This window comes from Camarhynchus parvulus, chromosome 4 (genome assembly GCF_901933205.1).
Source record: "Camarhynchus parvulus chromosome 4, STF_HiC, whole genome shotgun sequence".
NCBI lineage: Eukaryota > Metazoa > Chordata > Aves > Passeriformes > Thraupidae > Camarhynchus > Camarhynchus parvulus.
Genome location: NC_044574.1, coordinates 64,624,871 through 64,769,049, shown reverse-complemented (window position 1 = coordinate 64,769,049; position 144,179 = coordinate 64,624,871). Strand labels below are relative to the sequence as shown.

The following is a 144,179-nucleotide window of genomic DNA, read 5'->3' as shown; positions in this document are numbered from 1 at the left end:
ACAATAGAAAATGAACAAAGGAAGCATCTTGCATTCTTCCATTCTGCATCCTCCATTCACTGTCCAACACCTGCATGTACCTTTTCTGATTTTTCTTTCTCAATATTTGGGATGAACATGACACATGCTGTTGGGTTTCAGCATTACCATATCCCTGCTTTTCATACCATAGGCTTGTCTCTTACTGGAATCACTGGGAAATGTGCTGGGAATGTTGGGAAACAGACAACACTCCTGTGGTAAAAAGGTGGTAGTCTGTGGGCCATGCTTCACAAGGAGACCTGCAGACCTCCTGAGCAGCAGAAGTCTTGGCTGCCACACAGAGCAGGGGCAGAGACTTGCACCAACCTCTCCCCATCTGTGGCTTTCAGCTGAATAACTCCTTTCTACCCTCAAAATTTGAAGAGAACTGTGGTAGCCAAACATCCTGTCAGCTGCTGCCTTGTCTTCTGAACGTGGCTGTCCTCTGGTAGTGAGGAAAGATTATGAGCATGACTGTAAAGAAGAACTAAGCTCTCTATGAAAGCTGGAACACAGCTCAGGCACAGCTCTAGGCTCTTAGTTACAGGGATCAAACTGATCAGGCCTTATGCAGGAGTTTTTAGCTGAGCTGTGAAAGGAACTGCATGACACGGCTCAGTGCAGTGGCAGAAGAGCTCACTTGGTCACACAGTGAGGCTTCTTCCATCCTACATGCAGAGAAAGTTGTGACCCAGGAGGTGGGAGGCTGCTCCCAGCACTAAAGGAGACTTTAAAGCATGTGCCCACAAGAGGACAGTTCTGAATATCTGGCTCTGTGCAGGGTGGGTCTAAGATTGTCTGAGGCTCGAGGTGTTGACAGGATGTTTCCTCAGTACAGTTTGTCATTAGTAGTTGGTCAGGATACAAATATATCAAACTATGGGCCTAAGAAGCCTTAGTGGAAAGAAATAGGCTACAAGTTAGCCCTGGAGTAACATTATGGAGAATGTAAATGGTTTTATATTGCTGCCTATTAATATTTTAGTGTCTGTGTCTCCACATTCAGAGTTATATTACTCTGATTTTTTATAGCAAATACAAGTTAAGAATAGATTTTTTTCCCAGGTTAGGTTTTCTCTTTACAAATACAAAAGAAAGTTCAAAGACTAAAGAATTCTACTGAAGCTTATCATAGGAAAATAAGACTACAAGAGAGTAGAACTGTCTTGCAAAGCTATCAGAAATATTTTGAAGAGTAGTTTTTCTAAATCTGTTTTACAGGAATCTTCTTCCTAGTCTCCCATTTTCCAGTATAACTCTCTCCCCTTGTCTCCTACAATCCCCCAAGTCACGGACAGTACATACATGAAATTTCACAAACCTAAGTTATAAAAATTCTTTGAAAGCAGCCCTGTATATTACAGACTTTTTTGGCTGAGCCATTGCAATGACTAAGCCATGGGAAAAGCCTCCATTCAGCTCTCCTGTAAAGGAAAATGTGGGTGGGGGAACCGGGCTTTCGGGGTCGAAGTCATGCAGCTCTTGGGTGGCACCATCGCGAAGAGGAAAGAGGAGGGCTTGGCCCGGCGGGGCTGGGCCGGGAGGTTTCTCACATTTCCTCTTTCCAGCCATCCCTGCGGAGCCGGCCGGCGACAGTGAGAGAGAGGCTGTCGTTGTTTGACTCAGCGTGTTCCTAAGCCACAAGACAGCAGTGACGTCTATAAAAAACTTGGTGCTCGCTCTTATCTGATAAGGGGGATATCAAGGAGTTTTCTCCACTGCCTAGACAATAGAGGAAGTCCTCCTTTGTCCCTGCATTTCACTTTCTCTGTCAGCATGGCTTTCTTGATGCAGTTCTTGTGGTCTTACAGCCTCTAACACAAAACAGAAATCTATACAGTAGCTTTAGAGACCTGATATGCAAAAAAAAAAGTTACCACATTGTCAAATGCCCATTGTTTAATTTCCCATTTACCCCACCACCTTTAAAACTGATCTCAGATGTAATTGATTTAATTTGGAGTGGCTCAGACGGAGTCATCTCAGCTCCCATGATTTTGGTGGAGATCTGCCTCTGCCCCTTTAAGCCCTGTGCTTCTGAAAACACATGGTGAGTTACCCTGTGCATTAACTTAAGTTTTGAAATGGTTCTGAAGTTGTCTGCACCAGCAAAAACCTTCACTGATCTCTTTGCATGAAACACTGCCAAGCACCACAAGATGTCACAGCTAACAGATGTCCTGTTACACATCCAAGTGGGAAGGTCCCAAACTATCAACCAAATAAAGATGTATAAATGGCTGACAGTGCTACCATGACCATGAGCTGGGCTCAAAGAAACTTCCCAGAAGAATGCACAGTTGAAATACTGGCAATAAGACATAAAAGTAAACATTAGCACCAGCCTGTTTCTTTACCATGAACGCTTCCAATAGTAAATAAAAAAGTGGATTAGAGGATAAATGAATGTTCATCCACATTACCAGGCAACAACCTATGTAAAAGTTATGGTAAAGAGGAGCAGAGACAAGACCTCTCTTTGTGTAAAGAATACCACTGTTGGAAATAACCTCTCTGTGTTCTCAGCAGCCTCAGGCAGGTGTTGGACAACAGACAAAAAAAATCCGCAATGCTTGACAGGAATGGGATGGAAGGAGAGAAGATAAAAAGAAGTATTGGTCACCATGTGGTTTCTCAAACCAAAGATGCTGTTGACTTCCTTTAATGAACCCTAGCCATAAATTAACAGACATTTCAAATAAAACCTAATTAGATCCTCTGTACTTCACAGTGCAGCTCTGCTGATTATACAAAATTATTTTAAGATGCATCCGTAGGAGGGAAGAAAAATCATCACACTACCTTTCCTTCAAGAAATAAAATTTCAGACTATGTGGTAGAAGAAAGTATTTTTTCTTACTTGTTTCAGTTCTCATTTTTCAGAATTTCTCTTTTATTGGGTGTTAGTAGCTATCTCTTTCACCAGGAGAGAGTCTGTGTGTGCATGCATGAGACCAAGTGCAGTTATGTGTATTTACACATATACCTTTAAAATTTATTCCTTTAGGCTATTCATTTGCTGAATGGTGAAAAATTACTTAAGCAGATAAACAGCATAGAGTAAATAATCATTTGCACATAGAAAAGAAACATGCCAGAGCATGTTAGATAGAGCTGTCACCAGCTTAAACACTCATTTTTAAATGAACAATGAACAAGTGACCCAGCCTGACATCCCAAATTCACCCACCAGACAGATTTATATAGGGAATTTTATACCATGTCAGAATATTAAACAGCTTACCGGACATCCAACTGCAGTCCAAACTCTGTGTAGATTTTGTAAAGCATCCCCAAAGCCATCTGGAATCTTCAGATTTTCAGAGGAAAAGATTTAATTTGACAGATACATGACCATCTTTTATCCATCACAAGTGAAGGTGCCCAAGTGACTTTAACTGCTCTCTACTAATTCCACATAGGAACTCTTCAATGCCATTGATAGTAATTAAATAATGATAATGCACAAAAGTAATTTAAAGCTGGTTTCCACCTCTTTGTGATGAAATATCAAGATCAGTGATTTTAAAATCAACTGATTCCTAGAGCTGGAAGTCCAGTAAGTCCCTAGTGCCTGCACAGACTTTTGTTTGGACTTCATATCTTCTTCTATATTCCCAAGGAAATTCTCAGCTGCTGAAGGATGTAACTGAATGTGTTTAGGTGCCACAAGCATTGAATCCCTGCCACAAGCAATAGTGTCCCTTGGGACTGACACACCAGGATTTAGCCCCTGCCCTTTCAGTACCGCTTCCCTCTTGGTAATGGCTGTGCTCCAGGGATTCATCTCTCCCAGGACAAGGTATCTCCCTGCAACCTTCACTCCCAGTGGACATGCCCTCCACAATGCTGTTCATATATCTGTTACTGGTTCCAAGCAAATATAAAGCAAATTTCAGCTGGTTTAAATGCTAAGCTTTTACTCACATCTCTAACACAATCCAAGCTGAATATGAAAAAGCCACAGTTCACATATGTCAGGAGGAAATAGCTGACAAACACTCCTTGGAGCCATAAAGTGAGATAAATAATTTTAAATTTTGAAAGAAGTCCTGTCATATTTCTCCAGGACAGTACAGAAGAGCTGTAGATGGACTGAAGAGATTCATTGCTGTATGACACAGGAAAAAAAATGCAGAATCTTTGTTTACCTAGGCCTGTGGTTTCTAAGTACTAACTTTTTACTACGTTCATTTCTTGACTCAAAGTGAAAATGGGAATTCACCCTTTTCTCTTTTTTCCTGCCCAATGTGCAGATGGGGCACATTTTCTTTCACTCCATCAATCCCTGCCCCCCCACGCAAAAGCCTGCATACATGCACCTAGCCAGTGGAAAAGAAAAAAGGGTTACTCATTAATCCATTCTACAAAGCTTTCCAAACTGAAATGGGTGGGTTCTCCATCTCCAGCAGGGAGCAATATATAGGTAGGTGCAGAGTTTACCTGAGCACAGCTCAAACTGGAGTGTTACACTTGAACAGCACAACTTTGCTCCTGGCACATTTTAAAACAAGAACTCATCAGGATGAAGAGGATGATTATTTTCTGCATGCTTTTCTTCTGCTCTGCTATGATGCTGACTGCAGCTTCACCCAGAACATTAAAATACAAACAGATTAAAAATAAAATTGAAGACTTACAAAGAATGGTGAAAGATAAGGTAAGTGATGGTATTTGTCATAATATGGAAATTACTTTCAAGCATTGGACATTGCCCAGTATGCATCTTATAAGGGACATCACTTTCAAATGTTAAAATTTTTCTAACTTAGATTTATTTGTTTTATTTTAGGATGCTGAATTGCTGCATACACCAGAAAACCTTGTGGTGAGGCTGCTTTAAATTTTTTTTTCATAATTATATAATTTTGATTTTGTGCCGATTTATTCCATTGACAAATGGAGAATGTCTTGTTCTTCACATCTCTGACCTAGTACTCTTAATGCAAGCTAGACTGAGTAAGAAAATACTTTCTAAAAGTTCCTTTTCTGGATATTTAATAGCAGAAGTGTTTCTATTTTGGCATTGGAATTACTATTTTGCTATATTATGTGTATCAAATTACTATTTTGCTATTTTATGTGTATCATAACCCACCAATAGATCCAGAGTTGCACAGATTCAATTTAATTAACAAATAGTGCTAAGAGTGAGGATTCATACAAGACCCAGACGAGCAGCAGTGCTTTTGGGGATGCAGGTATTTGGAGTGGAAGAGCTCCAGCTGCCATCAGCTCCAGCAATGGCTGAGCTGCCCCCCTTGCCTCCTACTGCAGCCAAATGACAAGAGTGGCACTGCAAGGCCATGTCAACGAGTGCCTCCTCTCATGTGCACTCACACTGCTCTGAGTCTGTTCGTGCAGGGACTGTGCTACCAACAGGAAGACAAAACTGCACCTGCCAATATTCTCTTCAGATTATACCCAGTTAAAAATACAAGAGCAGCTCCCTGTGAACCCCTTTTAAATACAGATACGTATTTGCACATTATTTAGTGCTGATATTTTGCATCTTCCAAGGTTAAGATCTTATATACAGTGAGTCACCAGGTTTGTGCACTCTCAAAAGTGGTAGGATGCAGGATGTACTGTGAATTTAAATGCTAATCATAGTAAAATCACATCTTAAAAATTCAGAGGGTAAATGCATGCTGCTTTGATAATCCCTCAACATGCAACTGAGGTGTAGAGCAACCTGTGACTACCTAATATTATACTTGTGTTATCAGCTGTCTTAAATTTTTGAGCCCTATTTTGTAGCACAAACAATTTTGATTGACATGTAAAAGCCATCACTATGCACTACTATGCTGTAAAAGCTGTAGACATTCTTAAAAATTTATTTACTCAGGATTCTAAAGTCCCTTGCAAGCAGCTACAAGAAGAAAGGAAAAAAACTCACCTCATTTCACACAGGTTTTGGTTACTCTCTTCCTAGGCTTTACAGCTCCGTGCATGTTTAACTTGCCAAAAAATATGCAAAAGCATAACCAAACCAGATGCATTCCTTTGAATCGCTAGAAACAATTTCAGTGCACAAACTCACTGCTGGGATTTTTCCACTAAAACTCTTTCTAACTTGTGGTGTCAAAGTGAAAAGGAGGAGATTATTAGCTGTCATTTTAATCCAGCGTTTGCTGCTGCCTCTGAAACTAAGTAAATACAACAACTAGTGACTAATTGCTTAATGAGGTTGTTGGGGTTTTTTTCTTAAGAAAAGTCATGCTCACCTCAGGAAGGAAAACAACAGCTCACTTGCAGCTTAGGGCTTTACTGTCTGATTCTGGGAGGTCCTAAGTGCCTCCTCTGAATACTAGAGAAGACAGAGAATTCTCATGTTTAGAAGGTATTGATATGGGTTCAGCTTCTGATGTAAAACATGTAAAAAAACATTAGTGTGCTAATAGTAATTATCACCAGCAACCAAATCGACAAACTTTTCATCCTACAGGGCGACTGAAATATGTAACACACTGTGCTAAAGTGGCATCCAGTGATTAGGTGCCATCACAGCCTAGTCAAACTCAATTTAATAAAAAGTTGCTCACAGAACTGTATTTCAAATATCAAAATATTTGAGTTTTTTTTATTATAACCTGCTCATGGCAGATTTGCATTTGGTCTTGAATATTCAATGAGAAAATCACCTATTATAACATTTAGAATTAGGTGGTTTATCCCAATCTGTTTTGGCTGCCTTGAGGTTCCTTTGTGTGAACTGTTAGCCCCAATTCATTCCCACATAATTTCCTTGTACCCTCAACAATGAAGTATTCTTTCCTGTGAATAAAGAGAGATTAGAGGATGTCAATTCAAGGGAAGACAGCAGTGTTTAAAAAGTGAAAAAACAGTGTTAAGGCTGAGGTAATTCCAGCCTGGGGGGCAAATGAGCTCTCCTGCTGGTGACTGGCACTGCAGCTGAAGTGACACTGAGTGACAAGGTGCTGAAGTGCCCTGGATCTGTATCTCACCCTGCTGATCGCTAATTCCGGAAGCAAGGGCTCTACGGGCTCATGTGTAAAGCTAGTTTGAGTCAGATGCAGAGTGCTGCTGCCAGCTGCCACTGATACAAATATTTTACACATTTCTAGCCCCGTTCAGACATTTCCAGTGGTGTGTGCTCCTGCATGCCTCATGCCCAAAGTGCTCAGCCCGTGACAACACACCGGGCCCCACAATCCTTGCAGTGCCCTGATCGTTGCCTGCCTGAGCTGTAAGTGACAGCTCAGCAAAACAGAAAAGGCAGCACAGATGAGAAATGCTGGTTTCTCAGCTCAGCACGGATGAGACCAAAAATGTTTTCAGTTTCAGCTGGAAAATTGATCTCTTTAAAAGACTAGTGTTTTTTTCCAGTAAGCAAGGCCAGTTACGGTAAGGATGCTTGAAACCAACATAAAGGTGTGGCTTTTAAGGAAAATAAAATGTTTTATCTGACCAACACAGAATGTTGCTAGCAAAATTTGCTATAAGCAACATCCATGTAAGCTGCCTTGTCCTTGCCCAAGCAGCAAACTGCAGTGACATCTCATGAGGCAGATGAGACTCAGCTTGGGCAGCAGTAGGTATGCAAACAAGGATGGCTTTGGAGCCTTTCTAATACGTGTAATCAGCAGCTTCCTTCTTTGGAAAACAGAAAGCAACTTAAACTGGCTGCAGTAAACATTGCTTTCCTTTCTCTGTTGACTGTTAGGTTAGTTTTGGGGATAGTTTCTGTATCGTTTCTGATGCTATCACATAACACTTTAATAGTATTTGAAAACATGCAGTTCTTCATCAATTCTAATTATTAACTAGGCATTATTAGAAAGGGCACCAAAATGAGGAAGGAAAAAAAAGTATATCCCCACATTGCAATTTTTTTAAAATAAAATGCTCGTGCTTTAGCAGGTGAAAATCTACTGCATGTAACTGATCTACTCTTCAGGACTGTTTTATTTCAAATGCTGTCATAATTAATAGCCAAGTGGATATTTATTTCATTAGGAAATACTGAAGTAATTATGCAAGAACAGCCAAAGTAAAGCCTCAACATCACCTGCATATCAAAAACTAATTTAAAAAAATAAAAAAGGTACAGCTGAATATTCTCAGTTAATATCTGGGACACTTTCTTCTGCATATGGACCACAATCTAACATGAGCAGGAAAAAGTGCTGCAGCAACACTGGCTTTAAAACAGTTCCTTCTTCTCCTGCCCTAGGAGGGATGCCTGTCCACAGCTGTGACCTGCTTCAAGAAGGGCGTCCAGAAATTACAACCAGCGAGCAGCCAAGATAATGGGGTGTTCCACAAAACCATTAGAATTGTGAACAAACTTACCTACAGAGACTCTGGAGAGGTAGGATTTCCTCACAGTACTCATATTAATAATAATGCTCCTTATTTTCTATAGCAGGTGCCCCCTGCAATGGGGGAATTGTAGAAAGCAAGTCTGTTAGAAACAGTAATCTGCCTTTCATTACTTTGGAAATTAAAAAGTCCAATTTTTGAATTTTTGGGAGAAGCATTCTCTGTGACCATAAAAATTCACATACATGTACCTGGCAACCACACAAAGTGCTGGCAGAAGGACAGGGATCACTGCAAAAAAAAAGTGAATGAAAGGTGTCATTACTAAATTCCTTCCCTTTTGAAAGAGCTTGTGTCAAAGCTTTTCCAGCTAGAAAAGGCATTGATTACAACCCTCTGGATTTTTCAGTGAGAAAGCTTGAGGATTGATTAAGGATTGTGATGTGCTGTTTAGAGGTGCCATGATTCTCTTTATCTTCCAGCACTGTGAGTCTTATGAGACAAAAACATGTGAATCTTATGAGAAGAAAACCCCAAAAGAATTTTTGAAGGGCTTTGAAAATCTTATGCAAATGGTAAGCAGAGTTCATTCCTCCTGGATACTTTTTGACATTTTGCAAACCATTACAGATATACTTAGTTCATATCCTTACTAACAATGTCTTGTTTTTACAGCTATACAAGAACTAATCTAGGACACACCACAGCTGAAGGCTACTGAAAATCTATTTTTTAAAGCAGACACTATGTTATATTTAAGATGTGAAAAATGTAAATACTTCCCAGTGCTATTATGATGTGTTCTCTGTGTGTGGTAAGTGAAAGCTTCTCCCAAAATATTAAGGAGTCTTATTTGGATGGGTATTTGTAAGATGGGTGCTATTTTGCAAGTGATTCTAGCCCCATCTTACAGGGAAAAATTCTAATTTCACAAAAACTGGCTCTTGTAAGGGACTTAACTGGCCCCCTTCGGCTAAACTAGAAATACATGACATGGTTACTTTTGTATTTTTGCTTTGACCTTAACTGAATCCCATTCAGAGATTTCTGCACATTTTTAAAGAAAATTAACAGAAAAATTATCAGGGGCTTTGAAGCCTCAAAGGAATCTGCTTGGGCTGATTTCCTTATTTACAATAATACCACACACAGAGCTTTATTTATAAGTTCTTAGACTGCATTTTAGCTAACTATGGAAAAACGTCCTGAATTTAACTACCTTCTCAATTACTGGAAAAAACATTTACAAATCATACTGTATGGCTGTGATTAATATCTTGAAGCTAATGGCACCTTTGCCATGGGATTCAATAGGAAGAGATGTAACCCATATACTGTAAGTAGAGATACAGGATTCTGAGGGGAAATCCTGTTTCAGAAAATGGAATTTTGTCTACACTGCCCCAGCTTAACATGACAGATACAGCAGAGGCATGACAGGCTGGTACAACCAGCCACTGCAAAATGTCAAATAAATAAAGTAATTGATGATCAGTCAGAGTGAAACAGCTCTAATGCATACTGCTCCTTCTCAGAGGACAACATGTACCCTCATACTAATGTACCATTAACACTATTCATTCTCTTTCCTCCTGATTAATTTTTACCCTTTGTTATTTGCCATTTTTTCTTTAAAAATCTATCAAGTTTATTGTTCTGTGGAAACCTTCCTGTCCAGCTCCTGAAATCCTGAACATTTCTGTGGAACTATGGCTAGAGATACCATTAAAATTTTTTAAAATGAAAGTGAGTATCACAGCACTTAAAACTAGTTTCAGCAGCTTAATTATATACCACCATATTCTGCTTGCAAGGATTCTGAACCTCTGGGTTCTTCCATCTGAGCAGTAACTGCTAATTTGCCCCAAACAGATATTAACACCACATGAGGAAACTGATCTTGGAAAAGAGCACAAAGCCTTCCATTAAAAATTAACCTTTCAACTAATTTTCTCTCTACTTAGTAGAAATGTGGTAGAGAGAGGAAACTGGAAAACTGCATCTAGTGTTAGAATGGAAAATGACAAGCTTAGTTACCTCCAAAAATTATGAGGTAGTATTAAAAATATTTCCATTCCTACCAATGTCATCGGCCTAAAGGAAAACTAATACAAAAAGTTTTGCTGCCTCCACATTTTTACCGCCCTGAAACGTGAACCTCCTCAAAAATGTACATCAGAAAGAGGAAGGAAGATCCTCAGGGCACAGCAAACCAAGTGAACTCTCCTTGTTTCTGGTGATGGTCATTTTCACTTAGAACATCTTTTTCTTCTCCTTTCCTTTTTCTGTTTCAAAACCCGCTTTTCCTCTGTGAAATGTTCTAACTCATACCTCAATGTTTCCACATTAGTGCATCAGAATTAACATTCTAAAAAAGAACTACCACTCATATGTAAGTAATCAAAGTACTGAGTTTAAATGATGTTCTTTCTACCCCTTCTATCCCCATTTCTCTGACTCACCTACCCATGAAGTCTCTTCATCACCAGTCAGTGAGCACTATGCAATGCAAAGCTGCTGCAGCAACTGCAACAGATTTTAAAGTCTGGGTAAAATTTCATTTCAGATTTGGATAAAAGCAACTGGGGAAACATTGAAGCATGTCCTGCAGTTGCAGCATACCTGCTGATATTTCTACATTTGTATTTTATGAAGGGGTTTTAATTTAATGCCTTTATCATGAATTAAGTGCATTTTTATGTGAGTCCTAGAAGGACAATCAATAAACCAGCACTTCTGATGCAGCTCCATGGAATATTTGCATGTGCAGGGTTTTGGAGAAAGAGCTTTATTTTCATTCAAAGAATACAGTATATATTTATTTATCTGTAAATGTCTTTTCCAGTAACTTGCTAAGTGCATTGAAATAATTGTTCTAAAAGAGCCTGTTAAAATCCTTGTTTAGCAGACAGAATGGGATTAGCATGCCCTGACAAGCACAATGTTGTGTATTATATATTTAGTAGCAATCATTACAAAACATTGAGAAGCGACTTTTGTACCTGAGATGGACATTTTAGGAATGAAAAGCAATTCCCTACAGGAATGTAATAAGCTAACTAGGTACTCCTGCCTACACTGCAGCAATGCCTGGGTTTTGTCCAAAAGGCAGCATATAATGCACGTACTTCTGTTTAGTGACTTGCTTCACTGTTTTTAACTATGGATTTTATTACACCAAACATAGTGCTAAAGCTTATTTTTTCTTGTTTTAAACACAATATACTTGTTTATTAATTGAGGCTATTTCTTGTACCTGCAGAACAACTTAATTTAAAATGCTCACTTGTAGTATTCAAAAAACTAGTGAGAAACTGCAACAAATGTAACTTTAGAGGGTTAATTGCTCAGAGATCTTGCTGAAAAGTGAAATTATTGGACAAGCCAGTCCAGCTACATATGGAGAATATTAATCACAAAATTAGCACAGGTGATTTTGGCCAACACCACACCCCTGGGCAGTGTCAGCACAATGACTGTGGGCAACTCTGTGCACTTCAAATATGCACTGATTTACAAGATGTGAGACTTTGATTTGTCAAGAGTGATCAAAGACTGAGTGTATTATTCAGGGTGTGCTATTTGAAGAATAGGATGAATGAAGAACAGGAAATCTGTGGAGGACAAACCAGCATTCAAGAAGACACCATCTTGTTCTGCAACACTGTTCTCAGAAGGAAAAATGAAGATGCCCCAGGAGGAACTTTTGACCTTAGGAAGGACCAGACACCACAAATATAAATGTGTACACCCTCTGGACTTATTTCTTTTCATGAGATAAACTCTCTTTGTACTAAGTGCACTCTGCAGAAACAGTGTATGTTTCATTAACAGAGTACATCATGTAAGCCATAAAAGTTCATTACCTCCCAGGGAGGCTTTATAATATATTTATGATTTTGATCATAAGTGTCTTGTAGGCACTTCAAGATGTGTTTTAGCATGTTATATACAATTTTGTATAATATTTACTTTTCCTGAGAGGATTCTTTATTTTTATACCAATTGATTAATCTAATTTAATTATTTATTGCATTTCTGTAAAGGGAATGTTCATACTAAGGACTATGTGGTCTGATTAATTTATATGCCTGTGATATTAAATAATTTTAGCTACTACCATTTTCTCTTGTTCTTTTCTTCAAAAACGTATGTTTGTAGTTATCTGTGTGAGAACTATTCCCTGTGGGTTTTGCAGCCACCTGTTTCACAGACATGGTTTGGAGTGGGGTAAATTGTTCCTGAGTATTTTGGCATCTCACCGAGTAAGATGAGTCAGACTTGACAAACAGTTAATTCTGGATGAATCCCAGCATATGTGATTCCTGCTGTTTTCTTGTGTGCAAAGTCAGGAGGGATCCCTCCATCCAGTGGGTAAAACCCACGGGGAATAAATCTCACTACAAATAGATAACTGCAAAACTTCCCTACAGTGTTCTCTGCTTTGCACTCATGCTGATGACCCATGCTATAACAGAAGCAAAGGTGAAAGAAAACGTTTCCTACTCAAACATCTTTGCCCAAGCTGCTGATCTCCACTGCTGTACTGCCACCTTTTGATGGCAGTTTGGAAATTCAGAGCAGTTCCAGACACAAAACAGGCAAGCTGAGTATCACTGTCATGACAGTGAGCTTTGAGATACACCACAGACATAACTACTAAGTTCTCCACTTCCCATTTAGTTTTCCCTTTTCCTCTTCACACAGCTGAAGGTCCAATGGTGTTACTGTTGTAACATCATGAAGACCATGTTTAAAAACTTCCCTTACCACACCAGTCAGGCTCTTCAGCAGCTCCTTTCCCTTTGCAAGAGGATGTACAAATGAATGCTGTGTCCATATGTCCCTTCATTAAGTGTCCAACAACTTACCAGGAGATCTTTTTAGACTCTTTGTAAACAATCTTCTTACCTGTTTCCATTTTTTTAAGATGACCTTATTATTAAACTTCACTGTCCACCCCTGGTTTTCCATCTTCCTCCCATCCTAATTCCCAACACTTGTTGTCCCAACCCCAGTTCACTTTCTTCCTCCTGTTACACTTCCTCCAGCTTCCTTTCTATTAGCAGGGAATTTTCAGACACTCAGATGGTGCAAGATCATCAGCTGCACAATTCCATTAAAAAGGAAAAAGAGCTGAACATAATGCTAGTGGGTCCACATAAAGTTTAATTCCTTACCATCCACAGGAGAACATCCTGTCAACAAAGAAGTCAGAAAGATTTTCCCTTCTAAGCCAAAGAAGTGAGGGAAGCACTCATAAACCAACTGTAGCAGGAGATACAGTAGGTTGCATATCAAGCTTATCACAACATATCAGACAAACACTGTGATAGAGCAGCTCTCTCCATTCTCCCTTAAATCCTTTAAAAATGTGGAGACAATGAATGACAAAGGCGTCAAGGCCAGTGCCAGCTGACATGAGGACAGGATCGGCAGGAGGTGAAACACAGAAAAGTGTTTGAGGTCAGCACCCCAAATCCAGCATTTCAGCAAACCGAGAAGCAACTCCAGGTTTATCACTGCCTTTATGAACAGCTAGGAAATGCACCGGGGTAGAGAGCAGATCATTGCACAAGAGGGCAGCAGGCAGCTGAGAAAGGAAAGGAGATATTCACTCCTCCTTCTCCTCCTGACCCCGCCCAGCTCGTAACAAATTAACCTACGAACCCTCAAATGCGGACAAATAACAGTCCAAAAAGTGGAGTTAACTAAAAATACTCCCATTTCTGTGTTCTCTTTTACAGGCACATTTCAAATGCCACCTACTTAATCATTCCTACTTCTTCCTATATTCTCTTCTTTCCCAAACACTTTACTCATTCATTTCACTCCTCCCTTCTACCCTCCATCTCTCCTTTATTAGTTATGCCTGACATTTACAACTCTCGCATTAACACCAGACAGGACAAAGCACTTGAACATCTTGCCACTTTACCTCAGAGGTACCACTAGAAGAAGCATCACCTAAAAACAAAGATTAAGAAAAAAAATAATTTACAGGATCTGTACTATTGCTGTGATATTTACACTTCCCTTCAGCACAGAGCATTTGGCCCATTTCTAAATTGCTAACCCAGTACCTGCAGATGAACAGTTCCAAGCATTCTTTATGGACTTACTGCCTCTTCCTTCAGGTGTCCCACATCCTGTAAGACAGCTGCTACACTCTGCTGCCTCCTGTTTTACTTTTATTAATTCATTTCCTGTTTTACACCCTGCAAAGAGCTGAACAAACACCAGGTAACATGTGGAATGCAGCAGGAGCAGCTGGAAGTGGTGGGAAAGGTGTAGTACAAATTCCCACACACCTGAGCTGGCATTAAAATTTTTTTATGGGAACCTACTGCCTCAAGCTCCTTTTCCACCTGTTGCACTGGGCAGGGTTGGCTTAAACCATTCCCACTTCTTCCCCCTACCAGTCCCCAACAGTTGCATTTTTTGGGGGGAGAGGGTGAGGTGACAAATTATATTTGCTCGGGGTCAGTTCTCTGACCCAGACACTCTGCCTTTTGAAACATGCCCTCATGAAGTGTAACTGTTCTGCCTCAGAAGAATTCTCTTAAAAAGATGTTGTACAAGGCAAACTCAGAAGCAGACTGGGTTGGGAATTTTTCAGTGCAAGTTCTTCCACTGGAGGATGACAATTTTTTGAAACTGAAACTTTACAACTTTTACTGCAACAGTCTGACAAAACTTTGAGCAAAAACCTTTTCTCAGGTCCAGGATGGAATTTCTGTTATAAACACAAGCATGTAAACAAGAGCAGAGCAGAGCGCAGGTTTTTGGGATAGGAAGTGATTGCTGGAGTTAGGCTCCAAACCTTGCTCTGCTTTTTTTGCCTTCTCCATGGGGACACACTCCACCAAGGTATCAGAGGAGGTGCCTACTCCACAGGCTACTGATAGCTGTGGACCAGTCTCACACTTTCTTGAGTGCTTTTTTATTAAAACAGCTGAGAGTTCTCAACATCATTTCAGAGTGACACAGAGGGGAATAAAGGTCAAAATTGGAAAAGTGACACTTCTGTGAGCTGGGGAAATATTTTCTAGCTAGTTCTATGTGGTTCTCATATGATTTGTCTCAGTGTTTGAGACAATTCTCCAGCAAATTTCCCAGTCTGACACATATGCCTTTTTAGGCTTTAAGAACAACTCAGTGGGCAGCAGAGCAATAAAGGTCAGATGAGGAGCAGCAGAGGTACACAGCAAACAGTAAATCCCTCTGTGGAATGAAAGAAACCGTAGGTTGAAAAGTCACTGGGAGAACAAAGATGGATAGTAATCTCATTTAAAACTTCTCCCTCAGTGAAAGTTTCTATATGAGTACTGATCCATCAATAACCCATTTTGCAATCAAAAGCACCCAGGGTGCTTTCCCAGGCCCCACAGATCTCCTTATTTTCCATCAAGACAAGGCACCAACACTACAAGTTCAGTCCAGTGAAACTGCTCTGTACCAACAGTCAGGTATCGGCAGTCACATGGCTTTGGATAATCCATGCTCAGTTTTTCAGGTAGGGAACAATGATTCATGTCTTAAAAGATATGACAAACATATTTTAAACTCTCTAAGTGTAAGACAGATAAGTAGTCCCATACATTTGTAAAATACTATTTTCTAATTGTCATCATAAATGTGATTAGAATTTCAGTTCTTTCTGTTGCTCTGTTTGAATGTTGCTTATATATAAAAGTATTCTGACAGCTTCCAGCTGTTAATGGTGACCAACTGAAAACTGGCCATGTTGATGGGCTCTAGCACAAAACCTTAACAAGAGTCTGAGAGTGATTAGAGCGCAGAGCTTTGATACCCAAAATCATACTAGAAGTGGCCCACCTTTTTATTATTTTTTATACAGATTTCATTTGGTTTAGCTGCTTTGCAACATAACAAACATGGAACCAGCTTCCCCATTACTCTATACTTCTCCCTTATTTTCCACTGCATGGGTTTCAATTCCTAGCTTATCCTGCAAGATTTAAATGGTGAGAATAGGTTCTCTTCAGTGAAAGCAGAGGGATGTGACCTCAGAGAGAACACAGACTACACCCTGTACCTGATGCACGGCCACAGGCAGCGGCTGGAGGAGGAGGCACCAGCAGATGAGGCCTCACAACAGGTCCTGTGTCACCTCCTGGGGTTTCCTGAGAACCACACACCGGCCCAGCCTCAGCAGAAATGGCTTCCTCCTCTGCACAGCTCTCTGCACGTTGCTCACAGCACTCAGGGTCCCTGAAAGTCTGGAGCGGATCATTTCAGTTTCCATCATTATCAATTTCCAAAGTACCAATTCACCTAATTTAAAAAATACTTTTATTTTCTAAAAAATTAATCACAGGGAAAGCTTACAAACAGCAAAGCTCTTTTACAAGAAATCCTTCAGAGAATATGACTAATGCACCTGTACTTTTTAAATATAATAAAACATTGAGTCAAGGCCAACTCATACTCTAACTCCTCTTTTTTCTTTTGTTGTTTTGTCCTTACAACCTTTCAATCATTTTCTGTATGGAAAAAAACATCAACAACTGAACACAAGTAAAAGTCCTTTCACTTCTACTTAGAATTCAGGATTCTCACAAGTATTACAGCACAAGAGGCCCCACACAAATCCTTTTATCTACAGTAGCAAAGGAAATACTTTTCACTTTCAGGGCACTGCATAGTAGGTCTGGAGTTTTCCCAAATACACTGATCTTGAACTTGCTGTTCATTGGTTTGGCTTTTTCCTGTCTCTGCTTCTACTGATTTGCAGAGAATGTCCAGGCACACACAGATCTAAAATTTGTGTCCAAATTCTACATGTGGAAAACTACTACTAATTGTCCAATTAACACTGATATGCAGGAGTTGGCAATTATTACAGTAAATAAAGAAGAAGAAATTCCATTTACAGCACAAACTTCAGAAAATATTAGTATTGGAGCTGTCCAAGAGTGAACACAACTCCTTTTTTAACATTGGCTAAGCTACATGGCTACAGGACTGGTTGACATACCTCATATCAGCTGTTTGGCAAACACACAAAAAAATTATTATTTCTTTTCACTTGCATATTTTACAGTTTACATATTAAATTAGGTGCCTTAGATAATTCTAATTATTATTTAATTATTTTTATTATTATTATTTATTTTAATTTAATTGCCCATAAATATACTAATAATCCTTGGGGATAAAATGAGTGAGAAAATGCACATGTGTACATGTGTAGAGTTATTAACGATGCTTCTGCTAATATTTCTGCTGAATATTTGTGCTTCCTGTTTAACATCAGAAATTTCTCTCCCACACACTCTGTTTTTTCCTTGGGCACTTAAGTGGAACCTTTTGACATTTTTGTTTAGCCACACATAGCTATGAATTCTGGAGGCAGTAATAATACTGCTCTATGGGATACATCATAAAATACAAAATGTCTCCGAAAATATTCCCCCAGTTTTTCTGAATGTAGAACCTGAATGTATAGATTTTCATAGATTCCAGACAAAGCGCAACTTGTAAAATTTGACATGGATATAGAAACCAGCTCATTTAGCCACATGGCAATGCAGGGGTAAATTGGAATAAAGTAATAAAATTACTTTGGGAATGGAGAGATACTCTGGAGATGAGTGTGTTTTTTCAGAACTACATGTCATCATTCCTACTATTATTAAGCCAAAGTGCATTATTTTATCACCAATTCCATTGGGGGGGAAAAATGAGCCAAAATCAGGAGACAGACATATAAGGTAAGTGTTCCAAAGCTGTACATCAAAATGAAGAAATTCACCAATGCAAATCAGTTCTTGGTTTCTGTGAGATCAGGATTAACAGTGGATTATTCAGAAGGAGGCACCAAGTTCCTGCAAAATGCAGCAGTGAAATTTCACTCTCATTTACTCATGAAGATTAAAGCAGAGTCAGCACCTTCCCCAGGCACGGGGGAGGCGGTGTCATAGAATGACAACATGGGAGCCTCTGAACCACAGCCCTGCTGAAGGTCACACTTTACCACTTACCTTGTAGGTAATCCTACAAAAACCAATCAAGACGAGGCAGAAAGGAAGAAATTAATATACAGTCATCTAGGAGAACAAGAAGAATTAAGATTCTATAACCCAGCTAAAAAACCAGGAGAGGGAAAACCCTGAATTACCACAAGCAAGGATCTACTACATAGCACAGGGGGAAACCCCTATGTTCTACCTATGAATCACATTCATTAATAATGAAATTATAACCCAAACCACAAGAGGTATTCTGTATCCTAACCTTTTTTTTTTTGTTGAAAAGATAGGAAATAGGGTCAGAATTGCTATTGTTTCTCGTGCTGTAAGAGAAATCTGTCTCAATCACACAGGCTTTGCACATTTAGATTGTGAGACACTAGGAGATCAGTTTTGGAAGATAAAATTTGCAATAATAAGTATTTGAAATGAAGCAAAATTTTAGATAGATGTTCAAGTCAAGGAACATGGAGTCACAGAATGTTTTGGGTTGGAAGGCAACTTAAAGATCATCTAGTTTCAATCCCCTTGCCATGGATAGGGACACCTTCCACCTGACCAGGTTGCTCAAAGGATAATAAATGTGGAAAAAAACAAACAAAACCCCCAAAAAACTTCCCTTGCACTAGAGCTACCTTCATCACACACCAGCCATATGCATATCCACTCTCTAAAAAGCTTCCTGAAACAACAGTCATGGAATAGCAAGAGATAAGTCATCATCTCCTATTTCACAGACAAATGCACTCAGTCTTAAGTGCTAAAAAATTTAAGCTGGGAAAACTCCAGCTGAAATCTGATCCAAAATTCTACTATGTGCCATTTCTACATTTCCTCTACCCTGTGCTTTATCAGCTAGAATTTCTCAACATAACTGCGCTCTTCCATGAATCTAGCAACATAGCCCAAGCTAGGTTTAAAGAGGGGAAAGGCAGGGAACTCTTCCTAAATTTTTAAGCCTCGATCAAGAAGGTTTTCTAAGTGTTTTCTAAGGAGTGACACTTTTCGTTTGGGAATAAACAAACAATCTACCACAAACTTTTGTACTGATGTCACAACATATCTCAGGAAAACTTGTACATCTCTTACTACTCTGTTTTCCACAGCAGCTGAGTCCTTTTCCACATAAATCCAAATCACAATTGTTCCAATGTGACTTTTGATCACTTCTAGTCACTTCTGATGTTTTTGGCAGAAGTAACAATTTTGCTATTACACCTTCAAAAATGGGAGAGAAGAGGTGTAGTAGGACTCAATAAAATTCAGTGGTTCATTTTCACACCTCCTAAATAAATAGGAAATGGATTCTTTGATTTAAAAAGTCAGAAAATCTTCTTGCCATGCTTAGGTGTTGGCATCCTAAGAAGTGACATCTTCCCAAAAACTTCTTCCTTCTATCCATTAGATATTCTTCTTGGCTCTACTTTTTTGTTTTAGGAAGTTGGTCAGTTAACTCAGCAGTAAATGTTCTTATTTTCTTAAATTCTTCTTATTTTTAAGAGGTTTTAATGTCTAATATAATCAGTTGATATCATCTCCCCTTTACAAAGGGTATTACAATGACTTGCCTCTGCCATTAGGGGAAGTAATTTTCAGCCATGAAGTGTTTTACCAACTAAAAATGCCAAAACAAAAAACATCTCACCAGAAAGGGAAAAAAGATCACCAAAACTATATATAATTCTATTAATAAGCTTCAATTTTCAGATGGTCATGCTAACAATGGCTAATTCTTATAGTCCATAACCAGTTACTCTTGACAGGATCAGGAAGAACCATCAGCCTTAAATCTCTTTAAAACAGCAAGACTCAAAATTTGATGGTAACTTCATATCAAAATGTGAAATAATCACATTACATCAAAACAATCTGAAAATCCTTTGAATAGGAAATGCTTCACAGCAATAATGCTTAATTTCCTTCTGGAAATATCAAGAGCTTTGTCTGGGGCACTCAAAAGCTAATCAAAGCCTCCTATTTTGCATGGAAAGCTAATTACCAGAAAAGGCTTCTGGAAAGCAAGGATTAGGACCAGTGACAAAAGCCTGGTACTTTATTTCAGTATCTGCCCCAAATCTTTACACCTCAATTTAGAAACAAATGGCTTGTATCAGACTGGTCATTAAAAGCCAAAAAAAAAAAGAGTGTTTGCAATAAGAAGTAATTATATAAATTTAGCACAAATATAAAAGCAGTTTTCTAGAATCAAAATAATAACAAAATTGCATGTTCACTTCTCTTTCTGTAGCCTAAATCTGAAAAAAATACACTGAAAAGTCCTTTTATCATTATTGTGATACTGCACAGTAGCAGTTTCATGCATTGAGCAGCTAAGGTGTAGGAAATTTACAGGAAATCCTCAAGTGTCCAAGATATTTATTTGTATTTGAGGTGACTGAGGGGACACCTCATGGGGGTCTTCAGCATCCTCACAAGGGACAAGTGCTGATTCCTTCCTTCTCATGACCAGGGAAGAAATGGCATGAAGTGAACTAGGGAGGGTTACGTTGGATATCAGGAAAAGTTCCTTCCCCCAGAGGGTGGCTGGGCACTGGAAGAGGCTCCCTAGAGAAGTGGTCACAGCACCAAGCCTCACAGAGCTCAAGCAGTGTTGGGACAATGCCCTTGGGAATGTCCTGTGCAGGGCCAGGAGTGAGAATTGATCCCGATGGGTCCCTTGTAACTCAGGCTATTCCATGATTCTGTGATATTCATGGGCTACATCCTGCAGCAGATTGAAATCCTTCACTTTTCCCTTGTCCACAGGTGGAAGGTGCATTTAGTTATCTGTTTTCATATGGGTTTTTTTGGTCCATCAAATCCTCCTCTCCCACCTTTGTCTCTCCCCTCCCAGAAAGCAAGACCTTAGCATTTGGATGTGAATGTCACTCCATGGCCAGCAGCATAGTTAGGTGATTACACTAGAATAAACCACAGTGATTTTCATACTTGGTTCCACAACTGGTGTTTTCTGTGGTTAAAAAGGAACTTCTCACCCATCACACATTTGCTGGTCCCCACTCTACCTCCTGGAAGCCAGCCTTTCTCACGTGCTGTACTTCTGATACTCCAAATCCAAAAGATGCTTTTCTTAAAAACTCTGAAATCCAATAGGCACAAAATGACATATTCAGGGACTTCTTGGCTCCTGTTCACTGACATAAAACCCTTTGCATTACTGTAAGTTTTAAAATGGGATCCGGACAGTGCAAGGGGAACAAGCGCTTACTCTCTCAGGCATTTCATTATGGAATATATGACTGAGGCTGCTGTGATGCACTTGCCACCAATAAATCACTGTCAACCTTTCCTTCAGCGAGATATGGAAAATGAAAAGTACAGTAATTTGAATAACGGTGGGAAGACCAATACCCCAGCAAATTTCTCCATTGCTTTTGCTTCCATTGCCAAATTTGTCATGAAGAAAGTCCAGAGACCAAGTGAGAGCCCAGCACTAAAATTTCAACCTTGCTTTCCACAGTAGGTTCTACTGACCTTCACATCTGGCTATTGAAGCAGAAAATCATCTAATACACATTGCAATTGCGTAATTTAAATCTTGTACTCTGTGGTCTAATAGACTTCTATTAAGATTGCAGAAACCAAGATTGCAGAAACTCTAATCAGATCACTGTGGTCCCTTATGAAACCTCTAACTACATGATCAAAGCTTCTATTTCCTGCACTTTTTAATACTAGTGAGCAAAAGTAAATGGTAATAGGCGTGATGAGGTCACAGACCAAATGGTTTTATGGTATTTGGATACTTCAGCCCACTTCTCTCAAAGTACATTCCATTGCTTCAGAAGAACAAGTGTAAAAATCAGTCATATTCTTTCTGCTACTGCGCTGTTCAGTCTTGCCTTGCTGTAAAACAGCCTCCAGAGTTGCAGAAGCGTAGAAGCATCTTTCCCAAACTCCAGGAAACCTTGATGTGCAAAACTTTACACCTTAATCCTGCTAAACTCTAGTCTTCTAGGAATTATTATTACCCATAATTGCTCAGCAGCGTGTTCAATGTAACGTGACAGCAGCTTCCGTCCTTCTGTATTCATACAGTAAACAGATGGGATTTGGATTTCACTCATCATGGCTGGGCATCATTATAACGTGAATAACAATAACAGTGCATGCATTTCGACAGAAAACCTGTTCTCGGTCTGAAGTGTTTCACACCTCTTGCAATTCTGCCACCCTACAAGCCTCCACTGGTTTGGAATTTAATACTCTGTTTCCTAACTGGCTGAGTACTGCAGAAACTTACCCTCCCCATTCCAACACAACTTGGGAAAAACTTGCTTCTACCAAGATCCATGGATTTTCCAGAGCCTTTCATGACGCTCTTTAGGCACCAAAGGGAAGAACCACACACGCTGTCCTGTCTGATTTCTCCACTGAGGCTGTGAGCTGGGCGGGAGCTGACACAGGTGCTACCCCAGTCGTCCAGATCAGAGGCGAGGCAGAGCACCCAATCTCCTCTGCAGCCCACGCAACGCATTTCCTTTCTGAGAAAACCAAGCTGCAGGAGGGAGGGTGACGCACGCATGGGGCTCGCTCGGCTACAGGGTCATGATGTGGCTGGGGCAGACATGCAGCTCTAGGAGCAGGCACTTCTATAATCACCACGGGATTTGAATTATGAAATATGCTTGTACCATACTGAATAAATTACATTATGTCTCACACATATTACACTGAGACCTTGGGTAGGGTATAAAATTTAGCCCTGATCCTTGTACTGATGTTCTTGCAACAAATCAACTGAGCATAATTTTTCTATACATGAAACACTTGTGTTGAGTGTTTTTGAATGAACTAGAGATACTGAACTGCTCTGCCTAATAGGAACAGATGTAAACTCCTTAAAATTGTCATTTTTAGTACTAACAAGGCATTACACACATGTAAGAAATTCAGTTTGCATTTGCATTAGGACCAAAGATGGCTCTCCTCCATCTATGTTAATAAAATTATTTTCATCATGAGTAAAAGCTAAAGAACCAAGAATACTCCTTAGCTCTGAATCCCACTGACACAGAGGATTTTCCTAGCAAAATATACTTTCTCTCCAGCTTTACATTCAAATTCACATCTTGCCAGGTCACTAGTATGGAAATCTACCCTTGTAATCACAGATAAATTGGCATTTGTATTCATTATTACAGAGGGGTATCCCTTAAAACTCTCACTCAAAAATAAAGCAAATGGCAACTTCAAATTGTTTTTTGTGAAGAAGGGAAATGGATGCTGTCCCCTCATTTCCAAAGGACAGCAGAGCTTCACAGGGCTCAAGCGAGGGCAACAAACACAATCAAATTTCTGTTCTTTTGTTCAGCAAACAAGTAGGACAGTAAAGAAAGGCTAGAAAAGAGGCAATTCTTGTGGACAAAGTTCCACCTAATTTTGAGTGTCACAGCACAGGTAGACAGGAAGACTCACCACCTCTTCCAGTACCAGGACCAAAAGATAAAACTATCAAATAAACCTAGCAGGACCCAGGATCAAAATATGCAGTCACAGTAGGCTGATGTGTGGAACCTGCCAAACATTTGTGCTGTGGATCCCAAGAGTGGTTCAAGGAAGTACAGGAATACCATACCGGTCTTGGACAGGACAGTGGGAAAAACAAATCAGTGTGGGCAAGCCCCTGCTGCTCCTCAGTAAATTCTACACAACCGGTCTGAAGCAAGCAGGAAAAGCGAGCAAAGGGAAAATGGAATCAAGAAAGGGAACTTTGAAAGAAGAGGAAGGACGTCATAACAATGCCTGCGCACAACTGGGAGCCAGCCAGCACTGAGGAGGTACCTTAACACCTTTTGTCCCTATCTAGTGACAAATCTAGGCCATCTGCTTAGCATGTGCACTATCACAGCTCTCACAAAGGCAAGACACGGGTTCTTGGTTCGTGGGCTGTTAGCATCCTGTATGGTTATAACCTGACACTGGCCTTTTGACCCAGTAGGGCAATTTCAACTTGCATTTTATCATACATTTCTTAAATCTGGACCCTGAGAACAGTTAGGCAACAACCTGGCTTGTCAGTGTATGTACCAGCCTCTTTTCTACTGCAAAATAATAATACTGAAAATCAGAAATCTTTGCCTTTGGGCTTTTGCTTCACTTCTCATTCCAAAATAAAAACAAGCATTGTTCTGATTTGAGCTACCCAGAGTAACTGACAGATCTCAATTTCTTTCCAGCCACAACAAAGTACATTTTCCTATTAAGTTGACCAGGATGCTCTGATTTGATTTCCTCTTTGCAGGACACCTCCATTTGGCTTTCCCTAACAGATCCTCATCAGCAGTGCATTTGTATTGGTCTCTACAGCTCTGCATCTACAGAAGTGTGAACCAAAACTAGCAGAGGTTAACACTTGTATTATTTTGTGGGTGTACCAAGAACACTTTTAGCAAGTTTGGTGCGCATTGTACTAAGAGGAAGTTGGTAACTAAAGTTTTGGCAACACTTCACTATGGAGACAGCTTTACCAAGTCCATTTGGATGTAAAAGGAAAACATGAGTAAACAGGACTAATCATCCTTGTAAATATATGCCGGACCTCCTGATGATAGATTATTCCTAGACAAAAAGAAGTCATTGAAGTTCACCCAGAAATCTTGCAAAAATTGAACTATTAATGCACAGAATCTTAATGTGCATTATATCCAACCTTAATCCTTACCCTTTATTGATCAACCTTCCTAACTTAGCATTCAGCCATAACTCTCACAGTAATTCTTCATCTCATTCAGACTTGCAATCACACCAAATTTCACCAGAAAACAAAATCACTGACTTCAAAGTTCATAACCTTTGTAAAATTACTTCTGAAAAGTAGACTACAGTGACAGGAAACATCATCCACACCTATTCAACAATCACAGGCAAGATTTTTAGAAAGATGAAACTTTTGTGTCACACAGCTCCTAAGGAGAGATTAAAGTTACTTTCCCCAAGCACACGCTCTTTTATAACTAGAACATTTTTTGTTTTAAAGTATTCCCTCTTAATGCTGGTCCTTTCAATGGAAGATTATATCAACCATTGGTTTTGTGAAGATATTCCCAATTGCCAACTGTTTCCACGTCATTTTAGTCAAGCCTCCAAAACCAAAAGTCTGTCTTAAAAGAAAAATCCCCACTGTCATCCTTGCAGGAAAAATTCACTCTAACAATTACTCACTTTGGGGTTGGGTTTTTTTGGCACTTTCTCCTGAAACCATGTCCCTGATCAAGTACAATATTCAATTAGCTAAATCGGTTATTCACTCCTACATTTAAATACTAATACTTTAGGGAGTCCACTGCATTTATCTGGAAACTATTCTACTTGAAGTATCTAGCACAAAGACAAGAAAGAGAAAAGGCTGAAGAAGAAAAGTGGTAAATGTCTCCTTTTGATGATGTAAAATTAAATGAAAAACAACTGTCAATCAATCCTTTATTCAAATCTTCAACATGTTTCCATGAGCCTCCCTACTAAGCAGAATAGGAATACTAAAGGTTTATTTTCTACAGGTTATTGCTTAAAATTATATGTGCAAGCAGAAGTCAACCTCTGTTTCCCCAAAATTCTCTGAAACACAGCTAGAAAGTGTTAAATCAACAGACCATGATCAAAAAAATTGGTTTTTGCTTTCATCAGATGTATGAACTCTGCTGTGATTCCTGTGACTCTATTGACAGTAATCCTGTACTAGAATAGGAGTTTGAAGAAAACCTGCACATGAACTCAAGCACCAACCAAGACATTCACTTCAGCTGAATACTGCTTTGTTCTGGGGATAGAGAAAGGAGGCAAGCACCTTGATCAACAAGATGCCAAATGCCTCACTGAAACCACAACCTGTCCCCAAAATTCACCAGTCAGCAGGTTTGCAAGGGCAGAAAATGAAAAACGAAAAAACAAAACAAAACAAAAAAAAAAAACAAAGATGGAAGTTTGCAGATTAGAAAGACAAGTCTGAACTGAGAGGAGTCAGATCCTATGTAAAAACTTTTCCAGACTTTGAAGTTGTACAGATTAGGGGTTTAGTCAGTGTGTGCCATTTACTTTTAGTCACTTTCTAAAAGAGAAAATCAGCCCTTTTTCTTTAAATTAGGCACAAGTGCTACAAGTATAAATAATCCACTAAAACAAGAATCTTCTCCCTTTCCCAATCCCTGACTCACAAATACCATTTCCCTTTAAAATATGTGGATTACTGCTAATTAATCTCCCTTAAAAATTTAGGCAAGGCTTTTACAGTGTTTCTTAAAGCTTTTCAGGGAGGGTGCATTTTCATATATCATTGTTTTAGTGTAATGAAATTTGGAGATAAAATGAGATATCAATCAATTTACCTTTCATAACAGTGCTTTAAAACAAAACAAAAAAAAACCCCCACTGTATGATATGGTCACTGGTACCTGGCCCCAACACTTTTTAAAGGCAGGATGTTTCCAGCTCAGCATTTGTAGCACTACTTTATCCTCTGTGATTCCAGGACAATTTAAAAGAATAACTTCATTCCTGTTAAAATGCTAGCAACTCTAGTCAAGTGAAGCTGGGAGGATTAAATCAATGAATAAAACTCCAAGTAATTCATTGCCCAGTAATAAATATGAGCACAGACTCAGCATGATAACTGAAATCTGACCAGCACAGCAAAGTTGTGTGTTAACACTAAGTGAGGGTTTGCTGTTTCTCAGCTCATCAATACACTCCAAGCCATCTCTTCCTCACCTGGTACATCCAATAAAAATGGTCAAAACAAGATCCGTTGCTTTCTCCTGCTGGACCACAAATCCTGCAGCACAATATTAAGCAGAAATGAATCATTCAAACTCCCGTGCACAATTTATTAAATGCTGCATATTAAGATTCCATCCTCCTGCCTGGATGTGCAAGTCTCTTTGTCTTTGAAAAGAATGAACAGATAAAGAACTGCTTCCAATTACATCAAGACTACAACTGGAGTAGTATATTTTGTACTGACCTGGCTGCAAATCTGCTGAAAAGCTCTGACAGAATGCTCAAGCTTTCTTTTTTCCTAAGATCTCCAAGGCCTGAAAAAGAAAACAGCAGGAAGCTGAAGAAAAGTTGACAACCCAGTGCACAGCAGCTCACCTCATTACAAATTGGTTACTATCAAGAATAGTAGATGCAAATATAAGGTGCCAGAAGAAGTTTGAAACTGCACAAATATTACCATATTGCAAGCTAAGATAGCTACTACGACTTGTTTACGACCACAGACATGAAATGGGTTTATTTCAAAACCAGGATATTAAGGTGTTCTCTAGAGCTGGGATTGCACTGCTAATTAGCACTGAGTTAATGACTGAGGGTCAGACACACACTAACAAAAAGGAATTATACTGATGGCTGTGTTTAATCCAAGCCAAAGTGTACTCTAACCAACTTCCAGCAGATCCACATGCCCCGACTGCAGATCAGAGCATGCAATGTGGGTTTCCATAAGGCAATGACAGGTGAAATAGTTACCCACCCATGCCTGCACATCCTAAATGCTACAAAACTTCAATCAACAGCAGTGTGCAAACCAGAATTTATTCCACATAGCTTCAGCAGCTGAATTCACTGAGCAGAACTGTGTTTCACATAATGTCAGAACCTACTGGGCAGCAGGGGGAGTATTTGGCTCAGAACTACACTCAAAATGAAGGAAGCTGTCAATTTTAAACACTTCACATCCCAAAGAAATCAGCCAACAGGCACATGAAGCAGAAGAGGAAAACAACTTAGCAATACTATCTTTGCCAGAATTCAGTGTCAAATGACTGCCTACTATGAATTCAGTGCTGTGATACACACCACAAGATGCAGCGGGTTAGGTATCTGCAATAAAATCTGTAAACATTTTACAGCGGTGCATTTTCATTCTAAGCTGCAGAAAAGTGAAAGTTGCACACAATGAAAAAAGAGTCGTGTTAAGATAAACAGCAATAGAAGGGATAGCTTCTCATCCCCAAACAAGGGATTCTGATGGATTTTTTTCATAAATGTTTCAAATTTGATGCTATAAAGAGGTGAGTTAGGCACCTAAGCTTACACTGCCTTTGCGAAAGATGACAGGTAAAAAAACCACCTTCAGACAGGAAGCCAACTTTCTTCCTGTTGTTTAATCAACAATTACTAAAATTAGAAGGCTTCTTTCTTCTTCACTAAAGTAATGATTAAAATATACACCTTTAGGACAACATTTTGTATGGCAGGAGTATACTCTGTGGCCTATTCTATGGGGGAGTAGGACAGTGCAGGGAAAAAGTGTTTCATGCAGGAAGCACAAAGAGAGGCTGCCAAAAGTGAGTGTGGGCTTCTCTTACAGCAGTGAATGTAGGTAAAATCCCTTCTGCTTGATAAAAATTCCAAAGTGTCATCAAGGGAGGAAAAACAAAAGTAATGATTCTTGCCATACAGGTAGAACATATGAAAAAATGTGTAATAAAACCTCTTCTTCATGACGCCCCCATCTTTTTCCCCCCCAGAAAGAAGAGTATAAATACACTAAACAGCTTAATGACAACTTATCAGCTCTCACTATCCATCCCAACTCTAATATTGGCATCCAGATAACACTGACACCATGTGCAAAGTCCTCATCTTTGGCTGTGTTGCAGCACTAATTCTCATGAGTGCAGCTTATGGAGCACCTCTTAATAAGACTCAAAAAGCAGAACGTCTTGAAGCTTCAATAATTGATTTAGGACTCCTGAAAAACATCGACAACGTAAGTGGTGACTTTCTGTTATATGAAGATTCATTTGTATTTGTTTTTCCTATGTATTTTTTTTCAGAAAAATTAACTTTCCCCCCTCCTTCTCTACAGAATTTTCTTGACTTTTACACACCGAACGACAGACACGTGAGTTTGAATTTTCTGTTTGGTTTTAATTCAATTTAGGGAGTGCAATTTCTTAAAGGAACTTCTGATTTTGCTTTTTATTCTCAAGTGTTAAAAGGCTGATATGCAATATTATCTCATTGTCTCTGTGCAATAAGGAACACAAAATTAATACTTCTTTCATCCTGCTCAAAACATGCTTGAATTCATAGGAAAAAAGTGGTTCATGAAAATTTAAAGATGGTATAAGATTTGCAGGAGGCAATACTGTTAGCTCTAACACAGGAACAATTCTGAGAATGAAACCAGACTTAGAAATAGATTAAAGCAGTATCCACATGAATCACCCACATTTTATCTAAACTAGAGGCAGAGCCACTGGCTGGTTCTCTTTAAGATGTTGTAAGTTTTCTGCATCCCATCAATGATGAAACTCAGGTATGCTCTACTTAATTCTCTTCACGAATACAACTTAACCAAGCCCTTCTGGATACATAAGCTGTACATCATGTTGTATAGCACTGAGTTAATACCTGAGGCTTATTCGCACAAGAATACCATCATTGGGGTCACCTCTCTCTGAAACTCAGCTCATCAGCGTGCAGAGAGTATTCCAAATACAGCTGTACTGCAGACAGGCTGCTGATTTGTACTACCTTTCATTCAGCATGCAAGCAGCTCAATAAACAAAAGCGTTAATTATTTAGTACTGGCAAGTAGTTAAAAGCTTTACACAAGTTATCTGTTAGCTGCTTTGAACTCCCGGTAAGTTTCTAAGTCAGAAGACTTCTCACTTAAAAACACTTTTGTTTCAGTATAGATTTAAAGTCAGATTCTGCAACCACTTCCTTATCTGTGTCCCTTTTCTCGTCTGCTGGCAGCATTAAGACCTGGCTATCTCAGACCTCCAAGTCTTAAATGCAAATGTTTGGGGCTGATTAGTAAGGTATTGTCAGTGAGTGCCTGAAATACCTTGCAAAAGTGGTGTGTAAAGTTATTTACCCTGTTCAAAAGCCAGCTGTGATGCAGACATTAGATAGAGCAACCAAAATGCATCAATTCAAGATGTCTCTAGGAGAGGCCACCTGTTTGCTAACCCATGATTTTCAGATAGCAACCAGGAGTAAGGCTCGCTTCAGGAGTAAATATTGCAGCTTTGTGTCCCCAAGAGATATTGCAACAGTTCAAGTGTCTTGAAAAAGTTACTCACTTCTCAAAAGCTACAGAATTAAGGCCCCATATAACATCTCCCAATATTGAGGGCAACAAATGAAGTGTAATACAGTGCAGAAAACAAACAGCTCAGTTACTGAGATGAGAGTAAAAAACCCAGGGAATTGAGATTTTGAAAACAGGAACAAGGAAAACAAGTCATAAATATAACAATTTCACTGACTGTTCTAGGAGTGCAACCACACAACTCTAGCATGCTTCCTGAAAGAACTGGAGGTCTTGAAACAAGATGTGGAAGAGGACAAACAGCAACTTGTAATAAATATCAAGAAGAATCTTGAGGATTTTATGGTAGGCCATCTTTTACAAGTGCTACCAAAAAAAAAAAGGAAATAAAAAAGTGTTTCACCATTAGTGAAAAACCATGCCAGAATCAGCACGTTCATGTATCAAGATCTGTGTTATCAATCCATGAAATACGGGTGGTTTTTTTTTTACAAAAATATGCTAAGATTAACTACGTGAAAACATCAATTTGCATGGTAATCTAATACAGTAAAATACATTTGAGCCCTACAGGTCATACAAGCCAACATTTAACTAAAGATGGTATTTTCTTTGCTGAATCATGCCAAGCATCTTATGCTGACAAAAGCTTGCTTTTAGGAGCATAACAAATATTTACATAGCAATGGCTTTGAAAACTGTGCCAGTTTTCAAAAAGTTTATGACTGGAGGGCCCAGGGATGAATGTAGCACACCCTGACATACTACTAGACTAAAATCCATGGCCTAGACATCCTTGTAGCATTTTATGAGTACTCCTCAGGCTAGAAATATTAAGGGTTGTTTTTTGTTAAAGGAAAATCTTTATAGAAGTTGATGTATCATTGTTAAAACCAGCTAGCAAGGAAGTTATCACCAATCAATAAAATTCTCTGTGTTGCAGGACCCTAATTTCTCAAACCCAACATGCAAGAAGTGTGAAGCCAATGAGAAGAAAAAGTTTCCTGAATTTCACCAAGAAATGACCAGATTCCTGCAATCTATGCAAAAAGAAATTGTATAACCAATTTTATTTTTACTGCTACATTATTTATTGAAATATTTAATTCTGAATAATTTATGTATTTTGCCATGTGGCATACTACTAGCTTGTTGTCCATTTTGGGACCACTAAATGTTCTTAATGTGGGTGGTAAGACAGTTTGTTCTAAGATCACACTTGATCCTTTCTGTAAGCCCTAGGGGCTCAACGTTCTTTGGAAAACTCATTCATTGTCACTTTGTCAATAACCTGAGACAACTATTTATTGAAAAAGCTATTAAAAGTTATTGTGGATTATATTTAATAAATGTCATGGACATATAAAAATCATGTCTAGAGTCTTCTTTGTTATGATACTGTCCTTTTAAAGGGTCACTTAATACTCTATTCTTTAAAAAACACACAAAAAACCCTAGTGAAGCGTTCAGCAGCATGCAAGCGTGCAGGTACCAGGCTCAAAGCAAGACACCTGCAGATAACCTTTTTTAAGCAATATAAAATGCCAGTTAATGCTGGCATACAGCACAAGGTATAGAATACTAAATTGCTTCCCCTCAAAAAAGAAACTTTCACTTTTTCCTGAGCTGTACTACTTAGCTACACAAGCTTCCTGCAGGACACATTTTTCTCAATGGTGTAAGCAAAATACATACTTCTCAAAATTCTTCAGAGACAGGGAAGCATTATGGAACCAGTAACACACTTGAAAGAACAACTGTGCAGGTAACTGAGGTCCCAGAACAACAAAACTGACATGAAATTGAAGATTAATGTATAAATCCATGTGAACACACTGCATTGTCAGAAATCTTTCTGTGGAACCTCAGCAATGTCCTTACTTCCAATGCAGATGGCCTCAGTTCTATGACAAAGAAACAATGTAAGAGCATTTTTTACTACACAAAAGCTCCAAGTCAATACTAACAAGGCAGGCTATAATTGATGAAAGTGAGCCTACTACAGCAGCTATCATCTATCAAGTTTAGACTTTGATGTGCTTTCCTGGTGGGTGTGGTATGGAGTACTTCACCTTAGACTTAAAACCAGACTAACAATGGAAAAAACAGCAGTTTCCTTGCAGGCTGCAAAGAGAAAATGGGCGTTAATGACAGCTTTCTGCCAAAACTGGGAAAATACTCACAGCACTGCCGTCTGTTTCTCTACTCATCTTCTCTTCCCACTGCGAAGGAGTGCTCTGTCCCCACCCACAAGGACTCAGGAAAGTAAATACTGTCAGTCACCTCAGCCACAAACAGATAAGCCCCACCCTCCCCTCAAATCAGGTGACAGTAACAACAAAAATACTTGAATACAGGACACAGATGAGAAAACAGGCAAGAAACTTCTGCATAAGAATTCCTTCTACCTTGGTAATCTTTGTAGAAAAATCCTTCTCTTTACACAGATTCCTTCTTACTGCAAAAATTCTTAGATGCAGCATGTAGAAAGAAACAGCATCACCCACAATACATGGCTTTGCAAACAAACCTCTTCTAATATCAGCTCAGACATTTCTCTGCGGGCAGTGTTGTGGTAGTGCTGCTCCAGCTCTCAGCAACCAGAGAGGGCGAAGAAGCAGTTTTCATTAAAAACAATTCTCTTAATAAATAAGACTTTCTTTATTATTTCCTTAAGCCCAAGAGCCCTCAACTTCAGCAGTTGGGTAAAACCTACCCTGGAGTCAGTCTGTGCAGCTGGACATCCCAAGTGGAATAATCAAGACATTTCCTAAACCCCTAAACAGTAAGCATTCAGTAAGGCAGGACAGTCAAATAGTTCAGAAAGCAGGAAAGGATGGCAAGGAGATACTCGCGCAGAAGCTGGAGCTCACTAACAATTTCACAAACACAAGCAGTGTGATATATGGATTCTTACAAAACTACATACACTTTTTGTGGCATCTGGTCTGCACAAACTGCTTTGGAGCTGGGCTGTTCTGAGACAGCTGTAGGTTCACAGACATGGAAAGAGGAGGCTTTGCCTGCCCTGGCTCCAGTTTTGGGGTTAACAACATCACACTTGCACAGTAGCCACGATCTGCTGTCGATTTTCAAACCATGTTTAGGCTGCCTTGCTCCCCACACAGCACCTCCAGCAAGAAGTTCAAGATGCTTTTTCAAATAAATACTTGTATAAAGACTGCTGACTCAAAGAGCTAGCCGAGGTGTGAGGAAGGTGCTTGTGCTACACATGGTTATGTCTATCAAATCTACATCATAGGAAGGTGCATATTCTTAAACACCAACTTCAGGACCAGCTTCTGTATTTCCCCAAGCTTTAAAATATGTCCTTAGAGAACAAGGATGGTGTCAAAAGCATCTGAAAATGCGTAACAAGGTGAACTTTACTAGACATACCTTCCCTCACTATGCTGTAAGAAAACCACAGAACCCCTAAAGAGTTATCAAAACTGATTTCCTGACCTGCCTTCTGCTTGATTGCACAGCTCTAGTACCAAATTAAGATGTTTGACATGTGCCATGGAATGTATGCGACACGACAGGGGTGTGACACACATGCAAATGTATGAAGCGTGAGACGTGGCATGATATGATACGACACCTGACATCCTACAGTGGATTAGCCCTGCCTCAAGCAGAGGCAAAACCAGCTGTGGGATTGGATTTTTTGCCCCAAAACCCAGGGGCACATGGCACGTAATGCAGAGAGAAGCAGAAACACAGTTTGTACCTGAAGGGGATTTGATTTCTAGGTAAGAAGTCTGTAACATTGAACTGTGTAATACTGTATGTATTGTGTGTACATCTAGGATAGACAGAACCCAGTGATGGACCAAACTAACTCAGCCGACACCTAAGAAGAGGGAGAGCCATTGGCTATGGAAATGAGACCTGTGTTCCTTTGTGAAAAGGATGAATAATGCTCTGGTTCCATCCAGGACAGGATTAGTTTCTGCAGCATCCAGGAGTGGGAACAGCCAAAACACAGAGGTTACTGTGTACCTCACATCATTACCAGGGATGGAGGAAAGGGATCCTCTTCCAGAGAAGCTTTCCTTCTGGTTCAGAAAATGGTGGAGGGAGCTGTCGATGATTGACTGTTATTGGGTTTTTTTCCCCCCATGTGAACCACTGCTGCTCCAGGAAATTGTCCTTAACTCCACGGCCTTTGCCTTTCTGCCCCCAATTCTCTACTCCATGCCACTGCAGAACGGAGGTGAAGGAAAAAGCATGGAAGTAGAGAGAGCAGCATGTGGTTTGGAGTCTCAGTGGAGGCACGGAATCAGGAAGTACCATTCCTAAAGGTCACTGTGTGTCATTCCAGCTGTCCAGGTAGAGCTCCATAAATTGGAAAGCACACCCCCACACACCACCCCACTCCATATCCATGTGTACATCCATTCTTCGCCCTGGAGCTCAGATCTTCTCAAGCAGGGAGGGGAGAGGCTGAGCCCTGCCACAGGCTGCTGCTGCTGGTACTCACCTGCCTGTCTGCTCTGTGCCACATCTGTGTGATGCACACCTGCTCCATGTGCATGGACCTGTTGGGAATACAGCTTCAGCCTCAGCACTGGAACTGCAGAACCCTTGCCGCTCTCAAGCTTGTAGAACCATATATGTTGGAATTACCGAAGTAGCCAAGGAAAAACCTGAACACAGTGTCTCCATGCTTCCATTTACTAGCTTAGTGCATGCTGCACATGCTGCTACTTGAAGAACAATCCAGGTAGAAGAACTGGACCTACACAGGTGCCATCAAGTTACTGCTCAAGGACACAGTAATCATGTCCAGCCAAACACATCCTTTTCACTAACAAACATCTCTCCTCCTAAGGCAGCACCTAAGTTCCATGGAAATTTCAGTTTGCTGTTCAATTAATAAAATGGCTGAAGCACACGAAAAAAGCTCAGCACTTGTACATATTTAAGGCTTCTGGTTCAACTACAGGAAACACCTTGGGGCCAATACCTCAGCAGAAGACTAAGGCCATACAAAAAACAATCCAGGAGTGTACAGAATGCAAACACATGCGTGGTATGCTATGTGTGTGTCAGATTTGACATGTGTATCACTTCCCAGCATCTCTATGTATGAAGGTATAGCTATTGCATTGTCAAGGACATTTATTGAACTTTTAACACCCCTACAAAAAGGCAACACTGTGCTCTAGCCTGGAACACGATGGTCATTCCCAAGCATTCTTAGAAAACATTACATGGAACCAGCAGTCTGTGGAACATGTGCCACAATAAACCAAAAACCACCACACAACCCCAAAAAAGGACAGTAACAGAAAACAAGAGAGCACATCAGCCAAAAAAAGGTCAAGGACCAAACAGTAACAGGTCAGCGAGTTTCAGTAACTTGTGAATCAGCATAGGATCATCCCAACAGAAGACTCTACATATTCGCTGGAAGAACAGATTAAGGAAAGAAACAAACACTAGGAGGAGGAACTTCTTTGAGAATCTTCTGACACTAAGAAGGTGAAACATGTCTCCAGCCCTACGCTCACTATTCCTGATGTATGAGAACACTGTGTAACCCCCCCTAGCATGATTTACAGGAATCACAAACATAATCCAGGTTTACTGTCTAGCTTGAACACACCACTGCTCACAACACCACGCCAACTCCAAACGTGGCACTGAACAACACCCTCCCAATGCTACCAATGTTCTCACCAGGACTTAAAAGGAAGTAAATTCCCTTGTGACAGGCACTATTTTCCAGGTTACTGTGTATGCAGATGATTTCACTAGGACTTGCCAGTGCAGTGATGGTGCCATCTTCAGTGCAGGAGTCCAACTCATACATAAGCATTAACACTGATGGGGTTTGAGGCAAACCACAAAAGCTGAAAAAACCTTGTTTCTGGACACTTCTGTACTACATTGCATTACTTTCTCAATTACAGCTTTGACACCTGCATAATGCTTTAAACCCACTACCAGAATCAGTAATTGTCACAAAACAGTTGAGTAACAGCTGGTCATTCCAGGTTTCACATTTGGAAGTACAAAAATTATTATTTAACTCTTCTAGCACAAACAACATAAACTATAAGCCAGTTGGCAGATTGACACTAAACAAAACTCCCAGCAAAGGATGAATGCCTACAGATCAAGCAGACTGTCCATTTCTTTTTTCTTGAAAGACACATTAGTATGCCTTTTTTTTTGAAAGAAATACAGCTTTTACTGATTTTTTTTTTCTTTTCTGAAGTTATGAGAAAGGGAGGAAAAAGAAGAAATCAATATACAGAAACCCTGAAACTATCAGGAAAAAAACATGATAATTCCACGGAGTGGGGGGGGATTTCTAGGAGTCAGGGTCAGTGAGCTGAAATGAGGCGGCACTGGGGGGCCAAAGCAGAACAAAGCTGTTAGATACTCCTACATATGAGAAAACATCAATTTTGGGAAAAGACTGAACTATTACAGGTAGCTTAATAACTGCATTTAAACTGACAAGAAGCAGTTCTGGAATTTTTTTCTTCCTGTAACTACAAACTTAAAAGTTGAACATTTTACTACTCAGAACTCTGTTTACTGAAACAGGTCATTCAAACCGACTTGACATTTAATCCACCTCCATCAATCACTGAACTGTTCAATATGCGGAGACTTCACAATCCACGATCCATAACTGTGCTGCTCTAGGTAGCTCTGCAGCAAGCTTTTAGCTTCTTGGTACAACTGAGATTTAATCTAAAAGAAGAAAAAAGAAACACCTTGTAAAATCTCAAGAATTACAGTTACAGAGAGATCTGTAGAAAAATCTCAAGAACTACTCAGAGGGATCTGAGTTCTCTACCACCAACATGGAATAGGCACAAGCACAAACACTGCAAAAATGATCCCTCTCCCCGTGTCAGCTCACCTTTGCCTCATGGTATGTTGGAAACTGGAGCAGGTCGGCCCGTCCTGCTTCCCTGGCGAGCATCCTGAAGCGGCTGAACATGGCGGCCTTGCACAGGCGGCTGGCCAGGCAGGTGCCGCTGCGGAACGGGGAGCTGGGGGCAGAGCGGGGAAACGATGATGGATCTCGGGAACAAACTCACTGCAGGGAGATGCTCTGATCCTTACAGGGGTTTTACCCTCCCCTCCTAACACTTGGTGAATGCCATCATGCTGGATTCCATCTCAATTGGAATCCCAATTAGTTTCATGCATTGTGAAAGATAAAACATTTTCACTACTACAGGCTCCACTGAGAGAGCTGTTTTCTGTAGTGTCTTGTAATCTCACTGTGAGCTTACAAGATCTCTAAAACGTCACCTAATCACAGGATGCTTTCAGCTAACATGAGAGAGAATTTCTCTCATAGCTTAAAAAATTAAATACTCCAATAATCCAGCACAAACCCATTATATCCAACAAAATGAAGACAAATGCTGACCTTTCAGTGGTTTTCCCACTTAATCCATCCACAACCTCCAGGGATGCATCTGACAATGTCCAATTCAAACTAAGCGACCACTGGTTCAAATCTGTTTGGATTGGCAGTGCAGATTTCACCAAGTAAACACGAGATCTGTTGACCAGGTAATGCACAGGAAGCTTTGAAATAAGTTCATCATCAAGACGCTGCTTTATGGTTATGTCCAGTCCTTTTGTATCCTTACAACTTCCATTTCCTAGTAAACAGGACAAGATCAGCCACATGCAAGTACATCAAATTAAATAGTAAAAAATGCAGATATTTCTGCATTCTTAATCTACTATAGTCATTTTTTCCCATAAAATTCAGGTTTGTAAAGATCAGTTCCAATATTCAATTCACAGAACAAAAATGATTTCTCATTTTCTTCTCCAGAGGCACCATTATTTTCGCTGGAAAATACTTTCTTTTTTGAACCACTGTTTTTCACCAACTCTTTAGGTTCCCTACTAAAACAGAATTTCAACCTTCCAGACGAGGAAATATGTTGAAGAGTTTGCCCACATTACCTCACATTCAACAGCATTTTTAACTGCCTACTAAACAAATAGACTTTGGTCCACTACATCTCAAAGAACAATTCTATAATTCTTCAAAGTATTTCTGATTTAGTTCATGCTTTATAACACACAATCAAATTGGAATAGAGAAACACACAAACCCCCACCCGGAATTTGCACTGAACATACCCACGAGAATGCTGCTGATGTACACGGGTTCGATGAAGTGGCTCAGCAAGGCTCCCTGAAGACCAACCACCTCCCACTTGGTCAGTTTGTCCCCAGCTGACATGCTGCTCACTCTGACAGTCTTGGAGGGACAGCAGACAGCCAGGTAAATCCTGCCTTCCAGGGCAACGTGCAGACTCAGCTCTTCGCTGGCTTCGTAAGCAGAGATAGACTGGGGACCGAGATGCCTGTGGCAGGACAGGAGAATGGATTTCAGTGAGCAAGCACTCTGATCAGAGATTGCAGTAAGTGGTAGCTAGTAAGGCTGTTTCTGACAAAAAAAATAATCACTAGATCTAGGCCTTGTATTATCTTCAATGTCTGTAATTCTTAGAAACACCAGACCGAGCTGCTCAAGTGTCTAGAATAGTGAAATCAGTATTTAAATCAGAAATAGCCACTCAATCTAACCTTAGCTACCAGTCTAATTTTAATGCACACATTAAAAACAAAAATCAGCTACAAACCAGCTGTCACTTTTTGTCTACTCACACTGTAACAGAAGTTAATTGTAAAAACACAGCTCTAAGGTTCTTAAAATCTCCTTTAAAATGTAACTCACACTGTGATTCAAAATATTTAGGTAAGTAGATACAACACCTAAGGGAGACAAACCAGTGGTTGTTCTGAAGCAGAATAGCTTTTTTCCCTTAGTTACAAAGAGGTAAGACATCAAAGCAGAGCCTTTGGTGTCAGTTCAAGGCTTTCTGTACTCCAATCTTGTAGTGCATACAATGGCATTAGGTCATTAAATCCACTTGCTCAACGGTTAAATTCATGATTTAACAGTATTTTAGTAGTATCTTGGGAAAGGGGTTAACAGCTTGTTGTCTGTAATAAAGAAAACCAAGAAACTTCTATAACCCATACAGAAATTTTCTGTATCATCATATTGAGCTGTATTGCATATATACCACAACTATCTTGTGCATTAACGTTCCCAAAACAAGATAAAAATTAATCTTCCACTTTATCTCAGGAAATGCCATGGTACTTACACCTCTGATTTTAACTGAGCAGTTCCTTTTGGAAGCTGGTTCATGTAGAGAGAGAGAGTTATGTTTTGCTTTAAGGTAAGCAGCTTCGAGCCTGGCGCTGTGCAAAATATGGATCTCTCTGCCTTGGCTGGATTTTTGTTATAGAACAGCAAAAGATGCCTGTACAAGTACCTAAAAGAAAAGTAAATGATATATTTTACATTAAATACTTTAATAAATTATATCTTTAATAAATTGTGCATTATATATAATCTAGATACATGTTTACATTACTATTCATTATTGGTTCACATAAGTATAGAATTCAAGTGCAGCAGTGAAACTGACACAAAGTGGCAGCAAGGGAAGGATTTGCAGAGACATTCCCACCTGAGCAGGGAACGCCTGGCAGTGACAATGGCATGGCTGTCGTGCAAGAGCCTCCCACAGGACTCCAAGCGCCGGCTGTAGTTGCATTCTCCTGTCCCCAGAGCCACCACCTCATGCTGCCCACCTAAAACCAGAGATGGTGGGGGGTTCACCTGGGCTGGCTGCCCACCAAGCTGCTCCAAGCTCTCAGAGCTCCATGAGAACAGGTTTCCCACTCCCCAAAGCTCACAATCAAACCAGACTTGCCCTTTTCAATGATGAAGGCAGCTAGGGAACTGCCACAGCTTTGGTACTCGGAGTGTTGGGTAGTCAGGCGGTTGAACACTTCCTCCAGCATTTGTGACAGCTTTTGATAGATATGTTCTCCTCCTAAATGGAACAACAGAATCCATCAAGACAAACTTACAGGTACCAGAAAAAGCATACATGAGCAACTTCCTAAATTATGACCCTGAACACACAACCACGCGTACTTTCAGGAGTCTTAAGATCCTCAGGATTAAAAAAAGCTCAAGAACACCCAAATACTTGATGCTTTTACCATCCATTACAGTAGAAAAAGATATAGCCCAAGTTGGATGACCTACTGCACACTAGCTCATGTAAGGACAAAGAATATTGTTTCTATTTCTATCACCTGGACAGGTGACAGAAATTCAAGCAATTTACTGAAAAATTCAAGCAATTTACTGAAGGTGTGTCCTTTTCTAGTAATACTAGTTCTTACAGCCTTCAAAAATGTTTAAAACAACACTAACAACATAGAGAGCACTAAATGTATTAAAAGATGAAAAAAATTTTAAAAAGAAACTATTTGCTGAGCAATTTGAATCAACAGAGGAAAGACAAGACTATTCCTTACCAGTCCTTGAAACACAAGCTGAGTTTCCTGGAGGCTGGGGCTCAGCAGGAACACAGGGAAAAGCTAAGAATTTAAGAACATTTTGAAGTGAGATGGACATGCCTAATTTCTAAACATGAATGTCACACTATTTGCAGCAAGTCAAACTTTCTAATTCTCTATGAACTTTCTCTTCTGATTTTGAAGTCCCTGTAAGCTTAGAATGATTCAGACAGCAAAACCCAAAAGAAGATAAAATACTATGGCAACTGAACTCTGTTGAAAGCAGTATCTCAGTAGGGAAGCCTTTTAAAAATTCAAATGCACTTGCGAATGTACTTCTTGTTGCTGCACCTAGTGAGTAGCAAATCAACAAATGAATTCCTTCAGTATTTCTGGCACCAGCTGATGCAACTCTTAATACACAAACGACAAAAATAAAGAACAGTTTCAGAACCAAACTACAGATTTGCCCCAAGGATTCAAAACACCTGAGAGAGGCCAATAGCGCAGCATTTAATAAAACCACAGATGTTTTGCATAGGATGCTGTTAAGCCAAGCATTTTATGTTGTAATTAAGTGTTGCTACAATATTTACCTGAATCTTCAAAAGACTTTGCCCCTGTATTCTCCAAGTTCAGTAGCTCAGCAAGAGCCAGTTTAGCTGCATTTAGTTTAGATTCCTTCTTGTTCTTTCCCAGCCCAGTCTTGTAGCAAACACCATTTATCACAGCACAAAAGGCAAAATAAGGCCTTATGACATCACCTTAAAAGGAGAAGAAAAAAAGCAAATGCAACCAGTGAAACTTTTTGAAGGCACTTCATCCATAGCTTTACATCCTTGTATGAATTCCTAGAACAAATACGAGACAAAAAGACAATTTTGGCAAATAAAAGCCTCACCCATAACCTCCCCAAAACTTTTGGCAGCTTTCACTTCATGAACTCTTCACACAAGTTCTGTTAACAGCCATAATTAAAGCAAATTGATCGATTTCTGTAGCACCTCATAATGAGAAACAGCTGCGGAGGCAAGGAAAGTGCAGCCAAAACCCAACACATGTGGGGGTAGTGCCATCAACAGTATGAAGGTTCAGCTGTATCAGCACTACCCAGTCAACTCAGATACTCTCAAGGATAAGCAAACACCACTTTATTTGGTAGCAGAAGCGTTTACCTGCCACGCTCGTTTCTTTCAATTCAAGCTGCAGGTTGTGTGTTTTGGCAAGCAGATGCAAGGCAGACACTGAGTTTATTACTCCCTGTTTGTATCTTTCAATCAAATCCAGGTCTCTCTGTGAGGGAAAGGCTGAAAATGTGGTGGTGTCGGCTCCTTGAGAAAGAAAACGTCCTTAAACAGAATTAAGGAGAGAACTGAACACACTGTCTGAAAATCTGCTAACAACAACTGCTTTTCAGATGCTTCTTAAAAAAGCAAACCAAAATTTACTGTGGAGCATTACTGCTTTGTATTGAACCCGACATTAGCAACAAGAGCAATTTCAAAACAGTGTGCGCATCCTCTTTTACAAGCATCAAACCTTTTACTATAGTAAATCCCATCATCTCTGAATACAGACAAGAGAGATGTACTACAACAAAATACAACATATATCCCCCTCCCCTCTCTTGTAAATCAACAATCAAAGTTGCTGATGGCAGATACCAAGCAGTGGAGCCCGTGCTTTTTCCACACAAAGCTGGGCAGTAGCAGGATTCCTTGTTCTAAGACGCTATAGAAGTTTCAGCAGCCACTGGATGGATGCAACTATCAGCTTCAGCAGTGTGATACACCCAAGTACAACGACTTCCCAGACAAGAAATCCTCACTTTTAAGTGTCTTAACAGGTGCTTTTACCACAACTACTCAAAGCAATTCAAAATACATCTTGGGATATCTCAAACTGCAGTTAAACCATTTCACAATGTTATTTATAAAAATTCATGCAGCAGAACATATTCTATATTTTGTCACTCTACAGTACTTTGTAACTTGAACTTTTTAAGTAAGTAATGCTGCAGACTACACAGGCCATCCCACAACAAAAAACAAACTTCCAGCACAAAAAGACTTTAGAAGAGGAGGGACAAGTTTAAGGAAATGCCAAAGAAGTCATGTAAGAAAATACAGCGATAAGAAAAAGCGAAGTTACTTTCAATAGCATGAACAGCCAATCCCGGTGTATAAACTGCAAACTATACCTGGATTTTTCATCACCCCTGGTTCACTGCACATAATAAAAGGTGGAGGATTCAGCCGTGCAGTCACAGGCTCGGAGAGATCCCTTGGAATTGGCTGTCTGAGAACCTCGGGGGGCAAAATCTTCTCAGGCGCGGGACCGAAGGCGAGCATTGCCGCACCCCCAAAGCAGCCATTGCTGCTCGCCATTTCCGACCGACCTAAGGAAACTTGACTCACTAATGCTGCCAGCAGCAAAAAGACCCTGCAAAGAACCCAGCAGTTCTCCCGGTCAAGCTATTTCACAGGAACACCAAGAACAACTCGCCCAGGGCTAGGGTAGAACCCAGACCCGGTGTCCTTCCCCACACGGCGGCCACTTCTCCCTTCTGTTACACCACCTTCCCTCACGCCTAACCCGGCCCTGCCCCTCGAAGGACACACCTCAAAACAACTCTCCTGAGGGAGTGAAGCGAACTAAAGCAGCAAAGCTGATCCCTCTCAAGCCTCCAGCCCAAGCTAGCGCTGCAGTTAAAGGGTTTGGTACCTGCACCTGCTGCCCTGGTCCTGCTGTGGAGAGTTGCTCAGCGCTCACACCCCGCAAGCAGGCGGAGCGCCCCTCAGGGCACACGAAGCTGGAGGAGCCGGGGAGGTGCTGGCCGCCCTGAGGCGATGGCCTCCGAGAGCCGAGCAGCGTTCCCGCCTCAGCCCTCCGGGCCCTCAGAGCCGGGGGCGGCCCCTCACGGCCCTTCCCGCCCTTTGTGAGGGGCGCGGCCGAGGCGCGAGGCCGCAGCTGCGGCTGAGGGAGGAGCTGAGGGAGCGGCTGAGGGAGCGAGGGCGCTGCTAAGTTTTGCCCCCAGTGCTGCCGACTCGGCTTCAATATCGCTTCCCAGGCCCTGGCTCGCCTTCTCGGGCCGCTCCCGCCGGGCAAGGGCGGCACTCGAAGGCGCCACAGCCGTCAGGGACCGGGAGCAGCCGCTTCCCCGATCCCAGCGAAAGCGCCGCGTCCGCGCTGCTCGGTCGGGGCGGCGCTTCCCGCCCACCGGCTGCTTCCCGTGCTCCCGGCCTCTGCGCTTGGCCTCACTTCAATCACAGTCTGCAAAGTTACACTTAAAACACTCTTCTCGTTGCTCAGCTTCCTTGATCGATGCAAAAAAAAAGGTCCTGTACAGTAGTTAAATTTTATTACAAGTGTAATAAACTTCATGATTTTTAGCACTAAGGCAATCACAGTTTCATAAGTTATATATATATATAATTTACACCAGTCTACATTGACAAATCAATTACTGGTCACATCAACGAGGGGTTTGTGTTATGGCAAGTAAAATTTTAAGAAAATTCACAGTTAATCTGCAAGTATTGTAAAGATGCAGGATCATATTGCACATCATAAAATGGACGCTGAGGAGCAGATTTACAGTGTTCCAGCTATTCCTTCACAGAATATACATTGGTCATCATCATCATGCAATAACTTCAAATACAGAATGGTATCAAGTACCACAGTAAACAGTTACTCACAATGTAAGTTTTAAATAGAGTAGCAAAAAGCTGTTAGGTTTCTCTTTAAACCATATTTAAGTTCTTAAAATATAATAAAACACTTTGATAAAATCAAATGGAGTTAGGGTTGTCACATTGTACTTTTAATATTCTTCTTTGTCTTTTCCTTTCTTCTCCTTTTCATCTTGTAGTGCAGTACCAAGTTTCTTTATAAGGACTGACAAAACTTTGTCCAAAGGATCCATGACACCACGCTGCAGCCACTTAGGGATAGTAGTCCTTGCATGGTGAAAGCCCAGCTTTTGGAGGATGTAGTCAACACCAACAGGATCAATTTTTCTCCCAGTCCAGGATATTAATCTAAAAAAGCAATAAATAGAAGACTCAGTCTCAAATATATACATACAGCAAACAGGCAATTGTAAATACAAAAAAAATCAATTTTCCCCAGTGTTACTCATGACCAACTTATATCTAACAGGCATTGTTTCAAACTTGATTTAGACAGATAAGCTCAAGATGATCACTGGTACATCCTCTCAAAGGAGGAGGATATTTAAGGAGGTGAAAAACCTGGCTGAAATTGATGAGTTTAAAGTTTACTGTATCCTAATTTAGAAGAGCCTCCAACAGTGCCTTAAATCTGCATAAATTCTAACCCAGAAGTTAATGCACAGCCAAAGAGGCTGCAGCTACTAAAGGTGTTTGTTACCTGAGCGTGGGTTCCAAATGCCAAGTATTGCACATAAACTCCCTCCAGTCAACTGTAGTGTAAGTAATGCTTTCCTCTGCCTCTTTATCAGTGGAGCTGTCCTCAAGGACACCAACAGAATTCTTCTGCCCTGGGCGAGCAGCCAGAATGCGAGGAGGAAAAATTGCTGCAAAGGGGAGAAAGGAAAACACCAGTCAGCCATGAGTAGCTCACTTGGATTCTTTTTGTTCACAGTTTAAATAAAACAAAAGCACAAGTCTGAGCAAGAAGACAATCACCTCATGTTTTCAGATTTTCTGCAGAAGGCCACATATTGCTTAAGAATGAATGTGCCAAATTTGAATGCTGCTATATTAGAAAGGTAGAAAAGTAAACCATTCTGAAATTAGAAAAATGCATGTCTCGAAAGGACTCCACTGATGAAAGGATTGCAATAACAAGAATAAAGCTTTCTGAAAGCTTTAATCTGCCTATACCATTTTATGAAGAGAAAGTTAAACATCAGGTGTCAAAATAGGAGCCTGATTATGATTCAGAGTATTTACTGTCAAATAATCTGACAGCTGCACATTGTCAGACAAGTGTTACTTCATGAACAACAACTCACCTTTCTCTTTTTCTTTTAGATAAGCAGACACCAAGTCATGCAGAAACATGATCAGTTCAGCATCCATGGTCACACAGATGTGGTCTGTAAATTCAGTTACCACACTGCATTCCACCTTTGGTTTAACACTTGTATCTACAGCCAGATAAAAATAGCATCAATACACTTACAAGTGCATACAGTAAATCTAAAAGTACATAGAATTTGAATGCAAATCATTTGAAAATAATACTTTTCATTGAACCAGCAACTCTTGAGAGGAAAGACCACAGTTAACATTTTAATAAATACAAGGAAACCAAGCCTATGAAAACAGCCAGTGTGGCTGAAATGTTCACATTAATTTCTTAGTTATTTTCTACAGCAACCAGTCTCTACACTAGATCTTCACTCTCTCAAAATAACTCCCTCTACATTTCACAACAAAATGTTGTTTCTTCTTGCAAATCTGCAGTTCTCATATTAAATCCTCTTATCAGCACACTACCTTTAATTCCTAATTTGCAAGAAATAGTTTTTCACCACGAAAAAGCAAATGACGTTTTACTGCACCTTGTAACGAAGGTTCTTGGGGCTCTTGAACATGAATAGATTTAAAATCCAGCTGCATCCTTGGCAATGCAAAGATGGTTTCAGTTTCATGGTTGTAACTGGAGCCACCCCTGAAGCCACTTAACAAGCTTGAGCTTTTCACTGTTGTGCTGCTCTCTGGATTGTTGGCATCAACATTCCGTAGCAGGTTCAACTCTGCAGGAACAATGGGAGATGTTAAATTTTGACAAGGCAAAAAAGTTAAGAAAAGTGACTTGTAAAACTGCTGCTGTATGATTATTGAGAAGATTTTCTCTTTTATTCTGCTCCCAAAAGCATGACTAGAAAAGATCAATCAATTTTGTTGTTTATACACTTGAGATGTAGCAGCTTTTCAACAGCTCCATGTGCAAGCAGATCAACCCCCAGACTGAGTGAACCTGACTCTAACCTTCATTCCTCGTGGCTGTCACATAATTGAACCACTCCTTCACACTGGCAACTCCGTGGGGGGGATTTTCATGGCGGCGCCGCGTTATCTTGGTGATGGTGGCCATGGGGCTCTCCAGGGCCCCACAGGGCTTGGTGACCATGGTGTTATGGCCCAAGTGAAAGTCCAGGGTTTGAACAATGTACGTGGAGTGCTCACTGGTACCTGCATTGGAGGTGTGGGAGAGGAAAAAAAAAAAAAAGTAAAAGCAGCTTAGTGAGGGTAGTGGAATTTTCTCTTATTCTCCTACAGGTATTTAATATGAATAATTAGTGCATCAGTGGAATAAAACCTGGTATAAAGCTTGAAAACAACAGATAAATCAAATCCTCAGTAGCTACAAACAATAAAACTTCACAATATTAAGACTAATGTAAGCAATAAGACCACCAAAATTCATCATACAGCTAAGAAGGACTACACAAACACAATTAAAAAGCCAGCCAATCCACTCAGTAGGCTCATTATCAGGGACATACCCAGTACATTTGAAAATGTACTTTATTCCACAGATAAAGCAAATTGTGGTTAAGGTGTGGAGGGAACAGATTATTTTTAGATAAATGGTATATTTTTGGGAAATATTTTTGATTCAGACAAAGAAAATAAATTTTTGATTTATTCTTATGTAATAATTCTTTAAATGAGTTTTTAATAATGTAATTTAGAGGAATGAGTAAACAGTTTAAATTACCATCTTCCAAAACTTTCTGGGCTTCTGTCCAAAATGCAATATTGGGTTCTTCCAGGTGAAATAAGGCCCACGATTTTGAGCGGAAATTAGGTCCATGAAAACAAGCTAGGGTCATATGGTTCCCATGCAGGCTCATGGATCCTCCAAACTGCATCCCATCTTCTGGCAGTGGCATCTGGAACAGGGATATGTGGCACCCAGACACCACCTTCAGAACTCCTGGCCAATGGCGATGATGGGCTGCATCCAACACTGCAGAGCAAACATGAACAACAAACCTCAGGCAAGATGCAGAAAAAAACTGCTGGCATATTTATATTTTTAGTAAAAACTGGAATTCTGAGTGATATTTCCACTGACACTGTCTCCTAGGTAATTTTTGCAATTAAAACATTTTAATTGGGAATCATTATTTTTTGGTAGCACTTACATTGCTCGTGTGAGGTTCTCTCCAAGTTGTTTGCCACCGTCTTGGGAGGGAGATAAGGAACAGGACCCCACGTGGACAGAGCTCGCTTGCTTGTATCAAACTGCTGAGTGAAGAACTCCTGGAGTTTCATTCCTATTTTTATCAGGTCTGGCGTAGTTGACCTTGAAATCATCACTTGGAAGATATCCCATTTCAAGTCCCCATGGACAAATATCTCACTAGATAGTAACAACAGCAAGAAAATTAGTAGTTAATATATTCCCTACTGACAATTAAAAAAGAAAAAAAACAACCAAAACCAAACAATGAACCCTTTGCATTCTAGCAGACACATTTCTGGTTAGCAATATTGGACAGAAGACATTTGACATTATCAAACATCATACATTTCAAGCACAGGTAATATTATTACCTTTTATCAGTCATGCTCGAATCCAGATTATTATACAGATTAATCTTCCACTCATCCTGCAGTTTAAGATCAGCATTACTGAAGATTCCCATTAGGATACTGGATCCCATGTAGTCAACACGTGCTTCAGTAGAACCCATAGTAATTTCAATTTTATGATTGGGCTGTTGGTTTGGGTGCTCTGAAATATGAGCTGAAATAGAACCAAAGCAATAGAGAAATACAGAATTAAAGAGATGAAAATCAGTTTTTCCAGTGATATCACCTTTATTGACTGGAGCACATGCTAACAGCAGGAGGCTTTCCAACTTACCCACCATCTCCAAGGTGTTCACATCTATGGTACCTCCAACAACTCCCCCTCTGGAGTCCAGCTGGGACCTTCCCAAGCCCACAGACATGCTGATTTCCCGATCTCTGCTACTGCCCACAGACAGACGGCCCTGACTTTTCAAACCACTGGTGGTCCACCTAGAACAGAGGTCAAAACAGACAACAACTTTCCAGGTTGCCAAAAGAGAAACTAAAGGTCATCTACTGGAAAGCAGTAAATAAGGTGGTTTAGGCATATGTGACTTCAGGATTAAGCAACTGCAGTATTCAAGAGAGGATTCTCAGTTCAAAACTGCAAAGGGTAGGATTTTAAAGCTAAAAGGCAACAGACTGTTAACAGCCAGTGAGGAAAAGACTGCTTTTTTGCCCCCAAAACACCAGCAAGTGTTAAAACATAGTTGATCATATTTTATACTTACGTAGTATTGCCCATTACATTGCTCATATTCATTTGAACATTTAATTGTTTTAGGTTCATAGCAAACACAACCAGTGTTTCCCATGGTGTTCCTTGCTGGCTGCCAGCTTTATTTGACTTATTAAATGGAGTTGATGTTTTTGAGAGAGTATCTAAACAGAACAAAAAATGGACAAAAATGTAAATTATTCCACATGCTAGGAAAAACTGGCAGAACATATCCATTTTGAATATTACAAAAGGACTGACAAGCACAATATTGATAAAGGGCACAAAACCATGAGAAAAGGTAAGTGAGAACTAGAGGATTTGCAGTATGCATTGCTTTAGCTGTCACAGAAATTGACTCATAGACAGGGAAATTTTATAGAAAACATGCAAACAACTTTCATTCATCCATTTTAGACATTTTCCCTTCTCTAAGCTATTGACTCTCCAGTGCCAGACACTGTGGAAAAGAATATTTTCAAAGCAGTAATGACATACTTCTTTCATACAACTGCTGGAAATACTTGAAAAAAAATATACAAGTCATTATCTACTTACCTCTCTGAGGCACTGAGGAGTCAGACACACTCCTGGATCTTGTGACAGCTGGAGACTTGAGGCTGTGAGATGCTGTCCCAGGTGACATACTGCTGCTGGCACTGTGCTCACTGAAAACATTGGGGGACTGTGCCATGTGAGTGAAGGAAGCAGACTGGCAGGGCTGCTCCCATGTCCTGCAGTATGCTTTCCTTGAGGATTCAGGAGAAAGGTGCTGGCTCACTCCTTCAATTGAATCTGGTGTGCCAGGGCCTGATGCTACTGGAGAAAATGCAGCACAGGAAATACAGAAAAACCATTTCATTTGTGTCTAACCATATCCTCATGTATACTAAGAACTACTAAGAAATAAATGTATTTCATTTAACATAACTCAAAGTTTTCTACTGTTTTTTTAATGTAACATAGAACTACAGAATAGTTTGAGAAGGGGCCTTAAATATCTGGTTCCAACCCTGCCACGGGCAAGATGCTGTTTAGTAGATTGGGTTGCTCAGGGCCCCATCCTACCTGGCCTTGGAATATGCTCTTTAAATTACTATTTTATCACTTCTGTCTAGGATTTCCTACTAGACATCTGAGTGACTGCATATGGAGTCAATCATAATACATTTACATCTATTCAATGATTTAATATGACACAGGCAATAAATGCTTATAAAATGCCTACTCTCTTTGTGTAACAAGTTTTTTTTGTGATAAGCAGCAGTCTCCTACCTGGCAGATTTATTGTCTGATCACCCAGGAAGAGCCTTCTAGCAATGCTTCTCCTGTACCAAGCCCTGGGAAAGGCCAGGATCTCACTGAGGCGGCGCATGTCATATTTGAAAGAAGCAGATCCTATGTCACAGACAGCTGAAAAAGCACATGCACACAGTTGTAAATTCTCAGTAATAACAGGTTTTGGTAACCAAGTCATATTCTCCTTCACCTAATAGTGTTGTCTCTGCTGTCAGGAAAAAACAGTTTTCCTGAGGTGTTGCCATTTCTTCAAGTCCAACCATTAGATACAAATGCATTTCATAAAGACACATGAAATGCATTGTATTTGCATTGTATTTGCATGTGTAGAACCCAAGAATACACATTATGTTGAGTCCTGCTTGTGTTGGATGTGCCTCAGACTCCTCATGGGAGGACTTTAATGGCAAATTAATCACAACCATCCTGGTGTTTTCCCAGTAAGTCAGGATCCCCTGTGCAGGGGCAGAAAATAAGTACACAGATCTTACAAAAAAAAACCACTGCCAAGAGTAAAGTCCATCACTGGAACAGCAGTTCTGTAATTAGCTGGGATTAAAATGAAAGAAGCATTTACCAGATATGTTGATCAATGTGGTGTCTATCTTGCTGGTAGCTTTGCTCACAGACTGACTCTCAAAAAAGGAGGAGCCTCCCGAACGCCTGATCCGTGACAGGCTGACTTTCACAAACTCCAGGTTGATGCTCAGGGAGTCCTTCCGGCCAGTGACCGAAGTGGGCTCCTCATCCACATTCCCTAGAAGGAGGAAGGAAACAGTTTCATCTTGTGTGATCCCTTCAAATCTGCAGTTCAGAAACCCGTGGCACACTTGAATCCCGTTCATCAAAGCAAACAAAACCTCCTTCCGTACCCAAGGCTCCCGATCCAGGGGTCAGCACGGTAACAGCTGATTTTTGTTTTCCAGCTCCGTAGGGGTGGAACACATAAAGGGAGAAGTCAGACATGCAGGCAGTAAAGCTCAGGCCTGAAGAGCTGCTGCTGGAAGTCGTCAGATCTGACTGGCTGCTGCTGTGCCTCGTCCTGCCCAGAGGGCTGCCGAGGCCAGGTGATGAACCTGGGGGCAAAAAATCAGATTTTTAAAGCATTTTCAAACATGAAATAATGCTTAATGTTAACAGCAGTATTAAACAGACCAAATACACTTCAAATTATGCCCTCTATCAGCAATATAGCTTAAATATTCTGAATCAGAGTTAACATTCACACACATATTACCTGGTGCTCCAGATTTACCAGCTGAATTCTTGGAGCCACTCTGTGGAGTACTGCCACCAATGGACACACTTTCTGATGGGTATGTTGTGCCTAAAGTTTCCAGTTCTCCTCGGTTGGAAGAGAAAACAAGATCCAGGGAAGGCAACTTCAGCATACACTCAACTCTGGATACTGGCAAGCAGCTGAACTTGATTTGAGAGGGCTGCCAGGCAGAAAGAAAATAAAGCATTCAGAAGGGACACTTTATTCTTTAGGAAGTTTTTTTATAAGAGTTTTTATTCCTTACAAATGAAATGTAGAACCATGGCTTGTTTAAAAGACAGGGACTAAGGCAGGTTACTACCCTGAATGTTGAGTTAAACCCTCACCTGGACTCGTACATAAACCACCACATCTACAGGGAAGGAGGAATATGCTGATGTTGAGGATGACACCAAGGATGTTGTGGACTCTTCCAAGGGATCTTGTATATCAAACTGTCCCATGTCTTCATCCTGGGAGCTAACAGCTTTTAACAAGTACAAGAACTCATTAGAAAGTGGAATTTGAAGGGGAAAGCAGCTCAATACCAAAAAAGCACAGAGTGCCAGAGTACAACTATGCAACTGACCTGTGTAATTCCTTTCTATGGGTGTGATGGGAATGGTTTCAAGGGCTTTCTCCAGGAAGTCCAGGAGGCAGGGGCTGATCACCATCTCCTCTGGCAGTGACTGGAGTGCAACCCAGGCGTAGAGCTTAGCAGTTTTCACTCCACCACTTCCTTTCCCTTTGGCTGCAACATTGAGAAGATACATTTGCCTAGGGTAATACCACTGAGCAGTAACTGATAAACATTAGAAGGCGCTTAATAACTTATCAAGTTGTGCCCTCTAATTGTCTCTATCATCTGAAGAGATGGAGATTAGGTCTGCTAGAAGAAATGAGGTCATTAAGTTTTCACTTTGCAGAAATAACCATTAGTCTGTAAGGCTTAACTGTAGTCATTCCATTGCTCATGTTCTCAACCAAGCACTCTGTTGTCAACACCTCACTTTTTAGAAAATAGCACTGAAAGCAAACACAGACAGTTCTTGTCCAACTGTCCACTGCAAAGTAACCACAGCTGACTGGAAATGAAAGTGGTATTAGGAAAAATTAATCAACAACTCTGGAAAGAATGTCAGTTTAAATAGAGAAAATACATCAAAAAATTAAAACTGCAAATGGCAAATCCTACTATATTTATGCAAAGAATGACTAAAGATTCTAAAACATGATTTTTGAAAGCTTGGAACTAGCCAGAGTATAAACTAACAAAAAGGTTACTGTCTTGTAAATTTGTGGAAGAGGAATCTTGAATCCATGCTCATTAAAATATTAATATGCACAGAAGATATAAGTACCAGCTCACTTACTGTCTCTATGCAATACAGCTATTAGAATGAATATACATCAATGGAGAAATAGATTTAAAATTCTACAAGACAAAGATAAAAATTAACTACTAAAACAGAGATTAAAAATCCTTTCATTTGTTAAAAAAAGAGAAAACACTGACTTCCCATTCTGTGCAAATTATTCTGTCTCATGTCTCTGACTACATGGTCCTATCTTACTTTTACTGGAAACCAAAGACAACACAACAAGTTGGTCTCCATTCCAGAGGAAGAGTATGATCATAAAAAAGTAGCATAAACAACAATAGATGTGTTTCAAAACCATTCAGGACTAATAAATAGTTATAGAAATAAAATGCATAAAGAAATAAAGCAATTACAAGCCAATCTCCAGTCTTGGGGGGGGCATATACATTATCATACAAGTGCAATTTCCACACCAAATGCAGAGCTTACAGACATTTAACCAGCAAGACTCAAGACCTGGACATCATGTGATAAGAATTAAAGGCAAAGATTAGAAAGAAGATAGAGTAGGGAACAAAAGTGAAGAGAAGTAGCATAAACCACTACATAGCATCTGGCAATCATAAAGAGGATGGCCACCTAAAGGAGTAAGAGCTAATGGTTCAACAGCATGGAGAATTGAGGAAAGTATCCCCATTTCACTGTTCTCTCCCAGCATCTCTGGTGATTTTATAAGGTAAAATCCACAAGCACAACTTCCAGTTATTCATTTTGCTTGGTGATCAAGTTCTGACAAAATTTTGGCTTTGTGTTTAAAGCAGTATTTAAATGCCAAAGGAGAGAAGAGTGAATGTCTCAAATTGGAGATGCAATCTACATGCCTCTGGATCCAACATGAGGTAACAAGAGCCTCCTGCTTGAAAACAGGAATCATTGGAGACACAACAAAGCCTGTATTAGAACTCAGCTTACTCCAAATCATGGCTATTTAGAGGCCATGGGTGAGACATTTACAGATATTTACACTGCTTTCCAACATTCTTTTGTTAAATGAAAACTGGGAGAAGGCAGTGACAGCCCAACACTGGGATATGGTGACTATGACAAAAATGTTACTGAGATTGCTTTGGCAAACAATGTCTGAACATGCAGCTTTATGAACTGCATTCTTGCTTCTGGGGTCAGGTTTCTGCAGCTAAAGTCAAGCCTGGATAAACACAGTGCTCCAGGTAAGGTGCAGCCAGATCTAAAGGCAGTAGATTACACCAAGGAACAATATATCCATGAAAGGTTCAGAAAGTTTGTCTATAAGTACCTGATGGGATGGGTGGGGGTTGGGGAGGAAGTAAGGTGTTAGTCTTGCTGTGGATAGTGCTAGAGAGAGGAGGAGATGTGGCAGTATCTTTCATACCATACAGCTTGGACTCTTTGGAAAGGGTGCGTGGCAAAGAGGATCCTCGAGAAGTGTTTGGTGATTCAGTCTTTAGAGTCTTGGAGTTGTAGTGCAGCTGGAAAGCAAAGCAAGATCAAGTTACTTCACATGAAGAATTCAATTGCTGTACAGCCATTTGGTGCCACTCCTTCCCTCCAAAATTTATTTCTTTTCATTCTTTACAATGTAAGATACATTACATTCCAATTTACATCCTATACACAAAAAGAACTGAAAACTTAGCACACAAAAAGAGAGATAAATTAATAAACTATTAAAAAATTCAACAAAACACAGAGAAACAGAGGAAATTCATTATTTAGGAACACTAAAGCTTGTTTCTCTCTCTGTTACATCACATGCACCCTGTGCCACCTATGCACACCTATGTCTTAATGCGTGGTGGAACTGTTCCACTACTGAACACAGGCATACAGAAACTGGCATTACAAAAACCAAAATACCTCTGAACGCAGGAGTTCACACCTCCTCCATGTGCACAGTAGACTACTACTGAGAACACAGAACATAACAGAAGTTGTAGAGAACGTTCAGTCACTCCTGAATTTGACTAGAAGCAACAGGCAGGACCTGAGGTGTAACTGTTATCCCTGAGTACAGCATGGAATACTGGACATGGTCCTTCCACATTGCAAGACTAGAAAAGCCAAGCTGTATCAAGGGAGGAGCATTTGATTCATGGCATTGCCTCAGCAGAATTACATCAAGTTTTTGTTCAGCAGTGAGAGATTTTTCCCTGTTCTTACTCCATTAGGATTTCAAATCACAAAATACAAGGACTCTTTTGTTGAGACCCGTTCATGCTAGGATATAGAAACAATGATTAAAAAACCAAGGAAACGTACAGTTTGACTGTGTTGGAAAGAAAACATTGTCACTGCCTCCCTGCTGAGTTATCCCTCCATTTTACCTTTACATCCACCCCAGGAATATAAAACACTGTTGTTTCCACATCACTGGATTTTGTCTGTAGAGATGATGGCACTTTCTTGCCAGCAAGTAAGTGAGTAGTAGATGCATAATTAGTCTGAAATTTCTTCTTTTTTGAAGGAGACTCTTGATCCAAACTCCTGGAACTCCGATCATAGCTCCTGAAATAAATATCCTCATGTTATTAAAGTAATTTGCTGTGCCACACTGGGCCAGAACAACTTATGGTGCTGTTATTAAGCAGTGATAATTAATTGCTGGTAATAAACTAACGCACACATTTCCTACCTTCGCAAACTGATGTCATCGTGCTCTTGCTGGAGCATCGTGGGATGCAGCACACACTTCCCACAATCAATTTCAACCCTGATATCGAGCTCAAAGTCAATGTTTCTCTCCGTGGTGGTGCCAGTGACACTCCTGTTGGTGGGTGTTGTTGGCCAGCGCTCGGTGAACAGCTGGTGCACAGCAGCAAAGCCCGTGGCTTTCTTGCGAGAGGTGCTCCTGCACAGGCACAGGTGGGGGGCAGGTATCAGCAGGACATTCACCTCAGCAGGGGCTACAAGGCATTCCCAAACTATGTCCACACTATAGGATCTTATGAAAACATTTTGGGAAAAGACCTTATCTGATATGCAGCAATAGTAGCACAAAAAACTAAGCTTTCCTTAAACTCTCAATCAAAAAAGGAACAAAAATATACCACACAATCGATTTCATATTTGTAAGTAGCCACATTTTCACATTCAGTTTGTGGAGCTACACCCTGTTCTGTGGTCAAAAGCCTCACTTTCCAAGCTTTTTTATTCTGTTCCAAGAGTTGAACTTTGTAACAGCTACCTCCTTTTCCAACCAGGATCACTCCTTCCCACACAGTCCCTCTAGTGAACACAACCTCACCTGCCTTCCACACACACATTTGAGTGTATTCACTACTTCATCAGCAACAGAATTTGTAGCTTTAAATTCAATATTTCAAGTTCAAGAGTACTGAAAGCATATTCAGTTATCTTCTTCATTTCTGTGTCATTCCTCAGGACCATTACTTACGGTGGTTTCCTATAAAAATAGGTCCTCTCCCTTTCATGGTCATCGTCCTTCTCCGAGTCCTCGCTGCTGGAGGATAAACTGTCATCCCGGCGTCCTTCTTCAGGCTGGAAGGGAATGCCGGGTGAGAAGACAGCTGGAGTTTTGGGTGAACCAAATACCGAGCATGAGCCTTCACTAGCAGATGAGTAATGGGAGGGACCATCAATAGTTACGGACAAAAGGTCCATTTCTGTCTCCTCTGGAAACTGATTGTGAAAAGACAAAAAGATAGTAAATTTCCACAGATTGGATTTCCACAGAGAATGCAGTAGATAGATCTGGAAATAAAGAAGCAGGCCTGCTATGAGAAACTCTCACTTCTGAGTTCCTCATAACACAAGAGAGCAGGTGAAGGAATTGCAGGAGGATTATGAAAAAGAAGGGAATGAAAGCTTGGTGGGAAGACCTTTTGCCATTGCCTAGTGATTGAGCCCAGCCTGGTAGACAAAGATTCATCATGCTCTTACCAATTTAGAAGGACAGGAAACATTGCATTTAAATTTAAGAACTATTTCAAAAGCAAAGGACAGAAGGCAGCCCAAGTGCCCATGACTTGCAGGAAGCGTTAGTCAGGGCACACAGGGCACTAGACAGAATGTACAGCACCACCCTGGCCATCCCAGCCTGAGCATGGAACTGAATGGCCTAAAGGAGCCTCCTGCTTCTCACAGAAATCATGCCACAAGCCATTTTCCAACATTAAATTCTTAAAATGCCTCTGAAAAGCATCTACAAGTGTTAAACACTAGCACTTCCTATGCAGTATCACTGTAGAGCTACACAGTTGTTGTCTGCACATTCAAATTACAGCTCTGATGAACAACTGGCATGATGTCAGCAAAACACATCTTTAAAAAAATGTTCAACATTTGGTACCTCTAAGTGATTAATAGTTTGTTGGTATGCCAGCAAAACCTAAGCTAACTGGGCTTTTACATAGCAACAATAGGCAGGGTAGCTTTTAAATGTGAACATATTTAAATGTGCAAAGCACATTCCCAGGTCATTTCCACCATTCTCTCAAACAGGCATTTATTTCCTGGGAGCATTAAGGAGAGTTAGAAGGGAGAAAAAGTACATTACTGTCTCTTCAGTTTGGTTTTTTTGCTTGCTTGTTTAGTTTTGCCTTTCCTGATTTGTTATGAGTTTTGAGTTTGCTTGATTAATTCTTTTTTAAAGAAAAAGACTATTCTCCCTAACAATGGTTTTGAAAGCAGTTAAAAAACTCCACTTGTTCTCAGGATATTAAGTTTTGGAAAATTCCCTACTTGCTATTATTTGAAAATGTCTTATTCTGCACTAAATATAAGAATTTAAACAGAAATAAGAGTGTGAGAAGTAGTCCTCCCACCTGGTAATTATTTTGTACCAGTGTTGACTGCCATCACATTGGAACACAATGTCACATGTGAAGACACACACTAAAATCAGCCTCTAAAGCACATTTCAAGGCTAGACTTGGTCACTTTACATCAGCCTTGCTCAATCTTTAAGCAAAAAGTCAGTAATTCATTTTAGAAGAAGTCTACATAAGGGTGCATCAACAATAAATCATGTTCCTCTACTTAGTTTATGTATTTAAATATTTTCAAGCTCGATATACATTCTGTTTAGCTGAGTGCAAAAGAGATGAAATATTGAAAAGCAGCTCCTTATGAGATAAATTAGTTCTCTGGCAAAGAATACTTGTTTCTGCTCAGAAATACCTGAAAATACCCTTCCCCTGGACAGCTGGATTGTTGTGCAATCCCCAAAGCTGTTTGATTCAACTTAATAGAAATGAAAAAATATAGAAATTAAAATAATTACAATAATGTCAACCATGCAAAATAAACATTTTAAACGTGAGAAAGCATACCAAAAAAACAAAAACCCAAACCAATTCAACAATCCATTTCAAAAACTGAGAAGGATATACCTGTACAGCTACAGCAAACTAATACCCATTTCCAAAACTCTAAATATATTCAAACACCAAAAAACCTAGGTGATTTTTTGCACACCTCTGGCAAAAATTCCAACAAAATTACTACTGTGTGAGCCTAAGAAATAACTCAGGCCATTTTAAAATATTTTTCTCTCATGAGTCAATTTCTGTGCCAAGAAACCAAAATACAGGTCTTCTAAGAAAATAAGTCTATTTTTCAAAAACACATCTGTAATTTGAGGCAAAGCAGACACAATTCGGGTTTGCCTGGATGTAATTATCTCATGAACTGGTGACCAAATGGCAGAGGAAATACAATTATAGGGCATATAAAGTAATTCTTACAGAATCTTGTATGTTGAAGGTTACTCTTGGCCCAGGGGATGCAGCATCCACACGGATATCTGGGAGGTCTTCACTGTCTCCCAGTCGAGAGCTGCAAGCAAAACAAAACAGCTTCTTGAGTCATACTACAGGATTTTAGGGTCACACAAACATTTAACTACACAAATACAAGGTCACACTTAGCATTTTTTAGGGAAGAATATATAAAATCGTAATTGAAGCACTTGGGTATGTGAAAAGGAAGGAGGGGGAGAAAAGAAGGAAGCTGGACATGACTTGGCCAGTACTCTATCTCTGCTAATATCTCTGTGCAAGCTTTTCAATCCTGAAGCCAACATGCAGAAATTACAGAAAAATAAGCTATTTGTAATCTGCCACATGGGACAATCATTCAAAGAAAAAAGCATCTCCGTTTATTCTTCTCATTACAAGAGCCCTTTTAAAAAGCAGATGACTGTAAATCAGGTGTAGAAAACAAGATTATTACACTACACCATTTTTCCTTATATACATTTCTTCAATATGTTTTGAAAATGGGATTCTGTAGAAAACCCCAAGTTGTTGTAGAAGTGAAATCTTCTCAGAGGTTTCAGAAAAATGAGGAAAAAATGCATTTTAGAATATGCCTGCTTTCCAAAATGACCTCTTTCTACCCAGTTCTACCACAAACAGCTGCTGCCTGTGGTAAAAGGACTCTTGAGGCCCAAGTCCAACTTTTCCCCTGTCCCACGTGCTGCTGTGGCAATCACAAATCCCAAATGCCCAGAGGCTCACCTTGTTCTGTCCATTCTCTTCAGAGGTGGCCTCCCTGATGCTGAAATGCTCTTTGATCGGCTGTAGCTGGGTTTGTAGCTCAGACCCCACTTGTCTTTCAAGGAGGCAGCCTAAACCAGAAACAACATGGAAATGCAACAACTGAGAACACAGAGAAAAACTCTGGCAAGCTAAAATGCTACTGCACATGGGAGTGCCAGCAAAGTCCAAGGGTTTTTGGGACACAAGTGCTACAATATTCTCAAAGGAGCCTCATCCTACTCACCCTCATGCTGGATCTCCGGAGCTTTTTGCGGACGTCCCTACGGATGTCGTTCACAGCCACCGACTCCAGCTGCTGATAGCGCTGAATTTCTTGGTTTATGGTCCCTTCACTTGCACCTAATTTCCTGGAGGTAAAGCATGATTGAGTTACCTTACAGATATTATTTCCACAATTTCAAAAATCTGTGTTGTAAGAATGCTTTCCCTGGGAATTATGCAATTTTCTCTTCCGTCTCAATACTTAGGACCAGTGCCAAATATAGCCATAGAAGTACAAAATCAAACATTTAACCTAAATTCCTAATTTCAGAAAAAATTTCCCACTAAATGGTGACAGCAATCTCATTTTAAGTACAAACAGTAAAACATGTGTCCCTTTTCATTATTGAACACGTAACTACCAACTCCTGTACTCCCATCACAGACAGATCCATTTATAGAAAGTCTGTCTTGGGAAGAAGGGGGAGAAAAGCCCAGACAAGCCCAAAGTTTGAAAATACTATTCATAAAATACACAGAAGGTCAGATGAGATTTGTGAAATCTGAACTAATTTTTTCTTAAGGGTTTTCTCAAGCACAGTATAAGGAAGTTTTCAAGTTTCATCTTGAAAACATCATGTACAAGGTGCCAAAAAAAGTCTATTTAAATTATCTTCTTCTTCTTCCTAAGCTTATTACAGTTTCAAAGTAATATATTTTGCTAAAGTAATCAGCATGATGATAAATCAAGATGGAAGTCTGATTTTGAATCAATAGGAAAAGGATTATAAATCAGTCATTAAAATTCAGAGTCAGAAAAATGCAGACAAATCTGACACTTATGGAACAACCCGAGGGATTTGAGAGAGCACTTGCAGATACAGCCTTTGCTTTTGGAATCCTTTTATTTACAAATAAAGGCAACAATATGCACTTAACCCTAACAGTGCCATGAGATGTACGATACAAACATGAAGCAAACCAAACTTACTTTAGGTCATCAATGACTTTTGCTTGCTCATTGAGCTCTCTAATATCAACCAAACGCTTCATAAATTTCCTTCCTCGCTGTTCTCCAGTTTGGATACTGGAAGCTCCCTGCAGCCGGTGATCAACGATCTCCTGTTCAAAATGAACATTTCATTCATGTCCTCATGAAAAACTGGACATCAGAACATTCTGAACAACAGGCAAAGTGAATTTCACACCTTCAAATTTGGACTAGTGCATGCAAAAAAATCAATTCATGTGAACAGGCAGCTGATTGGATTTTTTTTCCAGTGATCCAAAGCCCATGATTCAGTTAGACACACTGTAACTACTACATACATGTCCCCAAGAGCAGGATCTGCCTGCTTTCATATGTGCTCTGCTAGGCTGGAGCAGATCCCGCTTCGCTGAGCCCCAGAGATATTCTACAGGAACAGAGTATCGGTGCCTTGGGGGGCTCAAACCCAGCAGGTGATTTACAATCCGCTGCCCAAATGTGAGCTTGCGTGCCTCTCCACCCAAGGAACCTCCACCTGATTTCTGAACAACAAACAGGAGCATTAGTGGGCTGGGATAATGTTTCCTCAGTCAGCAGGCTAGAGACATTAAGGAACAGCTGTTAAAATGGTTTTGTAGAAAACCAAAAAGCGAGATCAACAGCATACTGAGTAGAAGTAGGTTTTTATAAAGTTTTTTCATGTTAGTAACTTACTCTCCTGTGAAGAAAACCTAGAAGAAAACCACAGCTTTTACAGTTCAGATATCTGAGGTTAGGTACTGTGTCCCCTCCATGTTTTCAAATCCAGATCATTATTTCCACATAAAACCAGTAGAAATATGATCTGCAATTTGTTGCCTTTGAAAGAGGGAGTTAGAAAACCCACACACAGATGTTTCTGATTTGCAACAAGACTTGCATGAGCAAAAAAGTCTCACATGCTGGACTCAAGATTAAGACCTTTCCATTTGACAGAAGACTTTTTCCAATTAGTAGAACTTATTTAGGTGGGCTCACTTACTGCATGGATAGTGGGAGACATGGTGTCAACTTCATCCTCATCTGAAAGGTCAGCTATGTTCACAGAGTTGAGGTCAGCAATGTCATCAATATCTTCCTCTCCTGTCAGTGTTGTGAGGGTGTTGCCCAAAGCATTCAGTCTTTTCCCAATGTTTGGATCCATGTGGACATCAATACCACACATCTTCCACAACACATTCAGTGTCCAGGTTCCAGCACTACTACTTTCTGTGTTAAAATAAATAAATCAGTTTAAACAGTTTTTCCTCTTTTAAAAAAATCCCTCATAGTGAATTACCTACCCAGTAGCCAATACAGTGTTTTTCAGTTACAAAGAACTATCTTTTCTGTCCATTCTCAGGAAAACACATTCCACAACTGAAATGCTTAATGAAAATACTTCACAGTATTTCTTAAACAAGTGATATAACACAGGCAGACCTAATGAAAATACATTCCTTTCAGAGCAAGTAAAGAGCATCTCAAGCTTCAGCTCATACAAATGCAGGCAAGTACACTATTCCAAAAGAGAATTTCTAACAGCAAGAAACATAAAGCATGTCTTTCTGCCTGTACAAATGCTGACCTATTTATTCAAGTCTTGAACAATGATGCTGGAAGATGTTATGTGTGTTCTGTGCCTAGTGAATATCCTGTCTGCCCAGGATTTTTCTGAGTGCCACTTTTCAGCGTCAAAATACAGCCCTTGCTCTAAGCATGACAACACAAGATACTGGTTTTCTTTCTAGATGGAAGTATGACTAATACAGAGACTGACAGCTACTTCTGAATGCTCTGGAGAAGGTCCAGACTACTTAGACTGCACTGAGAGGGAATTTGGGAAAAAGAGAAGCCTTTTCTGGAAGAGGAAAGAGAGGGATGGCAGCTCACGGTGCAAAGTCTCAGCATGAGGAAGACTGAGCAGTCCCTAGGACAGGAAGCAATGCTGACTGTTATGGCAACTATTGCTGAATCTTCTCCAATCAATTAAACTAAAACACACTTAAAGGACTTAAATTTCATATTCTATGAATGCTTTTCTTTGTAGGACTTGATTAATTAAAACAAGCACATTACCTGCTGCAGCTTGGCCTGTTGTCCTGGAACACACTTCATAGGTTCCATCTGGCACAACACCTACATGGAGCATACAAAGCAAGTCCCTGATTAGGCAGCCAGTAAAAGCTGCTTCAGAGCAGCCCTTCCAATCCCACCCTCAGTCTCCTGCCTGCCATAATTCAAGAATCACAGGAGTTCTAGTTTTATTTCCCATTGAAAGACTTTTCTTACTTAGTAAAGTGAACCTACTTGGTAATATACAAAATTCTACATATATATCATGTATAATACACATATGTATTGAATCAACTTAAAAACCCATAAAAAATCTGGAATTTTCACATTATATAAAAATATTCTATATTAGACTATTAAAATCTTACTGGGATCTTATGTAATTATATAAAAGCAATGCATCCAACTCTTCAAATATCTCTTAGGCAAAGATTAAATTATTACAATTATATATAAAGCAGCAAAGTTTATATTAATAAAGGAAAACAACAACAAAGGAATATAACCTTTTGGATCCATATTATTTTGCTTTCAAAAGGCCAAAGTCTTTTCTTTAGGTTTATTGGTAAAGCTCAACTGTTTTTCAAGTCAATGGCAAAGGCAAAAGTGGATGTATATCTGAAATACTCTTGTCCAGTATGAAATCACCTGCACTTACATGCATTCATGACTAGATCTCCTCTTATTTCTGGTTTCCAGTCATCCCAACTTGTCTCAAAGCCATCGGCAAAGCGGATGCAGAAGTTTTTAAAATGCCCTTTGCTAACTAAAGATTCGGAGGAGCAGGCAGTGATGAGTGTGCTTTCAATAGTCAGGACTAAAGCAGAGCCAGTGTCGAGATCTGCAGAGTGGTTAGACTGGAAAAGAAAATCACAGGGAGAACTTACTGGTCAGTGCAATGTCAAAGTGATTACATTTACTAAATGCCATTTATCTTTCCCTAATAACTGACCCCTGCTCATATCTCCTTGTATTTTTCCTTCTCTGTAGAGAGTTTCAAAAGCATCACCTCTGCCTATACAACACCTTGCATTGCTGTTTCCTAAATGCAACACCTACATTATAAATTTATTTGAGCATCTGGAAAAGGAACAGAAATCTATGTTTGATCAAGGGCTATAATCCATATGGCCCCATGACCAGAGAAGACAAGCCAAGGATCAATTCTTTTCCCCAATAAAAATGACACCTGACTTGACTGAACAATGACAAAAAGTACCTTTAATTTTTATGTGATTTTTTTTTTGTGTTTATTTTGATGTGTACAATTATGTACAATCCTAAGTGTACAGATTGATAAATTTCTAGCTCTGAATATGCACATCTATAATTATGTTTAATTTTAATTTTTATTTCCTTTTATAAAATAGACCTTTTTTGAAGCTTATATCACCTGGTTCTCATATATGTACACCACACACAAATTGCTGTTGTAACAGACTTCCAATAGTCATGCTTTTCCTTACCTGGGGTGTGTTTGTGATGGGCAGGCAAATTCCTAAATCATTGACAGTCAGCTGAAGGAACAGGGTGCCAAAAGCCTGTGCAGAGGTTTGCTGGATTCCAGGCAGCATATCCACCACTTCTTTTGTGGCCATGTGAATATCTTTATGCAAAGCCATTCTCTGTTCATTCCAGTTGTCGTACGCTGCCTTGTAGTTCAGCCAGAACAGCACAGCTTAATGAGGAAACCAAAAATGCTTAATTGTAATAAAGCCTTTAACTGTACCTTAAGAAAAAAAATGTACATTCACTAAATAAATTCTTTTTGTTCTCCCTTTTTACAGCTCCTCCATTACTTTAAGTCAGAGGATGTAAAACAACGGACACACACATGTTCAGGGTGCAGCATTCAGGCTCCTGCTTCAAAGGACAAGATGAACAAACCTGATCATTTACCATCAAAGTTAATGCATTAAAATACAGAAAGTCCTGCTGTTCTCAGCATTATTCATCTGTGAGGATTTACAACAGCAACTTCCTCCAAACCATCTGAAAACTATTCACCTCAACATATGGAATTTTTGATGTTTGATGATAAATTTATCAATCTGTTGGCAGGGAGGAGATCTCCCAAATTTCTCAGCTACTTAACATGAAATATATAGAATCTTGAATAACCAAACCTTTTGAGAAAAAAAAAAAAAATCTCTCTTCCTCAGTATGAACACAAACTTGTAGCAACTGTCTCTACAGTACCTCTGTCAAAGGCCACGGGCTGGGCAAAAACAATGGGTCTGTTCAGAGTAATGAGCACGGCCTCCCTGTCTGATGAGCCACTGATTTCTTCTCTGAGAGCATTTCTTAATCCAATTCTTGTCTTGAAATAGGCAACTTGATGAAAGTCTGAGCCAGCTTCTTCATAAACCTTAAAACATTCCAAAAAATGGGAAGAGGGAGGAGTTTGCAGCAGGGAAAAGTTCACGGATAGGGAGGGGAAAGAAAAAACCCCAAATTACTGCATTTGACAAAATATAAAATGAAAACAACAAGTTCTGTCCTTCCCTTTTTTCTCCTCTAGCCAAAGCCCCTTTGAGGATTTTCAGTATTCTTGCACTAAGGTCTGATCAGAGCATTATTTTCTTCATTTATCATAAATTGTTAACTAATGTAGCTATTTATAGATCCAGATTCTCTATTGTGACAGTTGATTTACATGTCTTAAGATTTCTCTTTGTCTGTTTGTTTCTAGGCATCACAAAACACTTTCATATCCTAGAACAAGTGATTCCAGGTAACAGCAGGTTTAAGAGTACAAGAGGTACCACTGTCAAACCAAGACAGACAAACTAGGTCAAAATGTAGGTCTGGCTAAGTTTGGATCTCCTCTAATCTTATTATTTCATTCAAATATTGTAAAAAAATTATATTTATAATCAACAAAAGTTTTGAGTTTAACTCAGCAGAAAGGCTATTAGTGTTCTAAAGGGCTAAGAAGTTCTAAGATATTAATAATATGAGAAAAACAGATAAAAACCAGCACTGTGCAACAACCTCTTAGCTTGATTACGTAATTTTTTAATCACACATTATTAAGAATATTACATGCAAAAATTCTGAGCACTAACCTGATGTTTAACAATCTGTCCCAGTGCCAGATTCAAATCCACCTGGCATTTTCCAAACAGTTTGAGGTAGCTGCTACTTCCAGGCATTGCTTTGGTTTGCAGTCTGTTGGAGAGCTCGAGTTCTATCAACCCTGTTTCAAACCTCACAGCTCGCATCGAGGGAGTGGTAGCTGTCACCTGAATTCCCTAATGGATAAGGAAGGTACAAAGTTATGAGCATCTGGTTCAGAGACATGATGAGAAAGGAAAACAGAACCCAACCACTGTTTTGTCATCATAAGATTACCTTAAACTGCAGGCTCAGGGAGTAAAGAAGAATTTTTGGTTTATCTCCATCTGTTGTGCCATCGTGTTCATTCCAAAGAGGTATTGGCTGCTCCCCTCCTGTACACATTAAAAATGCACAGTCACAGTTCTATCAAAGAAAACATTTTAAAACCAATACATATAAAAAGGTGACCATGAATTAAGTCTCATTTTAAATAGTGACCAGTTGAAGATTTATAAAAACAAGTGAGGACTGGAGACATCAGTGCAGATTCAGTTTCTGACGTACAATTAATATCTCTCCACTAAGCATGGAAGAACAGAGGCATGTTCCTCCCTCCTGGGAAATTTTCCACAGGAGGTCTCAAAGCCTGAAAGGAGTAACACCTGCTTTTCAAAAAAGATGCTTTCTGTCCCCTGCACCAGTGTATCTCCTAGTTATCTGACACCACAAGTTTAACACTTGACCAAATACTATGCAAATTCCATGAAAATGAGGAATTGAAATTATATCAGCATTTTTCCACGAGAGGAGGAAAGAGTATTCTGCAATTTTTTTATTTTTGGGTTTAATTCCTCATCCTGGCACATTTCATTCCAAGTTATGGACCCTTGAAGAAGCAATCCTGGTTTTAATTCTCCTTGATATTTATCTACACTCCAACTTAGTTTATAGGAAGGGCTTGCTGCTGGAAAAGGCTAAGCCATTAATTCCCTCCAAATATGCCAATTGATCTAATTACAGTTATTTGGTGGTAAGGACAAGCAGTTGAATCATGGATTCAAAAAAAACCCGAAACAACAATAAATTTTTATCACTCCATTTTGTATCTGGATAATTTTCTTTTAATCAACACTGCCTTCAATTTCCAGATGCAATTATTATGGACTGCTCTGTTCATTAACTAGCTCTCAATCTGTGCAACTTCACCTTCAGTAATTGGTACTTACACAGTTTTTATATAAGGATAATAGGCAAACAATGCTTTAGTGCAACACAAACAGTAATTAGAAAAAATACTGCAGCACATCACACTAATTGGTATTTTCAAGCCATTTAAAAAATTACTTGGCTCCAAGCCAGAGGGACCAAGCCAATTTCTGTCCCCATTGTTCTGCACTGAGCATCCAGAGCCATGGATTGCTGACCTGACCACGTCCCTGCTGAATTACTCCAATATGGAAGGCAACAGCCACATTTCAAAAACCATCAGGCTGCTACATGCAATACAAATTTACAGTCTGGAAAAGCAGAGAACCAGCACTGGTAATAAATTCCTCACATAAAAATGCAGGGCAGATTGAAAGGCAGGGTCTAAGAAATGCTGTAAAAGCTAATACAGGTTTCCTGGTTCAGCACTGTATGCTCCTCCACAAAAAAAATGTTCTAATAGAATATAATGACAGCTGTCAGAAGATTTATTCTTTCCCCAAGCATTTTCTTACTAGCCAATACTAATATATTTTGGCTGGAACAAGTATCAGGGTGCTTCTTGTTAGCCTTCAGGGAATTGGGCATTTTCCATTTTCTCCACTGCATTTTCTAACTGCCTCGAGGCCATATCATGTGGACCTGCACCATTCTTTTATTGCATGTGTATAGCTGAATATATATATATACACACACAAAAAGGGACATGAAAGAAGGTATAGATGGATGCACAGACACTCTTTTTACTTAGTTAACACTTCTCATTCTTTCTTTCTTCATGATGTTTCCAGCTATTGATGAATCTTACTAAACTAAAAGTTAGCCTTTTAGGATAACTCAAAAAAACATTCATATCAAACAAAGTGACTACAGAAAGTAACCCAGCCAAGGTCACACCATGGAGACACACAGAGGCTGATGTCCAGAATACCAAACAATCCTGCTTCCCAATAAAAGTCCTGCTTATGATAGACCTAGAATAATTTCCAGAGCCTCTGTTATCATTTCAAAGTCCAGCTCCGCTTCCTGCTGCTGCTTGCAGCACTAGAGGTGAAATGAGGGTGTCTGTGAAATTAATGAGCTGATCCTGACTGAGAGCTACATCATGTTGCCATCAAACAAAGTTTGAGGATCTTATTTAAAGCGGCTTTTAAGTGTTCCACTTACCTGAAACCTTCTGTATGACCTCATTTACTTCCTTCATGAACACTTTTTGCACAAATACTAAATGGTTTAAAAGGTCAGTCGTGAGATTATGTTCAAAGGAGCCAACCTGTAGAAATAGAAAATTTGAGAAAAAACCTTAAAGACAGTGGATTTTTAGGTTTGTTTTTTTTTTAGCTGCCAACATCAGAATTCTGAATTACAAACATGCCAGATTATTTTTCTGACTAAAAAATTCGTTAGTAGGAATGCCCTGCTTTTCCCCAGCAGATGTTTCTTTTAAGAGCATCCCTTTTTTTCTGAAAAAATTAACTATGGAAATTGGTACACAAGTAGAACTTCCAAATAGAACATTCTGTGTCAAGCAGAAGATTTTATATCATTAAGGTTCTATGTCATGTCATTATTCCATTTATGGAGCTGTCTAATGACAAAAAAAATATCAGCTATAAAACAATAAAAAAATCTTCTAGTTTTTCACTGTTTGGATCCAACTTGTAAACCTGAGAGTTCTGGAAGAGCCAGATTGCTTAAAAAAATGTGAAGATGCACAGAGAGAATCATAACAGAAGGAAAATAAGTTATTAAAGATGCCTTCAAGCCCTACCTCAGCCACGCAGCGCAGGTAGTTGCCCTGCAGGTAGTAGCCCTGCTTGGCAGGGAGCTCATCAATGCTCCAGATCTGGTCAGAGTAAGTGTCATGCTCTTCCATGACATATTTCCCTGACATGGTGACAGGAGGCAGGTTGAGACTGGCCGAAGGAGGAATGGTTGACATGTCAGTGGCAGAAACTTTTGAAGTGAAGCGCAGCCTGTGGTTTGGAAGCTCAAAATTAAATCTGGTTTGGGCACCTGTAAAATGAAGGTGAGAAAAGAAAAGGTATGAACTGGCAAAAGAATCTCTCATTTATCCTTACATTTAAGAACAGTTCTGGAACAAGAGAAAAAAATTAAAATGGTTAAAATGTTGCTGGAGTTCAGAGACCCAAAGAACTATAAATATGCACCCACATGCTTCAGGATTGTCTCAATTTCTAAAGAAAATGAAGACTCCATAGTAATAAGGGGGAAGTCATACAAACCACCTTGTGAATACTGAGGCCTTACAAGACTATTCTAAACTAGCATTACAAATTAAAATTTAAGTAATCAAGGATCATAACCTGATTTTGGCAGTTAGAGGGAAGCTTCCTGGGAGGATGCTATATATGAATGTGTACATATCTTCATGTGCTTTTGCATTCTGCCTCTGGGAACTGTGTAACAATCACAGTGAAAATTCTCTATATGGGCCCACCTGGCTGAAGCCCATGTTAAAAAAAAAAGAAGCTGATGGCAAAAGATTCAAAGCTCTAGCTGTAAGTCAACAGAAACACTGGCTTGTAGATGCTTATAGGAAGGCCAAACTGTCACCTGTCATTCCATGACTCCTCATTCTTCCCATCTTGTATTCTGCCTTCAGGGAGGGCAGGAGCGCTGCTCCAATAGCAATCCCATCTATCATGGCACTGAACTTCAGCACTATGGGCTTCTTCTCCAAGCCTTCTGGCAGCTGTGGGAACTCATTTGTTTCAACTGGCGTCTGATTGATGCTCGTTGGAGTCTTCTCAGAGGGCAGAGGAGTGGCCACATCCTCTTTTGCTGGCTGGGGCCTGCGGACCAAGACAAAAAGCAGGAAATCCTTGCTGTTAACCTGCCCAGGCACCTGAGGTGACAAACCCTGGCAAGGGGAGGGGTCTGGGAGCACTCACGCGGTGGAGGGCTGGCGGATGAGGTCGGAGATCTGCTTGGAGAGCTGGTGGGAGCTGCGCACCATCATGCTGTGCAGCGTGGCCGGGTGCTGCGGGATGTTGATGCTGATGGCGCCCACCTTGACCACGGCCGCGTTGTTGGTTTTCAGCCCCCTCTGGGCGCTGTACAGGGCCTGGGATTTGGCAATGCTGCACTTCACCACAGTTCTGGCAGCAAAAGGGAGTTTTTAAGTGTTAGCTGAATTTTGCAGTAATACTGTTTGTCAACTACACCCACATCCCTTTTTCTTTCACTTGACACACAGATGCACTACATGCCACAAACAACTACACTACTCTTAAGAGAACTACATGTCATGCATGCCAAAAAATATCTATTCAAAACTCCTATCCTTGCTTCAACTGAGGTCATTTCAGTCCATACACACCAGGCTGCACATAGACAAACAAATTTCCACGCACAGAAATTAAAAAAAGAGCCTTCCATTTCAACTCCTGTTCAGGAATAATCTTGAATAATCCTTTTAGTAAAAACTCAGATTTGAGTTTTGCATCCAAATAGGTCATTGGAGGAAATACTTAACAGTAAATACACAGCATGTGATTCATAAGTTTGTGCATTATACTGATGTTTAATTCAAACATATTATTCCAAAATACATTATCTAAACTTGACTTTAATATTGAAGAGGATATAGTTCACAATAGTTACCCAAGATAAAAAGATAACTGCACTAAGCTGACAGTTTTTGATGTCATAACAGAATTTTGGCAGAGCAGAATTCACTAAACTCCTATTAGAAATATACTGGGGTAACACATTAATGTTTCTATGGTCAATTCCTGGAGGGTGACCCAATGGAAGTACATTATGCAGCCAACACAGAATTACAGCCTCAAAGAGAAGGACATGTAGTTGTCAAGATGCAATACATCAGCTAAAATGGCTGAAAAATAGACTATAAAATTGAATAAAATAGACTATAGACTTGTAAAATAGACAATATAAAACACATAAAAACATTCAATGCAAGTTTCTCAAACACTATATTTGAAGGGGTATAGCTAAAACACTTTTTGTATCATATTTAAATTGTTTATAGACAGTTTGGTCTCATGGTGGAAGATTCATTATTCTATGAACTCCACTCTCTAAGTAATGTTTCTTCTTACCCTTATGCTAAAATATCAGCAAGCCCAAAGTAACCCAGATGTGGAAATACAAACCAAAACAAAAAAAGACATCACCCTTCTGCTTATAATCAAGAAATACACAGCACTGTAAGGCAACCACTGGCCTATCAACAGCAAAATAATTGCCTCAAGTTCAAGGAGCACTCAGATTTTCACAGCTATGCAAGAGATGCAAGTGACCTAAAGCAGTTCAGAATTAATATTTTAGAGCAGACTGTCAAGTAAAAATGATTTCAAAATATGTGATGAAGGAAGAAACAATTCACAACAATTTTCAGAAAAGCATTACACAAATAAACATTACTTAAGAAAAAGCCAGAATTGCTTTAATCCACTACTTTGGAAGAAAACCATTATTTTTCTTGATATTTGTTCCTTTCCCACTCTCTTCGTGCTACCATTCTGACTCAACTGTTGTGAAGCCAGTCAAGAACACACTTCCATCTCCATCTATATACACAAAATACTACTGCATTCAAACCATTTTAAACATTTCCTTAATTAAAAAATATATTACACCAGTATGGCTGTTGCAAGAGAAAAAAAAAACGCAACAAAATTAACTGTGATTTTCTCCATATTTCATGCAACAAAGTAATTTCATTGCTGCTTGCCTACAAAAACCCTACTTCCATGACAAGAATGTGGAACAACTGTCTGGCTACCCATTTATTATTGAAGATCTACAGTTTGTTTACCTACAGTGACATGCCTGTAACACACCTGGTTCTATCTCATTAAAATCATTAATTATTTAACTTATATACCAGTAATGCTTCCAGAAAGAATTCTATATTCTCACATCAATACTATAAATGGTCACTCTCCAGACAAATTAGTGACAAAAAGTCTTTGTCCCACTGCAGAACTGACTACAAGGCCAGTACACAACAGATTTTTGCAATGTTGTACCAAGTATGTGGGGGGAAAAAAGTCAGCAGGAGGCCAGTAACACACCGGGACTACTGCACTGAGTCACCTGTGTGTAAGTAATGGGATCCTTCCCTTAATTCCAGCCATAAGGAATTGACTTTCTAAGCCAGAGGCTGGATCATGACTCACTACCAGACCTATCCAACATGGATTTATCCAATCCTTTTAATCATTTATACTTTTGTTGACCACATCATATAGCAGCCAATTCAACAACTCAGTGATGCACTGGTTTAATGCTGCTACCAGACAAAAAGGAACATAAATCCCAGTTATTTTCCCTACATCACTTGTAGTTTTCAGTCCACCACCTCTCCTTCCAGAGCTATAAGGACATTTTAAAGTTAATCCTGCATTACCACAACACTGAATAGACAGACACAGATCTTCAACATGCCTGGGAGTTAAACCAGCACACAGGAAAATAAAGACAAAAAGGAACAGCCCTGTTCATGATGGCACCACAACTATCATTTCAAGCACAGCAGTTCCAAAGCAAATCTCACCTCTGTGTTCCCTAACATTTATCAACACTATTCCAGCTCATTGAAATAAGTACAGGAGCAGATCTAAAGAACTTAAGGGCCACTAAAACCATTCCAACATTACAGTAGTGAGTGCAGTGCAATAGCAGTCCCTCAAACTGTATTGCTAACATTGACAATGACTTGTTTTAGGCAGATATTTAGCAGGTTTCATTAAAAAAGCTTATCTAGGTAATACTAGAGGATGAACCAAGATGTATTCAAGCATCATCTGCCTCCACAATCACACAGAGTAGGAAAGCAGCCATTATCTACACAACACAGAGTTAATTGCAAGACTATTAAACATAATAATATGACATACAGAAACTCTTGTTTGGCTGTGCTTGTAGGAGATGTAGGAAAATCCTCCAGTCTACAGATGAAGATTGAAGAGAAAGCAAGAAAAACAAAAACAAAGCAAATAAAGAATAAACAGTCATGCAAAATTAGTCAGTTAATTATTTGTAACCCACAATATGACACTTATTTTCAAAATTACCACGGTGAAGGTTTTGGTTTTGCTCATGTTTGTTCTTTGATCTTGCTGTTTTTAAGATTTATCATTATTTCCCCCCTTTCCTTTTGTACCCTCCCAATATGTTCATGGCTGTTAGACTGGAACTTTTATTTATCCTTCTGAAACAAGCTTACTGGAAGCAATTTAGCTGAGGAAATTATAAAACTCTGTAGGTTTTAATTTCTATGTAGCATCCTGCAAACTACCCAGGAATTAAAAGGAGAGAGAAACTCAAGTGACATTGTTTAGCTCCTTTCTACAAGAGTCATGTTCTAAGACCAGTACACATACTGAGGGTTACCCAGCTAACACCCAAATTGTGTGAGGGTGATCTGTGCTACAAAGAATTGTGGTTCAGCTCATTCTGCAACTCAAACAGAAAGAGATGCAGCTGGGAACAAATTAAAATAATGCATGGCCTTTTTGAGTCTGTGAACCTGGCAGAAATGAAAAAGCCAGAACAATGTGGATGCTGAGCAAGTGATTCATGATGTTCATGCACAGGAAGTGGTTCTCCTCCCCTGCCCTGCCATGTTGTGTCAACTACATAAAGGCTGGAGAAGGGATATTAGAACGATAAAACTAACATGAGAGAACAAAGAATGATGCATCATGAGAGTTGAAAAATACATCTATTAAAGAGACACTATAGCTCTTAAACAGGAATAATTACCATCAGAAGATTAACTACTCCCCACAAATCTCATATGATTTGAACCTACAAGTTTCAACAAGCAATTAGAAGCACAAGAGAAATAATATAACTCATAACACTTCTATGAATTTGAACAATTTTAAATGGTAGACTTCATACTTACTGGATATTTGGGGTAATTCCCTCCAGCAGGACGATATTGACACCTCCTATGTGAGCAGTGGCACATGTCTCAGTCATCTTTTGGTGTAGCACATCTTCAGGAAAAAAAAATGTATTTAACAGCATTTCAGTCAGTACAATACTTCAGGTGTGCTTACTGCTTTTAAAAATATTGCAGCAGGAAAATAACTGAAAAATTACAGCTTTAGCAGTCACAGTAAGTGATGTCAAATATAAAATGTGATAAGAGGAAAGCTTTTGAAAATGAGTGACTGTCTTCAAAGATAATTTCCTCCATGGCACTTGCTGCAAAGCTTGCAGCATCCTTTTATAATCCTTCAGCATCCTAATAATAATTTTTTAAAAGCAGTTGTTGAATATTATTATATTACACACACACACACATACTGCACACGCACATGTAAAGCTGCCAGGGAATTATTTAGAGAATGCTTTTAGCTGATCCCACCTTTCATTTTCTCTTTCAGGGTGAAGCTGCCATGGATCCTCTTCAGCTCAGATTCCATGGTGAGGCCACCAATGTCGGCCTCCAGGTGGGTTCTGTTCACCATCCCTATGCCGAAGACGATGAGGGTGACGTGCTGCGGCTCCGAGGTCACCAGGCTGCGCTTGCGCCCGTTGTCCTGCTCGTTCTCAAACACCACCCTGCAGGCCGGCTCCGTGGGGCTGCGCACACCTGCACAGACAGCAGCAGCTCCTTAGGGCTCCATTTGGGATAAATCCTTGGCATGTGCCATTTATAGGTCTATTTCAAACTGAGGATCACAGATCTTTCATGTCAAGAAAACTCTTCAGGAAAATTATCTGTGCTTCACTCACTCCACCCCAATATCACTGCAACTGAACTGAATCCAAGACACCATGAAGACAATAATGAGCAATGTGGTTTCATTATTATTCACAGATGTGCTCTTATGAACCTTATATAAATATTTGTAATGATCTGATTTTGTTATACCAGAAAAATGCCCTGACAGTTTCCAAGTGCCCTGTTAATTTTTTGATCATTGCACAGGCAGAGATTCTTATAATTCATCTTTTTGGATGAACAAGTTTTCCTTTTCAACATTCAGGAGGCTAAAAACAATGTAAGAATTTACACTTTGTGCAGATCTTGTAATTGTGGATATGATATTCTGTGCATGAAAGACACTGGTATCTGTTTAATACCAGTTCCCATCTGACACTTTCTCAGAAGTTTTTTGTTCTTTAGCTAAAAGAAGTCCAAGGAAAATATGGCAATAGAGCAACTATACCATCACCTGCATATTCACAGCAACCTAAGCTCAGCAACAAAGAGAATGATGCTAAAGTCAGCTCTCAGATTTGCTGTTCTGTATTGAAATACATTGGAAATAGCAATAACCACACCAGATCTAAAAGTTTTAAATGGTGAAAATATGGCCCAAACACTTGTAATCTTTGTGGGACTTGACCAAAATCACTATTTCACCTTTCCTTCTCTCACAGCAAGATTCACAAATTTTTTTTTTTTACTGTCAGTCATTCTCAAGGCAGAGATTAATTCCCTCAGGATGGCTTACGTACATGCTTGCATATTCCCACAGAATGATAATATGCAGCATTTCCATACTCCTTTGAACACAAAACAGCACTTCAGGAGGAACAAACTCAATCCACACTATGCAATTAGTGAGAAAAGTTAAGCTTTCCTTTTGTACGTCATCTTGGTGAACTAATCAAAAGCTCACCTCTGTCCTCATCACTTGCCCCTCTGATCCAAGTTAGAGGGGTGGGCAGTTCAGAAAACACCTCATGAGCAAGCTTCAGAAAGCACCATTTAAGCAAAAACACACACACTCGGTTATTTGGGTTCATGAACCACTTTACCTGTTGGTCCAAAGGTTTCAGAAGACTTTTCTAAGATGCCAGTGGGATCAGAAATGAGTGAATAGAAGTTCAGTAGCTTATACATATTTTGCCAGCACTCCGCAGAGGGCTCGCTCTGTTCCGACACAGTAATGGAGTCGGAGTCATCCATATGGATCGTCACGTGGTCAACCACATCTTTGGAGCCTTTCCTGGACACTTTGGACGTCCTTCGCTCCGACCTCCCCAGGGAATTCTTGTTGCGAGCCTCCTTCTTGTTGTTGTCATTGTTTGTCCTCTTGTTCTTGGTGTTGTTCACCCTGGTGCCCCCGTTGAGGCTGCCCCGGGAGCTGCGGCTGAAATCCGAGGAGCGGAAGTCGCGGTGCTTGCGGGTTTTGAAGGTGGGCGTCGGGGAGGCCGAGCCAGCCGTGTACCTGCTCAGCTTGATGTCCGTCTGCGTGGCCTTGATGTCGTCGATCATGGTGCTGAACTGGTGGATGAGCCGCACCAGGGCCATGTCCACGTGCTGGCTGATGGACTGGCAGGAGATGGTGAAGTTGCAGTGGAAGGTGTTGTAGTAGCGCTTGTTCAAGTCGTGGAAGGAAAGCGCGTTGGTGGAGTTGTGAGGGGTGCACATGGACTTCTCCATCACCACGGCGCTAATGCTGAAAGTCTCCAACATCAAAGCTGGTTTGAATTCCAGAGGAGGGAGATTGACAGCTCCTTGCCTAAGGAAAGGAAAGGCACAAGTTACCACTGTGCTGCTTTTTATGAGAGTGAGAGTCAAATATGCTTTTTACACAGCTTACATCTAATTTACTGAACCCAGCCTTTTATTTCCCTTAGGATATCACCTTTTTACCACAGTTCTAAATATGATAAAATGAACTTTTACAGTTTCATACTGTGTGCTACTAACATAGAAATCATCTAGTTCTATGAAACCTGGTTTGGCATGCAGTCATTCCATTGCATCCTAAAGCTTTGCCCAAAATTGGTCTGGGGGAAGATTAAGCATTTTCACAAGAATTCACATCATTATTATTTACAGGATTAATTATCAAACACCATTTCAGAGCCACTCAAATTCCCCCCCACTATTATTTCCACCAGCTCTCCCCCTTCCCCAATCTCCAATTTTCAAAAGCACCTAAGATTCAAATAGTTACAATTCCCAAATTATTCCGTAGGAGGATTTAAAAAAATATTTTAACAGGAAGACAGAACAAAAGATTAGAAGAATAAAGGGCTGCTCTTTATCCTATGAAAGCACTTTGGAAACCTGTCACCACATGAAAAGCCTCATTTCTGCTCTTTAGCCAGTACACATGTTTTTAAATTTCTCATCATACCTTCGGGCTCGCTTGCTTTTCCTCTCCTTTGCTGTGTCTGAATCAACAATATCTGCTCTGAGGCAGTCCAGAGTTCCTGAGAAGGAGAGGTACTCTCCAAAGTACATCCTGTAGCACAGGGGCATCGCATCCTGCGACTGAATCCCCGTGTAACTTAGCAGAGGTTTGAAAACAACCTACAAAACAAAACCCACCCATTTAGTTACTGAAGACCTTGATCATTTCCACACTCCTGCTCACCATCTGGTGATGTGCAACCCCAGTTACCTGTGCATCTGCCAGCTGGACAGCAGGAAAGCCCTGGTTGCCCTCTTCTACTCCTGCAATGTCATCCTGGCTGGTGCTGTGCTGCGAGTGGGTGCCATCCAGGGTGTTCTGGTCGCTGGACAGAACTGTGTTGAAGTCTGAAGCAGAGGGGATGGTAGGAAGATTGGGTGCCACACCTGGAAAATAAATACCCATGGAACACTAACACCACAGCAAATCTTACCACCACTGACTTGATAAATTCAGCAAGATTATTTACACAGATAAACGAGCCACAGCAAGGGCTGTAACCTCACAAAGGTGGCATTCAGGATAAAGAAACAGCCTGATATTGCTGGAACAGGTAGACATTGTCCAATTCAAATTTGGAAAGACTCTTTCTGCAGAGAAATACATTCCAGTTTACAAAGGAACCACAATAGTTCAATATGCACAGCAATATGTACAGCACGATGATGTTTGTAGGATGAGACTGTTGTTTCAATATTAAAAACAAACTAAAACAACTTCTTATTGCCTAAGATGAATATAGCACAGTTGAAGGAGCGTTAACAGAAAAAAGATTCCCGTGTAGTGTTAGTGAAAAAGAAAATTAAGACACACATTGAAAACTCTGAATGATGACAGGCCAAGAAGAAAAATAAATGAGCTGCAATAAATTATTACACCTGGTTCTTTAATACAGCTATGACTTTGAGAAATATATTTTTTCTTTATTCCCTTACACAAGTTAACCCATTCCTAAGTTACTTCCAAAACACATTTAGTCTCAAAACTGAACTGAGAAAGAGCAAGGATTCCAATGCACAATCACAAAATAAGCATATGCAAATAAAATCAAAAACAGCCAACAAAATGAAGGAACTCGGCAACAGAAGATGATTTTATGGTTTAAGTTTTGGCAGCTACACATTGCTTTGGCAGCTACACTGACAGCTCCAAATGCAAAAAAAAGCTAAATTTTTGGAAGTAGGGTGAGGCAAAAGAAAACATCAGTTTTGCTTAAATCCCATCTTTTCATTTTCCAGGTTACTGCAAAGTCCCACAAGTAATACTTTGAACCACGTAAGTCCTGTTGATCATAAATCACTCCCTGAATTACTTTCAGTCAGAAAGTGGCAAACACAGGCACAGCCAACCCAGAACCACCTGGAACTCAGCTGCAAATTAGCAATACCTGTTGGAAGGCTGTTGTGCCCAGATTTGGTGGCTGGGCTTTCCTGCACGACGCTTCCCCTGTTGCCCACGGCGTTGGACATCCAGTTATAGAAACTCACAGAGGAGGGCTCAGATAGCAAAGGGTGCTCAGACAACATGTCTGTGGCCACAGTGTTTCCTGTGCAGGTAAAGCAGAAACTTCAGCATTTCTTGCATCCAAGTCAGCAAAAACAAGGAACATGGCACAATTTCACTGCCAACATCTATAAACTATAAAAATAAACCTAATTCTACAGGTTTATTCCACTAAATTATGTGTCAAACAGCACTACCACAGAAGTTACAAGTGGCACTGATGGATGTTGCACTACACATGGCTTTGCATTTGCTCATCTCTACCATTAATTAGAGGAAAGGATTCATGAAGAAACCAAAATACCTTTTTTTCTGAACAATATTTCAGTCCCTGACAGCAAAGGAGAGAGATTTTAGAGAAAATACAGTATCAAATACAGTATGTCATTTACATATAAAGAAAATACACTAACAATACACTCTGAAAAATAATACCGAGCATAAACACTTCAATGCTTCGAGCTTCTAAAATATTCATTGAAAATTAACATTTTCATAAACCATTACTAAAAATCTTCAATTTATCATATGCAAACTACGTTACTGAAATATTAGTTTCAGCTCTCTTTTTGACCTACCTACAAGGTCAAGAAAAAACAAATGCAAAATGGTTATTTCCTTATTCATTCAAAAGGACTCAAAAATTATGCTACATCATACCTGTTTATGCTACATCATACTTTTTTACACTACATCCTACCTGTTCTTGTTAAAGAACTACTTTTAACTGCAGTTGAACTTCTTTGAGGAGTCCCTTCCAAAAGATTGTGCAGGCTAGGAAAGCTCCCAGTGAGATAGCTGAGCAGACTTTCCTTTCCTTGGACTTTCCCTGACTCCCATTCCAGAGCGGCCGACATGCACTGGTGAATCTGTAGCTGTATCTCCACTGGTGTAACTCAGGGAATGATATGGATGGATGCCCTGTGAGCAGAAAACAAAGAAATGAATGAAGTACTGTGGAAACAGCAAAAACAAAATAATGTTTGGTCTGAATATAAGGTTGGAGCACAATTCTAGTACAAGTTACTGGAGAGCTTTGCCAGTCTTTGATTTTGTACCATGACAGTTAAATCCTTGTTTGTGCTGCCATAAATAAAAGGTCAAAGGCTGCAAAGGTTAGGGCACATCCTTAAATGATGCACAGGAAGTTAATTGGCAAGAAAACAAAGAACAGATGAAGAATACGGACCAACTGGTGGAGCATCCCTTTTGCAAGGTCAGGAGCACACCTTCCATGTGCTATAGTAACTTTTTGGAGGCATTTACCCATCTGCAGCTACAGAACTGCTCCTGAACAGGCCAGCTAGACCCCCCTTTGCCCTGGTGCCCAGCCCAGTGCACTCACCTTGATTTTCAGCACAGAATCACTGTGGGTGTGAGTCTTGGACAGCTTCCTCATGATCTCAGCACCGGTGACAGGCCCAGAGGAGGCGCTGGCAGGGGGCGGGCGGTTGGCCGTTCCTTCCAGCAGCATCGTGTGCTCGCTCACAGTGGCTGCACCAAGCAAACACTTGTCCTCATTTAGATAATCTTGGTTCTCCAAATCTATCTAGCATCAGGCACATTTATCTACAAGCAGTCATGAACTTCCAGTGCTGGCACACACCTACACAGTGCTGTCTGATTCACAGACAAATAAGAACACCTCAGACAGGCGTGTGCTGGGTTTTGTTCAATAATCCAAGTGTTTCTGCTTAATCAAAACAGGTATTTGAGAGAAGGGGTAAAAATTTCCTTTATACTGTATGATTACATACAAGTTTTTCACACAAATATCTATCTTTGCTTTCTTAAAACTGCTAACTGCTGCCTGCCTTTTATTTGAAAGGTAGCAAATAATTAAATTGATTGATTTTGGGCAAGAAGAAACAAGAGAAAAGGTGTGAAGAAAGAGAGGTCTCCTGTTTTGTTTTTCCCTGAACAAGCACTAGTTATTGTAATATGATAATTATCATTGTTACCAGCAGCTTCAGAATGAAGGTGATGTAAAAAGAGAAGCTTGATAATTCTAAGGAGACTATAATGTATCAAGCATTAAAAGTAAAGAAGATAGAAATGTCTGAGAGGAGCTGCTTGCCCCTGTGAATTTTTATGGGGACAACAACATGAAAATACCTGCATCAAATTCAAACTCTGCTCCATCAGCACTCGTGTCACTCTGCAGGCCCCCTCCATTGTCCAATCCAAGGCCATCCTCATGCTCGTGGCTGGCATTTGGCTGCAGTTTCATTGGCTGGGTTGGTCTGTGCAAGCTGACTCCTTTAAAGGCTGGGGTGACCACAATGAACTTCATCCACTGCCTTGCTAAGGCAACCAGACCTTTCTTTAAGGTCACTAAGGCAGGAAGACCATCACTCTTTAAATAAAAAAAAAATATATATATATTAAAAATTCATATAACAGCATTTTGAAGTAAACTGGAGGGGAGAAAAAGTCAAAGCTCTCTTAAATCTCTATACTTAAGACGCTTATGACAAACATGCTGGCACCATAACACATCAAGCAAGAAGCCAAGGAGCTGACAGATAAAAAATTACAGCTTCATTGAACACAGTAAATACATTTATCTACATGACCTGAGGATCTAGCCCACGGGGCCAAAAATAAACAACAGGAAGCAGGTTTGTTAAATACGAAGCTAAAAGCACTTGAGTAATTATCAGGCTCTGAGCTACGGGCTAAGATTCATAGCAACTCTGTACAAACAGAACTGAAATTAAAGAGATTGTTCTTTCAATTGTTCATAAGCAGTGAATTAGGAACATAAATTTGAGGCCAAATATAGGGATTGTTTTGATTACATCACTGAATTGTCCTAAAGAAAACAAAAGCTTGGCATTTTGACCACTAGTCAAATTGTGCTATTTGTGCCACAAACTGTGCTACTCCTGATCACTGTCTCTCAGCTGAATATGCTGAAAACCAAAGTGTTTAAATCTGACAGCTGTGGAATTGGATTATGAAAATGACACAAAATCAGGAATAAACACTCCTCCCCCTTCTGCCTGATGTTTGTTCAAATAACTATTTCCCACTATGATCTGAATAGTAACGCTCTAAAGCCATCAAGAAAAATATTAGATTCTTGAACCCTAAAGTTTGTACAATTCTAGTTCCTTCCTTAAACTGTCTGCATTACCCCAGTGTTTCTAGAAAATTAGTTTCATGAAAACTAATTCCAAGGAGAGAATTTGGAATAAACTAACCAGTTCATGCACTTGCCTCAGTAATTGAGACTCGTTCAATTTTAAAACCATGAGAAATGAAATCTTATAAAAAGGCCATTGAAATATGATAGAGAGGAAATAAAATCTGATAAAAAAAGCCATATACAGTTTTAAAGGCATGCCTTTTTGGTTTATGATCTCACATACTTACCAATAAAATAAATTGATAAACATTATGCATATATACAGGTCATAAGAAAAATAGCAGATATCAAAGAAAATGCAATGAGAGAAACAATACCTATTTATCACTTTAAAGATTCATATATGAGTCTTGCTTATATTTTCCTGTTTCTTAACCTTCTTCAAATTGTTGCCAAATTTAAGACATTAGAAATGGCATATTTGAAACTAGACAGATATTTCCAGTTTTCCTGGTAACTCACCATAGTGGCATCCTCAATAATGGAGTAATTTGCTTGATGAAGGTAATGGTGCAATATATTACAGAGTAAACAAGAGGGATTTTCTTGCAAGAAACGAGCCACTTTGGTAAGCCTGTTGTACTTGCTTCTCAGAGGGAAGTGCACACTTTTATTCTAGATTGAAATAAAAACATTTTCAGCATATGAACATACTTGCAAACAGAGCATCAATGAAAAGATTTCATCTATGAGGCAACAAACGTCTAACCTCATTTTGAACTTCTGCAACAAGGATTTGGCTCGTGGGTACTCACCTTATTTTAAATACTGCATGTGAAAAACAATTCTGGATGCATATTTATATATATGAAGCAATAAAAGAAAAGGCTGGATTCAAATTGCAGGCCTTATAAAATTACATCTAGACTAACAGACATATATGCAAAGCTAGCTGCAATTTTTGAAGAAACAGTTTATTCCTAGCTAAAGACAAAACAGGCACTTTTCGAAATTTGGTTTATTGCTAGAAAGAGGGCAGGAAGAAGAAACAGGAAAGGAGGTAGGAATACGAGACTGCTGCAGAGGATAATTTTTGAGCAAAGCAGAAAACCAGCATCACACTTAGATCATCCATGTCACTAGGCAAGACAGGATCTCAGCGTGGGTATCACGTCCAAATCTTCCCACTAGATGGTGCCAATCCAAGCAACAGCAAACAAAAATACTTCATAAAATATACCAGGCATTACAGCCATACTTCTTACTCTTATTTTACCTGGAGATGCACTCCTGTAAAAAGCATGAGACTTGGCTCTGGAATTCAGATTGTGTACAAAAACCACAGCTTTTTGTGATCTCTTGTGACCAATCCCAAAGGCTCACAAGAGATGCTCTAAGTTTGCCAGTGAAAACATCCAGAATTCCAAAGACTATATTTTATCTATCACATTGGCCTGTTCTGATATGCTGATTGATTTTATAAAGGTCATTTACCTCTAGAGCTTCTGTCATAATGCACCCCATAACAGCACAGATTCGCAGGGTTCCTTCAGTTTCCAGCTTATTTAATGACGACTTCACTTGATCAATGGGAACAAGCCAAGCACCAACTGCAGGTGTTGCAGTGCTCAGGAGGTTCAGCTGCCTGTGGAGACAAAGAGAAAGGGGTGTTCACAGGCAGCAGCAGCAATGAGCAGGATTTTCTGGTGCTCTTATGAATGACAGTCAAATAGGAGGGACATTGAAGCCAAGTAATAAACACAGACTCACTGCCCAGAAAACAAGAACTGGCAAAAAGTACCTGAGAGAATTTGTGTTTTACTCACTCACACACTCATGATTCTTCCCACTTTTGCTACTGCTATTCCTTCTTTTTCCCATTTGTATTCCCTACTGAAATCATACAGTTTGAAATGCTCCTCACTGACTGAATCCCACTGAAGTGTTAAATGTCATGAAGGACTTTTGCTAAAGGGCTGAGGCAAGAGTACCAGCAGAGTATTTTCTAAGTTATGGCTCTATACTGACAGACTGAAATATTTGGCTTATTCTACATACATGATGTGAAAAACTACCTTAGAAATACACATCTAGAACTTTATAGTGCATGGCCATCAGATCATGCATGATATCCAGTTGAATACCAAAAGCACTGAGCTGCTCTCTTCACTGGCATTTCATCTACTCAAAACCAACACCTTCCCCTGCCTTTCTCCCTCATATATTTCCATCTCACCAGAACTTGCTAGTGAGGGCTTTTGGTTTCATTTGGCTTTTTTTACTCTTCATTTTTCCTTCTTTTAATTTTGTTGTAAGAATTTTCTAGCAGCACTTCTACAGAAATGACTACAATAAAAAACTGAAGCAAGTCTTACTGTGATATACACAAAATAAAAATTATCATTTTCAAAGCTTGAAATTCCATTCAGAACCTACCAAATACAAATGCCATTTAACAAAGCAGACCTGCCATTTTCCCTCTTTTATATCAGGCAAAATCATACCTTGAATATATATGGGCTGGGGAGCGCACATTGGTGGGAGCTGCAAAACTAAACCAAATTTCTTTGATTGTCAACTTCATACTGCAGGAGTCAGGGGGAGGAGGCATCAAGGGGATATCTTTTTTCAGATCATCTGATTCAACACCTTCGTCCTTCAAAAACAAGGAATGATGAAGTTAGAAGGGAAATTGACTTCCAAAATTATTACACTGAAAGGCACAAACACACCATACATGCTCAGAATTCTTTTTTTCACAGGCATTTAGGCAAAGCAAAATAAATTAATGCTAATCCTCCCAAGGGACTCTGCAGAAAGCTGGAAGTTTAGTGTCTAAGCAAACAGGATGAGTGACTAATGATTTCTACCCAGCTTGAACATACCTGCTCATCTGAAACAGAATTTCCATTAATATCTGAAGAGGGACTTATTCTGTCACAAGGGAGGTTATCTTCAGACACATCAGTGTTGTAGCCACTGCCAGTGGGGGAATCTGAAGAGTTGTTTGATGCAAGCAATCCACCTCTCTCTGTGTCCCTTGATTTGCCCATGACTCCAAAAGTGTTATACAGCACTGCCCCAGACTGTCTTCCCCCTGTAAAAATACCCAGACTCTAAAGGTTGGCAGCTGTAAACAGCTCTAAGTGACGGCCCACAGAGAAGATCTGTGCTTAAGCAGAGAAATACACAGGATTTTAGTTAAACAAGATGCATTACCATTTTATTCAACAACTTATCACTACAATTTTGAGCTTCTGATCCTTTTGAGTTTCTACCACAAGTAGATGAAGAGTATTCACATAAAGACTTTTAAAATATTATTCTCTGAAAAAAAAAGTAACTCTGATGATAGAAAACACACATATACTATGTGGGGTTTTTTTACTTTTTGTAACTAGCTTTCCTCTCCCAGAGCAAAACTCTGGCTCTGTAACGCACTTCCTGTGGATAAGGTGAGGATTTGAGTCACAAGTGAAAGCACCAATTTCAACCTTAAGTTCACAAACTGATGAAACCAGTTCATATGAAATTATTTCATATGCTATTATTAGTGATACTTACAACTAAAAATGTCTTTATTGTATAAACTATGAAATTTGTTTACCACAGAGATGTTCTATTCAGCATCACCCAGATTTAACGATTTCTAATCAAATAATTGCTAAGCCAGAAGACCTATCAACAGAACTGTCACTAATCTCAAAAAAAACCACACAGCCTTGAAAAGCTTTACCTTTTATAGTTAAATTTTCAATTCCACATTCAAACATTATCCAACCCCACTTCTCTTGACTAGGACCAATTCGAGCTACATCTGGAACAGCTTGTTGATCTGTTTCATCCATAAAAGTGAACTCATCCAACTCTTCCAAAGTAAAAAGAACTTTTGATTTCCCAAAAGGAATGGCTGTTATTGCACAAGTTCCAATATCTGTGAAAATAAATAGATAAATAAATATTTACTATTTTGCTCCAAAATGGAAAAACTTTACAACTTCCAAAAGCTCTCTGAAGTTCAGAGTGTTTTGTGGGAGTTATCCCTTTAGTATTCCTCAAACAGGAGGGGAGGAAAAAAAAAAAGAAAGAAAAAGTTTAAACTTGAAACACGAGCAAGAAAAAAAGCACAAAAAGAGGGCAAAAGAGCGTTGCTCCTGGTCTGTTAATATGGGAGAGATAATTTTTAATTTTGAAAAAAAAACCCAACCAAAACCCAAGGACTGAGCAGTATTTTCAATCACTTTATACCTAAATATCAAATACCTCAGGAAAAGAACTACACTGAGTCACATTATATCCCTTCTAATCCTTACTCCCTGTCTCCAATTTGTAACTGCACCCCTCTTTTGAAGTAAACATGAGATGCTAAGATCCTTAGAAAGGCTCTTCTCAAACCTTTTAAACAGAAAATGATGACTTTTCTTGGTTAGAACTCCGAAACTGGCCCTCTTGAATGTCTGTGGCATACCTGACACAGGACACTACTGCTAAGATTCCATCCATAACTAAGTAAAAAGGGAGGTAACCATTGCAGTGTTCTCTGTTTTTGTTTTCCTCCAATTTCATTTGCTCACTCATCTTTGCACAGCAATGGGATTTTCTGTTGTTTATTTATTTATTGTGTATTTTTTAATCCTCTTGGCTTTACAGAGTACTTCCTCATGTCTGAAGACTCCTGTTCCTTACGGAACAGAGTCAAAACTGGTGTAGATTCCATTAAACTTGAAGTAGTTTAACAAAAACAGCCTCTACATTTGGTCATCTTTTCCTGGTTTGTTTTTCCAGGATCAGGAGTTAGAGCAAAACTTCACTCCTAGCTTCTTGAAGGCATTTCCTTAACACAAACAAGAAGGAAGTCAATGGTATAGATCTCATTTTCAGCTTTAGAGTTGTTATAGTTTTAAAAATCTACAGGTTGTCATGCTGAAATTTGTGGCACAACAGGCAATTATTGAAAGTGTTAGAATGCAGTAAAAAAGCAAAGAAGTGTAATTCATTCCCTACAAAAGGTGACAAAAACGGTAGCTGAAAAGAGATTAGCTGGGAGAAAGGCAGCTCAGGCCTCAAATTCCAGCAGTGCAGGTCAATATTTACAGGGCAACACATCTGCCACACAAACTGCTTACAAGTTTGTCTTGACAGCTTTTAGTTTGCCTAAGTTTAAATCTAGCACTTAGTGGAATAATAATTCATCCCAAACTTCTTTTTCAAATATCTGCAAAAGCTCTGGGTGCAAGTAGCTTTTCAGCCATGTTGACAAAAAACCTACAACCAAACTACAAGATCAAGACCAACTGTAACTACTTGCTTCTATTAAAACTGACATTTCCACATTTTAATACTGTTCAATACCTGTTGTATCAAGACCTCTAAGCTGTCCATGAACACGATGGATGTTCAATTTAGCAGCAATTTCTTTTCCTTTTTCTGCTCCAGAGTTGGATCTCAGTGAGCCAGAAGACTGGGGCTGCATTTTGCTGGTTTGGATGTAACGATCAAATGTGACAGAATTCCTCCCAGCTTCTGCATTGTTTGAAGTCTCCTCAACTATACCCCTTTACAATATCAGGGAGGGAGAAGCAATTAAGCAAACCTCAAGATAAACAAAAACAATGAAACAAACATGTCTGAAGTTTATGACAAATAGCGACATGTTCTGTTCTTACCTGTTCATACGAACTTGAGTAGCAATTCTATCAAAACACAAAGCTACCAGGGAAACGTGAGTCACGGTTTTGCTGGAAGAAACTCCTGGGGATTCATCCACAGATGCTTGTAGCAAACACAGGTTCACCTGCACACAGAATTCCATCAAAGAGTAAAGACATTTAGAAAAGCATGTTACATTAATCACTCATTTCTAATAGAACCTTGTCTTATACTTTCAGTAAAAGGAAAAATAAAACCGTGACACCCAGAATATAATTTAAAGACATGGCAGCCAGTTACCCCTATGGTGGGTGATATTTAACTACTGCATGTCTACCATCATAAAATTAAGAAGTTCCAAAATTCAAAACTTTAGTTGTCTAGCACAAATGCATAGCTTCACTTCAGCTTCTGGGGAACAAACAGGGATCCAAAATAAAAAACTTTGTGAGGCACTTTTCCACTGATAAGCTTAAAAAAAAGTTGTTACCTTTGGAACTGTAACATTGGCTTGAAGACCTTTAATTGTCACATTATCTTGCTTAAGTGAGAGATTGGTCTGTGCTGGTCCCTGGTTTGTTGTTCCTGTTGTGGTGGTGTCTATTTTTGTTCCTCTGATGTCTTGCTTGGAAGACAACTGGAAGAGGAGAGAAAAATAATTTATTAGCACAAACTCAAGAGCTGCTGAGCTCAGGAGTAACAGGATATTTTATTAGCATTGAAGCAGAAAGAGATTTTGACTTGATTTTAGGCAATTTACCATGATTTCCAGAATAAGGGCTGCAGCACTTAGAGGTACAGTAGGTCTAAAACCATAAGGGCAGCAGTGCCATTCTGCAGTAAACTTGAACAACCAGACTTCAGCTGGAAGTTTGAATTCTACACGTGTAAGCTATATCAGACAACTTACTATGAACCAAGTTATTAGTGTCCACTACACTGTGAAGTCTAAGAAACCATAAAATATAAATATGGTCATTACCATGGACAGAAAGAACACCTAATTCTGTAGAGCTACCATACAATTCTATTTAAGTTAAATGAATTTTTTAAGGTCTCAGATGAACTGCAAAAAAACCCCACAGGCACTTTCAAAGCACTCCCTAACTACTATAAAATAATAAGTAACATCTCACTGAGATGAATGTAATACTTAAGAATACCAGCTATAGTAATTTCCAAGAACAGAATGTGTGATTTCATCTGATGTAAATTACTCTAGACCATCCAAAACAGAAAAACTTGAATCCTGTAAAAGATTCCTGGACAGTGAAAGACAATATCTAAGAGTTGATTATGAAAATGCATGTAAGTATGCATTCCAAATTAACATAGCTATCATTTTAGCTTTATATCTCAAACCACTAAATTCAGTTAAAATATTTTGTATCTAAGATACAGAAATGAGCATTCTCTCAAATCCATGTGGATATCCTTGTTTTTCCCTCACATTTTCTGAGAAGCTGGTCTTGCTGTTCTGCACAGCATCCCTCAGGACTTTGCAGTGCAGGTCATCCACGATTGCTGCCGGGTGCCGGGAGCTGGCACAGTGCACCATAGCCTCGATGTACCTGGCAGGGGAAAAGAGCCACCAGAGACCATTGAAACTCCCAGTTTCACCATCAGCCACGTGCAATTAACACTACAGAGGAAACACAAGCACTGACAGACACAAAGGGCACTTCCCATTGTTCCAGGCACCTCATAGGAAATGCAGAATTACATCCGGTGGGCACCAGGCCCTGCTGTTCCATCAGCCATGCTGTTCAATCCTTTTACCTATGCCTTTGCTGAGCAGAACTGTGTTTTTAGACAACCACACAACAGCTGTGATTTTAGACAATGTTTAGTGCCATCAAAATGAAATTACCTATCCAGTGCCTCTGCTACAAGAGGAGTCAGAACTACATCTACAGTTCCTTTTATTTCCACGATGGCCGTTGTGCGTGTCTGGAAGACCGGGTGATCCAACGTCCATTCCTCTGTTATTGTTTCATCATCTGTGTTCTCTGCAGACTTCTTATCCAAGGGAGTGTAAGGTGTGCTAGACAAGTCAAACACACATCAGTGATCAGGCTTTGCAAAAACAAACACAAAAGTGTTCTGCTATCATTTTAACTCTTAATGAAACCCACATAACAGCAGGTTTCCTCTACTGTATATCTTAGAAAGTACAAAAATACAATCCCCCCTAAATTCAAGTTAAGCTTCTGGCAATGAAATGGACACTTGCATTAGCACCTCCAAATTCATCTAAATGAAATCACCATTCATAATCTTGAAAATGTACATGTGAAATAATTTAATGCTTGCACTGTGTACTTTCTGTTTGACCAAACCCAAATATTTCATAATAGAATGATCTGTTCTGAAATAGATCTGGTACTGAAAACTACTGCTGTAAATCAAATTTTGAAAGGGCTAGCAGGAGCCAAAATATTTCACAGGAGTAAAATAAAAATCCTACTCTTGAAAAATATGCTAATAATGTAGCATACATTATGTGTTCAACTTACTTAGATGTTGATCCTGTGAGCTGCATGCCTCTGTCCAGCAGTGAATTAGCTGTGAGACCCTGTTTAACAATCTAAGATAGAAGTGCAAAGAAGTTTATTACATTCCTTCCATATATGATAAACACCCCAACCAAGGGATCTTTAAGAACTCCCCTTAAAACTGTTTTTGTTAAAAGAACAGTTTGAAACATATTCTCCAATATAGGATACAGGAATTCCTAGGTTTGCTTTTTAAATTCCTTGAAAAATCAGATTACACTGCTTTTACATAAACATTGATTTATTGGCTTTTAAAAAACTCCTTCAAATACTAATCTACATAAGGTTTGCATCAACACAAACCTTTTCTGCGAAATGATAACAAATTCAGTTCCAGAACTCAATCACCTGTTTTATATCAAGTCATTTATATCAAGTCATTATTTTTCATATATTTCAGTTCACCTCCTTCCTTAAGCATGTATGTTCAGGTCACTTAAAAAAAATAATTTCCTAAACCTGAGTTGCAATTTAATTTTGAAATAAAGCACTGAGAGCCTGAAGTATACTTTATCAGTATTAAATGTACTGCTATTTGAGTTGTGTACAATTCATTTTAAACAAAACTCACATAAATGTCCTCCAGCTGTATATCATTCAACAGACAGCATTTTTAAGTGCAACAATGATAATTCAGAATACACATCCACAGAATTCTAACTCCTCTTTTTGCCCACAACCTTCCAGCCACACAGTCCCATGATGTGAAGCTAGAAGTTCAAGGTATTCTTTAACTAAAAGCAAAGGAATTTCAAGTTTTTTGTATCTTATTCACATAACTGGTACTAAGCCCTTTTAAGTTATTCTGAATTCTTACTCCTTTCTCTACTCCTCCATCTTCCATACCTTAAAAGTTGGGACAGAGAGTTGCTCAAAGGATGAGGAACTTTCTTCACTCGTTGGTGTGTCAAGATCCAAAGGGCGATGCAATGAGGATTTGGAAGTTCTTTTGTTGGTTGGGTGCTTTACTGACCAGTTGATCACCTGGAACTGTGTCAGGTAATTTTGGTAACATGCCATTACAGGCTGCTGGGAAGTGATTTGTTCCCGTTCCACAGTCTTCTCAGAGTCCAGGACGTACATGTTGTCAGCGTGCTCATCATCTCCTCCCAGAGCTGAAACAAATGAAGCCTGGGAAGGATGAGTCTTAATTGGCAACGTTTTCATATCTTGACTGATTTCTCTGTGGATTGTGCTTGTTAAGGGCCCTTCCACGCTGTGATAAATAGACCCCCTACTGTATTCAGCTTTCTGAGCTTGCTTTTTTCTCTTCTTCCTCCCTGGATAAGTCCCTGGACCTTCATCGCTGCTTATTGGCTCAAACTCTTCAGCAGCTGAAAAATAAGCCTCGCTATCCGCCATGGACATGCTGGAATCCATGGAGCGGTACTGGTGGAAGGAGTTGGAATCTGCTGAGGGTGTGTAGGGGAAGGAGCCAAAGCTCCTCCTCTGCTTTGGGGAGTCCAGGACGTTCTCGTCGCTGCGGGACACGTCGCTGCTGAACTGCACTCCCACGGGCACGGGCTGCTTGTCCCCATAGAACGCGGCTGTCAGGCTCTTGGTGCTGCCCAGGCGCCGAGCACACGGACGCCTGGCGCTTCAGGGGGGACCTCATGGGGGACTGGCCCACGGGCCTTTCCTGGGGGCCAGGGGATGCAGGCCGGCCCTCTGCAGCCTCCACAGTGACACTGGGAACACAAAGAAACACAACACTTGATTATTTCTGTACTAATGCTTCTCTTCCTGCACTGCAGCAGCTGCCAAATGCATCGGTGATTCTATGGCTCTCTATTAGCACAGCCATTATTTTCATAATGCTGGTTACACACTGAACTCTGCCACTTGTCCACATACATGTCAGGACCCAGGACATCCCTCTGGCTGTCCAGAGCAGCCAACACCCCTGCCAGGGGTCTCAGACCCCCTGGTACAGAGCCCAAGATGGCTGTGGTTTTGATTATGACCTGTGGAGCAAATGACCAACCTTATATGAAGATCAGCAAGCCACAACAGTTTAGGTAGAATAATAGCGAAGTTATCATGGAGTGGAAAAGTAGATTTTGGGGTTTCTAGAATGGGGATTCAGGAGGCAAGATGGAGGGATCTGGGCATTCCTCCAGCCTTTCTCCTCCTTCTTCTTGGCCTCCATCTTCTGCTGTGATGTTGACACTTTTAGATTGGCTTAGAGTAGAAGCTCACTGTCTAACACAGGTGATAGGTATTGGGAAGCAATTGTAAACATTGTACACAGTTTTTAGTATAAAGACATAACACCGTCCTGGGGCAGTCAGTGTGCCTGGAACTGTCCTGCTGGACGGACCTTGGCAGGCCAGGAGAAAAATTTTTATAGATAAGATACAATAAACAACCTTGAGACCGAGAACTGAAGAGCTCCGACTCATTCTTCAAGCACTTGGGCTGGGAAAAGAGACTTTTAACATTCTCGGGGTCACAGCGACCCGAAAGACCCCAGAGTAAGAAATTTGATTTAGCTATTTTTCAAGTGTTAATGGTGTTGCTGAAACATGTTTCCTAGTTTGAATGATTATTTGGGCCCCTAATAGGGGATGGTTACCTGAGCAAGATAGAAAATCCAGCATGTTACCAGCACTTGTTAAATGTTTGGTTTTACATCCTCTGTATGTCTCGGGATCTCTCGCTGCTCAGAGTGATCCCGATAAATGGCAGAAAGTCTCTTTTCCCAGCCCGGCGCTCAAAGAAGGAGTCAGAGCTCCTCAGTTCTCTGTCTCAAGGTTGTTTATTGTTCCTTATCTATAAAAAATTTTCTCCTGGCCTGCCGAGGTCCATCCAGCAGGACAGTTCCAGGCACACTGCCTGCCCCCAGGGCGGAGTTATGTGTTTATACTAAAACTATGTACAATGTTTACAATTGCTTCCCAATACCTATCACCTGTGTTAGACAGTGAGCTTCTACTCTAAGCCAATCTGCAAGTGCCACCATCACAGCAGGAGATGGAGTCCAAGAAGAAGAAGAAGGAGAAAGACTGGACACACCCAGATCCCTCCATCTTGCCTCCTGAATCCCCATCCTAGAAACCCCAAAATCTACTTTTCCACTCCATGATAACTTCGCTATCAATCTACCTAAACTGCTGTGGCTTGCTGATCTTCATATAAGGTTGGTCATTTGCTCCACGGGTCATAATTAAAACCACAGGCATCTTGGGCTCTGTGCCAAGGGTCTCTGAGCGCCCTGGCAGGGGTGTCGGCCGCTCTGGACATCCAGAGGGATGTTCTGGGTTCCCACATCTTACATCTCAAATTTCTTACATCTTGGAGCATTCAAGAGTCAAATTAGATGCCTACCTGGACAAGACTACTAACCTTCCATGAGCATCTTCCCTTTTTGCACTGGGCAGGAACTCCTTCTGTCCCAGGTGATCCTCAGCAGTGGATGAGGGGCTGTCCTTCTCCCCTGCAAGCAAGGGCAGGGCAGCACTGGAGCTGCTGGTTTCCTCTGAAGAGGAGGAGGAGCTGTGGGAGCGCAGCGGCACTTGGAGGCTCAGGTGCTGTGCTTTCCTTTCCACTTCTATCCCCACAGATCTGCAGTCCCAATCTTTCCTTTTGACACCATTTCCTTTGCCTAGGATCAAGGAAGGAAAAGAAAAAGTTCATATCTCATAACATAACTGCAGTGGACTCTTCCCTGCCTACTGAAATAAAAATCATTACATAAAAGTCCTAGTATTGAAATGCATGCACATACTAGCATGTTCTCCTGACAAAAGTTAATAAAATCATGTCAGCAAATCATCAGATGTTGTACTTGTATAGAAAGCAGCCAACTGAGACAAAGTCAAAAATCTCCTTTTTACTCAGCATGGAGGTGCATGGTAATATAAAAATCCAGCATATGAAAGCTTGCTCAAGCTCTGCCTGCTCTTAGAAGGGGTCAAGCCACAAGAGCACAAGCATTTGTACTTTATTAATCAGATTAATAAACACTACAAATAGCAAAACATTAGGAAATCATACTTTTGGGCAAAATAGAGTAAAAACACAATACAGTGCATTCTCACCATCTAAAATTTTAGGAATCTCCTTAGTGATGATCCATTCTCCTGGCTGCAGTAAAGACTGCCCATAAAACATATCAGATTCTGCACTTGTGCTTGAGAAAGCAGAGCTGCTTGAAGGTGTCAGTTCCTCCAGTTTGAAGAAATCCAGTCCCGTTAAGGTTCCACCGAAGAACCGACAACCACCGAGACAGCCACACTTGTTCTTGCTTCTCTTATTTCTCAAATTATCATCAGGCCACAAAAACCACAACCTACAAAAGGAAGAAGAGCACAAAGCAACACAAAAACATGACCATGCTGAAGCTCAGTGAAAGCAAGATGAACAAATATCCCTCTCAAATGCACCTCCCTGGAGCACATGGCTCACCTCTTGGTTCTGTTATCGTGCGTTTCCAAGAAATGCCTCTGCACCTCGTGTTTAGAAGGGTGATCTGCAGCTAAAGCAATGTCAGCAGTGATGAGGCCCAGGTTGACAGAGCCAGCTTCCAGCCAGTATGCCCTCCTCAGTATTGGCTGGAGGCCAGTCCTGCAGTTGTTGACCTGCTCCACGTACTGCCTGAGCTGCAGGTCCTGGATGGCGGCGCTGACACCTTCCCCCACGGACTGGTTGTGCAGGTTGCAGTTTGCAATGCGTATGGCACCCATCTGAAACAGGATTTAAACAGCAACTCTGACTATTTGTCAGTGAAACAAAGGAAAAGTGGCCTTAAACCAGTTAACACATCCCAAACTACAGCCCAAAAAGATCTCAGTAAAATTCTCTCTGGGGAAGCAGTACTATTTGCAAGTCAGCGTACACACAAAAGAAGGCAAGATTAGAAATTAATCTCAGACACTTTTTACCTAACAAAAAAATAAAATTACTTAGAAGCATCCTTTTGTAAACAAAACAGAAATCACTTGTCATGAAAATTCAAAAAACTTAAATCATTAACTTTTTTACTGTCATCTAAAATCCAAAAAACTTGAATCTTTCAAACTTGTTTAGTCCTCAAACTTCATATAATCCGCAGACATTGGATCAGATTTCCTGCATAGCTTGAGTCCTCCCCAACATGTCACCATGAAGCACCTGAAATTTCAGATGGAGTTTGCCAAATCTAAACCCAGAAAAGCTGAAAGATAAGCCAGCCATAGAAGAGCTACCCACAGGGTTAATATTAAATTATGGTTTCTCATCTCTGTCATAGATGATAAAGGAAATAATCTTTTTTTATTTGAATAAAACACATTCAGGATATAATTTTCTAGAGTGGTTCAGGTTATTAAACTGCCTTTGAAAATACTGCCATTCATATTGATGCCTACAGACACTGTTAATATTTATGATGGTGCTTTTTAATATTGGATTCAAAAGAATTTGGAGGCTCAAGCATTTTTTTTAGTGCCATAGGGCAGCAAGCCATTCAAGTGATGAGATATCACGTCATTAAAAAAATGTTTAAAATAATTACCAGTGCCCTTTAGTTAGATTCTTGCTCATAATGTGAAGCTGTGCCCAAAACTTTGAATTTTAAGTCTGCCATTTAAAACTGCATTTATTAACTAACACCTCAATTACTACTCAGTTATGTCAGCACAGCAGTTTTCTTCTTTGCTGTTGTTACCATAACTCAGCTGTATCTAAACTCATATTTTGCTACACTGAGTAAATTATTCCTTTTTTCCTCTGTGCAGTAGGATAATGGTGAGAATATCAGCTCTTCTCTGCACAGCCCTTTTTGAACAGAGGACTCAGTCAGGCAGTGGCACAAACACTTCTCCCTTCTCTACCAAAGATACACCTAAATTCACACAAGAGGACCGTGAGTTATCCAGCACTGACTTGTAGATGATCCACATCAATCATTTCCATTTGCTGAATTATTAATTCACAGGACAAGTTCTTATCAACTCTCAGGTACAAACACCAAGATTTATTTACCTGGAGCATTCTAAATTATTTTATACCAAATCTGCAACTTCCACTTTTATTTTGGGAGACATATACTCCTCCTTACATTTGCCCACATAATTAATGGAATTATTAAATAGAAGCCAAATTGATCTACTCCTGGCCCAGTCCATAGTGACTTTTTATCACGTAAAGTTTTAGAAATTCTGCTTAATCCACTGCATGCAAGCAAGCCATCAATGCAGGCAGATATTCTATCAAAAAGCACAAATATCTCTATTAGCAAAGTATTTAATTGCTGTCAAGAAAGCTATTTTTACCTTGATATTGGTGGCACAGCCATGTTCCACCACATAGAGATCTGCTCCATCCATGGCTAAGCGTGTCATCGTGTACTTTAAGTCATCTGATGTTGGGCATGGCCCAGGCACAGAGTTTGTCTAAAGGAAAAGGGAAAAGAAAGAATAAAGGAAAAAAAACATATAAACATCTACTAGGAGCTTCTTTTGGGCTGAGCCTTTTACTTATGTTCTGGGGGGATTTGTGGAGTGTTCCAGAGAACCTGTGCATGTCCAGTGAGCAGCAGGGATGGATGACAAGGTACCTTTGGGTCACAAAAGCGGCGGTCGATGCCGTGCTGGCACAGGATGACGGATTTGGGCCTCTCCAGCTCGAACTCCCGACACACCACGTGGAACACAAAGGTCTGCCCCCATTCCACAAGGCAGGCGAGCTGTAAGCAAACAACAGCATCCATCAGCACCCACACAAAATGGATTTGTGCTGTTCCATGGAGAACAGAGAACAACTCCAAGGGCTGGGGTGTGAGCAGGAGGCTTCAGCACCTTCCTGCTACTCAAAGCTGACTTATATTCTTGTGTGCACCACAACATGCAAGTCTGTACTTTCTCATGGAAAAGCACAATGACATTAAACAATTTACGAAATTTTTTCTTAATAAAAGGCAGCAGCTTTTGTTCTTGCAGCCAGCTGAGAACTTCATTGTAAAAACAGAGCTCCCCCAACTTTATCATGAAGAATAGCTCAAGGTACTTCGTTACCATTCATAATTTAAATGTCAGGTTTGCTTCTATAAAAGCAACAAAGTTACATTTAGATAGCACAGGAGGAAACTGGCTTAACAAAAGACTGCTGATTCTTGCTAGACTAGTAATTAGCCTATTGTTGATTTAAGTCTTTTATATAGTTAGCTCTCTCATAAAGGAAATGATTCATGACTGTCTCTGTTATGAGAGGGAAATGGGTTTTCGTTGGCTTGCCAAAGGAAAGGGCACTTAAAATCAGCAGTAATTTGAATGGAATTTAATCTAGCTATGACTCTCCTGCACAAAACCTCTCCTCCTCCGTTCAGTGTAGTCCCTTCACAAATTCCTGCAATACATCACACTATGGAAGGAAAAAAGCCAATGAACCTGAAACAGCAAATTCAAGAGCTGACAACTAAAAAAAATACAATTGCATATAATTGAGAATGGCTTTATAAAGCAAGAAAATCCTTCAGCTCATTAGGCCTTAAGAAATGTTCTTTAAGCTTGGACTACTTTGAATCAACAAAGTTTAATTTTGAACCATAGAGCAGTGGAGCAAATCCTCCAGATCATCTAAGTCAGTGGCAGCATTTTGCAAAGTACCACCACAAATGTCTGTATATGTAGCAAGAAAACATCTATTCTTTAGAGTTAGTAAACTTGATTGTATGCCTTATTTTATTTGCTGCAGAAGTCTCCCAATTAAATATGTGCTTAATCCTAGAAAATACCAATTCTTAGAGGAACAAGAAGATGTAGAAGTGTCTTAAAAAATTAGAAATCATTAAAGAAATAGTAACTACTAAGTAGAATGTATGGACTTTTCTTGTGCCTCAGAATACACTGGCAATGCAACCCTCCTTTAAAGATCTGGCAGACCACAGCAGAAATAAATCAGAATGATCTGCTTGTTGTAAACTTGGAGTAATTCACCTAGGTGGAAAGACAAATGTAACATAAATGGCAAAATTAAAAGGGGTTAGTGTTAAGACTTACCTAACAAAGTGCAATACTGGGAAAGCAAATTATGTTCCAGTGGGACCAAGGAGCACAATTTCTGCAATGAGCAGCTACTCCTGAGGCCTGTCCACACTACACTCCCACAAATCATCTCATTTGCCTCTTGCTTTAAAACATCACTCTGACAATGGCTCATTTGGCATCTCCTGTCCCTTTACAGAAATGATTAGATTTTAAAGTTATAAAGCAAGGCACAGATCACATGCTTTCCAGAAATCCACACTGTGCCTGTTCTAGAAGGAAGAAGGGTAACACTTGAGTACTTGAGCCTGGTTTCTGGATGGTACCTGTGGTGCTGTCACTTTGGCTGTGAGGCTTCCAGCCTGCACATCTATCAGCCAGGCATATTCCAAAGTGTCACTTCCCAGGGGCAGCCCTTCTGCAGAAAACATGGCGTGGGCACGGAGCTGCAGGCCCGACAGGCTGATGTGACCCTCCCGGAGCACCTCGTCCACTGCAGGGCGCTGCCAAGGACAAGGAGGTGAGAGGCAATTCTTGGAAAAGATGCAACACCAGCTTTACTTAATCCTGCTCATTTTACTGAGCAAAAAACTCTGGACAAAACTAAAAATTTTTACAAAATACACATCAGATTTTTCTTACGGCTCACAAGCCTTAATAAAACCTTTGCACAAGAAGAAAATTTCTGCCAAAAAATAATTCAATTTTAACATCAACACAACTTCCACAATACAGCCACACAAACACTGACTGACTACCTGATAATTGTCATTCAGAAACAGATTCACTGGCGACAATACAAGCTGAAGCATTGTTTCTCTAAACCCTTTCTTCATCTCGAAACACAGCCTCTCCAAGAAAGCTGTAGGGCAGTCTGGACCATCTGGACTGCAATGCTGAAATAAAAGATAAACAAATCTGTTTCAGAACCTGAAAGTACATAACATGGTTGAAACTTTACTATCAGCTGCAAATCTGTGAGTAGGAAGTACGAGTATCCTGATTTTCCTCTCAGTGGATACTCAAGAAGTCTGTGCAACTTCAAAAACCTTTTGAAAATTGCATAAACAGTAATTCAAAAAGATTTGGGTGAACCCAATGTTTTATCTGGATTTTTTATTCTAGGGTTCCCTCAGAAGTCAGGAGCAAAGAGCAGACTGCACCATTATAAGACAAATTTGCTAATCAGCAGAGAAATTGTAATGGTCAATCAAAAATAGCACACAAATCAAGTTCTGGGAATAACAAACATATTAAAAAATTATCCAGTTCTGCCTCCCAGATCAGCAAAATAAATCCTGTCTCAAAGTTGTTTAGACAGCCACAGTTGCAGCAGAGAGTACCTACACATTTTGGTATGTATGCTTACATTTTGGTAAGCACCACAGCAACTAAATGTTCCAGGCAGTTAAATGTGGTTCCAGACTGAAACTAAAAAAAAATAAATTACATGAAGCAAATTCTTTTATTATCATAAAGTACTTACCACTGGCAATCTCCCATGCACTTTGTACAAATTAACAAGCACAGTGATATCCCATGGGCGTAAAGTAAGAGGGTGAACAGGCTTGACTGAAATTTCATTTTCTTTTCTGTCATTTTCCACTCCTACAGCTGTCCAGCCAGAGCTTGAGGATGTTGACAGGGACAAAACAGGGCTTGAAATGACCTCTTCAAAGTCAGTGTACATGTCATCTTCCCCAAAATAATTTTCCTAGGGAAAAGAATTGTTATGATCACATGGAAAACAAATGAAAAACATGCAGGCAATGAATTGAAATACAAAACAAATCTTCTGGTTTTAATACTCCCTAAAATAAGTGGCATAGCTATAACCTACAGCTAAAGGAACACAGATACTTTTATGAAAACTGGATAGCTTAAATGTGCAAATTTAGGCATTGTGCTTTGTAGAAAATGATGGCAGCTCAGTAGTTCTCACAGTAGTGGTATTTGAGATAACATGCAACACAAGTAACTGAAATATTGTAACTGACACTTTTAAATAGGTTTTGTGCTTTTAAAGATACATAACAGAGTAAGAACACAAAACACATCCTGCAGGAAGTCACCCTCCTCCAACTTTCTGAACCTTTTTTCAGCAGGCTAAAAAGTCTTAACCATGCTTCTAAAATATTAGGTCATAAACATTTCTTGCTTGGGTCTAAAAGCCACCTTGTGTCTAAGCAAATCCTCTTGAATTATCCAAGGCCAAAGTAACACTGCCAAATTCTACTGGGAAACAGAGAATCCATCAGGTTTCTGGCAATCTGGCTGTTCTTTTAAGGGAGAAGATGTGATAAACTCTCAAGAAGAATTTTCTTGCAGTGATTTTTAATAAGGCAGACCCAGCAGAGGGTGGTAGGTGCTCCAGTAACTCACTCCTGACAACTCCTGCTGTGAATCATTCATTTCCAGACAGCAAAGCCTTAGCAGGGTGTGCTACACCAAAAAACTACCTCCCAAGATTAGAAGGCTTAACAAAGCTGCACGGACAATGTGTGCACAGGGATCTCTACACCATGTATTAAAAAAAGATCAATGAAAACAAACTGAAAACAACCACAAATCAGGAAAAGAAACATTAAAAAAAAAACCCTCCTAGAATTCTTTCAAGAGATGATCCCAGCACAGCTGGACTAAAAGTTCTAAACAGAGTCACAAAAATGCTAAAAAGAGCAATAAATGCACATTTTCATAAACAAGCTATTAATCAGAAATTTCTCTTGATAATTAGAATAGAAAAGCTAAATTTCACGTGAGAAATCTGCACCTAAAAAAGAAATCATTACAGAATGGGGGATCTAATGGAGCACTGTTTGCATTTATCTCCAGAGGCAAAAAGCACTGAAATGGTGCTGCTTTGCTTGAAAAGCCAGAATCCCCCATGAATTTATGGGCTTCAAAAAGAGGGTTCAATAAACAATTCAAACATGGCTTCATTTGCTCTGTACCAGGAGAAATCAAGGCTTCAAGATGCAGTACTGGCCTAATTTTAATCCTATTTATTTTATTGACAACATGAAAAAATAATGAGCATATTTGCAAGTCCTATACTCTACAAAACAATATTTTCTGCTACTCCTTGCTTATATGCTATATTTTATAGAAATTAATGAAAATTACTGTTCCAGTGAGTCCTTCTATTGATGACCTGTCTCAGAAAATTCCTCAACCTCTGCTCCAAAATGCCAGCCTCCAGAAGCATTACCTTAACCTAGATCTGCACAGGTTGAAACAGATGTTCAGAGAAAAACAAACCAGCAAAAACCCACCAAAAAAACAAACCCCAAAACCACACACACACACACAAAAAAAAAACCCAACCACAAAAATCAACCAATCCCCAAGCATTTTGCCTAGTTAAACAGAACTGACACATTCAACTGCCTTGGCTTTTGTCACCACAAGGGAGGCTGAGGGAGATGGGAAGGAATTGAACTTAGACACCCTAAAAAATCAGTCATGGAAGAGAAGACAGCAAAAAAAACAAACACACATTCTAAAGCATAATAGATTAATGTCAAGAAAAGGATGCCTAATCCTTCTCAAATATTTACTGAAGAAGCTTTTTAAATTAAGCTTATTCCCCAGTCCCTTCCATGATCCTAACTCCAGAAATGTCATGGAATCTAGCTAAGAAAAACAACACACTGCAGAACTTAAAATGCACCAAAAACATGGCTTCTGGTATAACTCTGCATAAAACCTGGAGTTTAGATAAGCTCTAGTCATAATCATGGAATATTTTTTTATTTTACTAGTGGAAAATTGAAAAAAGAAATTTTTTGCCCATGTCCAGAACATGCAGTATTTCTTGAAGGAAAAATTATGCTGATATGGGTGTCTGTGTGTGTATATATATATATGTATGTAAGAAGTCCTCTCACAAGCCTGTGACAATAAAATTCATCCCAGCTATACCAGATCACCAGAGCAATTCTAAACTAGAGCCTACCAAAAGTTGTCATCCAAATTCACATATCCTTCCGAATTTGAATTTCCCATTTTAAAACTCATTATTTCCCCTTCCTACAAGTGGCCACCCATAAATTTTACAAGTTGTGCTCCTCTGCCTACCTTTATGGAGAGAAAGGCTTTGAGCAAGGGTCCATACAGGGTTATCTGGGAATCTGGGGAGAGTTCCAGCTCCACGTGGAGTTTATCTGGGGGCAGCTCCGAGGGGTCGAGGGGAAGGCGGCTGGAAGCTGTGGGAGATGAAATCACGCTGTCGCTGGTTTTCTGTGACGGCCTGAGCACAGACAACATGGTTTCTTCCATTTCTGACACTTGGGAGCAAAAGAAGAATAGAAAATAGATTTTGATTACAACTTAGGCTTCTCTTGGACAAAGTTCAGCCAACAGGAATGTGTATTAAATACACGACTTTTAGCACCTAAATTGTATAATTACATTAGCATGTCTAAGTTACAGATCTAGTTTTTCATCTCTAGTAACTATGGGAAGACAAGAAAACAGAATATTTTAGTCAATGCTAATTATGCAAGAGAAAAACAATCCCTGAAGTTCTGAAAAAAAAGTATTCAGTGTATTTATCTTGCTTTTGAAGTTAAACAGAGACATGCTTTCATTTCAGCAGAGCAGATTTCCCACAACCACACAGCTACTGCAGGATAAACAACAGAGAATAAACATGCAAAGTGCAAAGTTGTACTAAAAATCTGTTCTGAACTAGGAGCTCTGTAGGCCAAAATTGTGTCTCCAACAACTCAATTACTCTAGTCACAAAACAGTCTGGAAATTCAAATCCTATTTCCTACCCCTTCTTTCTAGTTGGAATTAGGAACAATAGCCCAAAAACTGTCTTAAGAGAGGAAAGGCAATGAGAATGTAATGAGTAACTGGAAGTATTTTGGGGATGTGAATTGATTGCTGGGGAGTAGAGAACTCCATGGGAAAAGCATCAAAAATTGATGCTCCAGCTGGAGGAAGATTTCAGGTGCCAGTTTAACGGGAAGAACTGGCACATACAGAACTACAGACACCTGCAGGCAGAAACCTCCAAGGCCTGAACTCCCCATTATTGTCTACAGCACCTGCTCAGTGCTTGCACCATCTTATGAGTTATGCATCAGCCAAATGCTGCAGAGATGACCACTTTTTATGGAAACTATATCTTTTGTGATGCAACATATTTCTCAGAGTTTGATGGACTGATTCAAAATAAAATACAGATGTTGCTATTGCAAGCAGATTCCATCAGCACCACGGAGTAGGACAGAGGTGGACTGCTGAACTAATCACTGGAGGAAGCTGCAAATGAATTACCTGTGTATGTACAAACTTGCAAATGCAGGTTTCAATTGCTACAAATACGAAGAAATGTTCTCAGAATGTGAGGAACGCACATTTGACACAAGCTGACAGTCTCACAAGAGCACTTAATGAGCATCTGCAAAATCCATCTCACCTTTTCTGCTTCAGCCTCACAAATTAAATGTTCTTTTAGATGTGAATTGTTGGAACTCAAACCCTAAAAATGCCATCCAGCATGCCTTCTAACACCTGCTGATTGTGGCCCTTTCAAATTAGCCCTTGTTATTCTTCAAACATCTCTCCTCCATCAGTTCTGCTTCTAGAATCTCAGCCTGAAAGAGTTTTATGGAACCCCATAACTTCCTGCATACCTCCCTCTGCATTTAAATTAACCTACTTTATCTGTGTTTATCACATTTTTGCAAGCACATACTTATAGGATATTTGTTATCTAGAAATACTTAGACAGTTAAAATAAAATCTTAGACATCAGAATTTGACTGACCAGTGTAACACTCATTTCTGATAGTTCACTTGAACAGTGAACAATGAAATCACAGTTTGATATCCACAAAGGGAAGACATTATTATTACATCTCATATACAATGAATTTAAACAATTTGAATAATAAGATGAGATCACAACATCCAAAAGTCAAAAAAACTTAGAAAACCTAAAGGACATGGCCAAAAATATTGTACTTCCTATTTAATATCCTGATGTTTAATATACCAAGTGATATTCTATCTTGTGCAACAACCCATTTAAGAGATCCACTTTGTTAAGGACAAGGAGAAGTGAACTGCAGACAGTCTCCTCTTTTTTTACACAAGGAACTGGGACACATCCTGAAATGTAGCAGCATGGAATCCTGTCAGGTTTTAAATCAATCCCAGTGCATTCTAATGATCAAAACATTCCCCTGAGACATAAAACAGCAATTCAGTTCCAAGTTCATCTCTGCAGATGGAAGCAGTGTGATCCAAAGTCCCAGCAGCTTCCCAAATGAAGCAATGCTAACAAGGAAAAGGTAGTGACACTTACAGGATTGCTTTAGCTGCTCATCTGCCTTCTGAGGATAAATTGGGTGCCAGGAGTAGTCAATTGTAAAGACAACACTTGGGACTGTCCAGCATTCAACCCATCCAGCCCTTTCAAAAGGAAACAGCATCCTTTTATTTCAAGCACAATACTTCTTTTAAGTAACTTTAAAGCAACCTCAAAAGTTGATGAATCACAAACAAAATAAATAAGAAGAGTCAACATAAAGATACCAATACACATGAATATCTTAATAAACTCACTCTTCTTGAGTAATGTTCCTCCATTTGGGTTTGCCCGTTTTCTGAGCACTTTGACATTCTGCAGACATACAAGACTCAGGACTTATTTTATTGGGCTGACAATCCTTTACCAGCATAAAAAGGGAATATTTACTAGGATGGCAGTCAGGCAGATACAAATGAAGATCAACATCTTCTCCCTAAAAGTCAAACATCAGCAATAAGAGTTAATTTACATTCCCCTTATGCACAATGCTCAAGCTATCTTCATGTTTGTGTGCGCCATCATGTTTATTTTACATAAAGGCATAATTAGACAAGAAGTCTGTTTCCCAGCAAGTTTTAGTGCAATCTCAAGAGCTCTACAGTTCTGAATGCTTACAATTCCAATAACTTTCACATCACTAGGGCAATCTATAAAACACTGGAGAACTTGTAGTGATCCCTGTTCTTCTACTGCAGAAATTGAATACTGCAGAAATTAAATTACTAAAACAAGCTTACTCCACATCTCAACTAAATCACAGTTTAAAAAGGATGAAATCTATAAAACATTGATTTCTTTGCTATCAAATTATACCAAATTAGCAACATCACCATCAACTAGTTTTTTATTTTTAGCAGCAGTAGACAGCTTCTATTTTAAGGAAGGCAAAAAGTACAGTAATTCACAGAATTATCTGCATCTGTGAAAAACACTTAGTGATCATTATTTATGCTACAGAACCTCTTAAAAATCTGGAAGATGGCTTTTCAAAATGGTTTGGGGGTAGCCAGTACAGTATTTGATTCTATCTTTGAACACACATTAGATTTTCATATTTCATAAATAAAGGGGAACAGAATTCCAGGTGATAAAACACATACACACAATTTAACTACATATAATAACTATATATACTAAATGTGTGTATTTATGCATGTAAGAAGCATATGCATGTTTGTATTTTTCAGAAATATTTTCCTTTTAGTGCATGTATGTATATATAAATTAAAACAGGCTATGATTAAATGCTTCACACAAGCAAACTGAAACCATTTACCTCTGGGTTGCTTCAAGAAAAATTCTATGAACTGAAAGTGAAAAAGACTATTTTTCTTTCAGGAAAGAGTCTCACATTTCCAAGACAAGTCTCACATTTACAAGATGTCCTTACCCTTAAGGAGAATCTAGTATTGCATGTGGTTGGAACAAAGTCAGTGAAAGGCAGAGAAAAAACAATGTTCAGGGTTTCTCCACAAGCTGCTAGATAAACTGGGAGGGAACAGGAAAACCAAACAAATTTGTCAGAATTACTCCCTATTTTGTTCTTAGACAAAATATCAAACATAAGGTAGCAATAATTAAAATGTATTAAAGAACTCATGACAGAATATTACCATTATACAACACTGTACTTGGAGTCATAAATGACTGTAATCAATTATTCTGAAAGTATTTATTGCCTACATCTTGTTCCTTCTAGAAAGACATTGTACTTAGCACAAGGAAATTGCAGGAAAACAATAAAAATAACTATAATATCTTGGTGCTTTTTTTACCCACCAGGTTTTGGGTGTAATTCTAGTACTTTATCTCTTTATACATTTGTGTACACTGTATTTTGTTGATGATTTTTTGTTATATATGCTACTTCTTCCAAATACAAAAAAAGTGATCTCACCATTCTCCTGTTGTTTGGTGGAACAGTCAATCCAGTTGTGCTGATTTGCTGCCCAGATCATTTCAAACTGATGGAACATGACTTTGAAGTTCCACATATATGGAACAAATGAAAAAATATCAGGTGCGCTGTCACTGGACCAGTCTTGGATCAGATCTAGACCCACACCAAGCAATAAAAGGTGAGTTAGTGGCCAGCAGGTGAGTGATTCCTTAGGATTTTTGTGCTGGAAAAGCTGATTTTTGCCCTGACCACAGCAGCAGGTTACTGGGCACTGTGGCACTACCCAGACAGTGGCTCTGGCCTCACTCAGGGGATAACTTTATTAGCATGGCACCAAGCCTGCACTAATTAAGCCTTCCTCCCAGCAGGGCTAATTAACACCACAGTGATGGGGCTCTATTCTTTCCATTACTGCAGCTGGAGCTTCCAGCAACAGTTGGGTGGTGCTGTTCCACCTTGCACTGCGCCTTCCTCCTCACGGCCAGAAGCCTGAGGAGCAAATTACTTTTCCTCATCATCTGTCAGCCATAGGGACACAATCCAAAGCCCAAGTAGTTGAAAATGAGCCAAGCAAAGAGGGATATCAGGAGAAATCAACATCATGGGTGACAAATTAAGCAAATCAGTAGCTGTGATAAGAGTTCAAGTAAGAAATAAATTTAGGATCACTTCATGGCAAATCAAATTTATTTAGACATTAGAAAATTAAATTATTTGTGCTTCTACTCAAATGTAAGAATACCATGCAGTTAGACATTCTATAGGCATCAGGAACTTTGTCATCAGAATCAATTTGTTACCTTAAAAACACGAAATTAGAGAACCTGACCTTGCACAACTCGGCAAAATTTGAAAACAAATCCCAAAGAAAGAATATTTGACATGTGACCTATTTAGCAAAGAGGTTACCTGTAAAGAAGCTCTTCTGAGCAAAGATGAAATGATAGGTTGCTTTATAGACCTCCAGCTCACACTGCCATGTCTGTGGCATGTTCCATATGCGGGGATAGCTGGCATTGATATGGAACTGTGGGCAAGAAATGAAAGCATCAGGATCACCTGAAAAGATGACAATGCCTGACCCTGTCTCTCAGCAGTTTTCACATATGTACCCTGCTGAATAATTAAAACTGTTTTCCTGCTGGGATGAACAGAAGGTACTTCCAGTTCCTTAATAATTTAATCTCTGTCCCTCCTTCTGTGTTTGAAGGTCAAGTGTTGTGTATTCATTTATTTGGGAAGGTATAGATGAGTTTCAGATACATCTGCTGCCATAGATGTACAAAGCAATTTGAAATGCAAGGTTTTCATCAAAAACATCACTTTTCACACTACACCAAAAAGAAAATGTCCCAGAAGAGACTGTTTTTCAACCACTGATATATTTTTCATATTCATAAAAATATCACTTGAATAAGATAATTAAAAACCAATAAGAAGGGTGATCTACACAACTACAACACTGCAGAAATCAAATATTAGGCAAACAAAAGAGTAATGGAGTTTTAAATATGTCTCAAGTAGTTCAAGTACACTTGAGTGCTTTTAAGTACTTCTGCATACATATCCTTTAGCAGAAATAGTGAGCATAATCATTAATTAAGGCAAAGCCTGCACGGACACATGGCTACATAGTAAATGAGGCAACATTTGTAAATAGGTAATTTATACACCGAGTTGTGCTTTTTAAGTCACTAAAGATTACACACATGCACAATTGTGTCAGTACACATAAATTCCTTATCTATTTAGGTCCTGCAAAACACATTAAAAAGGCATTTTCCTGCATTAAGAAACTAAAGACTGCTCGACAGAAAAGTCAATATGTTCTTAATTAAAAATCCCCTAGAGACTGAAGCTTTGTGCTTATTAATGCACACTTACAGCCAGCATTTCTGCTTCCAAGAGAGTCCTGTACTGCATGCTGCTGGTGGCATCCACGTGGAGGAGCTGCCCTTTAATTGTAGGTGAATAGCCTGGCAAACAAAAGTCATCAAATTATCATTGAGACACAAGAGTTAGATCAATATTTACACAATTTTTAGCAGTGATTTCAGCAGTCCACTACCAAGAAGTACCCTGAGGGATATTTGCCTTAATATCTTGCCGTGAACTGTACAAGGAAGTTTTTTTGTTCCTTTCCTTAGGAATCTCAAGATTACAAAGGAAAAATACTAAAAGACATTGACACACACAGGAATTAAGATAACTGTTCAGGAAAAACAGTAGAAAACAAATCTAGCTTAGCCTTAACTCACCATTTTCACCCACTGTCATGGGAATATTTATTTCCAAATAGGATCCTGCACCAACGTTTACATGTACAGCATTTGTTTCCTGCATTGCAAAAAAGCAAAACAGTCCAAATGTGATTTCTAGATTTATTTATGCCTCTGGCTGTCATTATCCACACCTGGTGATTAAAGTCTTTCTTGCCTTCAGAAAAACCACTAATGAGCTATCAATACATATTGATACAAAATAACCTACCTTTTTTAGGTTTAACAGTAATAAAACACCTTTTTTAGGTTTAACAAATGCTGACTGCAGTCCAGTTGGAGAAACAGCATAAAATACTCTGACCCAAGGCCTGGGAGGACAGACTAATGTACATGTCTGACACTACAACTCTAACCCTTTCAGTCCCCCCACAAAAGCACAAAACAGGGGTACAACAAAGTGATGCTGTACCCCATGTAGGAGAGTAGCAACAAGGAGAAGAAAAATCCCAACTCCTACACATACAAATTCTGTTCCCCCAGTGTTCTCCTCATTCAGAAGTATCAGAAGAAATTGGTTTTTTAATCTATCATGGTGAGCTTCATTAGAATTTAAGACTGCACAGGACACGCCCAGATCATGAAGCCCCAAGACTGCAGGAGCTGGCATGGCTTAAGATGTACCTTTAAAGCTTAAAACAAACTTAAAATAATGCTTCTAATAATACATTTCTCTTTGAAAGGTTTGCTCATAATTATAAAAAACTACGATAAAAATCACCCAGCTTTTAAAACCATAGTTCTGTAATGAACATCTGAGACAAGCAGAACTGCACAACCAAAAAGCACAGTGCAACCACAGCAGACAAAGTTAATTTCTTGATAAAGTTTCACTATTTACCCTGTTCTTGGTGAAAAGCAAATCAATGGTGGCATCTGCAATGATATTCATTCCGCAGCTCAAAAGCAAGGATCTGCCTTGGTTTCCCAGGCTGAGCAATTTCTGAGACTTTCATAACTTGGTAGTCTGGTGGGAAGAAAAACTTCCACAAGCAATCCCTAGTGGAGAAAAAGAAAAAAAAAAGTTGTTTTTTGTTCTCAGAGGAAATACATATGTGTATTTGCGCATCTACTTGGTTCATTTAGCTATCTTCCTCTTAGCTGAGTCTTTAGACAACCAGTGCATGTGATAAGGAAGAATGTTTGTTGAATATCTTCATCATAGGAGCCTTCCAACTCATTACTGAAATCTCCCAAAGTGTCAATGGCAAGAAGTTAAAATTTATAGCTTTTGTCTGCAAGTTAATTCAGAAGGAAAACAAACCATGTTTTTCTTTTTATTCCTAATCCTTGGTTTCTAAAATCTGTTACAAAAGCATAGTAGCAAATCATCTATTTACTCTTCAGTTTGTGCATAAATAATTGATATAAGCCCAGAAATAAAGAAAATACAAAACTTTAGACCTCAGAATGGAAGCCACATTTCTACAGATTTTTGGCTGAATGTGCCATGAAATGCTTGACAGGAACGGCAGAGTGACGAAGCACAGACAGCAGAGTGTACATAGGTTTCAAGGGGGTGGAATTTCTTCCTGCACCCAGCACCTGGCTGTTGTAGCAGCTTAAAAGCTCTTAAACTTCCAGGATCCATCCACAGCAAGATGCAAAAGTGTTCCTAGTATGTATCCAGGAACTCTATGCACTCTGCACTCAACTGTTTTCTACTGAGCCAGTTCAGATTATAAAAAGCATTCCATTACAGGGCAAGCTTTCTTTGGAGTATTAAAAGTATCATTAATGATTCACTGACCTCATATTTCTAGCAAAAGGTTCTAGAAAGCAACATTTTCTCTTAAATGCACTATCATATCTAATGACTACTCTTTGGGCTGCCATCCTCACATTCCTGAGAGACAGGAAATCATAACAGTTTCACAGGAGAATTAGTGGAGGCCAAGTACCAGCCTGTAATTAACAGGGGAAAAGAGGGAAAGCACTGATTATGTCACTTTTGCTTAATAGTCCTTCACTCTCTAAACAATACTATTGTCCTCACCAGAAATGCTCATGGGCAAAGCATCCAGGGCCAAGTGAAGAACAAGAGAACTCTAGGCTAATATTTTGTTTAAAAATAGCTAGATAATAAATACTTTGGAGATAACATCAAGCAGCTGATTATGCTAAGCAAGGATAAATTATTCCTCCCTCATTATTTTCATAGCCAGATTTCTGTTTCCCTAAAATTTCCTCATCAATATAGAGTTCATTCCCATATTAGCCAACAGGAGCTTGATAAATCTAAAGATCACCAATTAACAAGTTAAACCTTTTACTTGATAAACAGTAAAAATACTTTGCTTACAGAAAGGGAACAATCTATTAATTCAATAATTAGAGAAATCCTAACTTTGGAAGGCCAACAAGATAAACACCAATGAATTAACTAATCTTAAACCATTGTGGCAGGACTCTTCTTTCAGACTTGGTTTACCCCAAAACACACAAATTCTAAGGAATCACACAATGGAAACTTGAGAAAGCTTTCTCAGTAACACTGGATATTAAGATGAGAGTTGTAAATCATGGTCATACCTCTGCCTATCAGCCCAAGGTCCATAATTGAAGTCTGTCCCTTTTCCACACACAATGTCTAAACCCCAGCATGGTGGCAGGTCCTGTAATTTGCTGTCCTCATTGCTGGCTTCTCCATCATTACTCTCCTCTGTCTCCTCTGGTACAAGGCCTGCATTACATAAAATATTAAACACATTATTAAAGGAAGCTGCTTCAAATTAGCAAGAGAAATGTTTGCTTAAGCACAAGACAATTAAAGTGTCCTCATGTCAGTTTTATTTGAGAGCACTACAGTATGTAAATATCAAGACACAATTCAATGCAGACTTCCAGTGGAAGGCCAAGAAATATGACCAAAAATGACCCAAAATTGCCACCTATCCTACATCTGTACACACCATTACCAAATGTGTTGTCTTTGCTCAAGATTCAGGCAATACTTCAAGGGCAGTCAGAGCAAAAGCATATTTATGATATTTCTATTGGCTCCAAACATTGCATTAGCTCTCTTAGCATATAGATTTTTCACCTTCAAAAAAAATAAACTATCTTTGTATTTAACAGCTTGTACCTGGTTCATCCATATAGTAATAGATATCAACATCATTGGACTGCATTACAACAAAACCTTCACCCATCAGCCTTGGGGGTCTGCAAGGAAACAGCAAAAAGAAGAGTAAAAATGGACATGCCAAGATTGATCTTTATGAATTCAAGTAATTTTAAACGCAACATATTAACCATAATGGATTTGCATAATGATTTGAGAAAAAACCAAACCCTTGATGATAATATGGCTATTATTATTATAACTATTACATTAAATAACTTAAAAGTCTAGTTAACTCAAGCATGAAGGTACCAGGTTCTTCTCCACAAAAGTACTTCTCAGATATTCTAAACCACAAGTAACTACTGAAGTTTTACTTTAAGTGTTTCTTTCAGTCAAGAGTTCCTTTCTCCTTGTCCTATATAGTTCTTTCACCTGCTAATTGTTTTCTCACTAAAATAACCTTCTACACCAAAGGGACAAGACTTTCAGTAATTAGACCATTAGTTAATAAAAAAAAGAAAAAAAGCTGTTCTGCCTCAATAACACTTCCCTCAATATTAAAGGATCAAAGTGATAAAGCTAAGAGATGAAACATTTCTCTAACACTATTATATTGGTATATTACAATCCCTTTCCCACATTAATTTACATATTAATAATTCTGGTTTTACTGCAGAAGGCACTATTGAAGCTTCTCAGCCACTTTCATAAACTGTCATTTCTTGACAAAAAAAGACAATTCCTATGACTGTGTAAGAGTGTGACCTGTTAGAGCACATACCCCATTTTTACCACAGCTCACTTTCAAAGGCAGGAAACTTTGGAAAACATGGAAGACAGCAGATGCAGAAATCATGTCCTGCCAGAAACTCTTCAAAAGCAACAGAGCAGGAACCTTGAAACTAAGTTTACTTTGAGAGTAACAGCAGCAAATGATCAAATACTTTAACACAAACTAGATATTGGCAATAAATTAAAATAAGATTATCATTATAAAGTATTCCCTATTATCTATCCTGAACCTTAAGCCTGCTGCCTCAAAACTTCTACTTTGACCTGCTCTCCCCACCACCATTTTTTTTCTTTTCTTCAATTTCAGAGACTTATTTTCAAAGAGTGATAAAAGTGTTGAGATGGATGTTTGTAACACAAAATGTCAGCTTCCAAAGTGAAATGCTCATGTTTGTATTGATTCCTCAGTCTGCTACAAATTTCAAGCCACTCGGATGTTTTTTATACATACACTGGCTGAAGGAATTTCTGTCAAGTTAAAACACGCAGCTTAAATTTTAGGCAAAGTAGTGTAAGAGGGCAGGCTCTAAAGAGTCAAATATTCTCCATTTCCAGTGAATTGGGCAATTTTTTTAATTTGCCCAGTAAATTAGAGCACATTTTCTGCACAGATGCCATCCTTTAGCCATCAGGAGCTACAGAGATGATAAAAGTATAAAAAGCAAATACTTAGAGGAAGCAGGAGGAAAAGCTAATAGTTTGAGTATCTTAATCCTATTTTGTTTTAATCTTATTTGTTTTCAATATTAGTTGCAGAAATTTCCTTTGTCGTCATGTTGGAAGAGTATGATTCTGTGCACAGCCACAGAATATTCTTAGAAAAACAAAGCCATGTTACAAACAGCAGTATTTGGCTGATAAAAAGCCAATTAAGGTACAAACGATGTACAGTTTATTTTATTACTTCATGCAAGCACTCAGGCTTGTGTTTGACTTCCTTCAGTTTGTTCAAGCTGCCTAACCCTGCTTATGCAAAACACACAGAGGTAAAAGGATCAGCAATCTGTCTTCAAAAGATAACATGGTTTCTCCTCTACTAAGTATTCCACAGCTTTTGCCCAGTTTGGGGTTTTTATTAGTATTTCCTAAACCATGAATCTGCTTTACAGAAGTCAACACCTGAAACCTGGCATTTCAGCTAGAAATTCAGGGGTGGCAAAGCCTGGGTACAGCTCTTGTACCTGAGAGAAGGAAAACACACCTTGGACACAGGATGCCACATCCCTGGAAACATCCAATGCCCGGCTGGATGGGGCTCTGAGCAATCTGATCTGGTTGAAGATGTCCCTGCTCATTGCAGAGGGGTTCAACTAAACAGCCTTCAAAGAAACCTTTCCAACCCAAACTATTCTATGATTCTATGTTTAATAGAGCAGAACACACACAAAAAATACACACCTAGAATAACACAGAAAACCAGCACTTTTCTCCATAAATGAAATATATTCAAAGATCCAAAACCAAAAACCCTCAGAGTGGTAACAAATATCAACTGTCTAAACACACAGAATAAAATAAACACATAGAAACACAGAAAACATTCTCTTCTTTGTGTTCTTAAAATAAGAAAATAATATGGCTACAAAAGTACTCCAAACTTACTCATCATTTTGAAGACCAACGTATCTTGGACTTGGAACCAGCATGACCCGAACATTTTCCAATTTTCCCTTCACAATGTGCATGAACTGATCAAGGTGGCTTGAGGGTGGTTTTGTGGTGTATGTCAAAAAGGCATCATCAAAGTTAATGCAAAGTGTTTGTGGCTGATAATGATTCCCAAATGCCAAGCGACCCTAAATCAAAAAGCAAACCCAGTAACTCACTGGTAATCACTCATCTCTTATACTTACATATCTATTTACACTGACCTCTTACATTACACTCAAACTCTTACATTTAAGTATTTATTTACCTATAAAAATGCAGTTGAACCAGCCATGTGCAAACGAAGAACACAGACAAAAGTCCTGGCCATAACCAGAGTTTAACATACAAGGTAGTATTTGTAGATACGACCTTGTATCTACCTTGTAGATACAAGGTCGTATCTACAAATACTACCTTGTATGTTAAACTCTGAATTTTTTCTTCTATTAGCTCAACAACAGTTTTCCTGATTCTTTTTTGCTGTTGTTCATTTGCCTTTTTTGAGGGAGGGGTGTGGTTTTGGGATGTAACATTAACCTCTAAATAATGTGTCCAAATATCTCTATTAAAACGTGCAGGGGAAAAAAAAAAGAAAACCCCAAACACCTGCCAAAAAACCAGCACACCCCATACTGTACAACACCCACAATTTAATTACTTGGTGATATTCTGGAAACCATTACTAAGTCTAAGTCATGAGTATTTCCCAGAAGTTAGAACATAGCTGTGTTTCCACCAGCACCAGCAGGATTTGTGACTGTGTCAGAGGAGTGTTGATGATGTAACTTTAACTTTTTTAAAAGCATAAATGCAAAGAAAAACTTTGAATAGAATGTGTAAGAAAAATGAATGGCAAATACTGATAAATAGTTTCCTTGTAAGGATCTTTTCACTCACCGTGCTCACATTAACTTTAATGACTGGAATAAGTGATCTCCATGAAGAAGAGGGGTCTTGAGATTCTGTTTTTACTTTAACACTAAATTAAAAGAAAGAAAAAAAAGGGGGTTATTATTTTGCTTTTTCTGCAGAAGAGCCCAGCAAATTTTTCTTCTAGAGGTCTTCAGGACACAGATCTTAGGAACACTCCTTCCCCAGGAGGGTGCAAGATAACTTGCCAGACTTCCCAAGCCTGGGAGAACAGCAGGAAGCACATGGAGCTACACCTTGGTGCTGACACAGGTAGGAAACAAGCATGCCTTGTTTAACTCAGGGCAATAGTTAAATAAATCTTCCTCAGAGGATCTTGGCCTGTTCTAAATACTCCTGTTGAGGCATGGGATTTTCATTTCCCAAGACACATCCTCCTCAAAGGCAGAAAACCTTCTTGTGCCTGTCAATAAGGGCTTGAGATAAGAACACAACAAGACTGGCTGGGAGACAGAGCCCTTACTCAAACTCAGGACTGCCACAGCCTCCTGCAGCTGCCCACTCTGAAATTTAGCAACTGGCCAGCAGCAGTGGCAGGACTCAAGTCTCATTAGATCCTCTCTGCTCCTGACAGTAAATCAGTCTGGTGAGGTCCTGCCCAAACAGAGGCTGATTATTGAACATCTGTCTGCACTGCACATAAGCCATGTAAAACTCCTTATATTTCCACTCCATTTTCTGGGGTACCCCAAAAAGAGGAATTAACAGAAGACAGTTTGTGTAGCTGTACACAAGACCATAGAGATCCTCACATTTTGCCTGTTCAATGTCTTGAGCAGCTGTTACTTCTACTGAGCAAAACCATTATTATTCTGCCAGCATAATCCTCCTCAACACATGCTTCCTCTCCACACTGTATTTCAAATAGATTTTTCAGCCTGTCTCTGATCATTAAACAAGAGTGCTTGGTTTGTTTGGCTGTGTTTTAAAATTATTACTGGTAGGAAATCTGAGGAAAGGGAAAAGATTCAGACTGTCAGATTTGTCAGTGCAATTTCTCTCAGTAGTGCTTCCCTCATTTGGCCTCCAGAGCACACGTTAACAAAACATTCCCCAATTAGTTCGGCACTTTGCAGAACAAAGCATCAACAAAAAAGCAAAATTAATAATTATTTACCTGTCAAGATTGGCGTGTGTTCTCTGCCTTCCATTCACTTGTGCTCTCTCATCATCTTTCTTTGCTGGAATTATTGTGGGATCCAAGCCAAACAGTTCTTGAAGTTGTCCATAAAGCTCAGAGCGGTTGTACACGTGAAATTCAAAGTCATTCACCATAATATACAGTCGAGTTTCTGCCTTTGGATCTAACCAAATAGTAGGAAAAGAGGTTCTAATTCTATCTCAACATTCCCTTGGAATATTTACAGTTCCTCAAAAATGCACATTTTGCAAAACCAATCCACACAGTACTGAACAGCTGCTGAAGTACATATTAAAAAGCAGTAAAAAATTCCACAAAATAATTACAGCTTTCTAAGCAAATCAGTAAAACTTGGCAAATAAGACAGCTGCATACAAAATATTAAATCTGAAAGGCATTTCACCCCTAGGTCACAGTCCAAAAATAAGTCCAGACAAAAACTGCACAAAATGGTAAATGAAGTTTTTCAGTCTCATGTATAAAAACAAACAAACAAATATCTCTCTTGATGCATAGAACAGAAGCCTCAGCAAACATTTCTGCTTTTTAGCACAGATATCACTGAGAGCAACTCAATCTCAAAACACAAATGGTTTTCTAGCCAAGCTCCCTGGTACACCATGCCTGAAGTGGGAAAAAGCTTTCTTTTACAGAGAAATAATTACTACGCGAGAACTAACTAGATCATACTCATTCTGCACAATCAGTCAACATTCTCACAAATTTAAGATTTCAACTGTTATATCAGCTTGGCTCTCTGATCCTTAAAACCTGTTTTAACATCTGCTGATCATACAGAGAGCTGATTGTGACATACTTTTGCCTCAGAAAGTGTGACCTAATTATGCAGTTAATGTGAGGGAAAAGCTCGCACCACTTCCCCCTAATTACCCAGTTGAAAGAGTGCCCATTACACATTGACTCAAGAGACCTGAGCTGCTCTAAAAACCTCATCTGGTCTTGCTAAGTCAAACAGACTTCAGGCAGCTGAAGAACCAATGGTTATTACAGCAGTCCCCAAGCTGTAACTCAGGGGGTACAAACTGAAGGCAGCATTTCCCAAAGACACGAGAAATTAAAACTCAGAGCAAACATTTGTGGTCAGGGTCAAAAGAAGGAATGCAGATGCCCAAGATCCAAGGTTTAGAGACATCTACTTGATTAAATGCACCCAATTTGATAAAAAACTCATGTGTCCCTCAAAATCACACATCTCTGCAACACTGTCCTAACTTTTCCCCTATCACATCTAAATACCAGAAATTTCCATATAATTATAAATATATATATACATAGAAAGTAAGTTTCCAGAACCCATTGACATCACAAGTTTCTTGAAGAGGAGACAGAGAAAAGTTAATGAGCCAGCTTCAGTTCCTTCCTGTTTTCATAAAAGCATCATCAAATCCATTTGTTGCCAACCTTAACTTGCATCACTAAGGCAAAGAATGACATGGACAAAGATTGGGACACACAATTGCTCACCCAGGAGATCTCAGCAGCATCAAGAACACAAACAAATGTAATTCTTCAATTCCTGGATGCAAGCATTAGACTTGATTTACTAAATGAAATCATAGGTACTAATTCATTTATTTAAAGGGGAATTTAAAGAGACATGTATCTCTTTTTCCTAACCACAAAATAAGGTTTGACCTCCACACATCAATTTGGTTTGCTAAAACACTTTTGGAAAAGAAACAAAAAAGGGCAAGGAAAAATAGACAAGCAAATCTGAATGTGATGCTACTAAATTATTCAAAGCAGCATTTATGTAGGTTATGTACAAGTAACTACCAGATTGTTTCACAATGTGAAAATTGATAATGGGCTGTGGCACCTCAGCCAAGTCACTGGGGTGTGCCCTATCCACAACATGATCCTCCAGCTTTTGTTCCTAAACCACTTCCATTTCCCAAGTATATACAAAACCTCAAGTTCCAGCATGACTTAACACTTCAAGAGCATTTTAGTCACATTACTTTTTTTGTCAGACCAGGACACCTCTAACTTCTGTGGTTACTTGGATTATTTGTCCACTAATCACCTGGCCTTAAATGCCAGCAGGAAACGTTAAAGCAAAGCAAAATTGTCACCATAGAGGACAGGCAACCATCTTCACTGCACTAAATTAAATTCATTTTTCATTCTGAGCCACCAGAGAAATATGTTTTAGCAGATGAGGACAATACTATGAAAACCTGTTGGACAGTAACAGGTCTGGCAAAATCTAATTAACTCTAAGACTAGGTTCCACTTCTTGAATGACTTTTTTATTGTAGAGTTAATTTGAATTGTGCCCTACCACCTCAGAGGGTAAGCAGTGCCTCAGTAAACAGAAATGGGCAGCTCTTCCAAACTCCTATCACTGCCCAGAGTGGAGTCTCACATTCACCTGACTGATTCTGCATGCAGCACTGCTGCCACTGCTGAGTTGTACTGACACAGCAACAGCTCCATGAGCTTGCTGACAGCTCTGAGAGGCTTCACGCCAGCAGAAGCCACTTCCAAAGGCAAGGTGGGAAAAAAAACCCTCCAAAGCTCAATGACCCTCTCAATTAGTGTACTCAGCTGTAGATAGCTGACATGTCCAGACCTCCTTGAATAAGCAATGGAGCTGTGATGGCTCCAAAAGTCAAGAGAAGCAGGACCTGAGTCTCATCCAACAAGATTCTAATCCTATAAATGATTAAGCACATAGCCCTAGGCTACTTATGCTTTCTCTCTGTGTTTTCTGCAGATAGAATTAATCTCTTGCATCTGTGTTAATCATCCATCTTCAGCCAGAGATAAGGAAGAAAAATCAATTTTTTTATACTTCCCCACTTCTGTAACCACAGAAGTCAAGACACAGGCTTGTCAAATACTAAAGGACATCCCCTACCATAACACTTGAGCTGAAATCACAAAGCACAACACTCACTGAAACTCAAGCTAAAATCACTTGCAGAACATGAGACATCTCTATTCATCATAGTTATCAACTTCAATACAGAGACAATTATGCTTGGACTGCAGCTAATGAAGGCTACTATTAAGATTAATGGTTTGTGTCAGGAAGGGTTCATGTCCCCGATAATGAATCCTGTATTTATTGCATCTACTCTGCAACCAGTGAACAAATCCATACCTTCTGAGGATCAGAGTACTTCAGGTACACATGAACAAAGCAATTGCATGCCTGTGATTGTGCAAAGGAAGTGTGTTTCTGTGGGCTACCTGTAATTTAGACTTGGAAAGCTTTTTGGGAAACCTACCGTGCTGCTTCTGCTTAGGGTTGTACATCTTCCACCAGCGAAAAATGATAAATCCATCTTGAATTCTAAACCAAACAAATTGGAATAAAACAGAAGTTGAGAGAGCAACAACCCAACATCCTACAAGCAATTTGTGCAGAGACCTGCAGCTGAGGCAGTCTACAAGCAACATGAAAGCACAAAGCATTACAGCACACGGTGTATTACACGACTCCTGCTTTAGCTGAAGCTCATATAAAACCCCATATCCGTTGCCTCCTCAAGGCTTTCCAATTTTAACAGTAAGAATCAAAACTACAAACTATTTGCTGGCATGCTGTTCACAAAACAAATTATCCTGAATCCCAGTAAGTAAATGCCAGCTACTTGGCCAACATGAATTGTGCAGATTTAAGAGCGAGAGCACGAAGGAGTCAAAGACATAAATGAAAACACAGTTCTCCTTCACACTCCAAAGTGGTTTATTTGACAAGTATAAGATGGTAGGACAACAACCATCTTATCCAGCACTCACTTCCAAATGATAAGGCTAAAACAGCAAATGAGCTTCCAAGTATGTAGGAGTGTTAAATACCAGCACCAGGAGAGACAGTCTAACACTTATAAACACACTGCTCATTTGGAAAGCTCCATTTTGATTTGTGCTATTTAGACCTGTATTTAAAATACTTATTTAGAAGGAGGACTCGCTTGGAAATCTGTACCTGATGGACATGTCCTCTGTGATGAAATAGATTTCACGCACCATGACTTTTCCAGATAGCACAGAAAACGAAAAGGAACCTAATTATAAAAAAAAATAAAAATAATGCTTATTACCCTGTTGATTTTGCTGTTAAAGCTGTTGGCTTTGTGAACAGAGAGAATACAGCATTCAATTATCTGAAATGGGTTAACTGGGTATCTTGAGCTCCTTTTCTGAAGGCAAGTCAGAGATGCAGAACACAGAAAACAAAGTACACAGCTAAGGGATGCTGGGTTTGGCACCACCCAACAACACCACCAAGCCCCTGAGGTACATGAGTCACTCAGAAACATCCAGGTGCCATACAAATCTCAAAAGAATTAGAAAAGCTGTTTTGAATATTTGGAGTTTCAGGACATTGTGTGCAAGACCATAATCAGAGGAACAAAGATTCCTGATGGACTGTTTTTAAAAATTTTAAATGGCTGTAAGGATTTTGGTCCAATTATTACAACAAATTATGTTTGCAGCAACAAGGATTAATAAGTATGAAAAGACCAGCAGGTAATGCAACAGCCCAGATTTTTCCTAAGGCTTTTCACCGCACCCACAGAAAGTACACCATAATTTAAAAAAAAACAAAACAACAAAACCCCACCACCAAAATCAACATTAAACAACTGAAACCAAGCAGCAAATTGTGGGATTTAATTAACATTATGTTCTACTTGTTGATGAGGTTCATAAAGAACACCACATATTTGGCCAGCCATGTCAGCTGTCCTTACTTAATGGCAATTTCACAGAGAAATTTTAATAAAAGCCTACAGATCAAGTGTAGCAGCCAGTAAGTATTTTATCTATTTTGCTCTTCCAAAAAGCTGGATTTGAATGTGGTTTGCAATTCAGTTCTTAGGTTCTTGAGGATATAAGCAAATGAATTGCAAGGGTGTCTGTGGCAGGCCAAGTGTGAGTGGGATTTTTTGGTTTGAAGTTTTCACTACATTTATGAGGTACAGTCGCAGAAAAAGTCCAGAACTAAAGTCATTGCTATTCTGTGAAGTAGACAGAGGAAGGCAGAGGAGAAAGTGAAAGAAAATTAGAAGTGTGATCAGTGAGGTTGTGGGCTACAGCCCTCTGTGACTCAGCACCAGATATTTTTGTAAGTGGGTGAGTGCCCAAGTGATTTGTACTGACCTGTTTTATTGAAAAAAGTTTAAAATATTTTAATAAAAAGTTAATGGATTTTGATGCAAAATGTTCTAGCCAGTATCAATTCCACATACCATAGTCCCAGTATGGACCAACCTGTGATTAGTTGTTCTGACAGCTTATTTAGAAAGCAAGGGCAGTGCTGGAACGGGGACTTAATGCTTGAGTCTCTGCTTGGAATCCACTGAATATTTTCAAATCACTCTAATGAAGGAACACTTGAAGGAAAACTTGAGTTTACTTCAAGATTTCAGCAAACTGCAGCAGACAAAGATTGGCATTACATGAATCATAACTTACCAATATGGATGTAGCCATGTTTATATAATCTGTTAAGAACCAACGTTAAAATGAGTCCAATGTTCCGGGAATTATAGTAAGTTAGGTAGATAATCCATCCACAGGACAATATTGTTGCTGTTGAAAGATTACAATGAATTAAAGCATTTTTAAAGTACACTGATCCAGATAAAAACCTTACCTATTAGGACTATGAGGCTTAGCAGTGTTCTTCCTGCTCTCCAAAAAATTTGAAACTGATGGGACACTTGAATGGGTGTTTTCAGAGAGATGGTGTGAGCAGGGTGTGAAGAGATGGGGGGAAAAGGGGAAATGGGAAGTCCAGAAAAACATAGATTCTTCACTGCTCTTCCATTCCCCAACATATAAAAACCTGTCCTCCCAGAGGACATGCAGATGCCATCAATTATTTCATACATCACTTACCATCTAAGAAGTTAGATTTTATAGATTGAGTTCTAACATGCATTGTCCCACATGGACATTTATTTCAGAACACCCTAAAAAACCTCAACACCAAAGTCATGCTACATACCTTCCCTACTCGTCTCCCAGTTGTGACCTGTAACTTAAATTTCTAGTCTTTGACATATTATCACAGGAAACACTATCATATACAAAACCATCTCCTACAACACTGCCTCCTGAGAGAAATGCACCAGCCCTTGGGTTAGCAGAAATACCTCAACAGTTCAAGCATGGAATTTGATAGGGAAAAAAGGAAATAGCAATCCAATGAGAAACAAGTTTTTTTTAAAAAAATTAGGTCTGCTAATCCCCAAAGTAATTTTTACTTTAGTTGATTAAGAGCTAGTAACCTATTTCTAATTACAAGGGTTCTCTAAGCTTCCAGAAGGACAAACCCAAAAGGAATGGCACTGCCAAGGAATGGACTAGTTCTAATTCACCTTACTGATAATTACCATTCTGTTTCACCCAAAGCAGAGTAGGGAAAAAAACATGAAGTTTGTACCAGAATTTTTTTATTTATGCTAAAAATGGATTTTTTTGTGAAAAATCTGAAGAGCAGAAACACATAGGAACCTTAACTTTGAAGAGAGCTCAGATAATTACTGAAAAAAATATTTACAAAACCTATCTATCTGTTCCTTTATTTTTTTTCCAAATGGATCCAAGTGCGAGCAAAACTCAAGCAAACCAAGTCTGTGTGGAAAGAGCAGGGATTGTGGAATCTACATCCCAGGAAAGAAATTCCAGCTGGCATTGAGGGCAGGCACACTCCAAGGACAGTGCTCACCTCCCCCACGTTCAGGTGAGTAAGCTCCTCCCTGCTGGTCCTCTCTGGGGAGGGAGAAAGGTGGGTTGACTCACACTCTGAGGGTCCATGGAGTTTAATTTGAGATTAAAGTTCAACTTGGCACTGCTAGATGGCTGCAGTCAGGAAGGTGCCCTCTCAAGGTGAAACAATACTGACAACAATTGGGAAACCAGTGCGCTTTCCAGGCTGATCCATTGCCTTCAGCACTAGACTCACCTCTGCCACAAACTGTAGCCTTTTCCTCCACCAAATCCCATAAACTTCATTGATTTTATTATTATATTCTTGATTTTTAAAGCCTCTTCACTGAAACCAAGTTTTGGAAATTGCATTTCAGAAGTTTTACTGCATGTGATTTTTAGAAATGATTCCAGAAGTGAGCAATGGTTCTTTGAGGAGCACGTTCATTTCTGGAATTCATCACCTTTTACTGAGAGCAGTAGTTTGCTGTTTCAGCATTCAGGAGAGGAAAACACTGATATCTTTTTATGCTCCCTTATAACAGGATGCCATAGGTCAGCAGATAAAAGCAAAGGAGGAAAGGCTGGTTGAAATTGGGTTACTTCATAAACATCATGTGTTTCTATCCAAACCTCATAACAGGAAGCAAGTCAAAGCTTTTGAAGACAAAATTTTCAGATCTATTTGCATCTGTTCCACATTTTACCATGAGCTACTACCAGTGACTTCCCCTATTTTCATCTTGACTACACTGAGAACCCTATGTTGAATACAAGCTTTCCATTTCAACATGCTAAAAGTGAAACAGATAAACTCCCAAATAATTTACCTACATCCTTTCTATTTAATTTGGCCTACTGAAAAATAACTCCAGTATGTCAATAGCCAATAGACTTTAACTTGTCAGAAGGGCAAATGAAAAAAAGTTGTTGTTCATGTGTTGCTCCTCACTCCAAGTCCAAGAGTCAAGGCTGGAAAGCAGGCACTATCTGCTTTGGAAAAGTCTGAATTCATTGCACACTTTCAGTATTCTTACATGGACCCGAGTACAACTTCACATTTAGTTTGCTGTCCTTGAGCCACTTGTTTAGAGATGAATAAAAATGCCTACACCAATACAAGCAACAACACTAGTGCTAAAAAAAATAATCAGCATACCTAAATCAGGCATGTTTACAAATCCAGCTCATAACTGACTGAATGACAGCTTGGCTTAAAGGCTCACTGTGGCCCACAATTTAGTCAGGAAGCTGGGTCATTAAACACAATAGTCCTCGGATCACTTTCCAAACTACACCAGATGAAACTACCAGATGGCAGGTAGGCACATATTGGAAGTTATGGTAGCTGACTGCCATGCTAATCCTTTGTTATGCTATTACAAAATAAATTTAACCAAGACAGAAGAGTTAACCTTACCTACTAACAGCCAAACCACATTGGAGTCATGTTCTGTCAGGAAATCTTCCAGCTGCGTGATACTTGGGACAAAACTGTCATTTTTTCTTTGATCCATTGCTACACTGTTTTTGCACCAGCACCTATAGAACTGAAAGAAACAGAAAGCCATTCCAAAATCAAAATGAATAACAAGCACAGTACAGTTTGGAAAAAATGGACTATGTACCATCTTAAATTCTCTCCAGCAGTCTGTTTCACACAAATACACAAGTACTTGTTTTATTCCTTCAATAACAACTTCATGATTTTCAGCTACCTCCTCTTCTACTCCAAAGCTCCAAAAACATTTCCAATCATCTCTGCTGGAACAGTTTCCTGGCACAAGACTGCCCCAAACAAACTACACATCAACAAAATACCAAAATATGCCCTCCAAATTTAGTATCTTGGATGCCCTGTACAGCATACAAAAGCAAATAAATGTCTAAAACTGTTGTGCCACAGCAGGAAGTCAAAAGGCAACTGAACATACAAGTAAAAATGAGGCTGAATGAAGCTCACTAACATGCAAAAATGTAACATGAGACTAAACCCCTGCCCTTGCAGAAGGAAAGGCCAAAGGAGACACTTCTGGGAGTTACGGAAAATTCCCCAAACCCCCTGATCTGCTGTGTCCATAATTCTGCTTGAGGATGGGTTTGTATCATTCTGTTAAAACTGACTATCTGGTGGATCTGTCATAGAGAAGAGAAAACCAGTCCTTTTGATCTTATACACTTCTTCAAACCATCCAAAAATCACCTTGCAACTGGGTTAATATTAATTAAATCTGATTAGCAGGGAGTTGCTCAACTCAGCAACATCTGTAATTACACAGCAGTATTTTTGTTGCATTGGTTCATTTGAAGTCTTCTCCTTTGGATGTTATATGTCATATCTTCTTATAAAAAAGCAGCATTAATTCTGCTTCTTTTTTTTATCTTCTAACACCTTCCAGCTCCTGGCAGCCTGTCTTCCTGACAGTATTCACCCCTCAAAAAAATATGAGTAGACTTTATTCCCTTTTGTTATGAAGTCTCTGTTGGTTTCTCCATCAAGGGCTCTAGAACATAAAACTAACATTGATGAGTCTTTAATTTTTCAGCAAAATAGCTTTGAATAATTAGTATTTGCAAATGTTAGCTGTAAAAGTAGCAATTCATCTGTTTTTACCCTTTAATACTCAAACTATTCTTATTATTTTAACTGGAAGAAGTTGGAGAAAAACTGCCTTTAATGCACTTGTTTCTCCTGTTGTACCTGAACCAACAGCCTGTGTTTAGAACAGCAAGAGGAGTACAATCCCAAGAATAAGGGTTAATAATTTGTTCATTACCCCTTCTGCAAGAAGACACAGAATAGGGAGGAAATAACATGAAAGCAGCAAACAATTAAAAAAAAAAAAAAACCAACAACGAAACACAATGAACCAACACCAGTTTCCAGCAGGGATGATAAAAAAGCTACCAACTTACTCCCCTACAAGGGGGAGGAATAAGAGGAATAAACATCACACAAATGCACACAGACTAAGAAAGGAACCATTGTTTCAGAAGGAACTTCAGAACAGCAAATTAAATCACGTAATGGCACTGTGATTTGCTTTAAGACATCCACAGTACCTTGATAAAAAAGCCACATGTCAGTTTGTATGATGGAGCAGATGATGCCTCTGCAGGCAGCCTCCAGACCCCTGAATCACAGGGTAAACAGAGAAAGCCAAATCAACACTTGCAGCATAAAAGGATGCAAGGACTTGACCTCTCTCTTTCTCACCTAAGGACAACAGGGTCACTCTGTTGTGACCAAGATCACCATGGAAATGTTGTCAGTAGGTGAGGACTGTCTATCTATTGCCTCAACCCCCAATATTTAACCTCATCAAGGAAGCAAACCATGGCTTTTTCCTAAGAAATTATCACCCAAAATTACATTATACTGAAACATGTAAAAAAAAATCATTAAATAGGACAGTGGCAAGACAACCTGGAGACTGAAAGTATTCAATCTTGATACTTAGCTACTTAAATAAAGACCGTGCTCATTTTTTTTTTTGTCATCACTATCCATAACTATAAACATACATGCAATTTTTTTCTGGGATACATTTCCTACCTGCATGCAAATAAATTCAGGAATCCCCCATCACTCAGCATGTGTCAGTACAACATATTTGAGCTTCAAAGATGATCCTTTAACACCCTGGCCCACTGATTTGGTTTTTTGCTTTAGTTAGGTTAGTCTTTGCCCTTGATAAAGCTCCTTGAGGGAGGATGCTGGCAATAAAAGGGTAACAACCCAAAACCAGCCAGTAGCAACACCTGCACAGGATGAGAGCTCTCAACACACCTCTCAGAGCAATCAGGTGCTTAATCCACTTCGATTATTAATTACTGTAATAAAAAGGGGATACAAGCAGAGACTTCAGGAGTACATAGTGTTCATAATGTCCCCAAGCATTTATAAGGCCCGGAGGATGGAAGGGGCAGGATCTGCACCATCAGGATAACTTATAATAGGAGCAATTTTCCTCTCAGGATAACTCAGAGGAAGAAATGCCATCTTTTCAGAACAGCTATTTGCTACTTTGAGTAACCAGCATTTCTTTGCACCTTCCAGCCCCTAGACACTGTAACCATTGGTTTAACAGCTGGGCTTGCAGCCTTCCTCCTCCACGCCCTATACACTGTAACCACAGCTGCGAGTCCTGCAGCTCTCACTGCCCACACCCTGCTGCATTTACATTTACTCCTGGGTGCAAATTCAGCTTTGCCACCAGAGCAAACGGCTGCACTCTCCAGGAACAGCGATGCATAGGCTGCTGAGCCTGGAACGTTCTTTCATGCTGCCTACTGAATTCTCTGAAGTAAACCCTACAAGGAACTACTCTTGGAATGACAAGACCCGAGGGTGTGAAGCTGACTCTTGCCAACCATGCAAATACACAAAAGAAAATTTAACAAAGAGGAACAGAAACCCAGAAGTTCACATTTCTATCTCTGCATTTATTGAGCATCTTTTCTCAAGGTCTGTGCTGCTCTGTGATGAACAGCTCAGTCAGCATGCTGAAATATAGTCTAAGACCATGATAAGTGTTTGGATTTATTTGCCTTCCCCCTTGCCTTATTGTTTAAACACATTTTTACTACTCATTATATCACTTGTGCCTCTCATTTGCCACACACCACGTTAATAAATACAAAACGTATTAGCTCTCTCCTGGGAAGAAGACAGGAGAAAAGAAATATTCTGTAGGACTGAGGTGACAGAACACTGATACTCATATTTTATCTTCACAGCAGTCCTTTAGGGCATCGTGTAGTTGTCTTTCTCCAAATGAATATCTGAAGCAAGGAGAGATAAAGGCCAAATCCCTCATTTATGATGCCCAAACTGAAATACCAGAGGACTGCTTTTCAGTTATGCACGTCTGGAGCACCCAGCAGGCTCAAGGCAGACATTGGACTGGGTTAAAGATATGAGAGCTTGATTTCACTGTGAAGTTGCAGTGCATGGTCAGCCAGGCTGTCTTTATAGCAAGAATATACGCTTAACAGACTTTAAAAAGTGAATTTTAATTACTTGTGTCACACATAATCCATTCTTCACAGTACTAAAAAGAGGCAAGGGAAGTTATAATCCTGAGGGGATGCACTTCATTTTCAGCCCGCTCCCAGTGTTACAAGCCCAAACCAATTTTCACCGCAAATATTTCATCCCTAAAATGCCAAATACTCAAAAGCAGCTGCTCCTAATCTTTATAAACTCGTTCCAGTCACATCAGATAGGAAAACTCGTTTTAACCTCAGCCTGGCAAATTAACTCAACACCAAGAACAAACCTCTGTTTGAGCTAAGTCATTAAATATTCACAGGAGGCATGCATATATGCAAGAGCAGGCAGCAGAGAAACCAGAAACTCGGTGACCAGAGTGCAGCCACTTGGCAGGGACAGCTGCACCCACCTGCAAAAGGTCTGTCCTGCACCTACAGCTGAGCACAAAAGCAACAAATGTTCTACTCAGTGCCTGGGAGCACTAGGGTGATGTGGGTCTTCAGCTGGGCAAGAAGAGGAGAACGAAAAAGAAATGCCTGTTTACCACATCCTTTGTAAAGTCATTTTCTTGGCATGTCCTTGTAGAGACAGCTAAATAAAAGGGGTGTCCAAAGATGGGGGAAAAACTGGCATTTCATCTTAAGAAATACTTTTATATGGTCATGAAGTGGATAAGGAAATAATGGACGTGGCCAACTCTCTTATTACTGCTGGAATTCTCAGGAGAAATAAACCAAGAGTTTAAATTTGCCAGACATATCCCTCCGATCTACACAAAATCAAGTGCTTATTGAATATATGTTAATTGGCGTTATTAGAGGTTAACTGCCATTCCAAGGATACTCCCAACTTCCACAGCAATTACTAATCAGTGGAGTTACAAAGTGACACATTAAATCCCCCTGGTGTCAATAAATGCATGCAGATGACATGTCTGGATGCCTCATCTCAAAAAAGAAACCATACCTAAGGCAGCTCTTTAAAGGAAAGAATAGGTATTTTTTGCATTACCCACTCCATCACTGCCTTGCAAAGGGTGTCCAGCACTTCTGCTATGAAATCAGAGGTTTAGATAAGTAAATGATATAATAAAAGAGGCTCACAAACACAGACACAATTTTCCTCTCAGGATATTCTTACACTGTCAGCACCCAGAGGCACATTAAACACTTCTCACAAAACAAAAAGCTGCCAACCTTGGCACCTATCCCAAAAATCTCCAGCTAGGTCAAACATTTCAAACCCATCCCAGCACAGCTTAGGAAACTCAGCTGCTCTTCAGTCAGCAAGCAAAGGAAAGAGGAAGGAAGAGAAGGAAAGTTGTTCTCAAAAAAAAAAAAAAATAAAACAGACAAAACACCAAGGGAAGTGACAGCACCCACAGAGCAATTCTGCCACGGGGCAAATTGCATTGCCTTCATACCTGGTACCCAATTAAAATGAGCTTTTTTAAGAAAACAGCAAAGAATCAGGTCTATTTCCCTCCCTGCCTGCCCGTGCTTGAAGTCCCACTAGCGGTAAACTGTAAACAAAATAAACGAGAGCTTTAATTATGCTAATGAAATCCTGCTACAACCCCCAGCAGAAGCAGCTGCGCTGAAAGCAGAGCCCAGCAGAGCCACACCTGGTTGAGCCGGTGTGTGGACAGCCTTAGCCAAACAAAATTTGCACTACAGTAGCTCAGCAAATAACAGGTCTACTTCAAAATTAATTAAATCAAAATAAAGCATACTCAAAGGAACGGTAAGATACAAGATAAAAATCATTCTCACAATAGCCTGCCCAATGAGGTAGAGTTTCACAGCACAAGTGGTAGCTTTTATTTATCTATTTTTAATAGTAAATGACATGAGTTTTCCCGGGAAAGAGATCAAAGACAAACCCCTGCTATGGCAACCAACACACAGTACTGCCACTGCTAGCCTAGGAATACCTGGTTGAATTGGGATGATTTTTCATTTAACTGTTTAAAATTGAAAATATACTTCTTAACCTTGCCTCCCAGACCTCTTCAGGAGAGCTGGTTCTTTTCCTGCTTACATTACCAGGCTTTGATGCTGCAGAGGAAAAAAAGGACAAAACCAAAAAAAAAAGAAACCCCAAAACCCACAAACAGTGGAACCTAAAGGCTTACAACAGTAGAAATAAATAAGAATTTTCCTCATGCACACTCCTCAACTCAGAGAGAAAAATAAAACTATTGCCTTTGGGGCCTTTGTTATTTGTTTTAGCAACAAGGCAATAACTTTCTTCCCTCCTTTTTTTAAATTTGAGTACAGCACTGTACCTTTGAAATACCCTATGAAACTAAGCCATCTACTCCATGCCTATGAATTTTTCCAGAAGTATACTTCCTCTAAATTTCTCTTTTGACACATCACCACAACTTGGAGAAAGAGAAAGTCTTTGCCATAAATCACACGAAGAGCCAGTCTTGTAGCTACATACACCATCACCCTTAAGGGAACTACCTATAGGTTCATCCCAGCCTGGAGTCACCGCAAAGATTTTGGTGCAGCAACAAGTGCTAGAATAAGTTATGTGAGGAGATAAGAAGTGACAGGAGAAGCTATTACACGTCACAGCAGCATGTGAGAACTCTGCTCGCTGCTAACCAAAAGCATTAACTAACCTCTTGCCTATTTCCCACAGGATAAAATGGTGCAAAAGAGCAATCACCAAACAGCAGCTGATGCACATTTCGCATGCCAAAGTTCTCTAACAGCATTCCCAAAAGGGTGAGTGACTTCAGCACTCTATAAACAAGGATAAGATCTACTTAAATTCGTCCATACCTTCACACAACGAGCCCAGACGACCCACCACGAGCAAAACCTACTCACGATCACAGTCAGAATGTGCAAATTCAGGCCATGACCCTAAACAAACACCCCTGATCATCCATTCAGAGCCAACTGCCTAAGTGGACAATCGATACTGTTTTTATCAATGGCTGTCTGAGTAACCTATTAACATACTTTAACAAACAAGAGGAATACTCCCTCCTCCCCTCTAGTTTTTCTTCTCAGTTGCCAAAATTTCTGGCCCCACTGTTTAGCTGCTCACTGCACATAAAGAGCAGGGGAGGGAAACCCTGCACGGCTGCAATAAAAAGAACAAGCCCGAAAAGCAGAATTACTGGATTAAGTGATACAACAGAAGAACTCGCATGGCAACAACTGTGGCCTTTTCTACATTAAACCTGAGAAAGTTACACGTTGCAGTAAACTGCCAACTTAGAAAGTTTTCACAAAGTTGAGTGAAGGCTGCTGTGGAGATGTGCCTTAGGATGGGAAACCAGACCAGACAGAGATTGTGATTGGGATATTTGCTACATGGCTACCTCCAAAACACACCTCCACCGTATCAGTATTATATTATGTATTATATCTGTCATGTACACGTTACATTGGTAACTACACCGGGTTTTTTATTGATAACGCAAAGTGCAAGCGCCTTATCATAACATCATTACGTATCATTACCCCTACAGCTTCAGACACACCAAAAAGCAGGTGCACGTCGCGTTAAATCACCGTGTGTGTGTTAAACCCTCTCAGGACCAGAGGCACTGGCAGACATCGCCTTTCACCGCCCAGGGACCAGCACAGGGAAACTTCCCCCGCAGGCCAGACACAACCGGAGGCTGTGAGCTCCCGCCGCCGGCCTCGCAGCCGTTCTGCACGGCGTTACCGCACGCCAAAGGGAAAACACCGAATTCCCGACACCGGAGGGGCTTCTCCTGGTACCGCTCCCCCGCGGAGCGGCCGGGACCACGGCAAGCACGGCGGGACCGGCCCTAGGGGTCACCACACGGCCCAGCGGGTCGGAAGGGCAGGCACCGGGCCTCCTCCCCGTCCCGGCCCGGTGGAGCCCCGCGCCGAACCGCGGCTCCTCCCGGCGCGGGGGCGGCTGCGTGTTCCCGGCAGGCCCGGGGCGAGCGGCGGGGCCGAGCCCTGCACGCCAGGCCCATCCCGGTGGGGAGCGGGGCGCAGCCCGGTCCCGGCTTCCCCCCGCACTTACGCCATCGCCCTCCGCGGCTTCTCCCCCGCGGACCCGGAACCGGCGGCGGCGGCGGCAGCCGGGGCCCTCCCGCACCTCACGGTGAAGGCGCGGCCCCGCCCACGGCGCCGCCGCAGCCAACCGAGAGGCGCCGCCGGCCCGCGCGGCCAATGGCGGGGCTGTCCGCCCCCCGCGGGGGCGGGACCGAGGCGCCGCTCCGCCAATGGCGAGGGCGGTGCCCGCCCCGTGTGTGTGTGCGGGAGTCGCGCCCGCCCCTCCGCGGCGCGCGCAGGCGCGGGCTCAGCTGGAGCCGCCAGATGTGCGCGGGGGCCGCGGGCGTGGCCGGGGCCGGTACCTTGCGGGGCTGGCGGGCACACGGCCCCGAAATTGGAACGTCGCCGATGGATCCTGCCCCCGGCGCGGTTGGCTGCCCGTTGCGTCGGGAGAAGGGGTAGTGCCCGCCCGGCAGCGGCTGGCGGAGCGAGCGCCTGCGCGCCCGCGGCACCTGCCACTCGCCCTTGTCCGCGCAGCGCTTAACAGCGAGGCACCGGAGGGGTTTGTTGGCCGGACCGCCCGGTAACGGGTTGTTCGTTTTCCCGCCCGTCGGTTGTGCCCTTCGAAGCAGGTGAAGAAAGCCAGCCACCCGACACCAGATAAAAAGCGAATTTTCAGACATTTTTGAACACATGTGGCCATGACTTGACTGCCAGGTGTAGCCAAATAGGATAAGTACACACATTTCTTTAGGATCGCCCAGACATGATAAAACATACAGATTTCTTTAAAATCGCCCAGGCGTGCATCCTCCAGCCTTCAGTAGCACACTAGGGGAAATGAAAACAGTGACTCTGTGTGTGTATGTGTGTGTTCATGTACCTTCTTCCATCAGGTCCTTGTGCAAAGTCAACACTGGTGCTAAGCTGTCCATGTCCCCTCAATGCCCCGAAGCTTCCAGAAGCTGCACCACACCGAGTCTCCTGAGGGGTACCCATCCTTGGGCACCTGGAACCTGGCTGTTGTATCCCCTGGTACCTGCCAAATAAATCCTGTGGGTGAGAAACTGTGTGATAAACAGAGAATCCCTAAGCCACGGTGCTGCTCTCACTGGCCTGACAGTGAGACCTGTCCATGGGCTGCCTGGATTTGCTTGGGCCAGAGTGAAACTGAGCCCAGCTGAGCAGAGGGCTTGTGGATCCTCTCTGTGAGCCACATTCTCCTGCCTCATGTCTGCTCCAGCATTCCCTCTGGTTTTCCCCGCAGAGTTTTGTACTTCCTGATGTTTCTCGTAGGCAGCTCCTCTAAGCACTGGCTCCTTCTCACAGCAGCCAACTGACCCCAAATCCCCTCAACCAACCCACCCACCCACTCTTTTATAGCACTCTTCTTATTGGCTACACCTGTGGCCTGTTAAAGTCAGACTTGCTCCTAATCTTTAATAATTAACTCAGGTGCAACTCTTTAGGGGATAAGATTACTCTCTACACTACCTTTATATTCTTATATTCTGCTGTAGAAGATGGTGGTTAAAGCTTTCATGCTGATACAGGCCTGGTTGGAACACTGAAATAGGGAATTAACACAAGGAAAAATATTTACCCCTCTACACCTCTGAACTTATTTGTTTTCTAAAGGACACTATTATTCACATTCTCTGTAAAAGAAACGTGCACTTTCTTCTCACAAAAATATTTTTATGTTTGACTAGACCTATTTTTAAACTCTTATCAATACAGGGCAGAATGTGTCCCAGAACAACCAAAATAAGGCAGAGGGAGAAATTATTTCTATTCTTAGTGTAATACCTCAACTTCAAGTTACCAGGTTTGAAACAGAAAAGCCAGGATAGCCAAAACTCTGGGTCTTGTTCCAATTCCATTGGTGGGCAGGAAATGGAGAGGCTTTAAGTCTACTTGTGCAACAGATAAAATCAAGTGCGGAAGTTATTCCACACAGTATTTTTAAGCAAAGGTCAGCTTAAATCCAAAATGTTGAACTAAAATATGAGCCCCTGTGTGTATTTGTAACCTGTGATTTAACAGCTTCGCTTTGCCTTAGTTCAGCCAGCAGCACTGTAGTTTTCTCTTTGTTCCTTCCTTTGTTAATGCAGCAAGAATATGAACTATTTCCAAAACTGGTAACAAAGAGTAATTTTAGCAATTAGTGCCAACAATTCATATAAATTTAAGATTTAGATTTGTTTTGTTTTCTGATCCCTCTGTTTTTATGCCTGAGCATTATTTTTTCAGCATCATTTTATTTGGTTCAAGGAAATTAGTTCCCAGGCTCTCACCATGCCTTGCACATGGACAATGCAGTGAGACACTGCATCCCAGCCTGAGACAATGGAAAATGGGCACCAGGATTTTCTCTTTTTAGGTGGCTTCTTGGTGTTATGTGCAATTTTCTGACCCCTGAGTGCAGCTCCCTGGAAGCAGGGCTGTTGCCTGGCTGTGACAGGGACTGGTGGTGGCTGCTGTAGGTTAGTGCTGACGTGAGCTTTGTGGATTCTCACAGCACCCCTGCCTGATTGCCTGCTGCTTTTTTGAAGATTGCATTTTTGGGATGTTTGCCTCTGATGCTGATTTCCATCACCAGTTTCATTCCTTCCATTGCCTCCCATGACCTTTTGGGGAGTGTCTATAAATTAGCTCCTGATATTTTTCCCCTGCTTTCTTTTCATTCTCTCTCTTCTTAAAGGAGTTTTTTCCTTCATTTTCTTTCCAATAAGGAATGATGCCGAATCGCTCTTCTCAGCCCTTCTTTCTGTATGCTGATTCCAGACAATAAAATATATTTGACATTTGAAATTTATTTGTAGAAGTTACTTTTAAAAGGGTAAACTAATAATGAAAGCTTCAAGATACCTTAGCCACACAAACCTAAAAGCTCATGTCATAGGAGAAATGAATTGATTAATTACCTTTGTCTTCAGTAACCCAGTTGATGATTCAGATCTGAAGCACCAGGAAAGCCTCTCCTGACACATTGAGCCATTCTCGGGGCACTTTGAGATTAACAGATGAAATATAATGCACTGCAACACAGTTCAATACCTTTAAAGCAGAGTAACAAAATGACTGTAATATGTAGATTCACATTTTGCAGGCTGGGCCTAAATCAAAGGGTTGCTTCACCCCTGTCTGCTCTGTAACATACCAGAGGTTCATTTCCTTTTTGGGGCAAAGCTGGCAGCTTCTGATAGTGTTTTGTATTTGCACACAGCAAGAATGGCCCAGGCTTGAATGTTGTCTCTAGGGTGTAACTTTTCAATCTTGCTCAAAATTTTTCTCATGGTCTAGAAAACAGAGAATATTTCATCCTTAATTCTTCCCAGCATTTGATGTTGCATCTCTAGTTATCAGCATGGCAACTGAAAAGAGATTTTGTAAATGTTGTCTCATTATACACCTTTCAAGTTAAGGAAAGTTACATCCTCTATGCTTTAACTTGTTTTACATTGGGTGGCATGACCATTCACCTCAGTATGTTTATTTTCATGCCTGAAATTCCAAGACTTTCTTTGTAAGCAAAGAGGAATAGTTGAGTAAAAGCACTGTCTTTAAATTATTTATGCCTCTTCTGCTTTGCAGTGGAAGATGCTTCTCTGAACATTGTTCTAAAAGCTCCCAAGTCATTTAGCCCATTGCTTTATCTTTGGGTGATGCCATCCAAGGGTCAAAGAGAAGCTGATGTTGAAGCTGCCAGAATTTATTTAGACAGAATCAGAAAGCTGCTGGGTACTTGATACTATTTAACAAAAGCAAAAGTATGACTATGAATATTCATAGTCTTTTCTGGGACTTAAGCCATTTACCTTGTTAGGGCAGCCCTGGCATTTTCCAGGGGAATGGAGCAGTCAGTGCCCAACTGACATTAAATGACACTCACACGTATGACCCCTCTAAAAACCCTGCAACAACCCAGTAAGCAGAATCAGGCATTCACCATCGTGGAGCTGGAGCTGGAAGCTGATTCAGTGGCATCAGTTACTTGAAGAGACAATTCATTTAATCAGGAGGCTCTAAAGAGCCCTTGCATAGCCTTATCAGATTGAAAAGCCCTTGTCAGGCAATCCTCTTGCAGGGAGTTCTCTAAGAATACCAGGGAATTGTTTTCCTGGTGCTGTGTTTTGTACCCAAGGAGGCTGCAGTGTGCAGCCATGGGCATCTCACACCTTTGGTGGACCAAGAGCAGCATGCTAATCAACTCAGAATTCCAAATATTGCTCCCAGCTGAGACAACAATTGCAAATACATAGGAAAGAGAAAAGCACATTACTACCACTCTGTGTATTGTGAAAGTTTATTCTGTCTTCAGCTCTGCTTTAGTGAGGGGTTTGAAGTGGCTGGAGCTGTGAGGATATCAGTGGTTGATTTATGCTTTCTCTAATAACATCAGCATTTACTATAAGAGTTCATTCTAGATTACATTAACAACAAACAAACACTGAGCTTAGAGATAAAGAAATATAAATATTCCTTATGCAAAATACTCAGAACACTGCAAAAACTCACTTCAACAAACCAGAAGCTGCTGGGTCAAAACACCCACATCCTTTAACTTCAGGGCAAAATCTTAAATTCCTTGGTTCTTTTCATCTGAGGATAAAATCACAGACACTTAGTTCAGAAAACAAACAAATATTAATAATTTGTTTTAAGTACATAATTTGCCAGAGCTGGAAGTCGCTTGTTATCAATTACAGAATTAATTTATTCCATACTGAGTACTTTCAGTACTCAGTGTCTTTTTAACTTCCAAAGCATATTTATTCAAAGAGTTTCACTGAACATTGCCTGTCTTCTAAAGGAGTTCCCCATTCCATGGTGCACCCAAAAACTGATTCTCAAACAGGTTCCTTAATTGAGGAACTCATCCTTGCTCCATGAATAATTTACTGTTGTCTGGATCTGTGCACCCAGATCTTATGTGAATATAAGAAAAATGTAGAAAGATCAAGATATTCTTAATTCAATCCCTAAACAAAATGCAAAGGAAAATATAACTTACCTTACCTAAAGGATATGCTGTCACACTCCTCTAAACTAAGCAATATCATTTTCACTTTGATCAGCAGTCAGAGCAGACTATGAGAATACCAACAAACATGTTAATTTTCATTAGTTTCTTCAAACTATCACTCTCATAAACTCTTTCTTCCTGGTGTAATTAATGAGTGTGACTGTAAATCAGCACTCATAATAAAATCTGCATTTTAGATATGAGTGTTATTTAGCCAGATTCTCAGGACTGTTCTTGTGCCTCTCATTCAGGCCTATTGGACACAGATTATCCTGTGAGGAAACAGGCATCAAACACACAAAATTAACAGTGATTTCAGCAAGCCCAAGGTATAGCTTGTAGAAACCAAAACCTTGCTGAAATTCATCTATCAAAAGTGTTTTCAGACAGGACAAAACATCCTATTTCTATGAAAAACTGGTACTTTTAATTTCAGAAAATGACAGGTGAAAACAAGCAAAGAGGAAGGGATTCCATGAGATCCCATTGCTGTATCTTGGCAGTCTGTAAAACACACTTCAGTGCCCTTGTGTTGCACCTGCAACATTGCACATGTTTTTTCACAAAATCCTTCATTTATTATTTTAAAATCCCACCTTTCTACCCCACATCACTTGCTGAATGTGCACACGTGAAGCTTAATTGTGCTACTGCTTCCTTTTTTCAGTATGGATTTTTTTGGTATGGATTATAACTTCCTTACTCTTAAGGAAATGTGTTTTGCTATGATCAGTTCACTGAACCCACTAATAACCTGTGCCTGGCTTCAGGGCAGTATTTGGATGGCCCTAAAGACCCTGGACAGCCACCATATGCACCACAGGTGACAGCAATATCCAGCAGTGCACAGCTCTTTCTCCCCATCTTGTTTCTGGCCAGTTGCAGTCTTGATTTATGCTGGATTTTATTGTGTGTCTCCAGCCCTATAAATAGTTATCTGCAGGGTAACTAGAAGCAGCTGTGTCCATTCCTCCAGTGTTCATATTTCACACACTGCGTTTTGTGCTGTTCTGCTGGTAATAAATGGCATCGGATGGTAGGTTAGCTTTAGGCTTTAAAATTTCTCTTATTTTTAGTTATTCCGGCTCTCAAAAGAAGTGCATTATACTGAAACACACTATTATTAGACTTTTTGTACTAGATGTATAGGCATATAGTATAAGCCTTTTGTCTAGGCAATCTAAAACCCATTTTGAACATATAATGAGAAGTATTTACCAAGTAAAGTTTCTTTTTTAAACTGGAGACCCCATTCCTGGCACTACTAATTATCTAGAAGAATGAACTGCCACACAGCAAGTGGGTGTTACACTCTGTTGCCAGAGAAAGAGGTGCAGGCACATTCTTTTTGGTGGTTCGTGACTATTTTTAACCTCAATTTCCTTTGTAATTATTTCCTTTCCTGGATTCATAAATCTGCAGTAGCCTGTTATATAAATCTCAGCTATCCCATGTTTACAAATAATTCTGGCTTATACTCCATGTTCTTTGCACTTTGGAAATTCCCACAGACTTGAAGTTTGGGTGTACAAAGACAGACACAGGGGTATCACCCCATGTTTAATACCAGCTCTGTACAGTAAGCCTTTTTTAATAGCAAATATCCACCTACATTTCTTTTCAACCTCCTCCAGGGTTTTTGTTGGAGAAGCTACTTTTCACTTGCTGTCTCAATGACTGCTGTGTGGCAGGACCATACTGAGACTTTGTGGGAGTTTATTCCTTTCATTACTTGTTCATTTTTTGGTTTAAAAGTGAAAAGGATGGAGGAATCCAGCAGTGAATTCTTCATGCACAAATATAACATGGATTTTAAGGGGTGATATAATTGTGCCACTGAGGGAATAATGATGCTTAAGTGCAGATTTTAGGAAAATGATTTAGGGGTGAAAGAAGAGATGTGGAGGTAATAATTGTGGCACAAAAACCAGACCCAAGGCTGTCAGAATTGTGCTTGTGGAGAGCCATTAAACACAGGAAACAGTGATGGTTGATTATTGTAAATTACTGTGCAACGCAACTTACCTGTGTTCAGTGCTTGAAATCCTTGTACCCTAAGTGACCAAGGGCTTTGGAAGTTGCCTAGGAGATCCTCTGGCTCATTGTACACCTCTAATGTCATCTTTTCCCAATCTTTTTGGATAGGTGCTTGGCAGGATTACTTTGAGGCACAGAGGTGACTGCACTCAGCTAGAGCAGTGCCTGCTCCTGTGAATGGGTTAAGTGACTTCTTTACATGTATTTTCCAGGTCTCCTGTACTTTCCAGGGTTAATGGGAAAAATAAAACCTGTAAGGACTGTGTCTCAATTCACTGTGGATACCTTCACTTCCAAATGTAGCAGTGTCAAATTGCAAAGTTCCTGCATCTTACTTTCCAGCTCCCAACACTTCAGTGTGAGCAAGGTGACTTTAAAAATGTCACTAAAATAACAAGCAGCAGTAGAAACAGAAGAGGAAAGGCTTCAAGACATACTGCATCCAGGAAATAAATTAATGAGGTGTCAGCTGACCATGGAGCTCTGGCCCATGGGGAGATCCCAAGCCCTCAGCTTGGAGAGTGGGATCATGCCAGGAGAGAGCAGAGCAGCACATGTGAGGCTTGCTCCTATTCTCAGTGAAATCACTGGAAGTTGTGACCATGGCATCTATGGAGGCAGGGCACCTGCCATTAATATTCCCCAGAGACCCAGAGGAATTGTTGCTGACACTTTCACAGTGTAATCACTGCAGATCCCACCTGGCTCGTGCACAAAGCAGTGCAAATAAATATAATGTTACTGGTAATAAAATATGATGATGGAAACTGGCTGATGGTAACACTTAGCATTGCTAATACACAGATCACAAGCTTGGAGACATAAGATTTTGGCGATTTTAACTAATAAATACTTCACTAATTATATTTACAAGGAGTAAGTAATTTATAAACAAGCAATTTATCACATTTGCATTCATTAAACTAAGCAGCTTCCCTGATTATATTCTGACTATTCTGCTATTTGCCACCCTGAAAGAGTGAGGTGGTTTTTGCCTTCAAATAAAATCAGCTCTTCATTTTTTCCATCTCATGGGTAGCTGGCAAATGACAGCTCAACATTCTCTGTCTGCACAGTGTGTCCTCTCCATCTACCTGAGCCATCCTTGAAAACAGTCAACACCAGCAGGTGCTCTTGGACCACAGGTCAAAGTTACTGAAACTGTTGTTGCTGAAAAGAGAGCACTGCTCACCATTTCTGTGCTGCCTCAAAAGCTGTTATCTGAAATCCTGGATGCTTCCTATGGCAGTGGCCAGAATGAGGAGATCGGGAAGCGCTATCTTCTGGCAGAAGGACTGCGCAGTTTCCCTTTCAGCCTGCAGTCACCCCACTTCCCTGGCTCAACATGTGCACAGGAAAGGGTTTGTTGATAGACTTTGAAATGTGTTTATGGAGTTTACACTGTTATTTTTTTTCATCTTACATTTGCAAGAGGCAGGGAAGGAAACCAAAAATCATACTTACTATGGAAAGTGTTTTCAGTATTAACTGTGCAAGGTAAGAAACTCTGCTCCTACCAGATTTTACAAGAGAGACTTCAAAACCTTTAGAAACAGGGCTTCTGCTAAACTGGCAGTATGCCTTTGACTTTGACCATATTAGTCATTGCTTCTGCAGACTTAGCAAAAAGGAAAACTGCTGGCTTTAGCACCAGCACTCCCACAAAAAAGCAAGCCTACTCTCTTTTGGCCTAGTGCAATGTAGATGCCAGCTTAGTATTTCAATCTAAGAACAAGCATCTTCATCAGTCCAGAGTCAGCCCTTCCTGGCAGGGAGCAGCCCTGGATCAAATGGTGTCCCCTAGGTGTATTTCTCTTTGTCACTGTCACCACAGACACATCCTCTGAAAGGAAAGGGCCCAAGAGTGATGCAGCTGACTGCTGAGCAGGGAGCATCATTGAAGCACCAAAATGGCTTTTTGACCAGCCAAGCTCCTGGAGTTGTTTCCTAATCAGCTCTTTTAATACTTTGTATTGATTACCAATCTAATCTGAAGCCCACTAAAACCAGTGAGGACAGGCTGTGCCACAGGACTCTGATGATGATGACAGAAGTGATGGATGTAGTGTAACTATCTGCAAACACCTGAATCCTCCTGAATACTCATTTGTTTTTTTACTATTTGCTCTCAATTTTCTACATGTTTCCCTCTTTGACACTTGCTGCTGCATCTCCCACCTGCCCTTCCCCAGCTCCCTGGGTGTATCTTATGCAGAAGGATGGAGGAGGTTGGTGCTGACAGATTGGAAAGAGGCAGGGAGAGCAGGAACAAGGAGAAATTGCACACCAGCAGAGCAGTGAGCTTCTGACAGGGTGACCTGGCAGCTCCTGCTCCCCTCTCCAAGGTGGATACAACTTCTGCAGAAGCAAGAGAGTAGAGGAGAAGAGTTATGATGAGGGCAGGGAGCTCAGAAAGGGCTTGGAAACTGTACCTGGATGCTTTCCAGCTGTGTTGTTGATCTGTCTTCTGAACAAACAACCCCAGATTGGGACCTTGGCACAGCCTTTTGGTGGGATTAGCAATTTTCCTGCTCCCAGGGCACACAGGCCTCAGCGTGGGTCTGACAGGGACTTAGAGGCGATGCCTGCTCTGCCTAGCAGGGGCATGTACTGAAAACTTGCAGCTCTGATCTACCAGTCCCAGCTGAGGGTATCAGCAGGAGTGCTGGGCTGAAAATACCCCAGTTTCTCTCCCAGCAAAGCTGTGTCTGGTGCACAACTGAAATGAGATATGAGCACACACAGCACAGCCCTTGATCTCATAGTTGAGACCTAATGACCTTGAGAAAATGAGCACTGAGCTTCTTTCCTACTTCCTCAGTCACTTCTGAGGGTCACTTCTGCCTCAGCCCAGCCACAGCAGCAACAAAGATGAAAAATCACTTTAAAACAGAGCTCTTGTGTTTTACAGCACTACTGAGCTCTTTTGGTGTTTCTCTCTGGGAAAGGTGTTTTCTTTCAGCCAGGAAAAGACTGTGACCTGAGAGTTGAAATTGATAATGACAGAATAATAAAAGCTGATAACACCTGTAGGTACCAGCAGAATTCAATATACTCAGAAGGGCTGCTCTTTGGGGTTGAGGGTTATGGTGGGTATTTGTTTGAGGGTGTGTGCTCTCTTTACATTTTAGACTCAGGCAAGGAGTCCACTCTTGTGTGTGCTGTTTTGTTTTTCTTGCCTGAACTGCAGCGCTGTGTATTTTAAATTCAAAAAGTGGAAACTCCAGCACGTACTTCAAAAGATTATCATGTATTGTTTTACATTCTGTGCTGGACCTAGAAGAAAGTATCAGCAACTCTCTGAGCTGTGGGAGTCCTTCCTCAGCTGCCCTGGCCCAGCTCCAGTAACAAAGTGCCTACCAGAACCTTCTGTTAGCTAAGAACTTCCTAAAGTTCCCAGTTGAACTTTATCAATGCCTTACTGTTACCCAGGCCCTGTAAAAGACAAAGACATGCCATATTAAATTAAACATGTTTCTTTGGCATGTGCAATGGTAAGGGACAATTGCTCAGACAATTTCATTTACTGTTTCAGTAAGAGCTTTCATAAAAAATTCTGATATTGGTGGACCTACATCGCCTCAAACATCAGCTTTATGCTTTTATGCTTTTCAAGCTTTTAAGATGCTGCTTCTGTAGAGTCTCTAGCTTTACCCAGACTGATAAGGAGCCTCTAAAGCAACTGGTATTGATTCCACCCTGACAAAGGTAGCACTGGCAGCAGCATTAGGTGTCCTTCAGATGATCTATGCAGAAAGTCTCTCCTATTTGTCAACAGCAGCTGCTTGAGGGCAGTTCCATCCCCACAGCTCAGCCAGGGAACAGATCACATGAGCTCTCCTCAGCCATTGCAGTGTTAAATCAGCCCAGTTACTTCAGGCAGCCACAGCAGCAGCACAGATCAGAATGGGCTGACTGCAGCAGTGAGGAGCACTCCAGAGATTCACTCCCTGGTGAACTGCTGGGCTGAGCTCTGGCACAGCACTAACAGGCAGCTCTGTGTGTCTAAAGCTGCCACCACCTTCCCAGCAATGATTGTCAGAACACAGCCCTAGTATAGGAAATGCTAAAACTGCTGTTGGGATTTAAACCCAGGGATCACCTTCTCAGGTGATAATCCCATCTCTCACCAAAGTGCTCCAGAGCCTTTTCTACGTGCATGTCCCTGACAGTGGGTCCTTTAAAGGGCAAAAGGTTCCTGCAAATCCTCTGAGCAGAAGAGGACTCATTGCCACTAGCACCACTGACAGGACTTACCTTCGACTCAGATGCAAAAAATCATAATTAAACTGAAGAAGAGCCCTGCAGTCCTCTGTGTGTAATCCCTAGCTCAGTAATTTCTTCTGCAAAACTGACTTCTCTCATTAGATGCAAACAGAACTGGCCCAAGTCCATTTTCTGCATAGTAACTGAAAACTTGTGATAAAAAACCCCCAATATATTTAGCAGTATCAGTAGGTGAGCAGGTCTGCTGGCACTTTTGTGCTCCCAAGCAGCATGTTGCCCTTAGATAGGACTATCTGGAAATGAGCTTTCCCACCACAGGACCTACCTACCACACTCCAGGCTGGCAGTATTTGCTTTCCCTTCCAGTTTCCTGGTTTGTACATTCTTCTCACAGCTCCTGACTCTCACAGGATGATACACACCACCAGGCAGGCTTTTTTCCCATCTGTAGCTATACTTTTATCTTTCTTACCTGGTCTGACGGCATCTTGTAGGTTCATCCCATTCTCTTTGCAGCCTATGAAAGAGAAAAGCAAATGCAGAGTCCCTCATTCACTGTACCCCAAAACTCCTGAAATTGCTGATCTTTCATTAAATTGATCTGTTTGCAAGTTCAGAAGAAATAAAAACTACACTGACAAAAGAAGAAAAACAGTTTTTTCCACCTTTTTAAACTTCTCATAAGTTAATTACCACTGTCAATCTATAATCAGAAAGAAGGAGGGCAAATTGTCTTTTGTTCTTATTGAACCACATATAAAGACTGAATTTTATTATGAGACAAAAGGAAAGAATTTGTCATCATTAACTGTAATGTTTTCGGGAAGGAGGTTAGATAGGAGACTTAGCATCATTAAAGGTTTTTATCTAAAGATTTCCTGCCTCAAGTAATTGTTCTGAAGAAGTAAACACACAGAGAGATTATGTCATTAATTCTCTTTAATGAAGTTCTGTGGTAAGTGCTGTTTTGTAGGCTCATTTGAAGAATTTTTGAAAAAATCTCTGGGGTTTTGTTTATTTACTTATTTTGCAGATACTTTGCAAAACTGTGACTAAATAATAAATTTTGTGTTCACTCTATTGCTACTAGCTTAGTTCTTTGAAATCAAATGGGGTGGCTGGTTATTGAGGTCCTTTCCATAATTACCAGTGGAGCCTCAGGAAGCAAAACACAGATATGGCAAA

The 144,179-nt window shown here is 40.0% G+C and overlaps 3 protein-coding genes across 3 annotated transcripts; 1 reads left to right on the top strand and 2 right to left on the bottom strand.

The window, feature by feature from the left end:
* Positions 1-4,546: 4,546 nt before the first annotated feature.
* On the top strand, positions 4,547-9,000 carry IL21 (interleukin 21). Its single transcript, XM_030948358.1, has 5 exons — positions 4,547-4,681; positions 4,814-4,849; positions 8,222-8,359; positions 8,793-8,885; positions 8,986-9,000. Exons 1-5 carry the CDS (start codon positions 4,547-4,549, stop codon positions 8,998-9,000), a joined length of 417 nt encoding a protein of 138 aa, XP_030804218.1.
* Positions 9,001-35,585: 26,585 nt separating this feature from the next.
* ADAD1 (adenosine deaminase domain containing 1) lies at positions 35,586-43,968 on the bottom strand. The gene is made up of 12 exons (XM_030947034.1): positions 43,444-43,968; positions 42,920-43,117; positions 41,895-42,050; positions 41,316-41,483; positions 40,738-40,800; positions 40,122-40,244; positions 39,876-39,999; positions 39,507-39,677; positions 38,470-38,696; positions 37,739-37,976; positions 37,220-37,352; positions 35,586-37,047 (listed from the first exon to the last, which is right to left on the bottom strand). Exons 2-12 carry the CDS (start codon positions 43,104-43,106, stop codon positions 36,934-36,936), a joined length of 1,704 nt encoding a protein of 567 aa, XP_030802894.1. The 5' UTR covers positions 43,107-43,117; positions 43,444-43,968; the 3' UTR covers positions 35,586-36,933.
* A 90-nt stretch (positions 43,969-44,058) lies between these two features.
* KIAA1109 (KIAA1109 ortholog) lies at positions 44,059-131,835 on the bottom strand. The gene is given in 88 exon segments (XM_030947036.1): positions 44,059-44,762; positions 45,115-45,280; positions 45,722-45,856; positions 46,274-46,468; positions 46,704-46,907; positions 47,437-47,688; positions 47,867-48,084; positions 48,279-48,471; positions 48,592-48,749; positions 49,031-49,181; positions 49,576-49,833; positions 50,293-50,430; positions 50,894-51,073; positions 51,189-51,392; positions 51,554-51,755; positions 51,922-52,061; positions 52,164-52,325; positions 54,308-54,404; positions 55,260-55,440; positions 55,568-55,783; positions 56,330-56,574; positions 58,641-58,731; positions 59,415-59,524; positions 59,680-59,803; positions 60,649-60,779; positions 61,667-61,893; positions 62,743-62,802; positions 63,398-63,596; positions 64,206-64,417; positions 64,939-65,107; positions 65,808-65,993; positions 66,094-66,191; positions 68,173-68,278; positions 68,777-69,021; positions 69,583-69,821; positions 69,921-70,127; positions 72,897-72,947; positions 73,910-74,003; positions 74,378-74,605; positions 75,781-76,487; positions 77,112-77,287; positions 77,379-77,554; positions 78,556-78,714; positions 79,372-79,486; positions 79,488-79,592; positions 80,017-80,165; positions 80,787-81,027; positions 82,285-82,437; positions 83,257-83,407; positions 84,267-84,418; positions 84,648-84,859; positions 85,499-85,696; positions 87,115-87,317; positions 87,429-87,556; positions 87,902-88,048; positions 88,862-88,982; positions 89,282-89,455; positions 89,928-89,998; positions 90,813-91,542; positions 91,544-91,654; positions 93,312-93,570; positions 94,007-94,257; positions 94,374-94,651; positions 96,221-96,340; positions 96,505-96,633; positions 98,257-98,433; positions 98,689-98,826; positions 99,417-99,644; positions 102,011-102,219; positions 104,253-104,359; positions 104,513-104,691; positions 105,649-105,746; positions 106,156-106,311; positions 107,068-107,185; positions 108,043-108,134; positions 108,417-108,495; positions 109,279-109,329; positions 109,331-109,436; positions 110,970-111,120; positions 111,523-111,602; positions 113,899-114,092; positions 114,844-114,925; positions 115,994-116,180; positions 119,275-119,339; positions 119,979-120,057; positions 121,472-121,588; positions 124,131-124,260; positions 131,730-131,835. Coding segments are annotated over 87 exon segments (14,895 nt in total). The 5' UTR covers positions 124,228-124,260; positions 131,730-131,835; the 3' UTR covers positions 44,059-44,545.
* Positions 131,836-144,179: the final 12,344 nt, after the last annotated feature.

Bases quoted from the DNA above. Each gene is read 5' to 3' on its own strand.
- IL21 (XM_030948358.1), top strand. From the start codon at position 4,547: ATGAAGAGGATGATTATTTTCTGCATGCTTTTCTTCTGCTCTGCTATG. The intron at 4,682-4,813 runs GTAAGTGATGGT...GTTTTATTTTAG, and splicing joins AAAGAATGGTGAAAGATAAG to GATGCTGAATTGCTGCATAC. The intron at 8,360-8,792 runs GTAGGATTTCCT...TTTATCTTCCAG, and splicing joins CCTACAGAGACTCTGGAGAG to CACTGTGAGTCTTATGAGAC.
- ADAD1 (XM_030947034.1), bottom strand. From the start codon at position 43,106: ATGGCGAGCAGCAATGGCTGCTTTGGGGGTGCGGCAATGCTCGCCTTC. The intron at 39,678-39,875 runs GTGGGAATGTCT...CTTTTCTTTTAG, and splicing joins GCCAGGCGTTCCCTGCTCAG to GTACTTGTACAGGCATCTTT. The intron at 37,048-37,219 runs GTGAGCTGACAC...TTCTTCTTTTAG, and splicing joins CAACATACCATGAGGCAAAG to ATTAAATCTCAGTTGTACCA.